The 144,179-nt window shown below is 39.6% G+C and overlaps 1 protein-coding gene across 3 annotated transcripts; it reads left to right on the top strand.

Annotated features, from left to right (window-relative positions):
- Positions 1–41,063: 41,063 nt before the first annotated feature.
- PTH1R (parathyroid hormone 1 receptor) lies at positions 41,064–112,350 on the top strand. Of its 3 annotated transcripts, none has more exons than XM_074283109.1 (15): positions 41,064–41,126; positions 53,297–53,404; positions 79,765–79,867; positions 83,674–83,796; positions 87,484–87,594; positions 88,699–88,817; positions 93,183–93,277; positions 99,915–100,101; positions 100,550–100,703; positions 104,862–104,922; positions 105,234–105,300; positions 107,979–108,073; positions 108,279–108,420; positions 110,892–110,933; positions 111,608–112,350. In XM_074283109.1, exons 2-15 carry the CDS (start codon positions 53,330–53,332, stop codon positions 111,986–111,988), a joined length of 1,755 nt encoding a protein of 584 aa, XP_074139210.1. In that variant the 5' UTR covers positions 41,064–41,126; positions 53,297–53,329; the 3' UTR covers positions 111,989–112,350. The 3 variants fall into 3 exon arrangements, with proteins under 3 accessions (XP_074139210.1, XP_074139211.1, XP_074139212.1); XM_074283110.1 differs by lacking the exon at positions 41,064–41,126 and adding an exon at positions 51,256–51,394; XM_074283111.1 differs by lacking the exon at positions 41,064–41,126 and having other exon boundaries at positions 52,925–53,404; positions 99,915–100,092.
- The last annotated feature ends 31,829 nt before the right edge of the window (positions 112,351–144,179 follow it).

Genomic DNA, 144,179 nt, shown 5'->3' with positions numbered 1-144,179 from the left:
ATATAGGCTACAAACTCTTCAGCCTGAGGTTTAAGACTGTTCACAATCTGGTTTTAACAATCTTTCTGACTCATTTTGCTTTTGTCCATTTCATAGATTCTGTATTCTGGTCAAATTGGATTTGTTCTCAGACTCAACATTCCATTTTCTATCTCTGTACTTTTGTATGACACTAGAATGCACTCCTTCCTCATCTCTAATAAAGGACTTTGAATTCCGGATAAAGGAGCGATGCTTTGGAAAGATTATTTTGATAATAAACACAGGAACAGGGAAGTCAGTTCAGAACTATTATAAAGTGGGAGATGAGAGTGGGAAGGTGGCTAGGAGGCATTGAGGTACCCTTGAAGATAGAACACTGAACTTAGAATCTTGAAGAGCTTTGTTCAGATCTACTACAACTCTTATTAACTGTGACTCTAAACAAGTCACTTTACTAAAAAAAAAAACAAAAAAAAAAAAAACCTGCCTCAGTTTCCCCATCTGTAAAATAGGATCATAATAGCCCAGCATATCCTCATAACAATACGAGGACTGAATGAAATGTGCTTGACAAGCCTCAAAGCACTTTTTTTCATTTTAGACTTCTTTCAAGTGAGGCTCAAATATCACCTCTTACAAGAAGCTTTTCCTAATCCCTGAAGATGTTACTGTTTTCTCCTCTTTTTTACTTAGGATGGCAGGATCTGAGACAGAAAGCTAGAAGGGAGCTTTATGGTCACCAAGTCAGAGAATGTTCTTAGGGTCATATACCTAGAGCTAGAAACAATCTCATAGACCCTCATTTCATAGAAGAGCTGGAATGTAAACCCTTGCCCCCTGCCTGAAAAACAAATAGTGTACCCCTCTAGGAGAACATAAACTCTATGAAAGCAGGGATTGTCCTAGTAGTCTGTGTCCCTGTGGCTTGTACAGACAGCGTGGTGTAAAGTAGATAGAAAGTCAGTTTCAAAGCCAGGAAGACCCCAATTCAAGTCCTGTTTCTGTCTCATAATGATTCTGTGATCCTGGGCAAATCACTCAACCCCTTGTGTTCTGGGTAACTTTCTGAAATCATAAAGAAGTTGAAAGTAAGATGCTAACTAGAAATAGTAGGGAATTTCCTGTGGTGATTAAATCAGAGTCTGTTCTCTCTCCTTATCTCCAGTGGATAGTCTAGGCCCCTGTGCAGGGGACAGCAACATGAGCTGGAACTGATGTGATACCCAGTCCAGCTGGGTCTGTACCTCCTTCCTCTGAGGCACCATATCCAACAGGATGTTGGTTTGGGGTTTCCAATCTCATTCCTGGGGTGAGCTAGCCCCCTCCTACCCATCCCATTGGGAGCAGAGAATAAAAAGAAAAGTAATTTCCCTGAGTCTTGGCAGTCCCGACGATTTCTTGCAACATCTGGGTTGGTTTTGAATGCTGTCCAGAGTGACCACCCCAAGTCCAGGATAGAACATTTCATTTGGGCCTCAGACTTAGATTATAGGCTTCAGAGCAGGAAAGGACATTAGAGATCATGTCATCTAGTCCCCTCATTTGTCCTTTTCAAGGCAAAGGAATTTAATGCAATAGCGGGGAAGAAAAGCAGAAATAAAGCATTCTTCCATAAATTTGGGGTATACTTTCCCATAAATATTCATGCCTTTATAGGAAAAATTGGGCAACCTTAGGGGATACAAACAGAAAGTCACCCCATATAGAATGTATATGGCTAGAGTATATAAGTGTAAAGACATAATGTAAGGAACATGTGACTAGAACCCATATGGAGAGGCAAGTCACGGCTCTGTTACTAAACATCTGACGAAGTTACACAGCTGCTCCTGCCAGGTCCTTCCTGGTCCTCCCTGTCTCCAGATTGCCTTCCCCCTCAGATTAGATTCAGAGATGGTCCTTCTGCTCTCTCTGATTGCCCAGGGGAAGCACAGTGCCTGGCACATAGTAGCTGCTTAATAAATGCTTTATTAACAAGTAATTATTATAATATTAGATAATATTTATATTATACATAATAATATATAAATATAAATAGATAATAATTAATTAATTAATGCTTATTGACTGACACAGACTCTACAGCAAGCTGCTTCATCAGATACTTCTCTAGATTCCTTGTGTCCACTCCAAGAATGTCTCCACAGGACACTGGGCACGAGGCTTTAAAGTTTCTTTCTGTTCTATCTTCTGGTTTCAGTCGGTCTTCAGTGCTGGGCAGAAGAGTGGATTCTGCATTGCTCTTTTTGTTCAAAGGTTGTCCTTTTATAACTCTTTCAGAAAAGTAGTGACTCCCAACATATGCCATTCATGTTATAAATGAAGAAACTCAGGATCCAGAGATAGAGGGAAAGGGACCTTCAGAGGGTCACACAAGTAGTGTAGCAGAGTTTTTATTCAAATCCAAGGTTTCTTATTTCCAATATCATGCTTTATCTCTGAACTGCTCTGCCATAGGGTGGGCCTCAGAACCGGGGGAAGAGAAGACACTATTCGGAGAGCCAAATTACTGATGTTCCCACCTTAATAGTACAGAGCTCATAGGGTCTCTCTGTGCCTCTCTCTGTGTGTCTCGCTCTTTCTCTGTCTCTGTCTTTCTATCTCTCTCTCTGTCTCACCCTCTCTCCTTCTCTCTCTCTCCCTCTCTCTCTCCTCTCTCTCTTCCTCTCTTTTTCTCTCCCTTCCTCCTTACTTCTCCTTCCCTCCTTCCCTCCTTCTCTCCCTCCCTCCCCCCCTCTCTCTTGCACTCTCATTCTTTCTTCTCTTTCTTCCCATACACACACACATATGCCCCTGCTGTTGGCCTTCAACTGGTCTGAGGAGGGGTCAATAGTCTGCCCCGTCACAGAGTCCCAGGTCTGCAGGAGACTGGAGAATAGAGAACACACATATACCTCTGCTCAAACCTAGGACACAGGGATATGTGAATGGCTTAGGGACCCCTCTGAGTTATAGACTAATGCTGATTGAAGTGTCCAGAGCCCTGCAGAGTTATAATCAACCAAGTCTTCCTAAAAGATATGTGACTTCATCAAAGTTTTGAGGGGGATGAGAAGGACAAATATGGGAAACTAGGAGCCACTTCAGAGCACAGGAACAGAGAGGTGAACCAGAACTAGAGTGGAATATGGAATTTATTATGGGACATAAGCATGGCCAAGCAGAAAGCTCTCTGAATATGAATCAGGTTTAATCCTGACCTAGATACTTCCTTGCTGGGTGATTCAGGGCAAATCAAATAACCTCTCTAATTTATTTCCTCCTTTTTAAAATAAAGACTATAATCCTTGTGTTATTTACTTCTCAGGGTTGTTAGTAGGAAAACATTTTTCAAACATTGGCGCATTGTAGAAATCTATCTGTAAATATATACTTTATTTCCACAGGTTTTCCCCTCTCCTCCAGGCCTACCAAGTTCTTCTCTTCCTAATTTATGTATTCTTTTTGTCCTTCCTTCCTTCCTTATTTCCTTCCTTCCTTCCTTTCTTATCTTCTTCTTTCCTTCCTTCTTTCCTTCCTTCCTTCCTTCCTTCCTTCCTTCCTTCCTTCCTTCCTTCCTTCCTTCCTTCCTTCCTTCCTTCCTTCCTTCTTTCCTTTCTTTGTTTCTTCCTTTCTTTCTTTCTGGTAAATTTGGCTTTTTCTTTTTTCAATTAGAGCTCTCTTAAAACAAGATACATCTGTACAAAATCCCACTAAACAATAAAAAGTCAGAATTAAAATTTGAAGCAGTGAAAACTATCTGACATTTCATTCAAAGAAACATATGGAAACCCGGGATGTTCAGTGTCTGGCACTTGCATATTGATGCCCTTACTTTTCTTAGGAAAGTTTCATGGGTTGCCAAGGCTAGGAAAATTTGTTCCTTGATGGCCAAACTTTTAAGGAAGTTTCTCTATATACTTAGATACAGGTGGATGAAAAGTCCATCACTGACCCATACTCAAAGCCTTTCCGAACCTGGTAGATTATGTCACAGTTTTCAATCTACTGGAAGATCTAAGGATTATTTTTATACCATGGTGAAATATTGGAGAAGAATTGCAAGGAAAAACATGTCCAAGAGTTCGCTTATCCTTCAAAGTAAACACTTTGGAGGCTGCTGAATAAGCACTCCCCTTTCTCACCTGGTAGGCCTAAAGGGAAGCCATGTACCTTGAGCTGTACTCCCAAATCTTCCTGCTATTGAAGGGATTAAGAAGTCCCTCCCAAAATGAAGGGAAAAGGAGAAGTCCTTAAGGTAAAAGATCTTTGCTGGCTGTCACAACATTATCCAGATCCTAGACACGACCATCTTACTTCCCTGAAGACACCTTGGTCTTTGCCATCTTAGGACCGTAGTAGGGACCTTCCATCCTGCTGAACCTTGTATATAAGTTGTCTTCTCCATTTCAAATGTGAATTCTTTGAGAGCATGACTTGTCTTACTTTCCTATTTGTATCTCAAAAACTTATCATAGTGAAAGTGTCTAATAAGTGCTTTTTCTATTCATTCATTCATGAGTACAGAACTTGTACTATCTTAGCAATTAGTAATGATACCTACAATGGTTAAAAAAGGCTAGATATTCGACTCCAGGTGAAGTGCCTTCTGTCTAGCTATGGGGTCACCTTAGTCATCCTCTTCTTCTTAGAAACCTACCAATCAGGAAATGCTTCTAGAAGAATACTATCCAATACTCAAACTCAGGAAAGCAAGCTATAAAATGGGAAGAGCCTGAGAAAACCATTCTTAGGATTTCTCCTCTAGGGTCTAGTGAAAACAAGTCCCCTGCTGCCATGTGCTTCTGAAGGAGCTATAACAATGGACCAGTTTCTGCCTTATCTTGGGCAATGAAAGCCCATTCTCAGGAACTTTAATCAGACACACAATTCTCAGAAAAGAAGAAACAGGAAGTGAGAAGGATCCAGGAACTTGAAAGTCCACTTCTCAGGCAACTTAAGCTTGGCTTGGGTTTTTCCTGACTATCATTAACTAGTTGCTCAAAGTGGGAAGCAGGAGACTGAGAGAGAAGTCACCTTTTCTCTCTACCCAGAATGAAAGTCTACTGTTACCTTTAGGAAAAATTGACTGAACCTTTATCATGGATAGAATACTCCTTGTTTTCCACCCCTGCCCCCAGCTAAAAATGATCTCATTCTCCAGAAAAGACCCTAGAACACTTTGCCTTTATCATTCTTTTGACCATCATTCCCTACCTTATATAATGCAAATTTATGAGTATGCCTTATTCTCCTCCCCATTGGCCCCTTAAGTTTTCTGAAGGCAGAAAGCCTTTTTTTCTTTTCCATTTTTATATTATTAACAATCCACAAAGGATCTGGCACATAGTAAGGATTTAATGAATATTTGTTGTATTGAATTTAATTGAAAATAACAGTAGTTTGGGAGTTAGGAGAACCAGGTTTGAACCTTAGCTGTGCCACTAAATGTCTGGGTAACCTAGGGGTTATTTTTCCCTCTCAGTTTCTTCATCTAAAATGAAGAAATTGGTCTAGATGATCTTCAAACTCTTAAAATCAAAGAACTATCCATGTACTATAAACTGAAGTGAATTGATTTGGAGCTGAATTATTGACAAAGGCAGGCCTTATTACCAAGATGCAGGATTCACACCCACACACCAGCCACTGTCTCGGGATTCCTTTAGCCAGGAGCCCCTCTCCTGGGGATGCCTTCTCCTCAAACTCCTTGGAGGCAAAGATCAGCCTTTCTGTGGGGCAGACCACTCTCTCCCCATTCATGACTGCCCCTGATGTTGGACTGTGAGTGATCTTTGCAGTTGTCACTGTTAACCCCTCACCAAACAATCAATCCCTGAAACAAGATCTCTTAGTTACTTCCATCTGTGTTTGACTATCATTGCTGCCATTGAGTCATTTTTCAGACATGTTCAATCCTTTATGATCCCATTTGGGGTTTTATTGGAAAAAACACTGAAGCAGGTTCACCATTTCCTTCTGCAGTTCATTTTACAGATGAAGAAACTGAGACAAACAGAGTGAAGTGACATGTCTAGAGTCACACAGCTAGGAAGTGACAGGCTGGATATGAATTCAGATCTCCCTCCCTTGACTATCATACAACTGCTTTTCTTCTATGTAGCAAACCTAAACATCCTTTCCACAGGATCAGAGAATCACAGAATTCAGAGCTAAAAGGGATCGTCCAGGTCTCTTCTCTAATGACTTCATTTTATCAGTGAGAAAAATGAAGCTCATGTAGGTTAAATGGCTCACTTTAAATAATTACCACAATAAATTCAAACTCCCTGACACCAAACCCAGTGGCTCTTGTCACAACACTAGATATAAATTATAATTATTTGAAAACACAATATGATAAAGACGATACAGCATATCTATCCTATCAAGATTATAATATTGAGGACTGTGGGACCATAGACTGGATTTGGAATGGGGAATAATGGGTTCAGTCCACTTTCTAGTTATGTGAGTGTGGAAAACTTATTTTTCTTCTCTATAGTTTCTACATCTGCAAAATAGAGGTAAAACTTTTCATACCACATTCCTACTGGGATACTTATTAAGAAAAGTCCTTTATAAATTTAAGGCTCTATAGAAATGGGAACTCTATTGATGAGAATAAGAATGGTGGAAAAGTTTATTTTTAAGCTTGTTTTCCCTGCAAATCAATCTTAAAGAAAAAAAAGCAAACAAAAAAAAAAAAAAAACCATGAAATTAACCACGATTTTTAATTTAGAATCCACAAGTTATAGGCTATAAGGTTCTAAATCTGGCACTACCTCTCTACCTCCCTCTTGGAGCCATGCCTTCCCCTCCCTGCTTCAGGACAGTCCAGACAGGGGTCTATACTGGGTCCTTCCTGTCCCCACTAACCTAAATCAAAGATGTGTGTGTGTGTGTGTGTGTGTGTGTGTGTGTGTGTGTGTGTGTGTGTGTGTGTGTTGGGGGTAGGGAGACGGCTATCCTTGGGTAAACCAGCATTTCAGGAATCTTTCCCGAGCTTGGGGAGGGGTTTACAGGGGTTGCCCAGATGAATAGGATCCTTCAGCTTGGGAGAAGGCTAGAGAAGCTATAAACAGGACTAAGTCTGAGCCACGTTTCTCTCTCCCACCTCAGTGGGACCAAGGGATCTGACATACAATTTCCTGGCTCCAGCCCGTGTTTGCTCATGTCTCTGCCCTGTCCATCCGTCTGTGTGTCCATCTGTCTACTTTCTCAACCCCCACCGCCTTGACTTGTCTTGGGACTCTTAAAACTCCACCCTTGTGGGGTAAGGCAGACATGCCTTTGAGTGGTCAGATGTTTTCGTGGGGTAGAATCCTGGATTGGATTTTGGAGTTGTGGTAGGGAGGAGGAAACATTTAATCCAGCTCCACCAAAATTGCTTAAGGACCTAATATATTTGAGGCCTTTGGGGGATGCAGATAAATAAAATAAAGAGGACACAGGCCTTGCTTCCAAGGTAGAAGAAATAATGAGATGGACTACAGGGATAGAACAACTGATCTTTTCAGACATGACCCACGTGAAAGGGATGGGAAGGGATAGTGGATGATGATGAAGATGCCTTTAAAAAAAAAAAGGAAAAAGAGAAAGAAAAGAACACCAATAAAACATTTTAAATGTACAGGGGGGAAAAGTAAAGAAGGGGACACAAACTGAACAAGTTTGTTACTACAATGTAAAATTTCATATATATGAAATGGTAACAAAATTTCTCTGCATATATATGTTTATACATACTAACATGTGGAAACATATTGTGTTCACAGTTTTATCTACAATTTGTTTTTTATAAATTGAAATATTTCCATTTGCTAATAGTTATTAGGCTCAAAATAAATAAGGAAGCCAGTGAAAGACACATGCACACATAATTCTAATACAAAGGTGTGTAAATGCATACCAATGGGAGACATCAATACAATGAAGTGAATGAGAAATCCTAGAATGGGAGAAGCTGGCTCTGTAGACTGGCTAAAAGGAAGATAGAAACTGCTTTGTCAGGGAGATCTCAGTTTTCTAATCCAAAAAATGAGAAAAACAAAAACTCCTGCTCCCCTCCCCTTGGGTTGTTGTGAGGTTTTAAAGAGATCCTGCAGGAATAAAGAGTTTTGGTCTGGGGAGCCATTCACATCAGCACTATCTTGTCCATCAATTGGATGATCTCAACTTGAGATCAGATAGTCAATTTTTTATTACTGTTGTTCAGTTGTATCTGACTCTGTTATCCCATTTGAGATTTTCTTGGCAAAGGTACTGGAGTGGTTTTACCATTTCTTTCTCCAGGTCTTTACAGATGAGGAAACTGAGATAAACAAAGTTAAATGACTTGCCCAGGTTCATGACTGGTAACAGAGTAAATAACTGAGGTCAGATTTGAATTCAGAAAGATGAGTCTTCTTGACTCTAAGCCTGACATGCTATTCACTGTACCACTAACTGTCCCAGTTTTTCATTACAAGTCCTGAATCTTATCTGATGAAATTATTTCATCAAAGATATACCCCAGCACCTATCTCAGAGAATGCAGGGAACCCCTTCTGCTGAAAACTCTGGTTCCCAGTCACTGGGACTCTCAGTGACTGGAAGTGCCTTCAAATGAAATAGATTTGTAGCTAGAAGAAACCCTGAGGTCATCCAATTGCCTTAATTTCATTGATAAGGAAAGATTGTCAAAAAAAAAAAAAAAAGAAAAGAAAGAAAGAAAGAAAAAAGAAAGAAAGAAAGAAAGAAAAGAAAAGAAAAAAGATTAATAAGCTAAATAACTTGCCTAGGCTGGGTCAGGGGAGATTTGAAGCCCACTCTTGCTGACTCCAAGCCCAGTAATCTATTCCCTGCACTGTTTTGCATAAGCATGGAAATGATGCTTTTCAGAGTGTTGAGGGCAGGTCTCTCTTGTCACAGGGAGATCAGGGATCCAATCTAGAAAATCCAATCAGAAAACAACTCACATCCCCTGAATCAGTAGAAATTTGGTTGGTTGCACAACTAATGACTATAGTGGGCAACCAGAAGCTGCTGGAGGTCTAACTCAGACCTGTAGAATGGATCTCTTCATGTGAGAGGAGAAGGAGGAGAAGGATGAGGATGAGGAGGAGGAGGAGGAGGAGGAGGATGTTACAAGGAAACTGAGAGGCTGTTGTGTTCTCTGACCTCTCTCCTCTTCCCTCTTGCCTCCAATTTATTTCATTCCCAATCCACAAGGAATGTCTGCATTAGTAAATGCTGTTTTGCAACATCTTCAAGTTTATGATTTATAGTTATGGAGGCTCTCTAAGAATTGACCTGCCCCTTCACCTAAGCACAGTCCTTAACAATGTAGTATAGCAGCAAGAGGTCCATTTTTATATTTGTGTAAAGCCTGATGGTAGGGAATGCTAAAATCTTAAATTGAGAATGATTTCAAAACCAGAAGGGAAGAATGGAGGCAAATGCTAAATTTAATGCTAACCATTATCTGAATGGTTGACCTCCATGTTTCTTATCTCTTCCAGCTCTGATACTCTATGTTCTCATGCAAGTTTAAGCTCTAATACTCTTTGTTCTATAATCTAAGATCTCTCCTAGTTCTGGGATCCTATTATTTCTCTATTATGATTCCCCTTGACTCCCCTAGTGATCATTTGCTTTCTACCATGACTCTCGTGGTCCTTCCCCCCTCTAGGCTGAACTTTCCTAGAGCCTCTCCTATTCTGTCTCCTGAATCCAAGGAAACAGAAAACCCCATCTGGTCCCCCAAGGCTGCCAAATTCTCCAAACCCTGGTTGCAGCCAATCTGTCATAATGCCTGTCTCCCCACAGCTCCATGCTCTCTTTAACTGTAATCTGTTAACTGCTATACACTCCCCACCCCATGCCTGTTTTTACCTTTGAGTTATTGTTTACTATGGCCTAAGGCCATCTAGTCAGTTCAGGCACTGCCAGAAAAGCATCCCTCAATTACCCATTAGCAATTTGTGGACTGCCTCATTTACTAGCCCTCTGGAAGATATCAGCATAATTACATATTGGCATAATTGTTCAACAAATTTATCAGTGACTTGGAGGGGGGAAAATGTGCAAGTTTATCCAATTTGTAGATAACACAAAGTTGTAGAGGTTTTGGAAAACATAATCAGAATCCAAAATGGTCTGGTTCCAGAGCTGAAAGACCTGCATTTAAATCCTCTTCTTCTTTCTCCTCCAAAATGCCTTTGTGATCTTGGGCAAATCACTTAAAACACATAGGTCTCCATTTCCTGATTAATAAAGTGAGAGGTTGGTCTAAGTGACCTTATTGTTCCAGATCTAAGATAATGAAATCTTTTAGAAATAATTGCAAAGTGCTCTAATTATTTTTAAATCAACTATACAATTATAAGTAGGGAGAAGTAAGGCTAGATAGCATTTCATATAAAAAAGACTAAAGGCTCAATGTAAGTCTGGATATAATATAAGAACAAGAAATCTAACAGAAGCATAGAGCTAGAATGCACTCCAACTCTGGTCAAATAATACTTGTCTGTGCCATATTTTAAGAAAGACATCAACAATTGTTGGAAGAGAAATCTTAGCCATAGCTACTGCCCTATAAGTTCTCAGTCTTACCTTCCTTCTTCAGATAGGCAAAGGACTTACATGCCTACTGTATCTTAACCTCAGCAAGGACAAACAAGTTAATATGGTAGCCAATCTGATGGAGAAGAATGAGAGCTAATAATAGGCAACTACTCAGGGAAGGGGAGAAGACAGGGAGTTTAAGATGAAGGGAAGAAAATTAACATGAGAAGGGGGTCTTCTTTAAGTTTAATGTAAGCATAAGAGCTATGCCCTATGTCTTGGGGTGGTGGGGAACAAGACTGATGGGTAGACCTAGGTGGACCTTTTCCTATGAAGGAGAAGAAAAGGAAGCCTCAGGCTTCATGGGAAGTTCTGAGTTTTTTACTCTCCAGTGACTTTGGGCAAGTCAATTATAACTCTTTGACTTATTTTACCCTTTTAAAAATGAGACAGTTGAACTTTCCAGGTTCTTTCTAGCTCTAGATCTGGGCCATGTGACTTGAAACAGTTTCCTCACCATGGAAGAATGGGGCTAGAATCAGAGGAAAAGGTAAACTATGGGGTACTTGGCCTTCTGTTCGCCGACTCTCTTGGCTGTCTCACCTATTGGAGGATACTGAGGTCCATGCTACCTCTCTACTGACCTGCCTTCAGGCCAAGGGCACTGGTTAGTTCTGGGCTGTTGGTCTCACATGCTTCCTGTGACTGCATGTCTCCAGGAATCATTACCACTTGCCCTCCCCCAATCTCTAGGCCTATGGGGACTTTTCTGCCTATAAAATTCAGCTCCAAACCAGTCTTAGGCAGGAAAGGTCAGATTGCCCTCCTAACCTTCCCCAATGTCTTTTTTTTTCTATTTTGTTTCTATTCTCAGAATAGAGGTTAATCAATTCCTGAATTCATAAAGAGGAAAGAATCAGAAATGACATCAGAGGGGTAGGGTCAGGGCAGGTATATGCTGGTAACTGTTTAACAACCATCTCCTTGGAAAAGAAGAAATAGGTGGTTCAGATCACACATTTTTTTGTTTAACTCACATTATTAACATTTTCTCCATGAATTTCTCAAGTCTAATCATCAACAAAACATAAATCAGGTTCTGATTTGTAGCTTTTGCCAATGACCAAGAAATAAGTCCTCACCTAGATAATTTAACCATTGACTCTTAGGAGCCAGTTCAAAAATCTGAGATAAAGCCAGCCTAGGTCAAGGGATAAAAGGTAGCTGTCAGATTAGAAGGGATCACCAGGTTTTTGTTTCATTTTATCGTAGACTGTCCAAGCTGGAAGGTTCTTTAGAACACAGAAAATATCATTCAAAAGTGGAAAGGACCTTAGAGATGATTTAGTCCAATATCCCCATTTTATAGGTGAAGTAACTGAGGTTCAGCCAAGAGAAGAACTTTATACATTATCTAATCCAGGCATCTCAATTATCAACTGGTTCTGTTTCTTCTGGAAATAGTGGCCCATTTAATTCAATTCGAATTTGAATACCACAGATATTGTAAGATTCATTTCAACAAGTTGATATTAAGTGCTTCCTATGTGTATAATCTTGTGCTGGGTTCTGATGCTAGGAAGACAGAAGAGGAGAATCAGTCCCTCCTCTGAAGGTCAAGATGGAGAGTTAGTCTGGAGTATCATTCTATTTTCAGCTTCATCAGGAGCCCTTAACTGCTATTTCTTCCTCAAAGAATAAGAAAGTTCTGAGATAGTCTTGCCCTAGTAAGATAGGGTAAGTCTCTCAATTTTAGCTCAATTAGAATAATATACCTTGTCATTGAACTATCAAGAAAATATCCTTCTCAGCTTCCCTCCCCCCCCCTCAATTAGAGATCTGCTTCTCAAAGCCTTCCCTAAAAGGGGTTTTTCTCTCCAGAAGAGCCTTCATTCCCAAACACGGAGCTCTTTAGGAAGCAGAGCAGGATTACCCTTGCCCAGCTAGTGCTCTCAGACTTAATTCTACTTTTTAAACTATATTTCCTGGTCACTAAGGCTTGAGTTTCTGCCAAAAAAAAAAAAAAAAAAAAAAAAAAGTTCTCTAGTTAGGATTAGGAAATCTTTGTAGCTCCTTGTTTAATTCCCCTTATGGAAACCTGTGTCTGCAACCCATCTGGGAGTGAACCCTGTCAAAGAAACAAAGGGTAGTCTAATCCCTTATCATCTTTGGGGCTCCAACATATTACCTCTACAATTCAGATAAATCTAAATAAGTTCAAAAGCTAAGCTGGGGGAGCAGGGGTAAGGACAAAGGTTATAGTCTCTTACCTAACCACATTCCTAGCCTCTTATATGTAGAGCACCAGCAAATTCTTTTCAGATTTTAAGATCTCCTTATGTGAGAGAAACAGGGAGCAAAATCAGGGAATTAGAAATAAGTAGGGTGTGGTAGAGAGGAGGAAAAAAACAAGAAAATAGGTCTGGCTGAGATGGAGAGGAAGGAGATGGTATCCTCACAAATAGTTTCTCTGGGCAATTGAATAAATATGGGAAGTGTCAGATGTGGTCCAGAAGAGACTCTCATTTTGATAGGCAGGCAATCAGAAGATAATGGGATTGTGGATTTAGATATGAAAAGGACTCTCCTCCTTTGTCATGCTGCCTCAGTGAGTTGTCTTGTTTCATGAGAGTTTGATGGAAGGCTTCTCAGCTGACCTAAGCCAGGTGTCATCAAGGTAGGTAGCTCTATCTAAAGCTCCAAAAACTGAAAGGTGTAAAGTACATACCATCCTGAGGGAGATCAGACTCCAGAGGTCATTTCCTTCAATCCAAACTTCAGTAGGAACCTATAAAATGGGGAGATTGGACTAGGTCATCACTATGGTTCTGTCTATTTCTGAATGATATTTTCTGTGTTCCAAGGGACCTTTCACCTCTGACCATTTGTCAGTGGGATGGAACTCCTCAAAAGGAGATTGACTCACCCCTTATTAGGGATGTTGTACACTGGATTCCTACTGGGACCATTCGTTAAGGCAGCATGACAAAGAAGGATAGTGCTGGACTTGGAATTAAGAAAATCTAGGTTCAAATGCCATCTCTGTTGCTTATTAATTGAGTTTCTCAGGGCAAATCTTTTTCTTCTTATCTTTGCTCTGAGAAGTCAGTGATCTGACTACACACAGATGGCTAATTCTGCTCTCCAGACAGTTGTGTTGGTTAGCAAGTTTCTCCCTACATACATGGAAAAAAAATTTACCTTCAGCTTTGATATCATAGTTCAAGAAGATGAAGAGGGTCCAGAAGAGAAAACCCAGGATGGGTTCTTGTCATCTCTGAATCCATGTCATAATAGGATGAGTTGAAAGAATCAGGAATAGTAAAAAGAAAATCCAGAGAGAACAAAATGGATGTCTTTAAGTAATTTAAAGCATTTTTAGACCTTTTAAAAACAGAAGAAATTGGGGTTTCTTTTGCTTTGCCCCAGAGGACAGAATCAGGAGCAATGTGTAGAAGTTGCAAAGAAGCAAACTTAATTTTCTTATAAAAAAACAAACTTCTTAACAATTTGAGCAATTTACATGTATAGAACAAAAGCTCAGAAAACAGTAACGTATTTAGAGCTGTGCAAAGCAATAGAAAAGAGGAGGCTGGGAAACATCTTTCAAAATCCAGATTCAGGCTGCTTCAGAAGTGGTAGGCTCCCTCTCACTGATTATCCTTAAGAAGCTTAATGACCACTTGTCAAATGTGTTATGATTACTATAGAGTGTGAGTTGGACTGGAAGACTGATCCAAAACCTTCTAATTCTTAAATTCTATGATTCTTCTCTTTGCTCCTGATTCTGCTCTCTAGGATCTACAGAACAAGTCTCTTCCACATAACAATTCCTCAAATACTTGAATATAGCAATCAGGACCCTTTTCTATGTTAAATATCCTTATTTCTTTGAGATGAAGAGAAATATAGTCAATAGAACATTTGACCTGAAAGCAAGAAGATTTGGGCTGAAATCTTGTTTCAAGTTCTCACTAGCTGTGTGACCTTGTGTGACCAACATTGAATCACAATGGACCTTAGTTTCTTCATCTGTAAAATGAAGGTGTTACATTCAATAATTAATATCTATTCTAACTAAATCTATTGTCCTTATAAAATGATTAATCATCCAACAGCATAGTATTCTGGTACCTTTCTCTTGTCCAATTAAGGGGCATCTTTAAATATGATTTCTTTATAACCATGCCAAAAAATGCCTCTCTTATAAATCCATAAGGACTGATTTTTTAAAGAAGTCAAGTGCATGTGAATAAATGCAAAATCAAATTCAATAAATATGTATTAAGTATCTACCACACGTAAAACGAGGCACCTGGTAGCTCAGTAGATAGAGCACTGGGCCTGGAATCAGGAAGACCTGAATTCAAATATAGCTTTAGACATTGCCTCGTTATGTGACCTGGGCAAGTCATTTAATCTCTGATTGCCTGATGAAATGGATTCATTGGATTCACAGAGAAGGAAATAGCAAATCACTCCAGTATCTTTGTCAAGAAAACTCCAAAGGGAAGTTTCCAAACCTTGAAATGACTCAAAAACAAAAGCAAATATGTAAAGGTCTATGTCATCTTAGCCAATCTGAGAGGTGTGAGGTGGTACCTACAGAGATAATTTTTTCTTAAATCTATAATTCCATAATATCTCAAAGTTGCTAAGATAATTTTCTTGCAGCAACACTAGGAATATTTTTATTTTCATTTTTCAGATGAGAAAGCTGAGTGTAAAAGAGGGAATGTCAATGTCACACAGTAAGTAAGCATCAGATTTAAAATATGAATCTTGGGCTCCTAATGAGTGCTGAATTCTTTGACCTTGACTGCCTATGAAACAAACAAACAAAATACAAAATGGTCCTTCTAGTTCTGCAATAATGGTGACCAAGTAGCAGAAAAGGTACAGGAGATTCCATGAATCACACTACTTTTAGATTATCTATAACTTGATTTAGTCCTTAACTTGATTTAGTCCTCTAAATGTGAAATCCCTGGCCAATAACCAATGATTAGTAGACATACTGCTGGGAAAACAAAATTGTGTTAACCTTGACATTCTTGACATAAACAGATGAAAAACCCTGAATAAAGCAACATTTGACTGACTTCCCAGAGAGAGATGGTGGCCAAATCCAACATTATTACAAATCTATAAAATTTTGTGAAAATGAGTCATGAATGATAATGAACAATATCTTATAAATGAGAGAATTTTTAGCTAAATGGAATATGGTTCGAAAATATTCTTAGTCAGGGAAAACAAAGGAGTGGACAGAGTTGATTTTTAATATCCCCAAATGAAACAAAAAAACTATTTTACTTGAGATGTGATCATATTATTGTATTCATGATTCAAATTTTTTAAAAAATGAAAATAATTGCAGCTTATATGCTGCAACATTCATTGTAAAGGGTAACGAAGTAAAGAAAATGGGTACTCAGTAAAGCTCTTCAGATTGAATCAATGTACACTCTGCTATTCAATAACTTTAACACAAAAGTGGAAAAAGTTGAGAATGGTAAGAAACAAATTGGAAAATAGTTCAGGAAAGAAAGAAGAAGGAGGAGGAGAAGGAGGAAGATGAGGAAGAGAAAGAGGAGGAAGAGGAGGAGGAGGAGAAGGAAGAAGAAGAGGAGGACAACAACAACTTCTGGATTTGGTCAGCATCAAATATCACTCCTCTCTCCCAAAAAAATGGATTAAATTTTAATGGACAAAAAAATACTTGTGATGTGAGAATTAGCCATCTATGTGCAATCAAATCATTGACTTATCAGAGCAAAAAATAAAAAAAAATTTTAAAAAAAAGATATAATTACAACAATGGGATAGGTTGAAAAACCTGGAAATGCTTAGCATGGAAAGCTACTAAAATAATTTAATACTAATTAAATCTAGTAGGAAGAGATGAAGAAAGTCCACTTAAAATTACTACAGAATGCATAAAATATTTGTGGAAGTCTATCTCCCAAAATATACAAAAGAACTTTATAAATACTAGTATAAATCACTTTATTTACATAAATGAAGACAGACCTAAATAATTGGAAAAATATTAATTGCTCATGGGTGAGATGAACCAGTATAATAAAAAATTTGGTTTACTTTTTTAGGCAAAAAAGATGGCACTCAAAAACTCACTAGATATCAAACACTATGATAAATACTTTACATACCTTTAAAGGAGTTTACACTTTTAAAGGAGCTTGCTCATTGGTCAGCAAGGAGTTCCCACAAACCCATTCTCTGGGAGGATAAAAGAAGCCACCATTGAATGGGCAGGATCAGTCTGGAAGAAGTCAGTCTGAAAGAGTCAATCTGGATTGGGTCAAGGAGCATTTGAGATTTTACTGTGGTGCTGACTGGGGATACTTGGACAGGAAAAGATTCACAAGAACTAAAGGAAAAGCCTGTTCATGGAGATTCACAACTAGAATTGACTTCAGGGAAATTTACAATCCCACACTCTTGAAGGCAGAGTCTGATTTGCTCCCACGTCTACCTTCACCCTAGCTGGAGACTGTAGAAGCCTCCCAAGAAACCTACTCCCAGAGTAAAGGATTTACAGAAAAGAAACCTCCTTCCAGAGAAGGATCACAATCTAGAGACAACAGGACTTTACATTTTTATAAATTGTACATTTTTGCCCAAAAAAGGCAAAAGATAGTCCCTGCCCTCAAGAATCACAACTTAATGAAGAAGATAATAAATATATTTAAAAATGATGTGTACAGGATAAACTGGAAATAACTAAGAGATAAAAGATACTGGAATTAAGAGAGACTGGGAAAAACTTCCTGTAGAATGGGATTTTAATTGGTACTTAATGGAAACCAATAGGGAAAGATGAAGAAAAAAAGTGCTCTAAATATGAAAGATAGTTCTAAATATAGAAGACATGGAAAATACCTAGAGCCAAATGATGGGGAATAAGGTATAAGAGTACTGGATGTGGGGAAGTGTTAGATTATGAAATGATTTGAATACCAAAGAGATTATTTTGTATTCCATTCTAAAAGCAACAGAGAGTCACTGGAGTTTATTAAAAAAAAGATGAGTGAAATGGTCAGCCCTGGTAAAAAATGGCTGAAAGGTAAAATCAAAGGGTCTTGGCAAATGATTGGAATCCAACACCATTAAAAATTCATTTCTTTTAAATTTTAGAAGAAGGGTAATAAATGATTATAAACAATAACATCTCACAAAGCAGATTTAAAAAAATAAAGGGCAAAACCAGTTTAAAGAAAGTATAATCAGAGACTCAGCTAAGCAAAGTCATCCCAAAGGCATTTAAGGATAAAAATGGAAGAAGGACAACAACTAAACCAAATAGAGAAAAAAGCTATAAAGATTACTATGACAAACTTTTTTTTTCACCATGAAGGAAATAGAACTATGACACTTGTCCTCCACAATACAGTCCTAGATGCGCTTGTAGGAGAGCTAAAAATGGTACTAAAGAAAACAAAAATGGGAAAAGCAATCATATTAAAACAAGTTTATAAAAAGGATATCCATGCTGGAGGTGACACTGTTGGAGGGTATGGAAGGGTTGGTATGCAAGATATCTGAAGGATGGAAAGATACCAAAGGCATGGAAAAAACTTGGCTGTTGTTCCATTGTGTCCGACCTTTAGTGACCCCGTTTGGGATTTTCTTGGCACACATACTAGTCATTTGCCATTTACTTTTCTGGTTCACTTTACAGATGAGGAAAGTGAAGAAAACAGGATTAAATGGCTCTTCCAGGGTTACACAGCTTCTAAATGTCCGAAGCTAGATTTGAACTCAGGTCTTCCTGACTCCAGGGCTGGTGTTCTGTCTACTCGTGCCACCTAGCTGCCTGACAATATTTGTGAAGGAAGGGATGGGAAGATACCAAAGTCATAGGGAAAATCTAAGAAGCAATTGAGAAGACATCACAAATTTCTGACCTATTATCCCTATTATCCCATCTATACAAAATTTTTAAGAGAGTAAATAAGCAGTCTTCTACAATTCATATTTTTAATGGACCAGATCTTTTATATTTTGTAATTTATTAAAAGATGAAGAAAATATTGAATTCCAATGTCTTTATTGTTAGTTGACTATGAAAAAGCATTTGAGTCAATAGGGCAAAATACTGATTTAAAAGCTCTTCTTTAGTTCAATTCTTTCCCTTCCATATATAAAGATTCCTTTAAAAAGACACACATATGTGTGTGTATGTATACATATATGTAACAATTAAAACAGCTCTGTTCAATAGCCCCAAAATATTGAATTATAATTTATATATATATATATATTTATTTATATATTATGTTTATTTACATATTTATATATTAATTTCTAATTAAATTATGAATTATAAAATAGGAAGGCATATATTCATTAAAGATACTCAACACTATGAGGTGATAGTACACTAAGTGCTAAGTGCTTCTACTTGCAGATGGCATTGCATTGCTTACAGAAAGTCCCATGCTACTACAAAGGTTTCTGGAAGATAATCTGCAATCACTCAAAATAATTTTGCCTGACCATTCACACAGGAGAGACAAAGTGAATGGATTATGTTCATTAACTAGATTATGGTATACATTTAAATAGAAAGCCTATAGAATTTGTTCATTGGTTTATTCTAGGTTTATTAAAGTGATGGATCAAGTTAGATTATATTCTAGGACAGACAGCAGATAAAGAAATCCTAGAACCTATATTATAATATATTCTAGATTCTAGACAGTCAGTATATTATATTCTAGGACAGACAGTAGATAAAGAAATCCTAGAGAACAATCAAAAAGTGAGTTGAAGTAATTAACAACTTCAGCAAAGTTTCAGGACATGAAATAAGTCCATGCAAATCATCAGCATTTCTACATATTACCAACAAAGTCCAGAAGAAAAAGATAGAAAAAAGAAATTTTATTTAAATTAACTGTAGACAATATAAAATACTTGGGAGTCTACTTGCCAAGACCAAACTCAAAAACTATATGAACACAGTTATAAAACATTTTTCACACAAATAAGGACAGACTAAATATTTGGAAAAATATTAATTGCTCATAGGGAGGCCAAGACAATATAATAAAAATGATATTTTAATCTAAATTAATTTACTTATTCAGTGCCATCCAATCAAACTATCAATAATTATTTTATAGAGCTCAAAAAATAAACTTCATATAGAAGAATAGATGGTCAAAAATATCAAGAAAATTAATTTTTAAAATTGTGAAGAAAGGTGGCCTAGTCATGAGATCTGAAACTACATTAGAAAGTGGTAATCATCAGAGCACTTTGGTATTGGCTAAGAAATAGAGTTGTAAATCAGTGAAATAGATAAGGTATGCAAGACACAGTAGTAAATGACCCTAATAATCTAGTGTTTGATAAACATGAAGATCCAAACTTTTGGAACAAAGATTTACTATTTGTTTAAAAAAAAATACTGGGAAAACTGGAAAGTGGCTTGGCAAAAACTAGGTATAGATCAACATCTTTCACAATAAGGAAAGACAAAATCAAAATGGGTATATGATTTAGATATAAAGGGCAACATCATAAGCAAAGTTTTAACTGTTAGATTTTGGTTAAGGGAAGAACTTAATTTTTTCTTGATAGTATTTTATTTTTCCAAATGCATGTAAATAGAGTTTTCAGCATTTGTTTTTATAAGACTTTGTATTACAAAATTTTCTCCCTTCCTCAGTGGCCATTCCCATTCCCAAAATAGCAAGCAATTTGACATAGATTGAACACGTACAATTAAGGGAAGAATTTATGACCAAACAAGAGATAAGAGAGAATAATAGAATATAAAATAGATCATTTTGATTATATTAAATGTAAAAGCTTTTGCACAAACAAAACCAAAGCAGCCAAGATTAGAAGGAAAATGGGAAACTGGGTGGTGGGAGGAATTCTGAAATTAAAGCCATCTATAATCATATGAAAAAAATGTTCTAAATCAAATTTTATAAAGTCCTCATTTCTCAAAAATATAGAGAACTGAGTCAAATTTATGAAATAGTAGTCATGGCCCAATTTATGAATATATATGAATATGAACAAGCAATTTTCAGAAAAGGAATATTATATATGTTGGAGGGGAGGAGGATTCTGGGAAGATGGCAGAGTAGAATGGTAAATTTCAACTTCCTCCAATTTTCCCTATGAATAGAAATATGCATCTCAGGGTGAACATAGAATGATGGAAAATCAAGAAGACTTGGGTCAGAATAGGAATCCTGATACAACCTGAGCTCAGCACTGAGCAAAATAAGCAGATCAGGAATACATTGTACATCATAACAGCAAGATTGTGTATGGATCAACTATGAAAGACTTGGTTCTTCTCAGTGTACAATCCCAATAGACTTTGAATAGAAAATGCCATCTGCATCCAGAGAGAGAACTATGGGTATTGAATGTAAATCAAGATATTTTATGTTCACTTCTTTTTTCTGGTTTTTTTTTTTTTCTTGCCTTCAAAATAGATGGGGAGAGGTGAGTGGTAGGGAGAGAATTTGGAATTGAAAAAAATTTTTAATGATTTAAAAACAAAATGATTTTTTTAGAGTTAAAGAAAGAGTTGACTCTAAAAATGAAAAAGAGTAAAATAGATTTCTTTTACAGGAAGCTTTTCTCAATCTTTCTTCATTCTAGTATCTTCTTTCTGTTGCTTATTTCCTATTTAACCTGTCACTAACTTGTTTGTATGCTATCTTCCTAATTAGATTATAAGCTTAACAAGAGTAGAAATTGTCTGCTGTCTTTTATCTTTGAGGGGGTTATATATTTTTTGCATCCTCAGTACTTACTACAGTACCTGGCACACACTAGGAGTTTACACATATTTTTTGCCCTTAGAAAATTGAAAAGCTCCCTGCTGTAATCATAAAAGAAGGGAAATGACCCACAAAATGTTTGTAGCAGATCTTTTTTGTAATGGCAAAGAACTGGAAATTGAATGAATACCCATCAGTTGGAGAATGGCTGAATAAGTTATGGCACATGGATGCAATGGAATATTATTGTTCTATAAGAAATGATGAGCAGGCTTATTTCAGAAAAGCCTAGAAAGACTTACATGAAATGATGTTGAATTAAGTGAACAGAACCAGAACACTGTACTCAGTAACAGCAAGATTATGTGATGATCAATTATGATAGAGTTGACTCTTCTCAGCAACTCAGTGATTCAAGACAATTCCAATAGACTTTAGATGGAAAATGGCATCTGCATCCAGAGATAGAACTGTGGAAACTGAATATGGATTGAAGTATAGTATTTTCACCTTTTTTGTTTTCTTACTTTTTCTTTCTCATGGTGTTTTTTCCTCATTGGTCTGATTTTTCTTGCACAACATAACAAATGTGGAAATGTGTTTAAAAGAATTGTATATGTTTAATCTATATCAGATATGCTGTCCTGGAAAGAGGGGAGATAAGGGAAGGAAGAAGAAAATTTTGTAACACAAAAAGTCTTACAAAAATGAATATTAAAAATTATCTTTCCATGTATTTTGGAAAAAAAATAAAATGCTACTGAGAATTTTTTTAAAATTACAACACTCTACTCATGTCATGTTAATGAGTCATAAAATAAAGATACTCCAAAAAATATAAAAATGAATATCACATAAAGGACAATGTAGAGGCTCATTGTGATCATGAGCATATTATAGCATATCACCACTGAGGAACACTGAAAAACAGATGTAAAAGGAGGGAAAGGAGGAAGGAAAGAAGGGAGGGAGGGATAAAATAATGGAGGGAGAGAGGAAAAGAGAGAGGAAATAATGAAGGGAGGAAGGGGGGAAGAAATGAAGGAAAGAGGGAGAGAGGAAGGAGGGAAGAGAGGGAGGGAGGTAAGGAGGAAGGAAGTGCTCCCCTATATAATTTTAGGCCATGAGATCCACCCTTTCTATGAACCTTCTGAAACCTTGCTTTCTGAAATCCAGAACATATGTCAGACTATGCCAACTTTCCTTCCCTTTTCTACCACTAATCCTAAAATTCAGTTCTACATTTCAATCCCCATAGTCCCCACTATTTCTGTTCCTAAAATCAATTTATCTTAATTGTTGACATTCAGATCCCTTGTTGGTTCCTAAATATTTGGAAAGATTGAATTCCATTCATTCAAATCATTAAATAGTTGCTAGTTACTCTACTTTTCTTGAAGAGACAAATATGGCAGGTGGGAAAGGCAATTTGCAAGGTGTTGTGAGGTAAGACCTCAGGATTGTTTTGATTTATATTTCTCTTGTTAATGGTGATTTGGAGCCTTCTTTCATGAGATTATGAATACTTTTCAGTTCTTCTTTTGAGAACTGTTTGTTCATATATTTTGACCATTTATCTTTTGGGAAATGGCTATTAATCTTCTATCTATTTATTGATTGTTTATATATCCTGGATATCAAAACCTTATCAGGAATATTTGTTACAAAGATTTTTTCCCATTCAACCACTTCCCTTCTTATCCTAGATACTTTAACCTTGTCTGTACAGAATCTTTTTCAGTTTCAAGTAATCAAAGTGATTTTTTTTGCAATTGCCTTTATTTTTTGTTTGGTAAAGAATCTATCTCCTACCCATAGCTGTGAGAGGCATATAATCTGTTTTTCTTCTAATATTTTTATAGTGTGATCTTTAATATGACCCTAATTTCTTTGATGAAATCTTTTATGTCTCTTCAAAAGTAATATTCTTTGTTGGTTGTATGAGAAAGACTACTTTTGCCCACTATGTCCAACCATTTCCCTTCTGGAAACACATAACTTCAACTCTTTAGAAACTGTTGGGGTATAGGATTTGTAGCCATGCAACATTCCTAGAAGAATATCTTTATAGTCCTTCATTTATTTTCCCAGTTAATGTCAAGATAATTTTTAGCATCCATTTTTACAAGATTTTGAATTTCAAATTCTTCTCCTTCCCTTCCTCCCTCCTCTCTTCTTAAAATGGTAGGCAATTTGATAAAGGTTATACATATGCTATCATGTAGAATGTATTTTCATATTAGTCACAGCTATGAAAAAAGAAATAGATCAAAATGAAAAAAACATGCAAAAAAATAAAGTAAGTGAAAAAGATTGCTTTGATCTCCATTCAGAGTCCATCAGCTGCTTATCTGGATGTGCATAGCATTTCTGTTCAGATTTCTTTGTATTTGTCTTGGATCATTGTGTTGCTGAGAAGAGCTGGGTCATTCATAGTTGATTACCATACCATATTCCTAAAACTGTATTTACAATGTTTTCCTAATCTGCTTATTTCACTTTGCTTCAGTTCATAAGTCTGCAGATTTTTCTGAAATCTGCTTTTTCATCATATCTTATTGCACAATAGTATACCATTACATTCATATACCACATCTTGTTCAGAATGACTGATCATCCCCTCAATTTGCAATATTTTATACCACAAAAGGAGTTCCTTTAATTGTACATGTAATATATATAATTTGTCCTGGAAACTAGAGGTGGAAAGGAAATTATATCATGAAAAAGTGTAAAGTGATGGTACTACATCTCATGAAGAGGCAAAGGTAACCTATTATATCTGAGAGAAAGAAAGGAGGGAGGTGAATATAATGTGTATCAATAGACATATTCGATTTATGGTGAAACTTCATTGAAAAGTGAGAAGGAAGGAGTAAGCTAAGGGGAAGGGCAGAAATTGTGAGGAAAAGGGGTAAAATATGGGAAGTAACTTTAAGGTGGGGGAGAGATACTAAAAAGGGAGGGCTGTGAAAAGCAAATGGTGTTCACAGGGGTAGAGGGGCAAGAGGGAAGGAAAGGAGAAAAGCATAAGCAGGGGTTAACAGGATGGCAAACAATATAGAATTAGTCATTCTAACCATAAATGTGAATGGGGTAAACTCCCTCATAAAGAGGAAGCAGTTAGCAGATTGGATCATAAGTCAGAATCCTACTATATGTTGTTTACAGGAAACACACCTGAAACAGGGTGTTACATTCAAACTAAAAGTAAAAGGATGGAGCAGAATCTACTATGCTTCAGGCAAAGCCAAAAAAGCAGGGGTAGCCATCCTCATCTCAGATCAAGCAAAAACAAAAATCGATCTAATTAAAAGAGATAAGGAAGGGCATTATATCCTGCTAAAGGGTAGCATCAATAATGAAGCAGTATCAATATTAAACATATACACACCAAGTGGTACAGCATCTAAATTCTTTTTTTTTTTTAGCATCTAAATTCTTAAAAGAGAAATTAAGAGAGCTGCAAGAAGAAATAGACAGCAAAACTATAATAGTGGGAGATCTCAACCTTGCACTCTCAGAATTAGATAAATCAAACCACAAAATAAATAAGAAAGAAGTCAAAGAAGTAAATAGAATACTAGAAAAGTTTGATATGATAGATCTTTGGCGAAAGCTAAATGGAGACAGAAAGGAGTATATTTTCTTCTCAGCAGTTCATGGAACCTATACAAAAATTGACCATATACTAGGATATAAAAACCTCAAAATCAAATGCAGTAAGGCAGAAATAGTAAATGCATCCTTTTCAGACCACAATGCAATTAAAATTACATTTAATAAAAAGCCAGGTGAAAATAGACCAAAAAATAATTGGAAACTAAATAATCTTATACTAAAAAATGATTGGGTAAAACAGCAAATCATAGACATAATTAATAACTTCACCCAAGAAAATGACAATAATGAGACATCATACCAAAATGTGTGGGATACAGCCAAAGCAGTAATAAAGGGAAGCTTTATATTTCTACAAGCCTACTTGCATAAAATAGAGAAAGAGAGGGCCAATGAATTGGGCTTACAACTAAAATTGCTAGAAAAGGAACAAATTAAAAACCCCCAGACAAACACAAAATTTGAAATTCAAAAAATAAAAGGTGAGATTAATAAAATTGAAAGTAAAAAAAAATATTGAATTAATTAATAAAACTAAGAGTTGGTTCTATGAAAAAACCAACAAAATAGACAAACTCTTAGTAAACCTGATTAAAAAAAGGAAAGATAAAAAGCAAATTGTTAGTCTTGAAATTGAAAAGGGAGAACTCACCACTAATGAAGAGGAAATTAGAACAATAGTGAGGAGCTACTTTGCTCAACTTTATGCCAATAAATTCGATAACTTAAATGAAATGGAAGAATACCTTCAAAAATATAGCTTGCCCAGATTAACAGAGGAAGAAGTAAGTAGTCTAAATAGTCCCATCTCAGAAAAAGAAATAGAACAAGCTATTAACCAACTCCCTAAGAAAAAATCCCAGGACCAGATGGATTTACATGTGAATTCTACCAAACATTTAAAGAACAACTAACTCCAATGCTATATAAACTATTTGAAAAAATAGGGATTGAAGGAGTCCTACCAAATTCCTTTTATGACACAGACATGGTACTGATACCTAAACCAGGTAGATCGAAAACTGAGAAAGAAAACTATAGACCAATTTCCTTAATGAATATTGATGCTAAAATCTTAAATAAGATATTAGCAAAAAGACTTCAGAAAATCATCCCCAGGATAATATACTATGATCAAGTAGGATTTAATACCAGGAATGCAGGGCTGGTTTAATATTAGGAAAACTATTAGTATAATTGACCATATTAATAATCAAATTAATAAAAACCATATGATCATCTCAATAGATGCAGAAAAAGCATTTGATAAAATCCAACATCCATTCCTACTAAAAACGCTTGAGAGTATAAGAATAAATGGACTATTCCTTAAAATAATAACAAGTATATATTTAAAACCGTCAGTAAACATCATATGTAATGGCGATATACTAGAACCTTTCCCTGTAAGATCAGGAGTGAAACAAAGTTGCCCACTATCACCATTACTATTCAATATAGTACTAGAAACGCTAGCCTTGGCAATGAGAGCCGAGAAAGAGATTCAAGGAATTAGAGTAGGAAATGAGGAAATCAAACTATCACTCTTTGCAGATGACATGATGGTATACTTAGAGAACCCCAAAGACTCTACTAAAAAGCTATTAGAAATAATTCAGAATTTTAGCAAAGTTGCAGGATACAAAATAAATCCACATAAATCCTCAGCATTTTTATACATTACCAACACAATCCAACAGCAAGAGATACAAAGAGAAATTCCATTCAAAATAACAGCCAATAGTATAAAATATTTGGGAATATATCTACCAAAGGAAAATCAGGAATTATATGAGCAAAACTACAAAACACTTGCCACAAAAATAAAGTCAGATTTAAATAATTAGAAAGACATTAAGTGCTCTTGGATAGGCCAAGCAAATATAATCAAGATGACAATACTCCCTAAACTAATCTATTTATTTAGTGCTATACCAATCAGACTCCCAAGAAACTATTTTAATGACCTAGAAAAAATAACAACAGAATTCATATGGAACAACAAAAGGTCGAGAATTTCAAGGGAAGTAATGAAAAAAAAAATTAAATGAAGGTGGTCTAGCTGTACCTGATCTAGAACTATATTATAAAGCAACAGTCACCAAAACCATTTGGTATTGGCTAAGAAGTAGACTAGTTGATCAGTAGAATAGGTTAGGTTCACATGGCAAGATAGTGAATAAAAATAGCAATCTAGTGTTTGACAAACCCAAACATCCCAGCTTTTGGGATAAGAATTCATTATTTGCAAAAACTGCTGGGAAAACTGGAAATTAGTATGGCAGAAACTAGGCATGGACCCACATTTAACACCACATACTAAGATAAGATCAAAATGGGTTCAAGATTTAGGCATAAAGAACAAAATCATAAATAAATTGGAGGAACATGTGATAGTCTACCTCTCAGACTTGTGGAGGAGGAAGGAGTTTGTGTCCAAGGTAGAACTAGAGACCATTATTGATCACAAAATAGAACATTTTGATTACACCAAATTAAAAAGTTTCTGCACAAACAAAACTAATGCAAACAAGATTAGAAGGGAAGTAACAAATTGGGAAAAGATTTTTACAGTTAAAGGTTCTGATAAAGGCCTCATCTCCAAAATATACAGAGAATTGACTTTAATTTATAAGAAATCAAGCCATTCTCCAATTGATAAATGGTCATAGGATATTAACAGACAATTTTCAGGTGATGAAATTGAAACTATTTCTGCTCATATGAAAGAGTGTTCCAAATCACTATTGATCAGAAAAATGCAAATTAAGACAACTCTGAGATATCATTACACACCTGTCAGATTGGCTAAGATGACAGGAACAAATAAAGATGAATGTAGGAGGGGCTGTGGGAAAACTGGGACACTAATACATTGTTGGTGGAGTTGTGAAAGAATCCAACTATTCTGGAGAGCAATCTGGAATTATACCCAAAAAGTTATCAAAATGTGCATACCCTTTGACCCAGCAGTGCTACTACGGGGCTTATATATAAAGAAGGGAAAGGGACCTGTATGTGCCAAAATGTTTGTGGCAGCCCTTTTCATAGTGGCTAGAAGCTGGAAGTTGAATGGATGTCTATCAATTGGAGAATGGTTGGATAAATTATGGTATATGAATGTTATGGAATATTATTGTTCTGTAAGAAATGACCAACAGGAGGAATACAGAGAGGCTTGGAGAGACTTACATCAACTGATGCTGAGTGAAACGAGCAGAACCAGAAGATCATTATACACTTCAACAATGATACTGTATGAGGATGTATTCTGATGGAAGTGGATATCTTCAACATAGAGAAGAGCTAATCCAATTCCAATTGATCAATGATGGACAGAATGAGCTACATCCAGAAAAGGAACACTGGGAAATGAGTATAAACTATGAGCATTGTTTTGTTTTGTTTTGTTTTATTTTTCTTCCCAGATTATTTTTAGCTTCCGAATACAATTCTTCCTTTGCAACAACAACAACAAAATTCGGTTCTGCACGTATATATTGTACCTAGGATATACTATAAAATATTTAATATGTATGGGAATGCCTGCCATCTAGGGGAGGGGGTGGAGGGAAGGAGGGGAAAAATTTGGAACAGAAGGGAGTACAATGGATAATGTTGTAAAAAAAATTACCTATGAATATGTACTGTCAAAGAAAATGTTATAATTATAAAAATTAATAAAAAAATTTTTTAAATTGTACATATAAGTCTTTTCCTCAATTTTATGATATCTTTAGGATACAGATCTAGTAGTGGTATTGCTGGATGATAGCTTATACACAGTTTGGTTTCCCTTTGGACATAGTTCCAAATGGCTTTCCAGAATAGTTAGATCAGTTCACAGCTCTACCAACAATGTATCAGTGTCCCAGTTTTCCCACATCCCTCCAATATTTATCATTATTTTTAAGGAATCGATTTTAATTTAATTTAAATTAATTAAATTTATATAAATAAATAAATAAAATTAATTTTAAATTTAATTTTAAAGTTTTCTTCCAACTCTCTTATTTGTTGAATTTTTTAAAAATAGTATTTTAGTTTTTCCCAAAAAATATATGTCAAGACAACTTGGGGCATTCACTTTTACAAGATTTTGAGTTTTTAATTTTTCTCTCCTTCCCCTCTTCCCTTCCTAAAATGGCAGGTAATTTGGTATAGTTTATATATGTGCTATCATATATACCACATTTCCATATTAGTCATAGTTGTGTTATAAGGAACAGATCAAAAGGAAACAAAACACAAAAAAGAATAAAGTGAAAAAGTATGCTTCATCATAAATTTAGAATCCATCAGTTTTTTCTTTAGATGTGGAAAACATTTTCCTTTATGAGATCTTTGTACTTGTCTTGAATTATTGTGTTGCTAACTGAGTCATTCATAGTTGATCATTACATATGTTTTTGATACTGTATATGTTTTCCTGGTTCTTCTCATTTCACTTTGTATTGATTACTACAATACTCTCCAGGTTTTTCTGAAATCTACCTGTTCATTATTTGTTTAACCATTTCCTAATTGATGATCATCCCTTCAGTTTCCAACATTTTGCCATCATGAAAAGTGCTACTATAAATATTTTTGCATCTGTATGTTCTTTCCTCTTTTCTTATATCTTTTTGGGATACAGACCTAGTAGTTTTATTGCTGGATTAAAAAGTGTGCACAATTTGGCATAGTTCCAAATTGCTCTGCAGAATGGTTGAACCTAGTTCCCAAATCTGCCAACAGTGAATTATTGTCCCAATTTCCCTACATCCTCACCAACATTTATCATTTTCCTTTTTTTTTTATCATATTAGCCAATTTGATATGTATAAGGTACTACCTCAGAGTTGTTTTAATTTGCATTTCTCTAATCAAAAGTGATTTAGAGTACTTCATCATATGCCTATAGATAGTTTTGATTCTTCATCTGAAAACTGCCTGCTCATCTCCTTTGATCATTTACCAATTGGGGAATGGATTATAGTCTTCTAAATTTTAGAAATGAAGCCTTTATCAGAAACATTTGCTGTAAAGGTTTTTCCTCAGGTTTCTGCTTTCCTTGATTGCACTGATTTTGTTTGTGCAAAAGCTGTTTAATATAATCAAAAGTATCTATTTTACATTTTAAAATCTCTCTATCTTTTGTTTGGTCATGAATTCTTCCCTTATCCATAGATCTGACAGACCATTACTTGTTCTTCTAATTTGTTTATGATGTCACCCTTTATATCTAAATTATGTGCCTATTTTGACCTTATCTTGGCATAGGATTTGAGATGCTGGTCTATACCTAATTTGTGCCCTATTGCTTTCCAGTTTTCCCAATAGTTTTTGTCAAATAGTGCATTCTTATCCCAAAGGTTGAGGCTTTTAGGTTTATCAAACACTGGGTTACTGTGGCTATTTACTCTCATGTCTTGTGTACCTAATCTTTTTCACTGTTCCACCACTCTAATTTTTTTAGCCAGTACCAGATAATTTCAATGATTACTACTTTGTAATAGTTTGAGATCTGGTATTGCTTTGTTTTTTTTCCCTTAATTTTCTTGATCTTTTGCCTTTTCAGATGAATTTTGTTAATTTTTTCTAGTCCTTTAAAATAATTTTTGATAGTGTGACTGGTATAGCACTGAACAAGTAAATTAATTTGGATATGATTGTCATTTTTATTATATTGGCTCAGCCTCTCTATAAGCAATTCTATTTCCTTCTATTTCTTTTTTTTTTCATTGCTATAAGTTACATTTCTAGTACTATATTGAATAATGGTGATGATAATGGGCATCTTTGTTTCACCTCTGATCTTACTGGAAAAACTTCTAATATTAATGTTTATAAAAATGATGGTCTTTTGTTTCAAGGAGAAGTTTAGGAATATTAAAAGCAATATTCAGTTACCCACATGCAAAGCATTCTACTCTGTTCCCTATTCAATTCTTGGCTCAGTTCATTGTCCACCTGCAATATTTGTCCAAAAACTGATACGCTATGCAATTTAATTCATTTCAACAAGTATTTGAGTGCTTATTATATGCCAGACATTAAAGATAGAGAAACAAAACCAAAATATTCCCTGTTTTCAAGGACCTCACATGCTATTAGAGATAAATAGCATGTATAGAGAAAAGTTGATACAAAAATATAGGAAAAAATAAAAGCAAAGCAATTTCAGGAGGAAGAAGAGCAGTTTTTTTTGGGGGGGTGAGGGGGTCATCCAGGGGAAGACTCATGTAAATTATAACCATTGAACTGAGTCCTGAAAGCGTAAGATGTCATGGAGGGTGTGATTATCTCCTTTTTAGTGCTTTCATCTCCCTTCCTGAGAAGTGGGAGGGGGGGGCGTGATCACCTCTTTTTTGGGTTCTCACCTCCCTGAAAAGTCAGGGATGGCACAACCACCTGTGGTCTAAAACAAAAGAAAGCAGGAGATGTAAAGGGCTAGAACTGAGCAATGCACTAGGATAATGAAGCACATGAGACTAATTGCCAATTGGACAGTTCCCTATTAACTTGTTTAAAGGTTGACTCTCCCCAGCTGTTCTGTGCTGACTTGATTGGTGGGACAAAAAGGGGGGGGGGAGTGACGTGTGGGAAGAGTAGGAGGAGGAAGAGGAATTGAGAAGCAGAAGCTGACTCAGTCTCAGTCAGGCATTTGAGGGAGGAAGGTGTATGTGAGGTTGCTAGGCCTAACTCCCTGACCTTGATCGTAAAAGATCAAGAATAAAGACGTTTAATGATCCTGACTCCAGCTGATTTCTGGGAAGACAGAGTTCCAGCAATGACTCTTTTTTGAATCTAGGTGACTGGAAAGGCCCTGGTGCCCTTGACGGAAATAGAAAAGTTAGGAAAAGGTATAAGATTTGAATGGAAGATAATGAGCTACCTTTTAGGTTGTGTGTTAGATGCTTATGACACATTTTGACTAATGTCAAGAGGTTTAGAAGAATGTTCCTGTCATGTATTGTGGATTTATAGAACTTGTCAAAAAAAAAAAAAAGTTGAACAGAGTAAGAAAGCATGAATGTATTGCAAATGTTGTCATCATGGGAAATGAGTGTAAACTGAGAGCATTGGGCTTTTTTTGTTTTGTTTTGTTTTGTTTCTCTTCCCAGATTATTTTTACCTTGTGAATACAATCCTTCCTTTGCAACAACAACAAAAAATGCGGTTCTGCACATATATATTGTACCTAGGATATATTATAAGATATTTATTATATATGGGAATGCCTGCCATCTAGGGGAGGAGGTGGAGGGAAGGAGAGGAAAAATTCAGAACAGAAGGGAGTACAAGGGATAATGTTTTTTTTTTTTAATTTTTTATTTTATTTTATAATTATAACATTTTTTGACAGTACATATGCATGGGTAATTTTTTACAACATTATCCCTTGCACTTACTTCTATTCAGATTTTTTCCCTTCCTCCCCCAACCCCTCCCCCAGATGGCAAGCAGTCTTATATATGTTAAATATATTACAGTATAATTTAGATACAATATATGTGTGTAGAACCAAATTTTTTGTTGCACAGGAAGAATTGGATTCAGAAGGTAAAAATAACAGTTTACATTCATTTCCCAGTGTTCCTTTTCTGGATGTAGCTGGTTCTGTCCATCATTAATCAATTGGAATTGGATTAGCTCTTCTCTATGTTGAAGAAATCCACTTCCATCAGCATACATCCTCGTACAGTATCATTGTTGAATTGTATAATGATCTTCTGGTTCTGCTCGTTTCACTCAGCATCAGTTGATGTAAGTCTCTCCAAGCCTCTCTGTATTTCTCCTGTTGGTCATTTCTTATAGAACAATAATATTCCATAACATTCATATACCATAGTTTACCCAACCATTCTCCAATTGATGGACATCCATTCATCTTCCAGCTTCTAGCCACTATGAAAAGGGCTGCCACAAACATTTTGGCACATACAGGACCCTTTCCCTTCTTTAGTAGTTCCTTGGGGTATAAGCCCAGTAGTAGTAAGGCTGGGTCAAAGGGTATGCACATTTTGATAACTTTTTGGGCATAATTCCAGATTGCTCTCCAGAATGGTTGGATTCTTTCACAATTCCACCAACAATGCATCAGTGTCCCAGTTTTCCCACAGCCCCTCCAACATTCATCATTATTTGTTCCTGTCATCTTAGCCAATCTGACAGGTGTGTAATGATACCTCAGAGTTGTCTTAATTTGCATTTCTCTGATCAATAGTGATTTGGAACACTCTTTCATATGAGTGGAAATAGTTTTAATTTCATCATCTGAAAAGTGTCTGTTCATATCCTTTGAGGGATAATGATGTAAAAAAAAATTTTACCTATGCATATGTACTGTCAAATAAAATGTTATAATTATAAAAATTAATAAAAAAAGTTTTATTAACAAAACAAAAAAAATGTTGTCATCAGAGAAAGTATTCACATCAGTTTCACAGATGCATTGAAATACTGAAGGGTCAAAGTACTAGGCAGGCAGATCAAGAGAATGTTGTAAAAATAGCCTATCCAGATTTCTTTTTAAAAACATTAAACAAAATCTTTCATGCTATTCTTGTAAAAAAAAACAGGGAAATATAAACAATAGTGTAGCTAAATATGTTCAAATTTTCTTAAATGGTCAAAGCCAAAGAGTCACCATTAGCATCTTGATATCAACTTGTAAGTAAATTGCAATGGAATGAGTACCCCAGATGCCTATCCTAAATTCTATGTTTTATAACTTTATCAATGGCTTAGACAGCATGCTTAATAATTCATACAATTAATTGTGCTCATAATTATTGTTGTTGAGTCATTTTAGCTGCATCCAACTCTTCATGACTCCATTTGGGATTTTCTTCACAAAGGTACTGGAATGGTTTGCCAACCATTTTACAGATGGAGATAACTGAGGCAAAGAGAGGTAAAAGGTCACACAGTTAATAAGTATCTGAGACTGAATTTTGAACTCAGGAAAATTAGTCTTCCTGATTCCAGGCCCAGCATTCTGTCCACTAGGTTTTTTTAAATAGTTAAAGTCTTCAAGTATTTCTAAGTCTTCATATCTCCAAGATAAATATTACAAATTCCTTCAATGACTTTTCATATGTCATGGTCTTTAGGCTCCTCTCTATCCTGATCAACCTAAGTTCAATTCAGTTCAACAAACTTTTAATAAGAGCTTACTATATGCTAGATATTTAGAATAGGATTTTTTTAAAAAGCATATGGTGGGAGTAACTTATGGGTGGTGTTGGGCTAATCATGAGTCATGATGTGAAAGGCAAGGAACTCAAGGGTAGAAAATAATATATTGTTGAATCAGTTAACTTTAGGGTCAAGATTGTAAAAGGAGGCAAAGTAAACCAAAGCTGGGTGAGAGAACAAGGAAAAGAGAATGATTGGAGGTAGTAGTGAGGACAAAGAAGAAGTTTAAGAAGAATTGAGGCAGAAGACAAGATGGAAGAGTAGGAGCTTGGGATAAGAGAGAGGGATCTCAGAGGTTTATATCTCAGCACTCAGCATCCTCAGTGATGTTGAGATCAAGATATGAGCAGCCCTGTCTGTGGCTGAGATGAAATGAAAGTACAAGTCATAACAGTAGAGGAATTTAGTGAATTTGGAACCCAAGGTGATTGAAGGGACATTAATATGCATACTGAAATCTCTTATTATAAGGGCAAAGGATGTGAACCAACTCCTAAATTCTTTGAGAAAGAAAAAGAAATTTAAAAAGCCATAGATGATGGTAACCAGGCTCTGGGTGCACTGAGAGAGATGAAGTAACTTCAAAGGAGAGGACAGTTGTTTAGTGATGGGAACATTAGGAAAGTTCAGAAGTAGCAGTAAAAAAGTAAAGACTATGTCTACTCACTTTCCAGTGTCAATGCATTAGGAATTATAAAAAAGGCACACTCTCAAGAGAAACATAAAAAAGGTAAAAAGAAAAGAACTCTTGAGAACTGTATTTCTGTTATGGTATACATAAAAAGTACATGTATAATTTGATTTTAATGTTGTGATTTAAAAAAGAAACTAGAGGTGGAAAGGGGATTGTGCCAGAAAAAAAGGGAAAGTGGAAGTAAAATTAAGAAAATTACAACTCAGGAAGAGGCAAAGAAAGCCTATTATAAATGAGGGAAAGAAGGGAGGAGATTGAACATTGTGTGAATCTTACTCTCATCAGATTTGCTCAAGAGAAAATGTTAGATATATTTGGTTTTACAGAGAAAATTCTCTCACCTTATAGAAAAGTGGGAGGGGAAAGGTGAAAAGGGAAGTGGTAGGCTAAATAGAAGGGAAAACAGAAATAGTATGGGGAAAGTATAAGAAAGAGGGGGGACTCTAAAGAGGGAGGGCTGCTTGAGGCAAGTGGTGCTCATAAGTAAAATCCTGGGGAGAAGGGAAAGGGAAAAAGGAAAGAGAACAGTATAATTTGAGATTAATAAAATGGCAGGAATACAGAATTAGTATCTTTAACTGTAAATGTGAATGGAATAAACTCTCCCATAAAGTGGAAGCTAATAGCAGACTGGATTAAAAATCATAATCCATAATACAATATGTTGTTTCTAAGAAATGCATTTAAAGCAGAGCAATACCTACAGAATAAAGGTAAAAGACTGGAGCAGAATCTATTATGCTTCAGATGAAGTTAAAAAAAAAAAAAAAAGCAGGAGTAGTCATCCTGATTTCAGATCAAGCAAAAGCAAACAGTGATCTAATTAAAAGAGATAAGGAAGGAAACTATGTCTTGCTAAATGGTACCATAGATAATGAAGCAATATCAATACTAAACATACATGCATCAAGTAGTATAGCATGGAAATTCCTAAAGGAGAAGTTAAGAGAGCTGAAAGAGGAAACTATAATAGTGGGAGATCTCAACCTTGCTCTCTCAAAACTAGATAAATCAAACCATAAAATAAATAAAAAAGATATCAAAGATGTAAACAAAAGACTAGAAAAGTTAGGTATGATAGATCTTTGGAGAAAATTGAATGGAGACAGAAAGGAGTAACCTTTCTTCTCAGCAGTTCATAGAACCTCATGGTTCCTACAAGGAACTTACAAAAGTACCAAAAAGTAATTGGAAACTAAGAATGAATGGATAAAACAGCAAATCACAGATACAATTAATAATTACATCCAAGAGAATGACCAAAATTTGTGGGATGCAGCCAAAGCTGTAATAAGGGAAATTTTTATATCTCTAGATGCTTACTTCCATAAAATAGAGAAAGAAAAGATCGATGAATTGGGTTTGCAACTTAAAAAGCTAAAAAAAGAGCAAGTTAAGCCCACTCTCAATCAAATACCAAACTTGAAATTCTAAAAATAAAAGGAAAGGTTAATAAAATTGAAAGTAAAAAAACTATTGAATTAATAAATAAAACTAACAGTTTCATTAAAAAATCCAACAAAATAGATAAACCTTTAGTTAATTTGATTATAAAAAGAAAAGAGGAAAATCAAATTGTTAGTCTCAAAAATGAAAAGGGAGAACTTTCCACCAATGAAGAGGAAATTAGAGTAATAATTAGAAATTACTTTGCCCAACTTTATGCCAATAAATTTGAGAAACTAAGTGAAATGGAGATATACCCACAAAAATATAGATTGCCCAGATTAACAGAAAAGGAAATAAATTACTTAAATAATCCCATTTTAGAAAAAGAAATAGAACAAGCTATTAATCAAATCCCTAAGAAAAAACTTCAGGACCAGATGGATTTACATGTGAATTCTACCAAACATTTAAAGAACAATTAACTCCAATACTATATAAACTATTTGAAAAAATAGGAAATGAAAGATTCCTACCAAATTCCTTTTATGACACAGACATAGTACTGATACCTAAACTAGATAGGACAAAAACAGAGAAAGAAAATTATAGACCAATCTCCCTAACGAATATTGATGCAAAAATTCTAAATAAAATATTAGCAAAGAGATTATAAAAAATCAACCCCCAGATAATACACCATGACCAAGTAGGATTTATATCAGGAATGCAGGGCTGGTTCAATTTTAGGAAAACTTTTAACATAATCGACTATATCAATAACCAAATTAACAAAAATCATATGATCATCTCAATAGGTGCAGAAAAAGCATTTGATAAAATCCAACACCCATTCCTATTAAAAACACTAGAGAGTATAGGAATAAATGGACTTTTCATTAAAATAATCAGTAGCATCCATTTAAACCCATTAGCAATGTAATGGGGATAAACCAATTCCCAGTAAGATCAGGGGTGTAACAAGGTTGCCCACTATCACCATTATTATTCAATATTGTATTAGATATTCTAGCTTTAGCAATAAGAGGAGAAAAGGAGTAATTAGAAAAGGAATTAGAGTAAGTAATGAGGAAACCAAATTATCACTCTTTGCAGATGATATGATAGTATACTTAGAGAACCCTAAAGAATTAACCAAAAAACTATTAGAAATAATTCACAACTTTAGCAAAGTTGCAGGATACAAAATAAATCCACACAAATCATCAGCATTTTTATACATCACTAACAAAATCCAACAGCAAGAGATGCAAAGAGAAATTCCATTTAAAACAACTGCAGATAGTATAAAATATTTGGGAATCTATCTGTCAAGGGAAAGTTAGGAACTATATGAGCAAAACTATAAAATATTTTCCACACAAATAAAGTCAGATCTAAACAGTTGGAAAAATATCAAATACTTTTGGAAAGATCGAGCAAATATAATAAAGATGACAAGACTACTTAAACTAATTTATTTAGTGCTATATCAATCAAACTCCCAAGAGTTCTACAGACCTAAAAAAAAAAAAAAAAAAATAACAAAATTCATCTGGAAGAATAAAAGGTTAAGAATTTCAAAGGAATTAATGAAAAAAAAAAAAACAAATGAAGGTGGCTTAGCTGATCCAATCTAAAACTATATTATAAAGCAATGGTCATCAAAACTATTTGGTACTGGCTAAGAGATTGACTAGTTGATCAGTGGAATAGGTTAGGTTCACAGGACAAAATAGTCAATAGCCGTAGCAATCTAGTGTTTGACAAACCCAAAGACCCAAGCTTTTGGGATAAGAATGTTATTATAAACAAATTAGAAGCACACAGGGTAGTTTATCTGTGGAGGAGGAAGGAATTTGTGACCAAAGAAGAACTAGAGAGCATTATTGATCACAAATAGATAACTTTGATTACATTAAGTTAAAAAGTTTTTGTAGAAACAAAACTAATGCAGACAAGATTAGAAGGGAAGCAATAAACTGGGAAAACATTTTTACATTCAAAAGTTCTGATAAAGGCCTCATTTTTAAAATATATGGAGAATTGACTCAAATTTATAATAGTCTAACCCATATTCCAATTGACAAATGGTCAAAGGATATGAACAGACAATTTTCAGATGAAGAAATTGAAACTATTTCTAGTCATATGAAAAGGTGCTCCAAACAATTATTGATTAGAGAAATGCAAATTAAGACTACTGTGAGATACCACTACACACTGTCAGATTGTCTAAGATGACAGGAAAAGATAATGATAAATGTTGGAGGAAGTACAGGAAAACTGGGACACTGATGCATTGTTGATTGAGTTGAATGGAGCCAACCATTCTGGAGAGCAATTTGGAACTGTACTCAAAAAGTTATCAAACTGTGAAGTGTTACTACTGGACTTATATCCCAAAGAAATCTTAAAGAAGGAAAGGGATCTGTATGTGCAAAAATGTTTAAGGCAGCCCTCTTTGTAGTGGCAAGAAACTGGAAACTGAGTGGATGCCCATCAATTAGAGAATGGCTGAATAAATTGTGGTATATGAAAATTATGGAATATTATTGTTCTGTAAGAAATAACCAGCAGGATGATTTCAGAGAGGCCTGGAGAGACTTACTTGAACTAATACTGAGTGAAATGAGCAGAACCAGGAGATCATTATACATGGCAACAGCCAGACTATACAATGATCAATTCTGATGGATGTGGCTCTCTTCAACAATGAGAGTTCCAAAGCAGTTCCAATTGTTCAGTGATGAAGAGAACCTTCTACACCCAGAGAGAGGACTGTGGGAACTGAGTGTGGACCCCAACATAGCATTCTCACTCTTTCTTGTTATTTGCTTGCCTTTTGTTTTCTTTATCAGATTTTTTCCCCTCTTGATCCAATTTTTTTTTGTGCAGCAAGATAACTGCATAAATATGTATACATATATTGGATTTGACCTATATTTTAACATATTTAACATGTATTGGACTACCTGCCATTTAGGGGAGGGGTGGGAAGAAGGAGGGGATAATTTAGAACAGGTTTTGCAAGGGTCAGTGTTGAAAAATTACCCATGCATATGCTTTGTAATTATTAATAAAAAATTTTTTAAAAGGCACGCTGATCTTAGCCAGGGATAGTGCCTTCTGGACCCTCAGGTTTCCATGACTGCAAAGAGATGTGAAAGGAGGTATCCTAAAATAAAAAGAAATCTGTTTATAATAGGATGGAGCACAAAAGAGTGCAATAAAATGTTTAATCAATACTTATTATTAAGTACCTGCTATGCATTAAGAACTGTGCTCAACTCTGATGGTACAAAAAGTCCTTGCCCTCAAAGAGTTTATGATCTAATGGTGGGGACCACATACAAAGCAAGCAAATTATATATAGGATGAATGGGAAATAATTTTTAAAAGGAAATTCCTAGAATTAAGAAGGGTTGGGGGAGACTCCCTGTAGAGGTGGAATTTTAGCTGGTATTTAAGGAAAGCCAGAGGTCAGCAGTCCAAGTGGAGGGGGGGAAAGCATTTCAAGCATGGGGATATCTAGAAATGGAGAATCTTGTTTACATAACAACTACGAGGTTAGTGTCATTGGACTAAAGACTATGGGTTGAGGAGTGGGATATAAAGAGAATGGAAAAATAAGAGAGTCACTGGGGGAGAAGGCAGGGCTTAGGAGTAGTACCAAGGTCAAAGAAGAGTGCTAGGGGAAGGAAGATTTTTATTTAGGCAGCTGGTGACTAGGAATCACAGTGATTAGGGAGGAAAAGGATGGAATTTAAAAGCTATAGCCCTAGAAATACCAATTCACAAGGCTGTCACATTTAGGAGGCCAATAATAAAAGAAGAAAACAGTAGGAAAATGGAAAACAGGTAAGACATCCTAGTCACCAAATGTCTGCTAATAGACTTTCCAGAGACCTGACTGAAGTTACCCCAAAAGAAGATCGTATAACTTGGCTCCTTCTCTTAGGTGGTTCTCCGGCCCTGCTGAGTTCCAGGAAAGCTTCTTGGAGGAGATCCCACCTGGGCTGAGTTTCCCCAGGAAGCACTCCAGTTAGTCAAGGTTCTTCCTAAAATGTAGCATTCAGGATTGAACATAATATTCTAAAATAGGATTTGACTGGGGTATCGGCCAGTAGCACCATCATCTCCCTTATTCTGTATATTACATTTCTATTAATGCATGCTAAGATTAATTTAGCATTTCTGGCTGCCTACCATGATGCATTGTTAACTCATTGTCAACTTACACCAGAAACCCCAGATTTTTTCAGATAAACTGTTATCTTGGTACTCCTACCCTATCCTATATGGAATATTAAGTATGAGAGTACTGAAACAGAAGTAGGGAGAGAGAGACTGACACACAGGCAGAAAAATAGACAAATATAGTGTGAGAAAAACACGGTGAGGTAGAGAAATGCACAGAGACAAAATAGAGAGTCAGGAGTAGACACACATAGAGAATCAGAGTCCATGCTTGTTAAACCTGAAATTTAAAAGAAAAACAGGCAGAGAGAGATGGACAAAAACAGAGAGAGAACTAAAAAGAGACAGGAGTTGAGAGACTAAGAAGGGGAGAGAGAGAGGGAGGAAGGGAGAGGAGAATGCATTGGACACTATGCCAGCCTGACCTTTGCCTTGGTGCTACACCAGTAGTCAGGGGAGCAAAGTTCCCCAGCAGTACGTGCTTCACAAAAAATTAATTAAAATTGTTGTGTGTGTGTGTGTGTGTGTTTTTTAAAAGCTCTGGCTCAGACCTTCTCCTCCATGCCCTTCTGTCCTCCCCCTCTTCCTTCTTCCTCCTCCCTGCCCATCCCCATCCTCCTCCTCTCCTCGTAGGCAGGACCTGGTGCCTCAGAGGCTGCTGCTTATCGTTAACTCCTGGTGTCCCCCAATCCGGGCACAGCCATTTGGTTGCTAGACAGGGGCCAGCCCACTGAGCTGGCACATCAACTTCTGGGTAAGTCTGGGGAATTGAGATCTATTTAAGTCTTGAGTGTTGTTGAAAAAAATCATAGGCAGAGGCCCCCTAGCCAGGATTTCTGGGCCAGGCCCAATGTCCCAAGGAAGGACTATTTCTCCTTCCTTCTGGTATGGCTAAAATAAGACAAAGGGGACGGACAGGGGTCACCCTATAGAAATGTCTTGGTTTATCTGTGAGCATTGTGGGGCTAGGAGGGTCACTCTATATTTCAAAACCAGGGAGAACATTTTGCTTTATTACATGTTGTATGGAGATTGTCCAGTATTTATTGGGTGGGTGGTATTAAATGCAATGCTTTGGATTCTTGACTGGGGATGATTACACTCAGTTTTGAATGATCTGGAGTCTCATTTCCTTTGTACTGATACTAATTATAGAGAATTGACTGTCATGTTTCAGGGAAGATGGGTTTGACCTTGAGCTGGAGATGAGCAGAAATGAAGGGAATTTAGGAAACTGAATGGTGGGAAGAGGCTTGGATTTGGGTCTGGACTCTCTGAGTATCATAAATCCTCACCAGGCCTTTGTAAAAGGAGACAGTTGATAAGATAATATCTAAGGCCCCTTTTAGCTCTAGCTCATCCCTACCTCTCTATAATTTCTATGTCCACTTCCATTCCTTAAAGAGAGACTTAGAGTATGGAGTGTGTGTGTGTGTGTGTGTGTGTGTGTGTGTGTGTGTGTGTGTGTGTGTATGTCTGGCCCAGCTGCCCTGCAGGAGCCTCAGAAGAGGCAGGGGAGAGGGGAGAAGGGCTGTGAGCTCCAAGCTCTCTCCCACCCCCAACTCCCTGCTCATTCCTCACTCAGCAAATACCATCCTTCCCAGGGATATGAGGCATGTGACCAGGGTTTAGGGCTCATTCTATAACTGAGGTCAGTGCTCAGTCTGTGTCCAGGATTAAGGCTCAATCTGTAACCAGGGTTAGGGTTCAGTCTGGGCCTGGAATTAGGGACCTATGACTAAGGTCTGGGCTCAGGACACAATGGATCTCTTCCAGAATGAAGGAATCAAACTTTTCCTGTCCAAGAAGGGGTGGAGGTGCGGAATCCCTAGAGAAAAGGGGATGGGCAGCTGAGCCACTTGGGTCGGTGGGCACACGACTGCAGAGTCCAGTGAGCAAAGCCAGTGGTTTTCCTGTTTGCTACTCACGCTGGGTCCTGGCTCGGGGCAGCCCTGTGTACCTTGGCTGGTACCTTACACACAGGGGCTGAGGATGATGGAGCCAGCGAGGGGTCAGAGCCAACTTCTCTACCTCCCTTCCATTTTCCCATAGTGGCTCTAAGCCAGTAGCCCCAGTCTCCCTTGGCCTCCAATCTCTAATCCCAAAGCCCTGGCTGTGAGCCCTAGAAGGAGGAGAGAAATGGGGTGAGGGAGGGAAAAGAGAGGACAATTAACTTCAGAGGTAGACAGTATTCAATCCCAGTCCATTAAAAATTCAATCTGGTTTAAAATGCAATTCAGTTCAATTCAACTCAAGAGCCTCAGCTCATGTGTCACATTTAAATGATTACCCAAAGACAGATCTCTTAAAATCATCAGACCCCTCAACAGACATAGTCCTCTATTTATTAAGTACCCCCACAGGGTACTTCAAGGTACCATTTTTTTCGGGAGATGCCTATTAAAAAAACAAAACAAAACAAAAACTGTCAGATTACCAGGACTCCAGTCCTGATTCTAGCAGTTACTAGCTGTGTGACATGAAACAAGTCATTGTCCTAAACCTCACCTTTCAGTTAGGAATAATTGCATCCTTTACAGGGTGATTATGAGCAAAGTGTGTTCCTTAGAACATTATAGAAATGTGAACTGTAATTATTATTACTCCCCCCTCCAACCCCACCCCTTTCCTGCTCAAAAACTGACCTGCCATGCATTCCATCCCCTCCGGGCTCTATACTTGCCTAATTTGGTTAACTAATTCCTGCTAATGGATCAGTGGGTGCTAACAGGTTAATGTATCACTTTCAAGGTAACATAATTGCATCTTTACAAGGACCTTGAGGGGAGGAGGTGAGAGGGAATAGTTTACCTCAAGCAAAAGCGATAAATAGTTAATGGTGGAATTATAGCAGGGAAATGGAGGGTGGGGAATGCAGACATGGATTTATCCTCCCCCCCCCCTCCCTACAGTGGACAGACCCTCAAAACAAAATTAGAATTTTAGAACCCACTTAAGGAGTTTTGAACAGGAAGGGACCTGGGATCATCCCTTGAGCCAGATTCTTGTTTTACAAGGAAAATAACTTGAGACCCAGAGGGGAGAATTCAATTTGTCAAACATTTATTAGGCACTTCTAAAGGTCTCATCATTCCATCTTCTGGGGATACAAAGCTGACAGAAACAGAAAGGTTCCAGTCCCTGACCTCAAGTGCTGCCATTTTACTCTAGGATGCAATTCGTGCTAACTTTTCACTGTAGGGTGCAATTCCTACACAGAAAAGAAAAAATAGGGTAAATTGGGAAGGAACCTGGCACTGGGAAGAAGAGTCTTCTCACCCCTGAGCTGAATCTTGAAGCAAGGGAATTCTGAGTATCAGAGATAAGGAGGGAACACATTCTTTATCTAATGGAGAATTCCCTAGGATCATAGATGAAAAGCTAGAAAGTTTTTGCCTAACATCTCTTGTTTCACAGAAAAAGAGATCCAGAGGTCAATTGTCACAGAAGTAGTAATAGGACTTGAACCCAGGTCCTTATAGTCCAAATCCAGCATTCATTCTACACTGTGCCAAAAAAGTGACTTGACCAAGATTGTCAAGTAGGACATATGTAGCTAATCATATTAATAATCATTGATTGTCTTAATGGTAACATTTTTACAGCCTACTTTCCTCATAATACTTTTGGGAGGGAAGAAATCCAGTATGATCTCCCCCATTTAAAAGAAGAGGAAACTGGGGGAGAAGGAGGATGAATTGCTTGAAGTCCCATAATTGGAAAGTATCCTGGTTCTTTCCACTAACTACGCTGACTCTAGCCAGCTAGAGACATTCTGTATTCAGACTTTATTCCTCTAAGGACTTCAGTCTCAAACAGCGTTTTCATGGATAAGCCCACATTCCCCTCTGATCATATTTTGACTTCTTTGTATCCCTGGGTTTAGCATAGTAGCTAGTACATAGTAGGTACTTAATATATGTTGACTAACTGACTCACAACCAGAGCCTAACTATACAAGTTCCCAACTCTAGAGAGTTATTTGGAGCTGGGACAAGCCTTGGCAGGGACCTTCTTCTCTAGGGTCCCGTTGAATGTCTGGATATATTTGCTTAACCCTCAAGTATTTATATATTCATAGACAGAAGCCTGCCTGTTTCCAAATCCAGCCAGGGCTTCCAGGTTTTAGGGCTAAGAAACAGACTGACTATAGGTTATATTTTGCTCCACTTGATGACTTCTTCATTCTCCAAGTTTTCTCCTCCCTATGAAAGAAAGAATAGCAAGGCCCAGTATATTAATCCCCTCACACCCTCACCCCTATTCCCATGCATAACCACTACAAGAGAATCACAAAACAGAATATTCATGCTGGATGGGACTTTAAAAGTCATCAATCCAAAACCTTTACTTTGCAGATGAGGAGACTGAAGACCAGAGAAAGGAAGAAATGAACTGCTTTGGTAGGTAATGAGTCCCCATCACTGGAGTTCTTCAAATAGAAGCTAGATGAGAATTTACCAAGAGTGTTATAAAGGGGATTCCTGGCTAGCTACAAGTTGAACTAGATTTCCATTGGGGTTCCTTCCAACTCAAAGATCCTAATAAACACATGCTCTCTCTGAAGCCTACTCACCCTGACCTTCCCCTAGCCCCATTCCCTCTGTCTCAAACACTATCCCGAGGTCCAACTTGCTCAGAGCCCCCAAACAAAACCTTAACTTAGGGCACAGGGTGACATGTTGTAAAGATATAGTCAGGACACCAGGACAGAAATAGAGGACCAGAGAGAAACACTAAAGAAATCATAAGCCAAATTCATAAATTGACCATTTCAAATTATCTCAAGAAGAAAAAATCCTTTTCCTGGTTCCTGTATGAACTCTAGTCATTGGTCAGCTCCTAATTCTGGTCATACACGGAGCTCTAACACTGATCTAACCTTTAATCCTGATAACTGATCCCTAACTTTAGTCATTAAACTCTGTCAGGTCACGGACCAACTTTTAAGCCTCTCTCACCTTACTAGTCTTCCCTTGTCCAGCTATCATTCCTCCATATACCATGTCTCATCTATTCATTCCCATTTATCCAAATCTTACCCATCCTGTAAGATACAGCTCAAGACCTATTTATTGTCTTATCTTTCCCCTGACAATCCATACTGCATACCCTATCATTTGAACTTCCCAAAGTAAAGTCCTCCATCAGGAATCCTTTCTTGGCCACTCCAAGCCATGTGATTTTTTTTTTCTCTAATCAGTCTGCAATTCTTTTCAGAATTTCCACAGCAATTATTATCAATAATGTCTGAGCTTTTAATTCCTTACTGTTACACTGTTCTCTAATTGTTTCATAATATCTTAGGCTCTTAGTGTTGGAAGGGACCTCAAGGGATCAACAAGATTATAACCTGCTAAATCAGGAACCCTTTGACAACATCTTTGACTAATGGCAATCCAGGTTCTGTTGGAAGAATTCCAGGGATATGGGGCTCACTACTGTTCCATTTCAAGACAGCTGTAATTTTTAGGAAATTTGACCTGATACTCTTAGCACAGTGTCTTGCACAAAGTAGGCACTTAATAAATATTTGTGAAATTGAACTTTATTGAACCAAAATCTACTTCTCTGCTACTTCTAGCTTTACTTCTACTTCTACCATTAGTCCTAGTTTTTACCCCTGGGACCAAGCAGATTAAGTCTATATATGACAAGAGTTCAAATATTTTAAATTTGTGGCCTTCCCCTAATAATGAAATTGACACTTATAAAGGGGAAGAGACTTGTCCAAGGTCGCATAGATAGGAAAGTAAGCCAAGTTTCAAATTCAGGTCTTCTGACTTCCGGTTCAGCACACTTTCTATTGTATACCATAGCACTCAAAAACCATTTTGCTTCTTTTATCTCTATCAAGAAGAATTATCTTCAGACTAAAAAAGAGCAAATAAAAATGGCAATGAGGGATTTGACCATCACAGACTCTAGAGTGAAATGGACTCATTGCCAGTACTTTCATTGTGTTCATTAAAGTGGCCAGATCTTTGTTGGTCAGAATTAAAACCAGAATATCAGGTCCCATCAATACTTCTGAAAGATAAAAACAATTTCTATCACTTTCTTCAAGGAGATTATCATAAATTTGTATGTTATCTGCTCAATTATATAGAAAGGTCTCTGAGAACATGTATTATATCTTTAGATATCTTCCTTCTTTTCTAATTGGATTATGATCAAAACTGTTCAAAAATCTATCAAAGCTGTGGGAGAGAGAGAATGAAGATCTGAAAAGAAAATTTAATTTTAAAAATCTATCACAGTAAAATTAAACTTCTAGCAAACATTTAGGTAATAGTTCCCCTTCATTATTTGCCTCTGTGCAATCTCTATGGACTATCGGGAAAGCATCATCCATAGACTCCATCCGATTAAGCAATCTGTATTATATACTGTTTCTCTGTTTCTTCTAGCTCCTTTTATCTTCACCCAAATGCTATACTTCTCAGGTTCATTAAGTTCCACACATATGCATGCACACACACATACACTCTCATACATACACATGTATACATTCTCTCATATACACACACCCACACACCACCTCTCTCTCTCTCTCTCTCTCTCTCTCTCTGTCAAAAATTTAAAAAGGTGATTGACCTAATATCATACAACTAGTTGGCAATAGAGCTAAGATTTAAACCTAGGTCTTTTGACTCCAGTGCATTTTGCAAATATAACATTCTGCCTCTCCTCAATTTCCTATCTAGTCTCAGCATTCCCTAGCTATTAATAATGGTTTCTAATAATCAGAACTTGCTTAAAATGGAATGGGCTGAATGAGGTGAGCTCCCTATCACTAGAGTACTTCAACCTGTATATCTCTCATTATTATGCATATGGATTTTTAGTTCAAGTATGAACTGAATTTGATTACATCTGGGGTATTCTAGTAGCTCTAAATCTCTGATAATATGCCACAAAAATCCTCCAAATGGGATGGACTCAGGTATGATCTTGAGAGCAGATCACCTCCCTCTTTAGGGAGGTCATTCCTATCCAATTCAATTCAACAAACATTTATTAATCTTCTTTGTACAAGTCCTCCACTAGAATTCTCCTCCTTTATTTGCTATAATATGAGACAGTGAACAATCTAGTACAATCAAAGAATTTCTGAAGTTGGAATTAGAAAACATACTTTTCAAATCTTGGCTCTGTCAGGAAATAGCCATATTACTATGATCAAATCCCTTCCCCTCTCTGGGCCTCAGTTTCCTTCTCTGTACATGGAGGGAGTTGTGTTAGATATATTGTAAAGTTGCTTCCAATTTTAAATTCTATGATCTTGTGACTGATCATAGATCTAGTGAGTTCTACCCAATATGAAAATTTCAATCAGAAGCCCAAGGATTGGTTGAATATGCCCTAAGAAAAACAGTAGAGCTGAGTAAAGAGGTTCAACAGCAGCAGGTTAGACACCCGGAATACACCAAGACTCAAAGTTCATTTGGCCATAGTAACTTATGCATGTTGTCTGATGCTAGAAGGATTCAAATCCTGTGTTGTCAGAGAAGATTCATGGGATTCCTTGGAGTCTTGATCTTGATAGTTGTCTTGCTCCTCAATCAGAGACCATAATCTAGAGAACTGGATTTTTTTAGCTCTTGAAACGTCACACTGGGGCACTGATGTCCTGATTGGTTAGGACTTTAAGTAGCTCATCATATCTAAGTGGGACTTCACTTAGCCATGCTTTACTTGACTCCCTGGTCATTTTCTCTCCAGCTGTCTTGTTTCCCTTTTCAGTTCTGGAACCATAATCAAATTAATGTTGTCTTTGCCTATGGAAAGTATGTATGATCCACTCTCATATGGCTCCACTTGTCATCCCTGAAAATTTCGAAGCCAAAATATTCTTCCCTGGCCACCACTCCCCTAAATATATTGTCTGCTATAGAAGCTAATCTCCTTGTGGGCAGCAATTGTCTTTGCCTTTGTATTTTTATCCATATACTTTAGCCCAGGGCTTAGAACTTAGTAAATGCTTAATAAATGCTTGTTCATTCATTTGAGGCCCATAGCACCAACTATGTGCAAGGTATTGGTTCATTTTGTAGACTGAATACTACATATGTGCATACAACTTCATGATGTGGCTATAGACATGTATTAGAAATATGAACCCCAGAATTATCATAACTTGAAGGGTTTTTAATAGTTTATCCTTGATATCAGGGATCTCCAAAAGTTATCATACAAGGACATGTCCAGCTATAGGGAGGCAAGGCAGGACTTCATGTATAGATTTTTGGATCATAACAGCAACTGATATTTATAAAGTATTTTGTGCTTTATAAAATATTTTAAGTACATAATCTCATTTGATCCATATGACAGCTAGGCAAGGGAGGTCTAACCCTATTAATATCCTTATTACAGATAAAGAAACTGAGATTTGGGACAGTTAGAGGATTACACATGATCAAACAATAACTATTAAGAGCAGAATTCTCACCATAAGCTCTTCTGCTCCAAGTTTGCACATTTGCCATAATGCCACACTCAGGTACGGTACCTGAAAGTTCACCTATTCTAGCCCTCTCATTTTATAGATGAAAAAACAGGCTCAGAGAGAAGGGTCTTGAGCAAGGTCATAAAGGCAGCATGTAGAAGAGCTAAGAAGGAAACCTACATCTTCTCTCTCCAAATCTGATGCCCTTTAAAATGAACTGTATTATAGATTCCAATAGGAGGTGAGAGAGGAAAATGGAAACTCTATCCTCTCTGGATAATGGGTCTTGACTGCATTCTTGATTAGCTATGTCCTAATAAAAGGCTGATAGTTCTTTCTTCCAAACCCCTTTGTGAAATTTATCTCCTCCATTTCCACTTTACAATGGCAGAACAAGATAGTATATCAGACTTCTCCTCCATACCCATAAAATTAAGTTAGTCCTCTTTTCCGCCAGTAAGCTTTCATCTCTTTCATTGATTATATATCCTTTCTGCTCAATCCAGATTCCTTCAGTGAGCACCCATATTCCTCAAAGAGTCCATCTCTGAAATACAAAGAGCCTCAATCTAAGAATCAGAAAATCTGTGTTCTAGTTCCAGTTCTTTTATGAACTTGATATATGACTTCCTCTTTCCAGACTTTGGTTTTCTAATTCTTAAATGAATGGGGAAACAGAACAGGGAGGAATAGGAGGACATTGTACCAGCTCATCTCTTAGTCAGCTCCGAAGGTTTAAAATTCTCCCCTCTCCTTTATGATCCCTGTCTTTACCCCAAAAATCCACAGGAGGCCTCTCCTTCTCTATACTTTTTCTCTTTTTCTACCTATCAGAAGTATCTCAGTGGAGGGAAATGAGGAAAGAAACTTTCAAATAATACAACAGAGTTCCCTGCACTCGAGGACCCAGTCCTCCAATTTCCCGCCTTTTCAATGGTTATTGTCTGAAGAGCTAAACTCAAAAAGAAGTGAAGGGAGCCAAGCTTTCTTTGTCCTGCTATACACCTACCTCTCAGATCGCATAGCCTGTCTGCCCAAATAAGCTACCCAGGGTTGGTCTTGTAGACAAAGGAAAACGGAGAGATAGAAAGAAGAAAGAATATGAGAGACAGGGGAAGAGAAAAGGGTGTGTGGGAAGAAGAGAGTAAAGTAAGGGAGAAAAGAAAGGGAGATAAAGACAAGCAAGGGGGAGAGAGACATAAAAGGAGAAAAGAGAGAAAAGAGGGAAAGGAATGCAGAAGGACAGAGACGAGAGAGAGAGAGGAAGGAGAAGAGAAGAGACAGATATAAGAGAGAGAGAGAGAGAGAGACAGAGAGAGAGAGAGAGAGAGACAGAGAGAGAGAGACAGAGAGAGAGAGAGACAGAGAGAGAGAGAGAGAGAGAGAGAGAGAGAGAGAGAGACAGAGAGAGAGAGAGAGACAGAGAGAGAGAGAGACAGACAGAGAGAGAGAGAGAGAGAGAGAGAGAGAGAGAGAGAGAGAGAGAGAGAGAGAGAGAGAGAGAGGTGAGAGTGAGAGTCGATATCCAGAGATGAGGATTTCAGGCTTTACCAGGAAACCTTGCTCTGGCCCTGGAAAGAGGGGCCTTTTCATGAAGGAACTGAAGGCACCTATTCAGACGCTGAGGGGCTGTTGCAATTAGAAGGAAAAAAAATTAACCCAATAGCAATTTCATGGGAAAAAAATAATAAAGTGGGTCGTCTGGAGCCCCTACCTTCGGGGTGAACTGGGGAAGAACTGAAAGAGAGACTGATGAAGGGACTGACGGACTCACTAAGGACCACTGACGTGCAGCCCCATTCTCTGGAGCCACGTAGCTCCTGGAACGGGGGCGTAATCGCTCTGTGTTCCACCTAGCTTTCCCCTATCCAGGCATCTTCTTCTCATGTACCCAAAATCTGAAGTGGGAGGCATGAAGTGGAGGAAAGAAAAAAAATATCAGCCCCCCTCTCTCTGAAACCAATTCCGGGGGATATGAATGAACTGGTCCAGCGGGAATGGTGGGACAAACCCTGGACCTCAGCAGCATCTAGCACACACTAACAGTAAAGGACTCTCGGTCTGGGTTTAGGAGGTTATTGAGGTGGGGGGTGTGGGGGTTCGTGGCGTCCCCCTCCCAGCCCCTATAACCTGGGACCTCAGGGCTCCTCCCCCATTTCAAACGTCCTCCTCCTTTCCCTCCTCCTCCTCCTCCTTCTCCTCTCCCCCCTCCCCTCCCTGTAAACACTGTCAGTGTGGTGTTCCGGGCCGGAGTAGCTGGGTAGCGAAGGAGGGAACCAGAGGGAAGGACAGCAAGCAAGGCAGAGAGAAAGAGGAAAGGAACAAAAACAGACGGGGAAAAAATTAGGGAGAGAGCCAGTCTGGAGAGAAAGGAAGCCGAGGACCAGGGTGGGGGGGTGGACGAGGTGGGGAGGAGCAGGAGGAGGGCGGGGGCAGGGAGGGGGGTAGGAGGGGGCCCCGGCGCCCGATGAAGTCCCCCCGGGATCGCGGACGGGGCGCTGTCCTCGGGGGGCCGTCGGGGGGTCCCCCGACATCCATGGCAAAGCGGGGCCCGAGGCTACCGGCTCAGAGTAAGTGTTAGTATATGTGTATTTGTGTGTAGTGTGCTTGTAAAGTGAGGGTGGAGTGGATGTGCTGGAAGCTCGGAGTTAGGACAGATGGGGAACTGAGCAGGCCGGGGGTCCTGTACCTTCCTATGACTCTGTCTTGGAGCAGACTGTGTAGCAGCCCCAGGGCCCAAAGCCCGCCCTTCTCCCGCTTGGCTTTGGGCTTTTTTGGAAACTTGCAAATATTTTCGGGAATGGGGGTGGGGGAGAGACTTAGAGAAGAGGGAGACAGGCATCAGAGCCAGAGACTGAGACAGAATAGTAGAGGCAGAGACTGAGAAGAGACAGATGGAGAGAGACAGCTACAAAAAGAGAAAGGTAGAGGGGAGGTAAGGAGAGACAGCCCCTGAGAGTCCCAAAGGGAGGGGAAGGGGACTCCTGGAGGAAGGCAGAAAAAGCCGGAGGGTAAAAAGATCTGGAGACACTGGGAGAGAAACAGACTGCAAGAGAGTCCGAAAGACCGGCAGACTGCCACGGAAGAAAAAAAGGAAGAGAGAGGGAGAGACAGAGACTGAGCTGGACAGGCAGAACTTCCAGGGGGCCGGGGGAAGGAGGGGAAGCAGATCCTGGGCCCAAAGACTGAAAATGAGGGAATGAGAGGGAAGCCGCCGGGCCGGCGGGCCAGGCCTGGGAGGGGAGGGAAGGGAGGGAAAGGGATGGGAGGAGAAGGGGCCGGGGCTGGGGACGGGAGCTGGCGGCCGCCAGCCTCCGACTACTGTAGGTTTGAGTGTTATTGCAAAGTTAAACAAGACTTTCTCCCCCACACCCAGGCGCTGTTTAAGTTGCAGAAAAACGCGTCCCTACCACCCCCATCCTTCCCCTCCCCTTCACTGTCTCCTTCGGCGCTTTCCTTCCCCCCCTTCCCTAGAAACCTGGAAAAGATAAAATTACCAGATCTAAAAATACACCCGGACTCGGGCGACCACCCCTCACCCAGCCCCGCCTACTCCCCCTCTGAGCCCGGACCACTCCCCTTCCCCAGCCCACCTCCCCTTTTCCCCCAGTCTAAGCCACTCCTCCCCCACCCCCGCCTGACCACTCCCCTTCCCCAGCCCATCTCATCCCCCTACTACCCCTTTCCCAATCCACTCCTTAATCCCTTCTCACCCACCCCCTCTCCCTCCTCATCACCACCTCTTTACCACTCCCCATCTCACTCTTACCCCAGCCCCCTTTTCACCCCCTCTACACCCCCACGTGCCGGCTCCCACACCCCCTAGCCTCCACCCCTCCCCACCCAGGGAGACCGGCATCCACACACCCCCCCTCAGCCTCCATGGCCCACATCGCTCCAGGCCCCTCTCCCACGTAGCCCCCCAGGATTCCACCCCCCTGCAGCCTCTACACCCCCAGGCCACACCCCCGTCTTAGCTACCCCCACCCCACCCCTAGAGCGTTGGACAAAACCACCACTCGAACTTCCCATTAAGGGGAGGGGGGAGTTGGGGGCGGGGCTGGGAGGGGGAGAAGAGCGGCTCTGACATATGGATGTGATTTCCCTGCTCCGAGGCAGATACCCAGCGAGCTAACCGAGCGCAGTGCGCTCTTCTCGCCCTCTCCTCCAGCTCTCCGACTCGGTCTTGCTCTCCCAGCACATGGAGCCAGCGCTGGGCTCTGGGGCTGCCCAGAGCCTCGGGTGGGGACGTCCGGAGCCCCGGGGCGGTAGCCTCTGTCTCCGCCTTTTTCTTGCAGCCTAAGTCTGGGAACGAACCCCCGGAGAGCCAGAGGAAAGAGGGCAAAGGGAGAGAGGGGGCGAGGGGGTGGAAGACGCCTCCTGCGCCCCCTCGGCTAACCCGAGGGCCTTCCTTTCTCTCATCGCCATCATCACCCTCCCCTCCCTCCCGGCCCGGCCCATTTCGTCCCCAGCCCCGCTGGACTCGGCCCTAGGGAACGGCGGCGATGGGAGAGCCCCGGATCTCGCACAGCCTTGCCTTGCTCCTCTGCTGCTCCGTGCTCAGCTCCGTCTACGCATTGGTAAGTCCTACTGTAGCTCCCTCAGCCTTTCCGACTATGTTCTCCTTCCGTGAGCGGGATGGGGGGCAGGAGGGGAGCAGGACCTCTAGGGAAAGGGTCTTCTGTTTCTCCACTGTGCTGAGATTTGCAGACACCTTCCATCCTTACCCAGAGGCAGACATCGCGGTGGGAGAAGGGAACCTAAGGCAAACGGGAAGGGGAAAGGTGAGGGACATTCTAGGGTGAAGAGGTCAATTTCTAGGAAGAGCTGGACTGGAGAGGGAGATAGAAAAAGAGTTGGGGGATAAACAAAGTCGAAAGGTTCCTTCAGAGGAACTTGATGATTTTGCATTTAAGACCCCCGTTTCTTGGCAGCTAAATATTTTAGGTTTCCCAAAAAGTCCTTTGAACTCTAGGAGGTCCCATTCAGAAGGGAAGAGCTATTTTAAGGACTTCCCCAGGGAATCCGTGGTGGATCTGTGTCTCTCTCGGGGGCTCTTGGTAGCCTTGTTTTTAGACATTCTCCTAGGTATCCTTAGTTTAACAGTGTTTAGGGATCCACTTCAGGAACTCTTGATGGGTCTGTTTTTAAGAGTTGCCTCAAAAGCCCTTGATCATTCTGTGTTCGGGGTTTCTATTCCCATGCACTCTTGTTAGCTCCATGCCTAAAGGGTCTCCTCGGCGGTTTTTGGCAGATCTGAGTTAAAGTCTCCTCCGTAAAGAGCTTTGGCTTTTCCCTCCCCAAAGGAGTTTGTGCTCTCTGTGTTTAGGGGTCCCCTTTCCAGTATTTCTGGATAACTGTCAAAATTTCTCCAGGACTTCCCGGCAGCTCTGCAATGGAGGTGGACCACCTTTGTCGCTAGCTCTATGTTTAGCAGTTCCCCCAGGAATCCTTGGTTGCTGTTTAGAAATCCTCCTTCCAGAAGTCCCTTGGGATCTCCTGTGTCTAAGGGGTCCTCATCAGTATTCTTAGCATCAGTGTGTTTAGATCTCCCTAAAGACATTTGATGGATCTGTGCAGAAGATTCTCCTCTCTCAGGGGTCCTATGTTAGAGGTTCTTTTCAAATGGTCCCTGGTCACTTTGTAATTTAAGCATTTTCCCACACACATATCCCAAGTCCTTGGATTGTTTTGTATTCTAAGGATTCTTGGCAGCCTTGTTATATGGGGGTTCCTTGAAATCTTCAGGAGGTCAGCTTCTCCCATCAAGAGTATTATCCCACTCAGCAAGAATATGGGATGTTAGGATAAGTAAGAGGCTGGAGAGATTGCTTCTCCTTCCTGGCACAATTTACTCCTTCCAGTACTTAGAGAGGTAAACTATGAGTATCATCTGCAGGGCTATAAATGATTGGGAGCAAGTATTCTTCAGAAGGAACAGGATTCCATCTCCAAGATCCCTTAACTGATTTATGAGTCCTGCATGCTCTAAATGGAAATTCTAGGAAGTGAGGTGACAATTCTCAAGGGAAGGATTAATCCCTATAGAGAAAGAGAAACAGGTTGAAATCAAAGGAGATAGGGGGTGGAGAAGAAAGGGATGAAGATAAAACTAAACAGCGAAAGGTACAGAAGTTTAAAAAAAAAGGCAAGAAGAGAGATTGAAGAGAGATCACAGAGGAGATCAATATAGGGAAGGAGAGATGAAGAAGAAAGAGCTAGGGAAAGGAAGGAAAGATAGGGAAAGGCAAAGGGATAGTAGCAGAGAGAAAAGGGGAGAAAATAGAAAGGGAATGAAAACAACTCTTTAAGGGGAAAAACTAAATCACAAACAAACCTCTAACTCTCTTCAGAAAAAGAATGGAAAGAAATGTGTGAAAAAAAATTCCTGCTAAGATAGCATACAATCTAGAAGAAGAGAGGGTGCTGGACTAGCTGATCATCTGACTAGTTGATATCTGTTAAGTTAAGGAAAACTGAGGCTAACATAAGGGAAAAGACTGGCCAAATAACATATACTAACTAAGTTTCCAAGCAGGGTTTCCCTCACCCAACACCTTCTTCATCAAGGGTGCCTAGTGGTTTAACTTCCCCCCCATTTCACAGCTACACTTCACATTACTACAAGGAATTCTTCCTCTTCTCCCCATTCTAGGATGTACCCCAACCCAGTTAGTCTCCACTCTTCCTGCCCCAATGTATTCCAGTCTCTCAGGATGCTGTTCTCTGACCCAGCTAATTCCCGATTGACTAAGCTTTTTGCTAACAATATTCATAATTGTAATAATTCATAGATTGTTAGAACTTGGGGACTGGAATCATCATCAGTGAAAGAAATGGGCTTCTGAGAAAACATTTCCTGTAATAGGAAGATTGATAGACTTGGAGCCAACAGACCTGGATCTGAGGGCCTTCAATGCAAAATTTGCCCATAACTAGTCTCACCATAGGAAAGTTACCTCTTTTCTATGAACCTCAGTTTCTTCATTTGAAAAATGATAGTGAATGATAAGAAAATCTTTAAGGTACTCTTCACTTCAGAGGTTCTATCATTCTGTGATTTCACTGATAGTGACTATTTTTCCCTCTTCAGTTGCAAAGGATACATATATAATTTCACATTAAATATACAATTATGTTTGTATCAAAATACTTCCAGCTCTGTGATTTATCTGTAATAATAGCTTACGTTAAATTGCTCTCCCTTACCCTGCTGGTGAGCCAGAAGCACAGCTGGCCCCTGGAGAGCATCTGGACTTGAGAACTGGGGCGTGGTCTTCTATTGCTCTTTGAGCTAGCTAGAGGAGGTAGAAGTCAGATTCTCATTGGGAAGAATATGGCCCCAGCCCCAGCCCCAGCCTGTCTGTCCCTCTGACAAACAAGCCCAGCGTCTGGTTAAGACAAAAGAATAGTCGAGCCATCTCTGAGTTGCAGATATCTCATCCGGACCTAGAATCTGAGCCAAACCCTACCTGGTTTTTCTCTCAGTCCCAAGAGTCTGACATCTAGTCTATGTTGGATTTCATACCTTTAGAGGGAAACTAGGTTCATTGGAACCAGTGGGAAGAAGAGCTTTGTTGATCTAAAGTGAGGATTCTGAGAGTGTGAGTGTTGGATGTAATGATATAAAGATATATAATGTAGGTGTACATTACATACACATACATATGTGTGTATGTATATGTATGTTTGTAAGTGTATATATCTCTCTAATAATAAAAAGTATATGTCTATGCAAGAGTATGAATGAATATGTGGGTATACATATATATATATATATATATCTTCAATGGTTTGTTAGAGAATATAGTGTGTCAAAATTTATATGTATGTGTGAATGTGCATCTATATAGGTGGGTCCAAATGTGGAAATATAAGCTCTTGGTTTTGTGCATGAGACAGAGAGATGAAGTGAAAAAAGAATATGAAGAGAGAGAGAGAGAGAGAGAGAGAGAGAGAGAGAGAGAGAGAGAGAGAGAGAGAGAGATTTGGAGGGATCAACATTCAGTGTATGGATAAAGTTAGAGGACCATGTACTATGGTGCTTAGAAATAAACAGAGAAAATATATAAATTCTGGGATCAGTGATTTTTAACATGAGTGAAAATTTGTATTTAGATGGAAATTATTCCAAAGAGCAGTTTTAACTATCTCCAGCAATATAGGTAGGAGTCGAAGAGGAAACAAAACTAGAATGTTTGAAGATCTGAGATCCAGGAAAGAATACATGGTAAATAGAAATTGAATGCTGGTTTGGAATTATCAGATGTAGGTTCTTATTAAAATCTTCCCACTTAGTACCTGTGTTACTTCAGGCATGTTTCTTAACTTATTTGGGGAAATGAAGGGATTAAGACTAGGTTTTCTCTAAAATTCCTTCCATTCTAAGGAAGGTGTTCTAAATTCCCTCAGTCTATAAAGTGGCACTTTAAGGTTCATGTTCTATGAGGAACCAGCAAGGTCTGGAGCCCCTAATTGTCAATTATAACAACTGACTTTTATGTAATGTTTTCCATATGTTATCTCATTTCAGATCAGGATTCCATTTATCTTCTTCATTTTGCAAATGAGGAAAGATGATAAGATTCTCAGATTCTAAATGGCAAAGGTTTTTATGTTAGGGCTTTATGATGAGACAATAGGAGCTCAGTGAGTGGGTTGGAGAGTCAGTGAGGGAAGACAAGCTGGAGCTCAAGAATTTGATCAAGGAGTCTGTGAAAAGAGGTTGAATTTATATTAAAGGATGGGGCCCAATGATGGGAATAAAGAGATTAGTGCTTAGTGATGAGAAAAATACTCTGTTTAAGGAATGAGAGCTCCATGAAGAGATGAGGAGTTCAGTGAAGAAATAGGAGCTCCTTCAATGAAGAATTCAGTATAAGGATTAGAAGATACTGTCTATCACACTGTTGGTTTTCGATGCCCAAAAAGATCTTCTTTCCTCCTTCTTTTCCCTAGTTCATCTGCTATCACCTCATCTATTTCTGGCCATTTACCAGGGGTCTGAACCCTGAGTGAGAGTCTGGCCAACTTCCAACTTTCCTCTTGCTGAGTTCAGTCTGTACCATCTTTCCCATGTCAGGGATCAATCAAGATATTTTCTCTACAATGGACCCATCAGCCTTGTACAAGTCACAAACACTGATGGATCATTTAGCCCTCCATCCAAGACTATAGCTGCTCATCAGCTGGGGCAGAGTGGAGACGGGAGATACAAAAACCTGCCATTAGACGCCACTCTGCCTCATCTCTCCTTCCCATCAGTAGAACTTGGCTCTTGCAATGAGGGTGGGTCACAGAGTCATCTGCACTTTCACTCCTAGTCTCCCTTGGAACTCATTCAATTCCTGAGGTTTTTGAGATAAGTAGTAGGGCTAGGGCACATTCTGTGACTGGGATTAAGACTTGGTTTATGTTTAGGTTAGAGCTCATTCTGACTAGGTTAAGTGCAAAAAACAGCTCCCGCTCTCCGGAAGTTCCTGATCTGTGAAGGAGAGCAAGTCAGGCATCTTGGATACAAAAATAAAAAATCTTTCAATCCAAACTCTCGTCCAGTGTAAAGGAGTTATTTGTTCACTTAGGGTATTTCTAGGCTGTATTCCTAGATGGAACAGAGTTTGGTGGGTTCCATTAAGGAAGTCTTCTTGGAGGGAGTGTTCTGTGAGATGGTTTTGGACTTTTAAAGGATGAAAAATATTATGTAAGAGTATGAACTTGTATTTAGTCAGAGGAAAGACTAAAGAATCATGTTTTCTTTCCTAAATCAGAGAATCAATATGAAATGGAGAGAGATTGGGATGGGAGGGTAGGGCTTTCTATCCTATTTTTCAGGACAGCCACATGATGCTTTCTTAAGAGTTAATAGGGGGCATAATAGTAGAAATAGCATTGATTTGGAAATCTCAAACCTGTTCCTAATTTACTGTATGATTTTAGACAAGTCCTTTTCCAGACTTAAGTTTCCTTCATTTTATAATGAAGAAGCTGGGTAAGATGATGTCTTTTTGTAGTTCACTTTTTTTTAAAGTTCCATTTCTACAGAGTTTAAAAGTTTGCAACAACCCTGGACAACAACTTTGATCTTGGACCATTTTACTTACATGTCAGGCAAATTTGGCTTAGAGAGGATTAGATGTCTTCCCCAAGATCACACAACTTGTATTACATCTGGGAATCCAACCCAAATCTCCTGATGCCAAATGCAGGGCTTTATCCCCTTCGGCCATGAGTTAAGACTCAGTCCACAACTCTCCCTAGTGTGCCAGAACCAGATTAAAATGTTAATTGGAAAATATTTAATGACATAATCAAATGTAATAAAACATAGATAATATTACATTTTAAAACAAAGTCAATATGCTGCCCACAGGGATGTATAGTTCAGTGCCCCTCTTCTCTTCTATCTGAGTTTGATATCACTGCCCTACACCACATTGCTTCTCATATTCTGTCCCAAGAAATTCAATGCACAGAGGGCATATCTTCATAATCAGCTTAATAATTTATGTTATATATTTTTTAAAACTCTGTTCAATCAATACATATTTATTCAGTGAATCCTTATGACATACCCAGCCTTGGACTCAAGTTTGCTTGTGCTTGTTGTCATTGTTATTGGGAAGAGGGGTAAGGAGGGAGGAAAAAGAAAAGCCAGCATTTGGCTGACTAAAAAGACCAGGTTCACACAGATGCCAAAATAACCTACATTTCCAGGCTCCCATGAGTTCACTTATCCAATGTGTGGTATACAATATACACAACACCAAGGCTTCAGGAGCTAAGAGGAAAGTATAAGGATAATGTGAACTTGGGAGTGTAGGATAATGGAGTTGAGGGTTGGGGAGGGGTCAGGAAGGCTTCCTGAAGAAATGAGACTCAATTTTGTCCTGAAGGTGGAGGAGAACTTGGTAAGGGAAAGAGGAGGAGAGAGGGCATTTGGGGCAGGAGCTCTGTATAATGCAGGAATGACCACAGTGAGTGATTTAAGGAATATAAGAGAAAATTTCTGAGGAAGAAATCCCCACTACAGTAGAAGGTCCATGTAAGGTTTACAAAGTGCTTTCTGTCACATAGGGTAGATAATGTAAATATCCTTATTTTACAGATGAGGAAGCTGAGGCTCAAAAAAATTTAGAATTGACTTGGCCACGGTCAAGTGGCAAAATTGGAACTTGAATCTAGCTTTTTTTTTCTCTAAGATTATAATACTTCTCACTATAAAAAGATTAACTTTGCCAATATTACTAATAATATTGTTCTTGGACAGCACAACTCTTTACTCTTCCTTAAAGGGATAGCAAAAGTTTTGGGTGGTGGGCATTGGGGGAGAAGAAGGCCATCCCTTTAAATATCTATTTCTTTGAAATTCAGAGATTGATGGAGAAAGGAGTTGTATTGGAGAACTTAATTTTTTTAAAGGAATTTTTTTAAAGGAAGCTGTGAATGAACTTTCAGTATTGATTCATTATATTTTTCTCTTTTTTCCCTATATTAAGAATTTTCTCAGGATCATTCTTTTTATATGTATCTTCAGTTCCTATTATCATATATGACACATAATAGATGCTTAATGAATGTTTGTTTATTGATTGGTTGCCTGTTTAAAGATAGCTCTTGGCTATCTAAAGGAACAGTTTATATTAAAAGTAGATGTGCTTCTAAGGGTGTTGGGACATCCTATCCCATTCTAGAAAAATTAGGATACAGGGCCTAAAATCGCATATATTCGTATGTGTATGTGTCAATGACATGTTATATTCCAGCTTTTATGCAATATAAGGGATAAGACTACCCTATACGGAAGATTTTGGGAGAGAAGAAAACCAATCTATACTTATCCATACTCATCAGCTTCAGTGTGTCAGGATGAGGCATAACTGTTAAGAGTTAAAAAAGATATTAAAATTTTTCATGAGTCATTTTACAAATGGGCAACTTGGAGCCATGAGACATTAAATGATGTATCAAGGGCATACAGTTTGTAAGTTGAAGTTAATTCCTAGCCCAGAGCTCTTTTTACCAGCAGAATCCTTGGGTGGCCAGCCTTTTCTGAGGTTAGGGAAGAAGGATCAGCTGATATAAGGGCAGTATATGTAGTGCATAGGGCACGATCTCTCAGACTGGTTGGATCCATTTCCCAGGACATCTGGATCCTCATGGCTGTCTGCTGTCCAGAATGAAAAAGCTGGAAGTTGCAGGCAGGAAAGGAAGTCCAAAAAGTAGGGAAGTGTGAGATATCTTTGCATCAGATTCCCCAACCCATCTCATTTCATCCTGTCCTCTGGTCAAAAGTCGCTGATGATCCACAAGTGTGTATTTTTTGCTATCTGCCTTTTCAATAACTATTGATCTCTTTACTCCCTGAATCTAGGCCAAGCTTCTAGCCCAAGCAAGCAATGTCTCTTACCTCAAGAGCAAAAAACACATTCAGAGGCAATAATCATAGTGGTGAAGCTATTGCTATTCTGGATGTGGCCACTAATATCTTGCTTGGGAGATGACATAAAGTGGAGCTCCAAGATGCTGCTTTTCTCACCATACATCACTACCACCATAGTATCATTACCATCATCATCACCATCCTCCCATTCTATATCATCATCACTGCCCTTTCTATCACCATCTTTACTTTCCATATCATCACTACCTTCTCTATCACCATCACTGTTATCTCCCTATCCTTATCACGATCCTCTCTACCACCATCACTACTGTCTTTTTCCCCTTCTTCATCACTACCCTATCCTCATCCTCCTTTCTAATATTATCAACTATTGTATTCATCACCCTCACTAGCATCTCTATCTCTGTCACCATCAACTGTCACCCTTATTAGTATCATCACTATCTTCTCACTCAATTATTATCACCATCATTACCCTAACACCATTAACCTTCATCCCATCCTCACTTTCTCTATCACCTTCACCATTCTCTATTACCTTCATCATCCCTATCACCATCTGAATCCCTCACTCAGTGAGGGAATGAGATTATTGCAAGGGATGGATAATCTTTTGATCTAGAATAATTTTCTATGGGAAGCAGGATCAAGTGATGAGGACCATTTGGAGGATTATTGGCAGGCAACTAAGGGCATCCAGGCTTAGGCTACTGTGTGAAAGCAGGACTAAATTACCCAAGGCAAGAGGGGTGAGGGGAGGAAAAGAATTTGAACTTCAAGAACTTTGTGTAGGAGGCACAAAGGAAAGCAGATGGCCTCTATGAAATTTGGGGGCAGAATCTCCATTTGCTTGATTCTATGCTTTCCTTCTTTCTCTTTCAATAATAATAGTAATAACTTTCATTTCTATAAAAATTTGAAGCATACAAGAAATTTTTATACTAGCCCTGCAAGTTGCGCAGTATTTTATTCCCATTTTACAGATGAAAAGACTGAGGCTTAGAGAAGGTAGCTTACCAACAACACATAGAAAGTAAGTCAGAGAGCTAAGACATATACTCAGAAGTGTTTCCTAATTCCAGCTCTAATGCTCTTTCCATCAAACCCTGCTGCCTTCAGGAAGTCTTTCCATATGGAAAACATCTAGGCAGAGAATGGGGAAAAGAAAAGTCAAAGAAGTGAAATTTGTCTCTCTTAGTGTCTCCTCAGCGTTGTAACAATTCATCTTAGAGGAAAGGTGAAAAAATGCTCGCTGAATTTAGACCTGGCTTCAAATCATGAAACTATCTCTTAACAGATATGTCACCCTGAGCTAGTCACTTCCCTAAGATTATAGATTTAGAGCCAGAAGAGAATTTAGAAGTCATCTAATCTAGCTCTCTCTCTCTCTCTCTCTCTCTCTCTCTCTCTCTCTCTCTCTCTCTCTCTCTCTCTCTCTCTCTCTCTTCCCTCTCTCCTCTCTCTTTTCCCCCTCCCCCCCAAAGAGACTGTGAACCAGGAAGGTTCAACAGTTTACCCAAGAAAAAGTGACAGGGAGAGATTTGAACCAAGGTTACAAACTCCATTTTTGCTGCATTCTGCTATCTATCTCCCTGAGCCTCAATTTCTTCCCCTGCAAAAGTAAGGGGTTGGAATAAATTATCTCCTTTCCAGCACTCAATCCCTCCATCCTGAGAAATTCCAATCTATTTAGAAATAGGGTCTGTCAGTCTTTTCCTGAATGTGCACAGCACTCCCCCTAGGGGTAGATTAGAGAGAGAAAGAACTCAAAAGCTTTCAGCAAGAATTTAGGATAGATCTGAGGAAGAACTGCCTAATGAAGAGAATGAGGAACCTCATGGAGTCTCCTTCCCCCACCCTCCCCACCCCCGCATACTAGAGTCGAGCAGAGGTGCCTCTATTCCCCAGAAAAAGCTGATTTATCTGGAGGCAAGATTTATCTTGAGGTATGATAACCTAAAGAAATGAATTCCAGGGCCCATAGCCACAGAATGAGGGGCAAGTAAGAAGTGTGGGGAAGCTGAGAAAGGAGTCTCTTTCATGATCCCTGAGGTTTTCTTTAGAGCTTGAGAATTCAGCACCTTCCTGGGAGCTGAGAAGGAACGATGTGGAATTTGGCAGTGGGGTTCAATAGAAGGGGAGGTTATGGAAAGTCAGCCTTCCTTCTGCGAGATCTCAGAGCTTTTCCTACATTTCAGCTGCCATCATTCCCTACAGTCACTGTCCTTTACCCCCCCCCAACACCATTATTCCTTATCATTTAACACCAATACCACACTGACAATACTACCTGCCATGGCAAAACCACTGACCATAACAATATCACCTATCATAACAGCATCACCTACCACGACCATATCACGTGCCATAACAATGTCACCTACTCTATACCATGACCATATCAGCTATCATAACATATCACCTACCTAATAATATCACCTACCATACAATATTACCTACCATAATATCACCTACCATGACCATATCACCCACAATAACAATATTACCTGCCATAACACTATCACTTACCATAACAATATCATCTACCATAATATCACCTACCATAACAGTATCACCTACCATAACAGCATCACCTACCATGACCATATCACCTACCATAACAGTATCACTTATCATAACAATATCACCTACCATAATAGCATCACCTACCATAACAGTATCACCTACCATGATAATATCACCTACCATAACAGTATCACCTACCATAATAGTATCACCTACCATGATAATATTATCTACCATAACAGTATTACCTACCATGATAATATCACCTACCATAATAATATCACCTACCATAACAGTATCACCTATCATAACAGTATTACCTACCATAATAATATCACCTACCATAACAGTATCACCTATCATAACAGTATTACCTACCATGACCATATCACCTACCATAACAGTATCACTTATCATAACAATATCACCTACCATAATAGCATCACCTACCATAACAGTATCACCTACCATAACAGCATCACCTACCATAACAGTATCACCTACCATGATAATATCACCTACCATAACAGTATCACCTACCATAATAGTATCACCTACCATGATAATATTATCTACCATAACAGTATTACCTACCATGATAATATCACCTACCATAACAGTATCACCTATCATAACAGTATTACCTACCATGATAATATCACCTACCATAACAGTATCACCTATCATAACAGTATCACCTACCATGATAATATCACCTACCATAACAGTATCACCTATCATAACATTATCACCTACCATGATAATATCACCTACCATAACAGTATCACCTACCATAATAGTATCACCTACCATGATAATATTATCTACCATAACAGTATCACCTATCATAACAGTATTACCTACCATGATAATATCACCTACCATAACAGTATCACCTATCATAACATTATCACCTACCATGATAATATCACCTACCATAACAGTATCACCTATCATAACAGTATTACCTACCATGATAATATCACCTACCATAACAGTATCACCTATCATAACAGTATCACCTACCATGATAATATCACCTACCATAACAGTATCACCTATCATAACAGTATTACCTACCATGATAATATCACCTACCATAACAGTATCACCTATCATAACAGTATTACCTACCATGATAATATCACCTACCATAACAGTATCACCTATCATAACATTATCACCTACCATGATAATATCACCTACCATAACAGTATCACCTACCATAATAGTATCACCTACCATGATAATATTATCTACCATAACAGTATTACCTACCATGATAATATCACCTACCATAATAATATCACCTACCATAACAGTATCACCTATCATAACAGTATTACCTACCATGATAATATCACCTACCATAACAGTATCACCTATCATAACAGTATCACCTATCATGATAATATCACCTACCATAACAGTATCACCTACCATGATAATATCACCTACCATAACAGTATCACCTATCATAACAGTATCACCTACCATGATAATATCACCTACCATAACAGTATTACCTACCAAAACAGCATTACCTACCATGACCATATCACCTATTTTGACAATACCATTGACAAGATTTAGCATGGAATACAATGTTTCCTTCCCTTATCACTATCAACACCTTATGAAGGCATCACCTGCAATCATCAATACCAGGAATAACAGAAGACATCTGATTCAAAACTTTCCTCTAACACTTTTCAGTTGTAAGGTCATGAGCTAGCTACATCTCCTATCTAAGCCTCAGTTTCTTTACCTGCTACATAGGTAATACCAGTAGGTCCTGGTTCACAGAATTTTTAAGAGGTTCAAGTGAAAATCAAAGCTAGACATGTCAGCTATTGTTATCATCACTGTCTCCTACCAGCATTTCCCCAAATACTTTCTATTTCTACACCATTAAAAGGTTTACAAAGCTGCTTCCTCACAACCATTATGTTGAGGTAATAGCACAAGTCACTCAATTCACAATTATTTATTAAGTACTTATTATTATCTTCTCCCATTTTACCAATGAGCAACCTCATGCTGAGATGTTAGTTATCTAGGGCAAGATTTGAACCTAGACAAAGGGTGTGCTGACAAATGTTTAACAATTAACTCTCTAGGGAGAATAATTCACATATGATACACTTGTATGTTTAAGCTGCATCCTTCATACTTTTCTCTATCACTTTCCTAAGTCCAGACAATCAACAAAACAATAAATCAAGCCCTGGCTTGCAATGTAAACTGATTTCCCAAGTGTAAATGCTCACACTAAAAATTTAACAATCAGGCTGTCAATTAGCTGACTGCAGCATATTGGGATCCAGTTCTCCTTACTCCAAAGCTAGCGGAATAAGTCTTCCCCTGGACCTGGAGTCAGAAAGACCTGAGTAAGGGCCTTGGGCACTTCCCAGCCATGTGACCAAGGTCAGTTTCCTCATCTTTAAAATGAAGATACTTATTGTAAGGATTAAATGAGGATGTATATAAAGTGCTTTACAAACCTTAAATTGCCATGTTAGGTGTTATTACCACTTATTTACCCTCAGCCCCACTTATCTACCAGCAGAATGTTGTCATTCTACCCTCATCCTCCAAAGAGGCTCAGTCACTCCAGGCTCTGGGGGGAAAGGCAAAGGAGCCAGTGCTTTGTTCCTTTTTTCCTCTCTCCAGTATCCAGGAGGCCGGATGCTGGTACTGCCCCTGAGCCTCCTCCCTACAGATCTCTATCTCCCTTGGATAGGTCTCTCCTGAGGTACTAAGCAGTTGGTTCCACTTCTCTCCTTCCCTCCCTCCACCTTCTCTCTTTCCCTCTTCCCTCCTCACCCTCAACTCCTTCAACTAAAACCTATAGGGCCTCAGGCAGGGGGCAAAGGGAAGTGGAAAAGAGCAGATGAGTCTGAAGAGTAAGGAGTCAGGGAAGGAGGACTGTTTGTTTGTGTTGGGTGGCAGGACCTTTCACAAACACCAATCTTCCCACTCTTCCAAGAGGAGACAGAGCTAGAATGAGGAGCCTGGGCTCCGGCAAGGGGGGAGAATGCGGTGGGCAGTGAGGGCTTAGCTCATATTGCTGGGAAGGAAAAATCAGAGTCATTTCCCCTCACCAACACCCACGACCCTTTTTACCACCATCATCATACCACTTCCCCACCCTTTGATTCTCCATGGCTGAAGATTATTCCATAATATGATGGAAATGTCTTTGGGTCTAGAGTCAGGAGACAGCTGAGCTTAAAACTTACTTCTGATACTTACTAACTTAACTTCCATGGACCTCAGTTTCTTTATTTGTAAAATGGGGATAATAATATGTGTACTAATTACCCTCCAGAGCTATTTTGCTGTACAGAAGACACTCTGCAAACTTGGGCCCCCATCATCTTTCTCTGTGGAACTCCATAAGGGTAGGAACCATGTCACCCCACAGAGATGAGGGGCTCCTAATGAGAAGTAAGCTCCCAAATCCTGCCTGCCCTCAGAGATTGCAATGTGTTCTCCTTCATGTCACTCAATTCTCTGTCTTTTCCTTTCAATCAAGAGAGAAAAGTAGTGATGTTGTACACAAAGGTAAAGATTGGACACCATGACCTCCAGACAGATCCTAGTTTTCTTCCCCCTCCCCAAAGCCTACCTCAAGGGGAGTGGGGATGAGAGCTACAGTCAGAGCTAAAAGACTTAGGCATTATGTCATCCAACCCCATCATTTTAAAGTAGGTAAATTACTTCCCCTGAAACCCACAAGCAACAATTCAAATAACCCATATTACTTAAAATGCAAACTTTAAGGTCTACAAAGCACCTTCCTGAAAACATCTCTGTTATCATCAAGTCTTATTGTTTCCATTTTAGAGGAAGAATTAGGATTAGAAAGCCATCAAGGTCAGGGAATTAATAAGCATCAAAGGCAGAATCTCTCCTGATTTCATGCCTAACAACTTTCCCATAGAAGATCTGGGATTCAAGTCCAGAGGCCTCAGACCCTAGGACCAATTTCAGGCCAGGACCCCCTTCTTTACTAGTTTCAGATCTGCCTTAGCAGAAGGGGATTTGTGAAGGGGAAGGTGGAGCCAGGCCTCTGAGAGAAGAGGTAATGGGAGCAGAGCAGTGAGGGGAAGATGTCTATCCTTTCTGAATCTGTCAGCTTTTTTTCTGTTTCCCTCCTAAGAGATAAGACTCTTCCTTGTGGAAAGTATGGTGGGAAAGCCCAGAAAGAGTCCAATAGCATAATCGACCACCAGAGGGATGGACAACAAACCCTTGGTCCTGGGCCAATATAAAGCCAGAAATAAGGTAGGGAGGTGAGGAAGGATGGAAATAAGGAAGAAGGAAGGGACTGTGAAATAAAGAAAAGTATAATCCTTCTTCTAAACCAGAGTATCTTTAACTTTGGGTCCACAAACTTGATTTTAAAATATATACTTTAGTAACTATATTTCAATATAAATGATTTCCTTTGTAATTTCATGTATTTACATTTTAAAGAATTATTTTGAGAAGGGACTCATCGTTTCAATAGATTCCTGAAAGGGGTCTATAACCCCCCCAAAAAAGGTAAGAACTTCAGGTATAGCACAATTCTGCCACCTGGGATCACCAGTTATTTAGAAGTCTCCATTAATTGGCTGATATTTTGCTATTTTGTATTATTTTTAATCTCCACTCACCAATAAGACCAAAGAACCATATGTTGTGGATGATGGTGACCCCTCAATACTGTCCCTAGCCAGTCAACAGGGGCATAATGTTTTATATAGGAAAATGGTCATATTTAATTCTTCAAGCTTAAATATATATTCCCAAGGCCAGGATGGTGACTCAGGATGAGGAAAGAGCTGCCCCAACAGAGAACTTCCTGAAGGACAGATACATGTTCTCCCTGCCTACCATTTTGCCTTTACATTGATTCTGGCATTATCTGTGATCTCCTGAGCCAAGAACCAGTTGGTGGTAGTTAAGTTCTGGATACTTCTTCTCCCATAGAATCTTGGCCAGCAAGGCACTTAAAGATACTTTCAGAAATCATCTCCTCCCACCCTTTCAATGCTATATGGTCAAAGGAGAACCAATAGTCCTATTAAAGATCAAGAGAGAAGGGCACCCTTTATTTACTCATTAATCATTCACTCTCTTTGGATCATTCATTCATTCACTCATTTGTTGATTCACAAATCATTCATTTACTCACTATTCATTCATTCATTCACCAGAATTCACTTATGCATTCACTCATCCAACCATTTATCCAGTAAATTCTTATTAAGCTCCTTTGTATTCAGTCCAGTGCTAGAGATTATTAGAGGAAGAAAAGAGAAGCCAAATTCTCTGACCTCAATGAATCACTAGTTTGATCAAGGGAAATAAACCTAAAAACAGGAAATAGAGATGATATAAAGTGGGCTATAACAAAAGTTAGATTGCTGCAGATAGTCAGACTTGTAGATACTCAGAAGAGCAAGAGATTACTGTGCATAGTCAAGGAAGATTTCTTGGAGGAGACAAGAATTAAGCTGAGCTTTGAAGAACTGGGAAGAATCTAAAGAGGCAGAAAGAAAAGGGGGACACTCCAGCCAGGGGGGAAAGCCTGAGCAAATACAGAGGCAGGAAAGACACTGACTTGTGAAGGAATGTCGGGATTGTATCTGCTTCTGGTCTACCCCTGACTTCTATTTGCTGTGGCTCAACAACCACTTTCTCAACCCAAACTCAGTGAACAGGGATTTGGTGGGTTCCAGATGCATCTGTTGTCTGAGTATGGGGAACCAAAGGAGCTAAGGTTTGGGGGGCCAAGGAGTTGGGTCACTTGTCCAGGTCTTAGGTCTTATGGAGGTTCTCTCAGACTCTGGTACCTCTTCCATGCCATTGTTTTTTATCTAGAACAGCCCTTCTGTGGGTCTAGCCTGAATCTTTCTTCATTGAATAGCAGGTTAAGGCAGTAGAGAATGGGGATGTTCTCATAATCAAAAAACCCCTGGCTGCAAAACAATAATCTCAGATCAGCTCTCCTAGCCCTACTTTCCCCATTCTGACCTCAGAAATGGGACTCCAAAAGAAAAGGTGGGTAAGATTGAATCTTCTGGATGAGGGGTACAAGCTGGGTTGGGAGCCAAGTGAGAGGAGAAGGACAACAGCTGGCTGGAGACATAAAGAGCCATCTAAGCTAGGGAATGAGATGAGCAGAAGACCTGACTCAAAGAGACACACAAAGAAATCTACCACATGTGCAAATCCATAATGATGTCCCCAGGACAAACACAAAGATTTAGACAACACAAAGAACACAGAGACAAAACACACAGATGTAAATGCAGTCAAGATTCAGGGCTTGTCTGTAACCAGGATTATGGCTCAGTTGGGACTATGTTCAGAATAGGCAGAGGACTATGTAGATGATATAACTTGCTACACCAATATGTTTTTGTTACTCAGTATCACTAAATCTCAGCTCTGAAAGGGGCCCCAAATCCAGGCCAACCTGAACAAGAATCCCCAGCAAACTGGCCAGATAAACAACACAGAAGTAATCTAGATCTTCATACCAAATTTCACAATAGTATACAATTGTATAACTAAGTATGATTATCATTGCTTGTGGAGCACAAAGCCAAGGGGACAGATAGCTACAAACTGAGCTAGGATATGTCTCCCCTCAGAATACTTAGCCTTGGCCCTAGTCCCAGCTCTCTGGCAGAGTGGCAAAAAAAGAGACTGGAAACCCCCAGAGGTTATTGAATCTGTCATTTGGTCAACCAGCTTTCTGGTTAATTGATTGGCATGGAAGCCATCAAGTCAGCTAGAATGTCCAACTATGGGTTTATCAGTCAATTATACAATCAGTGAATTATTTAATCATTGGTTGGCCTATCAGTCAGTTATTCAAGCCATCAGTCACCTGGTCAGTCATCAGTCAGCTGCTCAATCAATCAGTCATTCTATTCATCAATCAACTTATCAGTTGTTCAGATGATCATTCAGCTGACCCATATCTACATGCCAGAATTCAGAACTCTCTTCTCTGCTCCAGAAGGATGGGTATCCTACATTCTGAGTGGGGAGATCCACCAGGGAAGAAAGATCCATTCCTTCACCTGTGTCACTATATAAATGATGGGGAGCAGATCCCCATCCCCATCTCCGCTTTACTTTTTTCTCAAGGCAACCGGAGTCTAGAAGAGACAGGAAAAATGTTTCTCTAAGTCAATAATGAATATTTTGAATGCACAGAAAAGTGTAAACACCTCAGCTTGGTGATATAAGGAAAGGGAAAGAGATGATGACAAGATTATGATGGTGATGAAGGGTGACAGGCATTAGGATGGGGATAATAATGATAATAGTGAGAATGATGGAGATAGTGATAGATATGGTGGGAGTAATGATGAAGATAGAATGGTGAGGGTGATTGGCATTAAAAAAGGTGGTAGTGATGGTGATCAGGACAGAGATAATCATGGTGAAAATGGCAATGATAGAGATGGAATGGAAAAGCATGTCTTTATTAAGTGCTTACGCACTGTGCTAAGTCCTGGGAATGCGAACAGAAAATTTCTCATGGAATCCAATTATTTGGGGAAGACAACATGTAAAGGATAATTCATATTCATGATCAGTCAGAAAGTCCAAATAACATTTAAATTATAGTGATGGTAATGGTGGCAGTAGAATGGTAATGGTAAATATAAAAATGGTGATGGCAATAATGATGGTGATAGTTTTAAGAGATGGGGCCCCTACTATCAAAGAATCCCCAGAAAAGGCACAAAATATATCAATGACAACATCTCAATAAATGCAAGTAATTATGGTACAAATGGAGACCTTCATGGTATATGGATGTCAACCAAAGAAAATATCAAAATGGGGTTACGAAAGAAGGCTTCATGGAGAAGACTGAACAAAAACCACCCTAGAATTAGAAACCCCAAATAGCCAGTGAGTGAGTCCAGAGATCATGTCCTCTTTCCGTCTCCTTTTCCCATAAACATATTTTCAGCAGCTTCTCCCAGCTAGCCACTCCCCCTCCCTGTGGTCCTCAGTGCTCAGCCTTTATCACCTCCCAAGTTCCACATCTCCTGCCTCACTATTTAGTTGCCTTTTTCTGCCCTCCTCCCTATATCTCCAGACCTTTAGTCCCTGCTGGTAACTTGGGAAGGGGAAATTGAAAAGAAATAAAAGTAGACTCAGTCCCTAGGGGACTGAGGAATGCTGTGGGTAGATGTGTCACGCCATGTTGGCTGGGCAAGAGCCAAGGCAAGTGGCGGGGCTTGGGGAGCTTGTGGTTGGGCCCTAAGCCCTCGGGAAAGCCGGGAGGAGAAGGCGGGGAACAGGCATTTGGTTCCAATTGAAGAAAGTCTGGAGCCAAGCCTGCTGTGAGGGAGCCCCCCCACCCAGGCCCTCTCTTCCTCTCATACACAGAGCCATAGGCCCTCGGACACATATAGAGATTCATATAGGCAGGCACACACAGACATAGTCATGAATTCGGAAACAGAAACATACACATTTAGACAGATCTATGTATTTTATACTCAGAACAGGAAGAAAAATACATACACACAGGCTCTCATATTCCCAGATGTTGAGTATCCCCAATGGACACATATACACACAGAAGATATTTGAAATTCAAATACAACAGACATACCTGCACTGGCCCTCAAACAGAAATTCAAGCACTCATAGACATTTATCCACAAATATATTCACTTGCCCGGGTATCCACATATAAAGACATGCAAACATATCAACATGCACAGATATGCAGAGATATATATGTACACAGACATCGAGAACTCATACATAGACAAGCACAGTTAACTGAAACCAGTAGGAATCAACTCTCTTCAGAGCCAATTGAATCATCATTGGTCCTGGAAGCCTTTACTGCCAGAGAGATGTGGTCAATTAACTTCTCCTTCCAGCTCCTGACTCCCCCTTCTCCTCCTCAACTCTCACTCCTAGCTCCCGTCTCTCACTCCTACATCATTTGTTCTCCCTCCCTCTCAAAGGGAACCTTTGGCTGGATAACCACTCTTGACTGTGTCTTCAGCAGCCTTAGAAGGAAGCTTTAGAAATCTGAACATCCCATTTCTCCTTCAAACATCTGGGAGCTTAGGGTCTCACTCTCAGCAACTTTATGAGCCTTTCTCAGGATTCCATAGCTGTCTAAGAGATTTTATATGATCAGGGGAGAAACTTTGCATTGTTTGCTGAATCTCTGCTTTCTTAATCACATTCTTTATCAATTCTGGGAATTCTCAGATACCTCTGTTCCAATCAATCAAGACCCACCTCAACCTACTTGGCTAAAGCCATTACTATCTGCTTGGACTACTGAAATAATAATTAAATTATAGAATATTAGACCATAACATGGCTCTGTTCAACAATGAGGTGATTCAGGTCAATTCCAATAGACTTGTGATGGAGAGAGCCATCTGCACCCAGAGAGAGGACTATGGGAACTGAATGTGGATCACAAGATAGTATTTTCACCTTTTTTATTGTTGTCATTGCTTGCTTATTTCTTTTCCTTTTTGATCTGATTTTTCTTGTACAGCAGGATAAATGTAGAAATATGTTTAGAAGAATTATATATGTTTAACCTATATTGGATTACTTGGATTAGAGGAGAGGAGGGAGGGAAGAGAGAAGGAAAAAAATTGGAAACAAGGTTTTGCAAGGATGAATGTTGAAAATTATCTTTGCATGTATTTTGAAAAATAAAAAGTTGTTCTAAAAATATTAGACCACAAAGGAAGAGGGCATAAAGATTCATTCCCCTTATTTTAGCAAGAAGAAAGGGAGTTCAAGGCATATAAGTGATTTTCCCAAAATCACATAATTAGTAAGAGTTAAAACCAGAGTTCCTCTCCCCCCAAATCACAAGCTATATCTTAAGAGGTCTCTTATCTCCACTTTTTATCTCTTCCTACTCATCCTTCACATATTACCAGATATGGTATATATATTCTATATTTTATGGATATCCATTGAGAGAGAGAAAGAGAAAGAGAGGGGGGTGGAAGGGCTTGATCTTGATCTAACTGGGCATTTCACTCTGCTCAGATATCTTCAGTGGCTCCCAGTTGTCTCCTAGGTAAATTTCAACCACCATTGTCTAACATTCAAAGACCTACATAAACTGATAGTCTTTACTTTTCAATCTTCTGCACCGAGTAGGAGTTTTGTAAAATGTTTGATTTGATTTGGATTGGACTGGATTGGGTTGAATTTGCATTCCCAAACTATATAACTATTGTTTTCTTAATGCTTTCTTGTGTAAAGGAAGAAGATTGATAGACATTCTTAGAGCACATTGCAAACAGATTAAAAATTTAAAGAAATACATTTCAAATAAGCAGTTATCATTTCACATAGCAATAGTAAATATTATAACAGGTGCATACCACCAGATTTGCTGAATGTAACCAGAAATAGTTTACCTCAGGAAGAAGCCTATGAAATGGCTGAGCTCCAAGAGTGGAATCAGAATAATACCCATATGCACTAAGCCAACAACATGTTGACATGAAGTGTATAACCAATGACTGAGTCCTGCAAATTTGTTTTTGGAAACAAGGGTTTATGCTGGTAATTCAGGACCAGATCATTGCCAACAGAAATTATAGAAGGATTATGTTTAAGGAGTACAAACTTAGTGATCAATGAAGATGATTCAAAAAATAGATACTTCATTGAAAACTGTAAATATTTAGGGCTTTCATATGTAGCAAGATAATCTGGTGGCTAGAACTATATAATCCTAAACTGAGTGGGATGACTAATCTCCATTCTATAAATAAAGATCTCAAATTACCTGGAGAGCCCAATCAATAGAGTATATTGAAACCAGATCATTATTATAGTTCTGTTACCAGGACCTAACAGATTTAAAAAATACTTTTGATAGATGTCTCCATCCAAAATATACACGACATTCAAATGTCATGGAATAAAACATTTTCAACATATAGAGACAGGGTATAAGAAATCATCCTATTATGAGAACAGGATGAGGTACATACCATTCTCATCATACTGACTGCTGCTAGAATTTTACAAAAGATGTTTTCCGCAAGGATGGCCTGACATCCAAAGATTTTTATTCATTTACAAAAAGCAGTTATTTTATCCACCTATATAATAGTCTTTAGCACATTGAGTAGAAAGGAATAATAATAGCAAGATAGCTGCTAAGTCCAGGATTACTTCTATCTGAACTCCATCAAACAAGATGAGAAGATTTTATCTGAAGAGAAAGAAGACAATAGCAACAACTAATTTTGTCATTATTACAGGCTATCCCGAAGATTTTGAGTTTGGACTTGACCTTCCTGGCCAGTTGTCTGCCCCACCTTCTAGCCCTCCTTTTCCCATGCCCTTAGGTCATCTGAAGAGCCAGAGAAAGGGGTTTTATGATAGGTGTGAGATCTAGGGCCTTGGTGAGAGGAAGCTCCGAAATACTAACTGGCAAAAACATTAACTCTTTGGTTCCCAAGATCGTGAGTCAAATAAATGAAGGGAGGTTTCCAGAGCCCCAGCCCTTACTTAAACATAACCTTCTCCTAGAGGAGGATTACTCAGCTCAGACTGCAAATATGACTTTCCTTTCAATTTTTTAGATGATGTGGTCCTCTGAATCTCATGTGACTCTCCCCACTGAAAAGGAGATCATTGGTCCAGGAAGAGGGGAGGGAAAGAAAAATTATATTGTTTTATTTACATGATCATTGGCATATATTTACTTTTAAGGTTCTAAACCAGAGAAGAGTCGGTGATGTATCACTCTGGCCTGTTCCCACAACAGGATGGCTTCATTGTTTTTTGATATGGAAAGACACCAGCAGAGAGGATAGTATAATGTAAAGACATCAGAAATACTCTTCACACACAAGCCTCCAAACATATCCCTCATTGGCTTGCCATGCTGCCACCTTCAGATAATCCTTCTTAGACACAGAGAATATTAGAACTGCAGGATGTAAGCACTTTGAGGGTGGGAAGGTGCTTCTAGGCACTTACTGTCCTACACAGATAGAAGTGCTTAACATTTGTTACCCATCTACCCACTAAGAAGACTCTTAGAACATAGAATGTTAGAGCTTAGGAAAGCTTTAGAATATAGAAAATCAGACCTAGAAGGAGCCTTAGAACAGAAACCATCTAATCCAAATGATCTTTAAATATCCAGCTACTGCATTTAAATTTAAATATCCAACCCAATCGGTCTTTAAATAAGTAATATTTTAATTAAATTAAATATATTTAAATATCCAGTCCAAGGAAAAGAATGATAAGGGGGAACAAGAAAGGTCTAAAGATAGATAAAAACAGTCAAACCTCAGACCATCCCTATTCTGTCGCTCCTCACAATAGCCCTGAGTCCCCATAGCCTTTGCCAAAGACTCTGTGTGACTAGGTGGCTCGGTGGATGGAGCATTGGACCTGAAGCTCTGAGTTCAAATGTGAACCTTGGACTCTCACTAGCTTTGTGACCCCAGGCAAGTCACTTCACCTGTTTGCCTCAGTTTCCTCCTCTGTAAAATGAACTGGAGAAGAAAATGGCAAACCACTTAGTTTCTCTGCCAAGAAAACTCCAAATGGGGTCACTAAGAGTTGGACGCTACTGAAATAACTAAACAACAACATATGTGTAGCACTTTGTCCCTGGTTTCCAGAGTTTCTTTGAAACCATAGTGACTGTCACCAGTTTCTCAGGGAGGGGCCAAGGAAATGAATGGAATGTCCCCAGGCTTCAGGGATTGGATCCCCTTGGGCTGAAAGAGTCTTTCCTGATCCTTGGATGTCTACTGGGCCTGGACAGGAACTAGACTCCTCCAGGGAATGAGGGCAAGGAGAATGTGGGAGGACATAGTGAACACAGAGGCCAGAGATAGAAGCTGGCAGGAACTTGGGCTCCTTCATAGTCTCATCTTAGATCATCAGAGCTGGAGGTCATAGGACTTAGAGGTCATCTGGTCCCATGACTTTATTTTTTTAGGAGGGAGGGTAACTAGAGATCCTGCCCAAGTTCACGTTGACAATAAGTAGAAAAATAAGGAAATCAATTCCAGAAAGTGCTCCTTCCACTGAGCCACTTAGCTACACATATAGTCTTCAGCAAAGGATCATGGGGGACTCAGGACTACCCTGAGGAGTGAAGGAATAAGAGTGGTCTGAGGCTCAGCTGTTATTATCTAACTTTGGAACTTCCTTGTCCTACTTATCATTCATCTCAGCCCTCATCAACGCTCTCTTCTACTCACTGCTCAAACATCCCCCTTCCCTAGTAAATGGAGTCCCAAGAGTCATCCAGGACTGAACAACAATAGCAATACCTACATTGCCAATCTTACAGGGGTTTTGTGAGGATTCAATGAGATGACCGTATACAAAATACTTTGTCAACTTTGAAATTCATCAGCTAACACTATGATTTCCATCCATCTTTGTGTACGGTGGAGCTCAGATAGAAATGATCCTGGGACAAGGTGCTATTCTGCCATTATTCTTTTGTTGCTAAGTGGTTAAATGGATAGAGCACTGGAGGACCCAGGAAGAACTGAGTTCAAATATAACCTCAGATATCTATACAATTGTACTCCAGAGCAAGTTACTTGACTGTGGTCTGCCTCAGTTTCCTCGTCTCTTAAGCGGAGATAATAATGCTAGCTACTTTCCTGGGTTGTTAGGAAGATCAAACGAGATATTTATAAGATACAAACCTTAACACTCTATATAAATGTTAGCTATTATTATTTAGCTATGGGACTGTTGTATAGATAGATAAAGTAATTGATTTTTTAAAATAATTGAATAAAAGTACTATGACATATTACTAGAAAAGCTGAAAGCATCCTTGGGATCTCTCCAGCAGTAGATAGTATTATGGGCATGTTTGATATGTTCCTCGTCCCAGTCCTTCATGGGTTTGAAGACTAGATCTCTATTTTGAAAACTCTTTATTTCACATAGTTTGAAGATTATTCTTTTTCAGTACAGCAGCATCTATTAAATGAAGCTGCTTCTGAAATTTCTTTGGCTCAGTATCATATCTGAAGAGATTTAGGAGTAATCATTTTTTCTCTGATAATACTTTTGTTTCAGTAGTTTATATGGAGATTTCTCAAGGCTAATTTGAGATTGACATTTGCAGTAGAGATGTATTAGTTCAGAAAGAAAAGGAAGTAGAGCCCCTGGTGAATTATATAAATTCCTGAATTTTGAGGGCCTTGCTAGGTAGTTAATTAGTATACACTACACTTTGGAAACAACCATGATAGGCTGAACAGTTTCTATTTCCTTGCAAAGTCTTCAACAATAAATAAGTCTGGACTCCTTAAGAATGAGCTTTCTGTAGTTTCTAATTGTAATGACCTGATTTACATTGCTCTCCAGCAGGATTTCAAGTTCAAGTCTTCTTGACCCCAAATCCAATACTTTACCTACTGCACCACCTTGATGCCTCTTGGGGAAGTGGATAGAAAGAATTTGGATGCTATCCAGAGGAATACTCCAGAATTTATTGCCAGTAATAGAACAGAGGGAGATTTTTCCCTCTCCCTCCCTCAGACTCCTTAAGGCACATTTGAGAGACAGTAGGGATATCATGAGATAGTGGGGAAATGTCTGCATAAGAGTCAGAAGACCAAGATGTCAGCTGTATATGATCTTGAACAAGAGATAGAATCTTTGAACATTTAGAGGTCATCTAGTTTGACTATTTTATCTTTTTCTAAACATTTTCCTCCTATAAAATAATCTTCTTTGCATTAACCCCTAATCCAGTTACTGTAAACCTTAGAGTGTCAATATCACCTAGTTATTGAAAATAAAGACTTCTAGAGACTATGATTCTTAATGGTTTTTGTGTCCTGGACCCCTTGTAGTCTGTAAAGGTTAGGTAATTCTTCTCTGAACAATGTTGTTAAATGCATAAAACAGATTATGTATATCAGATTACAAATTGAAAACCACCAAAATAATGTTAATTTTAAAAAATTGCAGGGACCTCAGGTCAAGAAACCTTTAATCCAACCCTCTTTGTTTTACAGAGAGGGAAATTGAGGCTCAGAAAGGAGCAAATATTGGCCTAAGGTTTTACAGCTAATAGAGGATAAAAACAGAACCTAAATCTAGATACCTCAGTGGATAGTGGATTGGGTCTAAAGTTGGGAGCACCTGAATTCAAATGCATTTACTAGATTAATAATCCTAGGTAAATCATTGGCCTCCGTTTACCTCAATTTCCTCAATTGTAAATTAACCCTCCCAAGATTATTGTGAGTGAAATAACAGTTTATTTTATAATAGCTTTTTTATTTTTCAAAATAAATGCAAAGGTAGTTTTCAATATTCACACTTGCAAAACAATATATTATTTCTCTCCCTCCTTCCTTCCCTATCTCTCCCCTCCCCCAGACAGTAAATAATCCAAACATGTGCAATTCTCTAAACATTGAAATAATATTTTGTAAAGCATTTAGCACTGTCTGGTGCACAGTAGGTACCAGGTACACAGTAGGTGCTATAGAAATGTTTATTCCCTTCTCCAAATTTAACATTTTTAATTTAACAAATTTAACACAGAAATGTGATACCACAGAAGAGAGAAAGAATTAAGACAGATCCTTAGAAAATGAAACATAATAGAGCTGGAAGGGATCTTGAGGATCATTTAGGCTATCGCTATTCTATTTCTCATTTGACAGACAAGAAAACTAAGGCTCTTAGGAGTGACAGGGATTGCCAAGTTCATACAGTGATGTGTCAAAGCTAGGACCTGAACCCTGGTTTCCTGACTCCCACCCCAAGACTAATTCCATTACAACAAGCCTTCCAAACCATAGAGGCTTTGAAATCTCTACAGAAACTGTCTGCTGAAGTCAGGGAAGAATGGAGAGAGCAGGGAATCATCAGTAAACACCAGAGAAGGGATCTGCTCCTTCTCTACTCAGAAATCCTGCCTGCCATCTAACCTAACCCACCCTTCTTTCTCCTTCCTTGTCACAGGTGGATGCTGATGATGTCATAACCAAGGAGGAGCAGATCATCCTTCTTCGAAATGCCCAAGCCCAGTGCGAGCAGCGAGTGAAGGAAGTCCTCAGGGTCTCTGGTGAGTTAAGAGTTTCCCAGCATGCAGTGTGACATCAGATTTCCCTTTAGAATCCACGATGAAACTAAGTCTTTCCCTGTGTGTCTCATTTCTGAGGCTTCTGAATGGGAGGGAGGAGAAAGAAAGCAAAAGGAGAAGCCCCTTCCCAGCCTGGGCTTTCTCTCTTTGGTCCCCCTCCAGATCCCTGCCTTTAGCAGTCCTTGAAGCCCTGTTCAGGGCATCTCTCCCTTATTATTCTTCTGTGTGCATGTTATATGGTTGCATATTTAGTTATAGGTGGGGAGAGTTGCATATAAATGTATGCCTATTGTTTGTGCATTATATTTGGTTGTAAAAAAAAATGTAATGTTAAGTATCTGAAACCCAGGTCCTCCTAACTCCAGGACCAGTAATCTATCCACTGTGACATCTAGCTGCCCTGCACTGAATACTTTCAGTAGTTGATGGGGAAGGCATAGAATATTATTTATCCCATATTACAGTTGGGAAAACTGAGAAACGAGAATGTGAGCACTTTAGCCATAGCTGCACATCTTATAGGTGCAGAGCAGAAACTCACTCTCAGGTATCCAGTTCCATGGAAAGATCCCCCCAAACCTGGCAAGGACATTTCCATTTGATACTGTTGCTGGGACCCTTTCCTGCAGTCAATTAAGTCTATTCCTGAACAATGGACACTAGAATCTTAGCATCTTAAGAGATTCTAAAAGGAATCCTAGGGGTTTAGGCCAATCCAATATGGGAATCACTTTTATAGATTCTGTGAGAAAGAGATCCTTCAGCTTTTACTTGGACTCTTCCCTTGACAGGGAGCTTAGCACCTCAGAAAGCAACTCAGTATACTCTCATCACTTTGTTAGGCAGCTGCGAGTACACTGAGCTGAAATCAGCCTCCCCATAACTTCTACATCTTAGCCCTAGATTTGTCCTCTGTATCCCCTCCAAATAAGCATCAGAAGATTGTCTTCATCTTCACACTCAGTGAACTCCTGATAATTTGAAAACCTTATTCTTCATTGACTTTAGTACAAACATCCACTATCCTAAATAGGCTGAATCTCATCTCAAATCAGTAATTTCTAATAAGGGATCCCTGAAGGCAGGAGCCTAATCTTCACCTTCAGTCCTGAGGCTCCTCTGGGGAAAGGCTTTGTCTCTTCCCTCAAACAAGGGCTCCCAGAGTGGCTTCTCCCCTCTTGAGCTCCAGTCCATTTAACTCTTCTTCCCCTCCCCTTTCTCTGCTCCCTAAGGGCCCCAGACTTCAATTCCAGGAAGCAGTGATTGGGGCTAATTAAGCACCATTAAAACCACCAGTTCTTGTCTCTCTAATATTATTAGTGGTGGCCAAGCCACCAAACAGAAGACAGACACAATTATTTCTTCCCTTCCATCCGCAGTCCCCCAAGGATTGGTTGGGAAGGAGGTAGTAGAAGATAATGGGGACAGTTAGAACGTCCCAATGTCCTTGTGCCTGAAGGTGAGACACTTCCATAGCAAGAATCCATTTTCCATTATGGGGAAGCATGTGGCTCACTCTAGCTTTAGAGTTTTCTCCCTGAGTCTCGGCTGTCCATTCCTTCAGTTTTTATAATGTGCAGGGAGCCCCTGGGCAGTGGAAGAAACACATCTCTCATTCTCTGGGAGTCTTTCCCTTACCGAGGGGAAACCGGAAATGAGGTGTGAAGAGAGAGCTCTCTTCTTGGGGGGAGACAGCCTCAGGCTCTTCTTTCAGGGCAACCTTAACTTGACAGAGTATGGTAAGCACTAAGAGTCTCCTTTCCTAGAGTAGGACCTTGGATCTTTTCTGTTGTAGATAGGTTATGGAGATTATCCTAAAATGAAGTTAAGATGAAGTTCATGTATCATGGCTGGGTTGGGTTCCCGCAGACCCAGCTTCTTCCCTGGCTATCTCTCCTTTTTCCTCCCTCTACCCCCCTTTACTGAGGTTCCAATGGGAGGGATGAGGGTATTAAGTTGTGAGAGAAGGGAAATGCTTTGAGAAAGACGTCCAGCTCCAAGAGTCAAAGGGACAAGGTCAATGGCTTAGGAGGGACTGTCTGTCAGCACTCTGTCTTTGACCGAGGTCAAGGACTGGAGTCAGGGCTCAGCCTGGGGCCCAGTAACTTGTTATTCAGGGATGGATCTTTTGACTCCCTCCTCTTCCACCGTGACTTCTCAGCGGCAGACTGTCATCTTGACTGAACACACAAACCCACAACAAGACAAATCTCAACGCATATAAGCCCTACACACAGACAAATCTCCTCGGGTGTCTTCCTCTCCCTCCTTCTGGACTTGTGTGTCTCTGTGCTTTGCTATTTATTTTTGTCTCTATCTGTTCTCTCTCTTCCTTACCTCACACTCCTCCCCCTATTTTCTTCCTGCCCCACCCACTCCAGTTTCCTCAGTTCTTCTACAAACACCGTTTCCAACCAAAGACTCTCCCCCTCTCATTCCTGTCCTAGCCAGCCTTTTTACTCATCTTCTTCCCTTTCTAAATGTCCTCCTCAACTCTCTTTTGTCCCTCCCCCAAACCAACTACTCAGGGATTCCCTGAAACACCCACCCTTCTCCCCCCTGCTGATTTTAATGTGTTCCCCACCTGGCCCAAGACAGAAGGGAAGAAGGAACAGTAATAGAAGCTTAAAAATACTACAAATCCGTCTAGTCTAGACAGATGCTCTCTCTCTCTCCCTCTTTCTCCCTCTCTACTTCCCTTCTCTCTCCCTATTCCTCTATCCTTCTTTCTTTCTTCCCCTCCCTTCCTTTCACCTCTTCTCTTCCCTTCTCTCCTCCTCTCCTGCTCCCTCTCTTCCCCCTCCTGCTTCCCTTTGTGGCCAGGCTCTAGCCAATCCCATGGCATCCCAGCCATCCCAATGGTTTCCAGATATTGGAGGCCCAGCAAGAGGAACCAGACTTGACACTGCAGTGAGAAGGATTTGAGTCAGATGTGAGGAAGTCCTTTCCAAGCAGAAGAGACACTGGGAATCTTCTATGCAGAGGGGTGGGGAAAGAGAACCTTAAGCATCCCTGGGTACAGACCCTTCTGAGAACAGAAGTCTTAGTTAAGGAACCCCTTCCACAAAGGTACAGAGCCAGTTTCTTTATCTGCCAACCATCTGAGAGCAAGGCTTATCTCTGATAGACTGGGATTGAAATGAGACATGAAACACATCTGCTCCTCCCCATCCCCATGCCCTCATAATTGAGGATCTGGACATTGAGGAATAGGGAAAAACTCTTTAGGTATGTTCTAGAACCCATTCCTGGAATCCTTTTTACCCTTTTTTGGCATAACTCCTCTACAGAAGCTCCTTCCATTCTTGATGATAAACACAATCTATAACTTCACTTTTCTCTTTAACCTTTTCCTCCTTCCCTTTACTTTCACTATTGAGCTCCTTCCTTGTCAGGATTCAGTTTAATTAAAATAATTGTGTGCTTAATCAGTCTAAATAGTTTCTTTTTTAAATGATACTTTAGTTCTTTGATACAGAAATTTGAATGACATCATCATTGCCTCTGTTTACTTTAGCTTTTCATTCCATCCCTATCACCTTGCAACTAACCAGAAGGCCTTCTACACCCATAATGCTTAATGACCCACCCTTCAAGAGTATCAGTCAGCAAATAGGACTCATTTCTCCATGGTGCTATAGAGTCATCTTATACAACCCTTTGCCTCTGAGAAGGTAGTCCTATGTCGCTTAAATGGATGGAGAGCAGTGGGGTTTTGGGGAGAGGGAGGTGGAGATTCCAGTTAGAATCTTTGTGCAGAATAATCATACCCCTCATTTATCTGCCAGAACTTGCTGAATCAGCCAAAGACTGGATGTCAAGGTCTGGAAAGACAAAAAAGGAGAAACCTGCAGAAAAACTTTATTCCCAGGCAGAGGAGGCTGGGGAAGCTGAAGGGAGCCGGCTGCAGGGTACGTACAGCCCCCACTGGTCACTGTCTCTTTGAGGCAGATGGGCAAGGAGGTTTTGGGAAAGCTTCACACTGGGGCACTCAGGTATTGACTCTTCCTTTTCTGCCTATTCTGCCTAGCTCAACATCTGTTGTCTTGTTAGTACCCTCCTTTGGATCTTCATTTCCCCTTTTGTAAAATGTGTTCTATTTACATGATTTTTTTAAGGTTCCTCACAGATCTAAAATCCTAAGATGGAGAACTTAGTGTTTTCCTAGGTTTGCTTTAAAATATATGAATAAACATGTGCAAAGTAAAGGAGGCTGAAGGCATTGGTGGAAGCCATCTGACTCCATGGGATAAGAAGGGATCAGAATGGGGACTCCCAGAAGTCCACAGGGAAGACTTCTTGAAGGAGATGATACTTGAGCTCAAAAGGATAGAAGTTAAGGAAACAGAAAAGGCAAAGACTGGGAGAACTTCATAGACCTGTTAGATTTTTAGAGATGAAAGGCAGCTTGGCGATCGTTGACCTCAACCTTCTCGTTTTATAGAAGGGAACACTGAGCCCCAAAGATGGAAACTTACTTCCTTGAGGTCACACAGTGTCAGAGTCAGGATTCAAACTAAGTAACCTGGCAGAACAGGGACACAGACTTAGTCCCCACAGGAATGGGGGAAAAGGGAAAGAGATCAGCATACAGACTAGATAAACAGATTTGTCTGAATAAGATCAAAACACAAATATTCAACAGAAGCATTGATTTTAAATGGATTTTAAGGATCTGGAAATTTAGGAATGGGGAGGGGGTAGAGAATCAGTCTTCAAAAGCTAGAAGAGTGGCCACTCTTCATGGGATTAATTCTGAAAGCCTCCCTGGAAGAAATCTTAGATTAGAAAGAGGTAGAAGAGCAGCACTGAGATTATGAAGGACAGCTAGAGAAATTTTGGCCTGGGTTGGAAAAAAGAAAAAGCCCAGAAGGGGACACAGTTCCAGGGGGAGGAGAGTGGGAAAGGGCTGAGGAAGCCCTGTTCCCAGCCAAGGCAGTTCCCTCCCTTCTACCCACAATCCAAAGAAAACAGACTGGGAGAAGGGGGAGATCACAGCCAGGAACCCTAAAAAATGGAAATTTGGAATTGAAGAAAAAGTGAAGAAAGCAAGAAATGTGGGAGAAAATAGCAGAGAGGAGAGAGGGAAAGAAGTCAATATAAAGAGATAAGGAGAGAGAGAGGCTAAGTAAAAGCTTTAAGGGGGAGAAAGAGAAAATGAGGAAAATAGGTGACAAAGCAAAAGATAGGGGAAAGAGAAAAGAAAGAAAGAAAGCAGCAAAGAAAGAAAGGAGAATAAGAAAGAGAGATGAAAGAAAAGAGGGAAGAAGGAAGGAAGGAAGGAAGGAAGGAAGGAAGGAAGGAAGGAAGGAAGGAAGGAAGGAAGGAAGGAAGGAAGGAAGGAAGGAAGGAAGGAAGGAAGGGGAAGAGGAGGAAGGTAGGGAAGAAGAAAAAAGAATGAAAAAGAGTGGGAGGAAGATGGGGGAAAGAAAAGAATAAGACAGGTGAGGGAGAGATGACATAGAGAAAGCAGAACTCATAATCATTTAATGCCTACTAGCCTTTTGGAGCTAGATTCCTGCTGCAGCCACATCTGTGGAACAGTGGTTACCTGGGGTAGCTTCCCATCCTCTTGGCCCCCTCCCCAGGCCACAGGATCCCTCACATACTCCCCCCTGCAGGCCAAGGTTTGGGGGGGTATCAAGGAGACAAGGGGGTATTGTGGCATGAGGTATTTGGGAAGCAGGAGTTGGGGGGAGCCTTGGGAAGGGATGTGGCCAAGAGGATGGACCAGGCCTGGGACAGAGTCCCCTTTCATGGGGGCCGGCTGTGAAGGCCTCTTTCCAGGTTGGGGGGTGGGGCAGAGAGGGGGGAACAATCCAGTGGTTAGTATCTTGTGGTGGGAAGAAGAAGGGAAAGTTGGAAATGGCTAGGAGAGGGGTCAGAGGCAATTCCTGGGGTGGGAGGACTCTCCCCAAAAGAAATGGAGCAAGCAAGATGATGGGTTCATGAGCCACCTGAGGTCACACTGCAGTTTTGTAACCTGATCAGCCTTGACTACAGGTAGGAAGGCAACTGTCTACTCTGAGTTGTGAGAAGTTCTCCAGGAATACCTCTGGCCCAAAAGAATCTCCCTCATCTGCCTGGCCCAGTGCCTGAATGCCCACCATTAGCATGTCCTTCTCTTGGGCTAAGGCATCCCCTTCTCTATAAAACTTATAAAAATAATAGCAATGTCTTATTACAAGTCATAAGTACTTTCCCATCCAGCACCTCATTTCAACACAACTTCCTTATGAATATCTTCTTTACCACTTGGTAGAAACTGAGGAAACAGTCTCAGAAAAGGAAATGACTTATACAAGACTACACAGCAAATAGTTTAGCCTGGGCTGGAACCCAAGATTCTTGACTCCCAGCCAGGTCACTTCCTGCAGAGTTAGGGTAGCCAGGTGGTCCACAACAAGGAAACTGACTGGAGTTATGGCTCTGCTACTTACTAGCAGTGGAATCCTGAGCATGGTACTTTCACAGGGTATCAATTTTATCATCTGTAAAATGGGAATAAAATTTGCCCAACCTACCTGAGTGACAATGAAAGAAGTGCTTTATAAGTCTTTAACATGCTATTAGAAAGTCACAAGCTACACAGGGGCCCATGAGAAGAAAGTCTCATTCACTTGAAGCAACTCTCGGCCATTGACACAAGTGTGCATTAATTTCTAGGACAGTCTTGCTTTTTGCAAGGGATAGAAGAATTGCCAAGAAAAGTGGAAGAGGAAGGGATTTGAGGGGCTACTCCTCTGGTCCCTGGATGGATTGGAGGGGCAGTGTTTGTACTAGGGGAATGAGCCCTGGCCTAGAAGTTGGGAGACTTGAATTCTAGTCCCACTATGTGACCCTGTAACATAGCCCCATCAATCTCAGTTTTCCTGATTTGTAAAATGAGAAGGTTGAACTTCATAATCCCTGAGGCTCCTTTCTATTCTAATGTTCTAGGTTCTAAGGTCCCTTCTAAGGTTTATTTCAGCTCCAGCGTTCTGGGCTCTAGATTCTCATGTCCCTTATAAACTTGATAACCTATGCTCTTAGGAGCTAGCTAGTTGATATAGAGAATAGAGCATTGGACTTGAATTTAGCAATATCCAAGTTCAAACCCAGCCTCTTACTCTCTGACTGAGCAAGTTACTCTCTGTGTCTGTTTCCTCATCCATAAAATGGAAATAATAAAAGCCTCTACCTCCCAAGGTTGTTGGGAGGATAAAAAGAGATATTTGTAAATCACTCTACAAACCTTAAAGCATTGACTATTCTCATTCTAAGGTCCTTTCTGGATCTGACAATCTAGATACTATGTGTTGAGGTCCCTTCCTGTCCTAAACAGTCTTTTATTCTGAGGGCCCTTTCACCTGTGCCATGTCATGTTCTAAAATCCATTGCAACTCCAGCATTCTATGTCTTTAGGTCCCTTCTAGCTCTGACATTCTGAGATTCTGAATTAAGCCACGGGTGAGGGGTGGGATGAGGATGGAACCCAAACTACATTATTTAACTTTGGGTCAGGCACGCAAGTAGCTCTCTCACTCACTGAAGGGCCTCTGGATATCAGTCCCTCCATCTGGCCGTGTGGGTCTCCAACGGTATCTATGCCCCCACAGACGGCTTCTGCCTGCCCGAGTGGGACAACATTCTGTGCTGGCCTGCCGGAGTGCCAGGCAAGGTGGTGGCCGTGCCCTGTCCTGACTACATCTACGACTTCAACCACAAAGGTACACCCACCTCAGCCCTGTTACCAGCTTTCACCTCTACCAGAAGGGTGCATCAGAGGGCTGGGGAGGGGGAGGGGAAATCCTTCCTGTTTCACAGGTATAGAGAGGACCTTATCTGGAACCTGGTTTCCTCAGTGACTTTCTCCCTTTCCTTTCCCTCTCACCTTTCTTTCCTCCTTCTCTCAGTACTTCTCTCCTCCCTTCCCCTCACTCTGTTCTTTCTTTTTCTCTTCTGTTCTCTCATCATCTCCCTCCTTTTTCTTTTTAATCTTTTCTCCTCTGTCTTCTCATCTTCCCCTTCACCTCTCCTTCCACTCTTCTTTCATCATATTATCCCTCTTCCTTTTCTCTCTTCCCCCTCACTTTTCCTCCAGTCTTCTCTCATCATGTCATTCTTCTTCCATTTCTAACATTCCCCCTCAGTTCTCCCTTCAGTCTTCTTTCATCATATCATGCTTCTTCTATTTCTCCTTTTCTCTCCATCCTTTTCCTCTTATCTCATCCTTCTGTCCCTTCTTCTTTGGCTTTTCTCCTCTTCTCTTTCCTCTCCTTTCAGCTCTCTCTTCACTATCTCTTCCCTCTCCTGCTTCTCTCATCATGTCATCCTTCTATTTCTCCTCTTCCCTTCACCTCTCCCTTCAGTCTTCTTTTCTCTTATCTCATTCTTCTGGCCCTTCTTCTTTAGCTTTTCTCCCTTCCTTTCCTCTCCTTTCAGCTCTCTTCACTATCTCTTCCCTCTCTTCTGCCTCTTTTCTTTGACTTTCATTCTTATTTAGTTCTTCCAAATCTCTCTTCATTTCATCTGCTGCCTCCCTTGTTCTCTTCCCTCTCTCCTCTCTCATCTTAACTCTCCTTCAACCTTTCCTTGTTGTCCTTCCCACTACTCCCCAGATTACCTGTCCCCATAACTGAGGCAGTTTCTGGAATTCCTCTTTCGTGTCTCACCAAGGAGGGGAGAGTGGGGAGCTGAGGAGGCAGTGCCAGTATGGGAAGTCTTTCTGGTGGAAGAATATTCCCCAGGAATGGGGAGGAATAGTTCGAGCTGCCTGTTGGCCCAACCCCTCACCCACAGGGCCTCCTGTCCCTTCTCCCTTCCTTGGCCAGGCCGAGCCTATCGGCGCTGTGACAGCAATGGCAGCTGGGAGCTGGTGCCTGGGAACAACCGGACATGGGCGAATTACAGCGAGTGTGTCAAGTTTCTGACCAACGAGACCCGGGAACGGGTACGTGTTTATAATTTCATCCCCTGCCCTAAACTCTGGCCTAAGATTATGGCATTTTCCCTCTTTGCCCAGTAGGGAACTTAGCCCTGAATTTGAGAGATTCCCCAATCATTTACTGACCCTTCCCCATAGTGTTCTACAGGGTTCTGACAACCATGTCTTATTCCTCTGTTCCTCGCCAACTATGAACTAAGTTTCCCAAAGGTCACTTAAGATCCAGAATCAAGAATGGACAGTTCAGTCTCCCCTCACAGAGTGAAGAGAAATAGTTCTTGATCTCAGAGACTCTAGTCTGAAGGAGACACTTAAGACTGCCCTAATGGAGCCCTTAATCTAAAGAGGAAACATGCCCTCAAAGAACTTACAGTGTAGAATGCATGCATGTTAAACACATAATACAATATATGAACTACTGGAAAATTTTGTAGTTCTAAATGGAAAAGTGACAGGAACTTGAAGGAGGGAGCTCAGTGAGGATCAGAGTTATTGAAGAAAGCTAAACAAATTCCAAAATGTCAGAGCTGAGAGGGTCCTTGGAACCTGTCAGAGTAAGAAGGGGACTTATTGAACATCAAGGCTGGAAGGGACCCTTTGGAAAGGGGGGAATTAAAAGTACAGTGAAAGAAATTAGTTTGATCTACTCTTGGTACAAGTAAAGAGAGCAGCAGCTGAGTTGAAGTAAAGGGAAACAGAGAAAAGAGAAAAAGATGGATGGGAGGATTGGGGCCAGGATATAGAAGGCTTGAAATGCTGGACTAAAGGATGGGGGATCTATCCTTCTATGGGAAGTTATTAGAGGTTCTTAGAAGGGGAATGAGCTTAATAAAAGTTGGAGACAATCAAGTGAGAGGCTATTTAGAGGCTTAAAGTATCCCAGACACCTAGTTCTAATTCCTTATCCACCTCTGCCCATCTCCCCAAAATCCCTCTCAAAGTTATTTCTAGCCCTACCTACAAAAGATCAGAGTATTTGCTAAAGGAGACATTTGAAGACATTTTCGTTTGCCTAGAAAACCAAGGGGCTGCTCTGCTCCTCCCTTTCTTCTCCCCAGCAGAATAAAGCAGAGGTCAAAGTGAGATGACATAGAAATTGTGGGAAAGGGAAGAATAAATTCTATCCCTCTGCATCAAAAAAAGAAATGATGTGCTACCCATCTACTCCTGGGAGATGATAGTTTTCAGAGCTCCAACTTCCTTTCTGAGCCTGGCACTATCCCCCAGAAAGAGCCCATGAGCTGGCCCTAAGAACCTGCCTTATTCCTCCCACTTTTCCTTCTCTGGGCTGACAAGTGGCCATCTTATCCATTTCTCTATTTTCCCATCATGACCATGACATGGCATACTTGTGAACCTGGAGGGGACAGAGCTAGGAAGCAGAGTCAGATGTCTTTATTCTTCCACCTCTTCCAGAAATTGGTGAATTCACCATCATCATGAACACTGCCCCCTTCATTTACCTCTGTGCCTAAACAAATCTTCTATAACCATTAAGGCCTGACATTGTTCTAGGTACTGAGGGAGATAGAAAGTTTAGGTAAAAACATCTTTGCTTTCATGGAGCTTGCAATCTAGTAGGAGGATAAGACACAAATACAGATAGTTAAAATACACAATATTCCCCAAAAAGCATATGAAGATTCTTCTTGGTGTCTAACTTCAATCCATTTTAGCTCTTGCCATAGCTCCCTGTTCTTTTGTTCAGCAAGAGGAATAAAATTATTATTAAATTAATAATTGTTTTTACTTTGGGAAGGGAAATATATATTCACATACAGAGCAGCCTTGTCTTTCCTCCCTCTCTTTCTGTCCTTCAGCACTTTCAGATTTATAGTGTCTTCCTTACAGCAGTTCTTGTGAAACAAGGAGTAAAAGTATCAATATTCCTGACTCACGGAGGAGAGGTTAATCAGCCAAGCCAGGATCATAGAACTAGTAAACATCAGAACTGAGATTGGACCCCCCCCCCCTATAAGTGCCAGATGTAGGAAGGAAGACTGCTCTAGGGGATTTCCAAGGTGATAACTAGCCAATATAATCCACACCTGTCCTCATGGGAGAGGGGTAGGGGAGCCTACTTCAACCCGTCACATCTGACACCCCTTGATGCCCCAGTCTGCAGAGCTCCATTGCCTGCCAAGAAACACACAATGGGGATTTTCATGTCCCTTGTGGAGGGGCCAGGGAAAAGTGGCTGAAATGGAATAAGCAGGGAAGAGGGGGATACGGGGCCTCCCCGGCCTACTTCGGGGACCAGGACAGCAGACTCATTCCTCTCCTCCCAGTCTGTGGCTGGGCTTCGCCCCCCCCCCCCTTCTCGCCCTGACGGGAAGGCCCCGGTGGCCAGGCTAGCAGGCGGGGCTGGGCCTCCTGCCTCTGATTTATTTCCGAGGGCTTGGGGTAGGGCAGCGGGCCAACAACAACAGCTTGGTTTTCCCTCCGCTCAGCATTGGGGCTGTGTCGTCCTTAATGAGCATCACACAGCTACCAGCCGCTGGCGTGGCCCTGGCCTGCCCCACCTCCCCTGTTCTTCCTTGCCAGCCCTTTGGCCCCTCCCTCCCCCTCCATCCCGTACCTTCCCCCTTTCAAACTCAATGCTCTCCTGGCTTATCTGGGCCCAATCTCTGTTTCTGTTGTGTGTCTCTCCCTTTCCTGACTCGCTCTCTCTCTGTCTCCTTGGCTCTGTCCCTCCTTGTCTCTTCATCCATCTCGTCTCTCTCATTTTCTGCCTTTTTCTGTCTCTGCTACTGTCTCTGTGTGGCTCCCAATTTCTCTCTCCCTGTCCAGTCTCTTTCCATGTTAAAGTGTACTTCAAGCCAGTTCAGGAAACATTTATCATGTGGCTATGCTCTGACTGGGGCTGGAGATATAAAAGATCAATATGATACAGATTCTGCTCTGAGGGGAAAGAGATGGGGGGGGGGGGCAAGAAGGATCTCACACACACACATACTCCAAAGCAAAACAAAAAGTCCTATTAGAAGGGAGGCTGAGATAAGTGAAGACAAAAAGTCCCAGCAAAACCCAGGAGGGGGGATGGAGGCCAGATTACCTCCAGCAAGGGTGAGGCTGGGGGATGCAGGATGGACTGGAGGCTGGGGGACCTGTATGAGGAACGTTTCTAGAAAGAGCCAGCATCTGAGCTGAAAGATCAGAGGGGCAGGGTCATGACTTCCAAGCATGGGAGCAAATCTCAGACAAAGCTGTTTCTGTCTATCTCTCTTTCTCTCTCCCCCATCAGAGGGGATCCAAGGTCTTCCCCATCCCCAGATCAAGGACACTAAGCCAAGAAATTACCTATGGAAGTCCTGTGCTGAGTTGGGTTACCCTATCTGCCCCTTCTACATTCTGGTTTATAGACTCCATTTTTCATCAGTGCCCCAGTACAACCTGGCCAGACTCCCATTCCCTCTTTCCCATCCCCTTGTGTTGGCACTGGTCTGCCAGTGGTGAGATTTCCAGGAAGGCCTGCTTAGCTACCACTGGGCAGGGAGGTGGGGAGAGCCCTGGCTCATATGTGGTCCAGAACCTGAGATCAAGACGAATCATTGGGATCCCTGCCTGGTGACATCAGCCACCTCCTCTTCAGCTCTGGGCATCTGGCCAGCCTCTGAGGGGGCAACTGAACTAGGGAATAAGGATAACCCCCAAGCTCTGGCTCTCACCTTGATAAGGAGTTGGTCTTTGGCTCTTAAAGGGGGAAATACCAGAGATCTCAGTGGCCTTCAGGGAGTCTTGTCTGAGAGGAAATAAGCATAAAACAAAAGCCCTGTTCAAAATTCTCCTCCTCCATGAAGTCTTTCCTGATTAATCCCCCCTGCCTCTCATCTCCCCAAGACATTATGTATCCAGACTACACCTTAACCCCCATCACCTTCCTGTTAAGGATAATTTCACATACATATACATATATACTCTCTCTCTCTCTCTCTCTCTCTCTCTCTCTCTCTCTCTCTCTCTCTCTCTCTCTCTCTCTTTCTGTATATATATATATATATATATATATATATATATATATATATATATATATATATATATATATATGTATGTATATATATATATTTTAAAATTTAATATATATATATACATATATACTTATATGTGTATAGAATATAAATATACTATTATATGTCTACAATCTCTGTGTCTGGTCCCTCGCCCCTTCCTTTGGACAAGAGGCCTCTTGAGAGCAGAATTTATGCCTCCCCTCCTTAGCCAAAATGTTCTCTGAGGATGAGATTCTTTCTTTCCTTCCTTAGTGCTGATCCTGATATGGTAGCAGCAGTTTCCCTAGAGGGACCCTAAATATGGATTGGCAGAGCCCCTGATGATCTTCTTCCTACTGATTCTTTTTTGTTTGGCCTTCAGGAAGTCTTCGATCGCCTTGGAATGATTTATACTGTGGGCTACTCCATCTCTCTGGGCTCCCTCACCGTGGCTGTGCTGATCCTGGGTTATTTTAGGTAAGCTCCTAAAACCTTAGCTACTGAGATATGAGAGCTCCCCATTTCCCACTCCCTAGATGCCTAGAACCCAACTGAATGGTGACACAAAGAAACTTGCTAGGAACCCAAAGTAGGGAGTATTATGGGGCACATCCTGAGAGCATGACTATGAAAAATGCCTAGGAAATATGTATAGTGCCCGTTAAGAAATCACAATCCCATCACCATCAGTTCTCAATAGGTTGTAGACAAATCATCAAATGGAGATTCTGCATTTATGGGCATTCTTCAGAGCTTTCCTTGTCCATAAGGTAGATTTGCTTTGTAGAATTTTGGGCCCTGGCATTCTAACCCTTTCTCTGATCTCTGAAAACTGTACTTCAAAAATGTTAGGTTTTCATCAGAATAGGCCTGGTTTTCCTTGCATCTATCACAGACTCTCAAATGGAGAGATCATTTCTTCCTGAGGGTCTCATAATTTCTTTTTTGGCAATAAATTTCCTCTTATTGGTCAGAATCAGGCCTGCAATAGCCGTCAATTCTCTCTACCTTCAAAAAAGGGAAGAAAGAGAGGGAGGGAAAGAGTGAGGGAAGGAAGGAAGGAAGGAAGGAAGGAAGGAAGGAAGGAAGGAAGGAAGGAAGGAAGGAAGGAAGGAAGGAAGGAAGGAAGGAAGGAAGGGAAGGAGGGAAGGAGAGAAGAAATGAAGGAAGGAAGGAAGGAAGGAAAGAAAGAAAGAAAGAAAGAAAGAAAGAAAGAAAGAAAGAAAGAAAGAAAGAAAGAAAGAAAGAAAGAAAGAAAGAAAGAAAGAAAGAAAGAAAGAAAGAAAGAAAGAAAGAAAGAGAAAGAAAAGGAAGGAAAGAAAAAAAGAAAGAAAAAAAGAGGGAAGGAAGGAGGGAGGGAGGAGAATTAGAGAGGAAGGAACATCAGTATGGCAAAGAAGTGGATCTTTTACATATAATACACAATTCAATTCAGTCCTTTCTAGTTCTGACATTCTGATCCTGTGATCCTATAAGAATCTCAATTTGAGACATTTGGGGATGAAAAGACCAGTGGGATACCATAAAGAGATGAAAATTCAGAAAAGGGAAAGAATGTAAAACTCAACTGAATTCTAATTCAAGTCCATTGTTTTCTCTGCTGAATGTGGTTTGTACATTTAGACCCATGAATTTATCTACATAATGAATATTAAGTGCTTTGTTATTAAAGTGCTTTATAAATTCCAGTTGTTACTATTATTATCATTGTTATTAATAGAATTACTTGAATACCACAATATTTCCAAAGATCTAGGATTTCATCAGGATAGTCTTTTCCTTTGCCAACACAATGTGGCGTGGAGAAAAGAGCACTGGATTGAGAAACAGAGGTCCTTGGCTTGAATCTCAGTTCTGTCATTCCCTGAAGGTCCTTGAGCATGTCAACTATACTCACTAGACCTCAGCTTTTTCAACTACAAAATGATAGGGGTTCATTGGATCATAGACTAAGTCCTGACCTTAGAGGCAATCTAATCCAACCTCCTCATTTCATAGAAGGGGAAATTGAATCACAGAGAGATTGACACACAGCTAGTAATCCAAGGTGGGAGGGAAATCTGGGTCTTCCTCTCTTCCTCTCTCCAAGTCCAGATAAACTCTAAGGCCTCTTTCAATTCCAATAATCCTATGAATCCATAATATACCTCCCAATCAATCAGTCAAAGCACATTTATTAAGTGTTTATTCATCATGCTAAGTGCTAGGGATACAAAAAGAGACAAAAGACAGTTCTTGCCCTCAATGAGCTTACAATCTAATGGAGGAGACAGTAGGCAAACAAATACATACAAAGTGAGCTAAATATAGGATAAATAAGAAATAATCAATAGAGGGAAAACACTGGAATTAAGAGAGACTGAATAAAGTTTCCAGCAAAAAATGGAATACTAGTTGTAACTTAAAAGAGGTCAGTAGTCAGGGTGGAGGAGGGAGAGCCTGCCAAGCCTGGGGAACAGCCAAAGAAAATGCCCAGGGCTGAGAGACGGAGGGTCTCTCAGGACTAGGAGGCCAATTCAGTGCATCAAAGAGTACATCTCATTAGACACATCTCATTAGACAATTATTCACTTCCTATGACCAAAATAAATCTTTTCCTGTGGTGATTGCCCTTCCTAAATTTAACTAAACTGGTCCTTGGATGACAGATTCACACTTCATCCCCAGACTTGTCCTTGAAGCCTTTCCAAACTGGTAGGAATTAGCCATGCTTGTGGCCCACTGGCCCAACTTCGGCAGCTCAGGACTTTATGTCAACTTCATCAATCTGATGCCAATAGCTTTAAATAATGCTGGACTCGATGAGGCATAAGGGCAGGGACTTAGATGGAAGTTTACTGGAAGGCAAGTAAGATAGATTGTGCAGCATCCTTTCTGCTATCTCTACAATATGCAGATGGTCCAGAACCGGTGCGTTTTTTTAAAATTTATTCTGGAATGTTAGCCATCATTTCCCTCAGTAGATTAATATTTCTTTTTATCTGGTTGGCTTGACCTATATGCCGAGGAGATGCTTCTGTAGAAAGGTACCTAACCAATAGTCAAAATCAATCAACAAGCCATTATTATTGTGTGCCAGGCACTGGGAATGATACAAAGACAGAAGTGAAACAGTTGCTGCCTTCAAGGATCTTGTTGCCATCTAGTAGACAATGTACACATTAAATAAGGATACGCAAAATTAACCCAAAACAGATATAAGGTAATCTTCCCTAGGAACTGGGAAAAGTAAAAAAGACCTCTTGAGAATATTGTTTGACCTAAAGCTTGAAGGAAATAAAGACTTCCAAGAGTCCAAGGAAATACTAAAGAGCGGAAAGGGACCTATATGTGCCAAAATGTTTGTGGCAGCTCTTTTCATAGTGGCTAGAAACTGGAAAATGAATGGATGTCCATCAATTGGAGAATGATTGGGTAAATTATGGTATATGAATGTTATGGAACATTATTGTTCTGTAAGAAATGACCAGCAGGAGGAATACAGAGAGGCTTGGAAAGACTTACATCAAGTGATGCTGAGTGAAATGAGCAGAACTAGGAGATCATTATACACTTCAACAACGATACTGTATGAGGATGTATTCTGATGGAAGTGGATATCTTCAACATAGAGAAGAGCTGATCCAATTCCAACTGATCAATGATGGACAGCATCAGCTACACCCAGAAAAGGAACACTAGGAAATGAGTGTAAACTGTTAGCATTTTTTTTTTGTTTTTCTCCCCAAGTTATTTTTTACCTTCCGAATCCAATTCTTCCTTTGCAACAACAACAACAACAACAACAAAATTCGGTTCTGCACATATATATTGTACCTAGGATATACTATAACATATTTAATATGTATGGGAATGCCTGCCATCTAGGGGAGGGGGTGGAGGGAAGTAGGGGAAAATTAGGAACAGAAGGGAGTGCAAGGGATAATGTTGTAAAAAAAAATGTTATAATTATAAAATTAATTTTAAAAATATATTTTAAAAAAAAAGACTTCCAAGAGCAAATCAAGAGGTGTTACTTTCTAAGCTTAGGGGATAGCTGGTCAGTGTAAAGACACAGAGATGATACATATGCAAAATAGCAAAATCCAAAGAGCATTTGGAAGGTGTGAAGATGTTTAAATGCCCACAAAAAGTAGAGGAATTTATATTTGGTCCTAGAGATTCTAAGCAACAGCAGGAGTTTATTGAATGGGGAGGAAGGGGGAGCCATATAGTCTGAATTGCAGCCAAATGAAGAGTGGGTTGAAGGTAGGAAAAAACTTGAAGTAAGGAATCCAACTAGAAGAGTATTTTAATAGTCCCAAGCAAAAGGTGATGAGGGACTGAAATGGAATATAGATCTCTGAAATAGGGAGAGAAAAGGCCTTTGCCTTGAGATCCTTCACCATCCTGATAGCCCACTTCTAGATGTTTCAAAGCTTACTAGTGTACTTCCTTAAAAGTGAACATATCTTCATCAATTTGTGCACAATGTCTTTTAACACAGCCTAAGAGCACACTAGTTTTTCTGACTGTTTTACTGAGCTATCCATTCCTGTTTAACTTGTAGACCACTAAAACCCTCAAGACTTTTTTCATAGTAGTATGAATAATAGTCTAGGCATAGCATTCTAAGTTGCTTCCACCCTTCCACTCATGAACTTAATTTTTAAAATTAATTTAACCAGCTTTTCTGCTTCGTTTCCCCTCTCTCCAATCCATTCTGCAATGCTATTTTCCTCTCTTCTACCATGACTTCTAAAATGGAATCATTATATTCTTCCCCACTGCCCCCAGATTTCCTTCATTTTTACTTTAGCAACTTCTCCTTTGTTAGTGAGAATTAGATTCCTTTTGTTACTTCCTCAACCTTTGGAAAGATGAGGTTAATTCTAAAGTAAGCCAAGGGTACATTCATTGTTTTCCTTTTAGCAAAGAGAGAGAGAGAGAAACAGGCAAACAGAGTGATACACAGGGGAGGGAGGGAGGGAGGGAGGGAGGGAGAGAGAGAGAGAGAGAGAGAGAGAGAGAGAGAGAGAGAGAGAGAGAGAGAGAGAGAGAGAGATGGACAGCAATGGACAGAGAGGAGAGAGCTCTAAACAGTTGAACTCTTATCATCATTAGTATATCATCTCTTTCTGAATACATCATCCATTTCTTCCTTCTGTTCATGTGTTCTATTGCACAATACCACAAAAATATCACTTCTATTCCTCTTTCCATTAATCTTCAAAGAACTACTACTTTCTACCATTTAGTCCTTTCTGCTTCCTAGATTTCCTTATATGAATAAATCATAATATACAATCTTACCCCACCCCTCTTCTTTTCTATTTTATTCCTTTTGCCTAGGCCAAGTCTCAGGGGTCACCCGTAATTTGAAATTTTTTCTCTTGGAATCTCTAATTCACTCAACTATCTCATTTTTTTTGTATTTTTATTCCCAGTACTTAGTATGATGCCTGGCACATACTTGATGCATTTGGATATATCCATCTGAAGCCATGGGTTTTATTGTTATTTTCTTTGGGAGGTTTTGTCCTTTGTGAATTAATAAATGTCCCCATTGCTTTTTCTTCTTTTCATGTCATAGCTATTCTATCATTTCTTCATTGATGGATATACATGTTCCCATCTCTCCTTCTTTTCCAATTGGATTAGATTTGCAAAACCTTGGATGGGGGGGGTGTTGTTGTTGTTTGTTTGTTTGTTTGTTGTTTTGTGTGTGTGTGTGTGTGTGTGTGTGTGTGTGTGTGTGTGTGTGTGTGTGTTTACTAGCTTTCATTAAGTGCCAACAATCCTTGGCCAAGAGCCAATTATTCTCATATCTAAAGATGTGGTCCAGAAATCCAAATCCCATTTTCAGACACCATCTTTTTAATCACTTGTTCATTTCCCCAATCTACATTTCTCTTCTGAATACCTGCCTTCAGTTGACATTGCCTGGAATACAATAAACAATAAATTCTTGTTGACTGTTTACTGATAGTAGTAATAAAAATAACACCCTGTTTTAAGATCTTCCATTTCTTGCTCAGTACTTCATAACCCTCAGTAACACTTTCTTCTAGGTTCCTTCTGACAGAATCATTTGTCTCCACAGAAAGCAGCAGAAGAAGCATGTAGCAGCCATTAGGTCTGACAAATCTTGATTACCTTTCCATTTTGTTATGAGTACCTATCCTAGGAAGAACAACAGACCTCATTATTGCTTGTGTCAGTTCAACTAAGAGCTGTCTTGATAGCCCTGAGCAGGAAGTCAACAATTTCTTTCTCATCATTACTCAATTGTCCTTCTCATCCCTAACTAGATATTCTCTCTGCTGATAAAACCTATAGATCCAAAATATAGCACTACTCCTTGAAGTTATTCTCAGACAGACTTACTCCTTCCTCTCCAGGAAGACAAAGCTTCCTTAACTCCAAGTGTTCAGTGGTCCTTCCACTATCTTCTTTGGGTAACATCCTTCCACTTTCCAACTTCTTGACAGCTCAGAATTCCCTTTTGCTTCTTCAGACCCATTTTCTTGATTTGTTTAACATGTAAGTCTTACTTCTATATTTTTTTCAAGGAAGCCTTTCTGATAACCTGGAGAGTTGAACAAAGTGCAAAGCACACCAGATAGAGAATTAACTTTGATTCCCTGTTCTGCTACTTACTCCTTGTTTGAATGTATGCTGATCATTTCTTTGGACCTCAATTTCCCCATATATAAAATAATGGAATTAGACTACATGACCTCTAAAGTCTCTTCCTGTCTAATACTATGCTCCTCTGGTCTTCCAGCCATTGTACTTTCTCTTCCAAGTCAACCAACCTTAACTTTGAGGCTAAAAACAACTAGTTGGATTTCTTAAAACTCAGCTTTAAATTAGGGACAATGCTTTTTCTACAACAATGTCACAGAATTGATGAAGATTAAAAAAGATATAAATATTAAATCTTGAGAGACATGGGAGCTATTCTTTTTATTATTATGTTTACAGAAATAGTTTGTCCTTCCCTGAGCTCATCAAAGACTTGAGCAGAATAATAGAACAGGAAAGAGCAGGAAAGGGATCAGCATTTCCTATGACTTGTAGATCACTGTAAGCATCTGCTAACCAGACTCCCTGTTCCTTGTGCCCCCTCCAGAAGGCTACATTGTACCCGGAACTACATTCACATGCACCTCTTCGTATCCTTCATGCTCCGGGCCGTAAGCATCTTCATCAAGGATGCTGTGCTCTACTCGGGGATTTCCCCAGATGAAATCGAGCGCATCACCGAGGAGGAGCTGAGGGCTTTCACGGAGCCTCCCCCTGCTGATAAGGCGGGTTTTGTGAGTGTCCCAGGCTCTGGCCTATGTCCCATCCCTTCTTGCCCAGCCCAAATGATCCTCAGCCACTTCCCTTTTTGGACTTTCCCTTCCTCTGTTTTTTCCACTTTCAGTGTCCCTTTGCCTTACTCTCCCTTTCCATGGAAAAATGTACCCCAGAAGCCCAAGCACCAACTTCACCCCCCAACATATAAAAATTCATAAAGTCCAAAGTAATTTATATACCAACTTGGATGTACTCAAACTTAATAAGGAAGTGGCTCAATCTTCTAGGTTGGAAGTATAATATGGAGGAAAACCATATGCTTTCTCCCTTTTTGAATTGTCCATGGAGGACAAACTCCAGTGCTAATAGAATGTTTCTCCACTTGGGACATGGATCAAGACAGGGATCCCTGGGATCATTGCCAACTCCATCTAACGCCCTGCCCATTTTCTCTTCTCAATCCAGGTGGGCTGCAGAGTTGCCGTAACTGTCTTCCTTTACTTCCTGACCACCAACTACTACTGGATCCTTGTGGAAGGCCTATACCTTCACAGCCTCATCTTCATGGCTTTTTTCTCTGAGAAAAAGTATCTCTGGGGTTTCACATTATTCGGCTGGGGTATGTCCACTGGGATGTTAAGGGTCCATCTTCCTGTCTGTTCCATTATTCCCTTGGCAATGACCTAATACAGCTATCAGTGTGCATTTATGCCTGCTTGTTTCTGTGTGCAAGTGTGTGTGTTTGTGTGTGTGTGTGTGTATGTGTGTGTGATGGAAGATATATTTGTGTTTGGTGGACATGAACACATGTATACATTCATATGTATCTGCATGTGAACAAAAACATTTTGTTCACATTTTGTACTTCCATGGATCAATGTATACATTGTGTTCACATGTGGCTGGATATGTCATGCATGTGTGTGTTTATATAATTGCATTGTGAGAACTCCTTGTGTGTGCATATACCACATTTTATCTGCCCTCAATGGAAGGCAGGAAAGGAAGGGAATTTTACACCAAGAAATTCCCCTTATACAAGGATGCACACTGTCTATTAAGCCTCCACATACAGCACATGCCTTAGGCAATCACCCCCAGAGAATTAGAATCAGTCAGCAGTGACACTCAAGAGAATGAAATGACATTAGTGACAGAAAATAAATATGTGATCAGGGCCCAGAACCCGATCACTGCCACAGAAAGGACTCAAGTTCAGGGAGAGCCAGTTTACCTTGCAGTGACTAAAGCACTGAATTTGGAATCAGAAATCTGCCCCAGCTCTCAGTGTGGCTTTAGGCAAATCCCTTTATTCTGAGAACCTGTTTCCTCATCTGTAAACAGGGTTTTGGACTCCCAAGTCTCTTCTAGCTCTGACTTCCCAATGTCAGTGGTCAGCTCCAGAAGTTAATCTGTGACTAAGGTCAAAACTCAGTCTGTAACCAGAGCCATCTGTTTTGCCCTGGGTTGGAACCACTATTGCCTAGCAAACCTCTTGTCTTGTTTCTGGCAGAAGATATTCCTGAAATTTGGAATGTTAACTCTTCTCCCAATACATCCATCTGACAGTCTGTGATCAGGACCACTGGAATTCCCAGAAGAGCCTCCTCAGCCCCATGTCTACAGGAATATACAGGCTTTAGTAGCCCTTATACAAAATGGGAATCCTACTTTGCCCACCACAGCCCAGTCCAACTCATTCTAAACTTGTGCCCCAACAATGACGGGCATATACGGGGACAAAAATACTACATAGTATAGGAGAAAGATAAGCCTACTTTGGCTCAGGACCAGGACCTGGGCTCAAATCTCATCTCGGTTACATATCAGGCTTGTTGCTTTCTCTCTCTCAGGCGTGATCTCTTCACCTGTGAGATTTAGAGTGGTCTACTTTCAAGCCTCTTTCTAGTCCTAAAAATTCTTTTATCTGGTGACATGACTGAGCAAGGATTTCTTCTCTTTCTCTTTCCCTTCCCACCATTGTTACTACCCCTAATAGTTAGATCTTTACTGTAGGATGATGGATTTGGCTGAATGTTTCTACTTCTCCAAAAATAAATACCTCAAGAAAGCTTTTCTCCCTACCACCTCCACTCAGTTCAAGGAGAACAGTGGTCACACTAGATCTCCTGACAAAGTCCCCTGGCAAAAGCCTAGAACATCAAAGAACATGTAGAGGTGTGATCTTCTTACCAAGACTGGCCAGTCCAGTGAGGTATATTCATTGACCATACTGGGGAGCAAACAGCAATAGCCTTAAAGTTCAGACTAGAGAGTTTGCCTAAGACCCAGTGGACTATCAGGAGCCAGCAAAGGTTCTTGAGCAGAAATCTGGTGGGAGGCCTCTAGTATTGTTGGGGGAGAGTGCTGGCTATCATGTATAGGATTGATTGGGTCAAGCTAGTCCAGGTGTGGGCCTTACTTGGTTGAGTGGCTCGCCCTGAGGGAGGACACACCTGACTTTATAGAACCTGCATTGTACACACTGTGTGTTTTCACTACTATGCACAGCGCATACAATGTGGATACTATAAGAGTCACTGACAGCATCGGTGCCCACCCAGGGAACCCTGTCTGTGCCCACAGGGGAGTAATTGTGTGTGTCCATGTGGATGCGTATATGCATATGTACGTGTCTGTGTCTGCGTGCATTTGTAACCATGAGAGTGGCAAGGTGTACACGTGGCTCTGTATACGTACGTACATGAGGTCTCCTGTGCATTGGGTGTTTGAATCTGTATGATGGGTGTGTTTATACCACATGTGTGTGAGCATACATTTCTATATCTGTGTGTGCCTTTATGGTTGTATATCTGTACTTGTGTGGGTTTATGTATAAATTTTCAATTAGCTGTGGTCCCCAATGAAATTATTATGAACCTGTCAGGGAAAGATTGCTGCCATGGGGTTAGAGAATGGAGGTACTTCTAGGAAAGAAGGCAGCTCTGGGACAGGGCATGTGGGTCCATAGTTAGGACATGAAATCCAACCCTCTCATTTTACAGATGAGGAAACTGAGGTCTATAAGAGGAAATACTTTGCCCAAGACCATACAGCTAGTTTATAGAACTGATTCCTTCTCCATGGCTTTTTACATCAAGCCAATTTATCTTCCTGGCACTAAATTAGGATTTTTTTCCTATTTATATGAACCTGGGCAGAGGTGACCTCTGGGCCAACCAATTAGGCTGCTTGTGCTAGAGGCTGGATAAGGGAGACTGGTCAATAACATGATAGTTTGTGCTGAGAAAATAGCTTATAGAAAAACTTAGGAGTTCAGAAGTTGGAAAGAGGGTGAAGAGTCTGAGAGAAAGACCCAAAGATAAAGGGAACTAAATAGAGTCATGTTTCTGGTTAGAAGAGAGGCAAGGGCAACAGAACAGCTGAGTGGGTCATCAAAAAGAGATCCTGTTGAGCTGGAATCCAGATGGACACAGCTTCTATCTGAAGCCAAGAGGGGGACCTGTAAGACCAGACAGAAAAGGTCCCTGTCTTCCTCTTTGAAGAATCAAGGAAGGTGAGATGAAGAAAGAGAGCATAACCTGGGCCTGCAGATGAAAAAGGATATACTGGCAAGACAATAATCCCCAAGGGCCACAGCCAATAATTGGTAGAGGAATCAAAACAAGGAAATTCTGACAGAGAGCTGATGGAGTTTGTGCCCCTATAAACTATTAAATATATTGTAGAAGTGAAAAGGAAGGGAGAAAAGAAAGCAAAGAAGAGGGAAAGGGGCCAGAGAGTAGGCAGGTTTCCAATTCAGTGGAATCCAGCAAGCATTTACTAAGCACCTACTATGTGTAAGGTGGTCCTTGGGATACAAAATTAAAATGACTGCTACTTCCTTCTGGCCTTATGATCTACTAAGAGATACATAGAGTCTTGCTCATATGAGCAGGGAGAGAAATATAACAAGAGAACTCAGAAAAGACTGTCCAGAAGAGATGGCACATGAATCTAACCTTGAAGGAAGCCAGAGACTAAGGTGGAAGGGCATTGCAGGGATGGAGCTGTCAGTGCAAAAACCCAGTGGTTGTTAGTTTAAGGAAGTTGGACATTCTCTGATTAGTCATCAAAATGGTTTTGATCCTGGAAACTGGCAGCTCCTAGAACTCCATATTTTGAGACTGGACAGTAGCCACAACCCACAGAATTCATACCTTTGGGGATCCCCACCCTAGTGACCAACTGTCCTCAGCCTAAGCCAGACTTTCACTCCCTCTCTTTCTCTACACTCACCACCCTCCATTTTTTTTTACCCATCCCCTTCTTTCTCCCTCCCTTGTCTCACCTGCACCATTTTGGATTAGATAGTCACCATATTTTCCCTCTTCCGTCCTCTTTACATTTCTCTCCCTAGATTGACCCTCTCTCACATCTTTTCTACTTTCTTCAAAAATCTTAATGTCAGCATTTGTGCCAACTTTCCTCTCTGATACTCTTTCTTCCCTTCATCCCATTTCCCTCTCTAGACAGTCCTGTCCTTCTGTCTATATTCAGAGAGGTAAATCAAGGCTCAGAGGCCAGGGAAAGGGAAGAAGGGAGGAAGGGGAGGGAGGGCTTTTCCATGGGCTGACTCATTATTGAAGAGTGGGAGGGTAGGAGAGCTGGAGCCTCATGCCTCCTCTCCTCTCCTCTGTCTCCTTTTTCCTCTGCCTCTTTTCTCCACCTCTTTGGTACCTTTCATCTCTTCTTCTATATGTCTCCTCACATGCTCTACATCTTTTCTCTCCTTTCTTTCCTCTTCTCCGTTATTCTCCTCTACTCTCCTCCCCAGGCCTCCCTGCCGTGTTTGTCGCTGTGTGGGTGACCGTGAGGGCCACACTGGCCAACACTGAGTAAGTCTGGGGCCTCCTTTGGGGCCTTTTGGGCCCTGGAGTTTTGGGGGGAGCCTCAGAGCAGGGTTGTTTGGGGATGTCCAAGGCCCATCCATGATCTATGATACCAGCATCAGAAAACACAATTATGTCTCCTAGGAAGGATACCACAGGGGGTGGCTTAATAGGGTGGGAGCTTACAGGTATTTGCACATGCTACTTTAAGCATGAGAGCCTAGAGGAATGGTCTGAGAATGAGCTGTGTCCAGGGTAGAGGGAATCCATCAGGAACATCATTGGGATCTGATAGTAGTGAACCTGTGTCTCCCCAGGTGCTGGGACCTGAGTTCGGGGAATAAGAAATGGATCATACAGGTGCCCATCCTGGCAGCTATTGTGGTGAGCAGACCTGGGGAATGGGGAGGGAGGGTCTAAGGAGGACATGTGGTTAATGCCTTCAAGGAGCCCCAACCAGTGGGGAAAAGATGCTCCCACTCCAAGGCTGTTGAAACCATTGTACAAGTTGGACCCAATGGGATCCTTTCCATCTTTGATATAAATCACATATATCTTCCCTCAAGGAGCTTCCATTTTGAATGGAGGGTCCAAATTTTCTTGATGTGACAAGGAAACACAGGTCATGTCCTTAGGAAGAATAAATCACAGAATTATAGTTATAAGGGATCTCAGCAACCCACGGGGGCAAAAGGATCCTTTTTACAAACCCACCCAACAAGTAATCACCCAGCCTCTTTTTGAAAATCACCGGGGCGGGGAGGCAGCTCATTCTACTTCTGGAAAACTGATCTAATACTGTATGGAAGTTTTTCCTGAGGAGAGACTTAAACTTGATTTTTTTGCAGCTTTCACTTGTGTCACTAGTTCCATCCTCTGAGCCTGAACAAGATCAGTGAAATCATTCTTCAACATGGCAGCCTTTTGACATATTTATCATGTTGTCCTACCCATCACTGAGCCTTCTCTCCTCTGGGGCAAACATCCCTCTTCTTCCAACCCATTCTCGATGGAATCAATTCAAAGTCCTTGACCATTCTAATTTCCTCCAGCTCATAAATGTTTTCTATAAAATGTGTTGCCCAGAGAACAGAGTATTCTGGGATATAATCTGGTCATAGTAAAAGACAACAGGACTAGCACCTCATCATGTATGGAAACTGTTCTAATCTTAGAGCAACTTAAGAACACATTATCACATTATCACACTATTGATTTATATGGAGCTAAGTCCACTAAGAACCCCAAACGCTTTCTTCAAACAAACTGCTATTTAGCCCCGAGGTCTATTAAGAACTTGACTTCTAATCAATCAATCAATATTAAGTACCTACTGCATGCCAGGCTGTGCTAACACTGGAAATGAAAAGATAGGTTAAAAAGACAATCTCTAACTCTAATGAGGGAGACAACAAATAACTATGTACAATAACTTAAATGTGATCAACACAAGGAAGGTAGCAGTGGGCTGGGATGGTTAGGGAAGACTTTTTAGGGGAACTGAGACTTGAGAGGACCCTTGAAGAGAAAGTAAGATTTGAATAGATTGAACCTTAGGCAGGAGAGAGACACAGAATGATCCTTAGTGGGGGAGGGGAGTAGGGGACAAGAGACTGATAATGAGGAGTCTGACCTGACTTGAATAAAGGGTTCAAGTTGGAGCCTCGGGGCACCAGAGATGTGCTGGAGCCAGCCAGTTGTTAAATTTTCCGTGGGAACATTTATTTACTTCTTAGAAATGAGAAAACTACAAATCAAGGCTTGATTTATTACTTTATTGACTTGCTGACTTAATAAAGTGACATAGAATATATTAATGATGCAATTTGAGCTTAAAAGTATGGCTTCCAGATTTAGCTTATTCCTAATGGAAGGCCTTGAATGTCAGGCTGAGATCTGGGAATTGGGAGGTAGAAAAAGGGTCAAAGGGGAACATTTGGAAAAGATGAAATCATAGGGGGTTTAGAATTATGCAGGGTCTTAGGAGCCATCTAGTACATACATCTACTTGTTAAAGATAATCAAAAGCTGATGTTTAAAGTTTCCAGGGAAATTTACATAATTATTTCACTCGAGAACATCCTGGTGGGATGGGCTGAACACACTAGATGGAGAAGGCCATTTTGTCCAAGAGATTCAGTTAAAAATCTGTTACAATAACTCTGCTGCCTACAGAGGACCTGACCGTCCTCATGCTAACCAGGCATCTAGCTCTATATATCCAACTGTGAACAACCAGACCTAGAGTTAGGAAGCCTCACTTTCATAAGTTCAAATCTGGTTTCAGACATTTCCTAGCTATGTGATCCTGATCAAGTCACTTAACCCTGTTTTCCTCCTCTGTAAATGAACTGGAGAAGGAAATAGCAAACTCCTCCAATATCTTTGCCAAGAAAACCCCAAATGATGTCTCAAAGAGTCAGCCCCTCAGGTTTAAATCCTACTCTGGTATAGATGGATGGAATCCATCTTTAACTTCTCTTCCTCTTTGAGACTCAGGCAGCAAGACTACAATGAATCAATGATCAGCAAGTATTTAATAAGCTCACAGACTTCAAGCTGAGTATTCCTACATCAACCAACAGGTCTTTGATAAGTTGGCATATTCTGGAAGGGTTTCATGGGAGATCTGAGTGTTTGGACCCAAAAAGAGACAATGCTTGGAAGATGGAATAAAGTAGAAAGAAGGGCAGGAGACAGTGTTCTTCCCTGAGAGTTCCAAGTGCCTCACAGTATCACCAAATGTCAGGATCTGGAAGAAAATGTAGTCATTTTGTCCAAACTTCTCATTCTTTATAGATAAAAGAATTGAAACCCAGAGAAGTTAAGTGATTTTCTTTGAAAGGTCACATAGCTCCTAAATGGTCAACCCTGGAATTTGAACTCAAGTCTTCTGACTTTCAAGACAAACATACTTTCTATTATACCACATTGAAATCAGACTCCCACTACTCTCTCCAGGGGAAAGAGTCCACAAGGCTGATCTATCACCCCTCACACACCCTCTGAAATTCCATGCTTTCTCACTAAATTATAATATTCTACTTTTTTCTCTCCCGCAGGTGAACTTTATTCTTTTTATCAATATAATCAGAGTACTGGCTACTAAACTCCGGGAGACCAATGCAGGGAGATGTGATACAAGGCAACAGTACAGGTCAGCCTCTTCTTTTGCCCCATATTTCATTTCCCTATTCAGTGACCCTAATAAGGACCCTCATCCAACTTCCAGTCTCTCATTCACTAAAATGCACCTCCCTGGAGGAGAATATACTTAAAATGGCTCTGGAAAGATGAGCAAAGTTTCAGATGGAGAAGGAGGAAGGGTTGTTCTTGACCTTGACTATTGCTTCTTCTTGCAGAAAGCTGCTGAAGTCCACACTAGTGCTCATGCCGCTGTTTGGGGTGCACTACATCGTCTTCATGGCCACACCATACACAGAAGTATCAGGGATTCTTTGGCAAGTCCAAATGCACTATGAAATGCTCTTCAATTCATTCCAGGTAGGTGTGGCCATCAGACCCTCAGACACTACAGATCATTGACCTATGGGCAGATCACTGGCCTGTTGTTGCCCCCTTCTCTTCCCTCTCCCCATCAAAAAAGTCTAACAATTGTCTATGGAAAATGGGAGATACTTTAAAGTTTAGCATTCTCTCTATCACTTTCTCAAGGCTGGACAATCAACAAAACAATAAGTCAAGCACTGATCTGTAGCATTTGCTAGTCTCCTAGATGTAAATACTCACTGCAAAAATTTAAAAATGCATTACATTCAGCCAGAACTTTCTCTTTACCATTCTTGTTTCCATAAATCCTCCTCCCCTTTATAATATAAATCTAATTAATCAGGCAGGACCTAAAGTCCTCTATAAGCTGAACTGAGGGACCAAGAGGAATCTGGGTATTACAAACTGCCCACAACCTCCACACCTCCCACAGTAACTCCCCTTTAGCTCTATAAAGAATGTTTAGGCAGAGAGAGCACAGAGTGGGTACAGTAGTAAATAATTTTTTCTCTTAGCTGCAGAAAAGGGGATCTGTTGAGTAAGCTAATAGACCTAAGACTATAAATGTTCCAGCTCTGCTTAGCTATAGCCAATTTTTTTTAATCTTTCTATTCTGCAATAGCAAATAGCTTACAGAAACAATGGTTGGGGATGGGGAGGGAGGAGTGATGGAGAAGTGTGTTAGAATTATATTCTCAGACACAAAATGCTTTAAAAAAAACCCAACTCATTGCTAAGTCCTAGGGACACAAAAACAAAAAAAATTAAAATTAAACTGCCTTCAAGGAGCTTACATTTCATTTGGGGAGAGGATCATCAGAGGCCTTTTGGAGAAGCTGGTACCTGAGACTTAAGGGGGCTAGGGATTTTAAGAAGGAAAGTAAAGAAGGAGAAAATTCTGGGCAGGAGGAGAGCAAGAAGACAACCAGGTCAGGTTGCTCAAACTCTCTAAGGGAATATTATCCCATCTAAGTCTGGAAACGGAGGCTGGAATCAGATTGTGAAGTTTTTCAAAGCCAAGATCATAAGGATTTTGTATTTTATCCTTGAGGCAATAAAGAACTTCTAAAGTTTTTTTGGAGCAGGGAAGTGGGTAAGATGGTCAGATATGTGTATTAGGGAGATTATTTTATGTGGAGAATAGATTAGAGTGGAACAGAAAACCAATTAGTTCAGGTAATGAAGGCCTGGACAAGGGTTGGGATCTTTATGAGTGGAAAGAAAAAAAAACAGATATGGGAGATATTGAAGAAATAAAATCAACAAGACTTGGTAAATTATTGGACAATGTTGGGTGAAGGAGATTGAAGAGTTGAGAACTACAAAGTTGCAAGTCTGGGTGATTGGATGGGTGGTGGTGCCCTTGGTATTGACCCAAGCTGAAAACCTACCTGCTTAAATAGGAAACCAGACCAGTGTCTGAGGTGGTGCCCTCAAAGGAAATACAGATCCTCAATCACAAGAATAAAGTTGGGACAAGTCGACAAGCATTTATTAAACACCTACTATATACTTTACCCTGTACTACTAAGCCCTGGGGTACAAAGAAAGGCAAAAACCAGTTTCACCTCTCAAAGACGCTCACAGTGTAATGAGGGAGACCACATGAAAGCAACTATGTACAAACAAGATCTATTCAGCATTAATTGAAGATAATCACAGAGAAAAGGCACTAGAATTAAGGGGAATTGGGAAAGGCTTTTTGCAAAAGGTCATTTTTAGCTGGGATTTGAAGAAAGCCAAAGAAGGCAGGAGTCAAAAATGAGGAGAGAGAGCATTCCAGGCATTGAGACAATTGACAAAGTGCCCAAAGACAGCAAATGGAACATCTTGTTCCAGGAATAGCAAAAGAGGCCAGTGTCACTGGATTGTAGAGTAGAACAGTAGGAATGAAATATAAGAAAGCTGAAAGGAAGACAGAATAAATTATAAAGGGATTTGAACCCCAAATGCAGGGTTTTATATTTGATCCTAGAGGTACTCAAGAGTCAACTGGAGTTTACTGACATGGTCAGACCTATAAATATGATGATCATTTTTACAGAGGAGGAGAAGATGGACTAGAGTAGGAAGAGACTTGAGTTGGGGAGACTAACTTTCTCCTAGGCTACTGAGTCCTGAATAAGTGCCACAAAAGAACAAGAAACTGATATCTTTCTATTCTGTAATAGCAAAGCTAGGCCATTCACAAGTACCAGCAGCCTGTAAAGCTAGTTAACTAGTAGTTGTCAACTGTGAAATTTTCCTTCTCTGGAAATTTTTAAAAATAGGGTGGACTTTGTACCCCTTTCATTCTTCTAGCTATAGTTAAACCTGGGAAGGATGTTCTGGACATGAGGTTTTACCCCCTCCATTCAACAGGAAGGTCTTCTCGGAAATAGAGAGCTTTAGGAGATGGGAGGTAGGTCAGGCAGTAGAGATGCTAAAACTATTGACCTTCCTTTCTTGAATATCTTTTTCCCCAGGGATTTTTTGTTGCCATAATATACTGTTTCTGCAATGGAGAGGTGAGTGTGAACCCTGCCATATCCCTGCAATGTGTCCTCTGCTTAGCAAGGGGAAATAAAGATGAAATTAGATAATGGAACCTTCCATTAGGGAGCTTAGAGATCAGTCAGAGGAGTATAATAAGTAATACCATAATATGACATGAGGAAAAATGGTAAGGAAGGAAGAAAGAAAGAAATATTTATTAATCACCTATCTTATGCCAGGTACTATACTAAGTGCTTTACAAATATCTCCTTTGGTCCTCCCAAAAATCTGGTAGATAGGTGCTATTATTATCCCTATTTTACAATTGAGGAAACTGAGCCAGTCAACAGTTAAATAACTTTCCCTGGGTCATCCAGCTACCAGATGATTAAGCTAGATTTGATCTGAGATCTTCTGATTCAGTCCCAGCCCTATATCCACTGAACCATTTAGTTTCAAAGCAGAGGTCCAGGCAAGGCACCCAATTTTAAGCTTTCTAAAGTAACTTAGGGAACTCCCTTGACCCTCACCACTAGACTATGGAGTAGGAGGTATGTGTTTTATTAACCCTATGAGAAGTTGTCTTTTGCCCATGGTCACCCAGCTAGTTCAGATTCAGTCTCTCCTGACCCTCAAGCCAACTTGTTTCCACATGTTGAGAATGGAAGCTCACTAAGGCTGACGCTCCTGTCTCTCCTCCCTACAGGTACAAGCAGAGATCAAGAAGTCATGGAGCCGATGGACCCTGGCCTTGGACTTCAAGCGGAAGGCCCGGAGTGGCAGCAGTACCTACAGCTACGGCCCCATGGTGTCTCACACAAGTGTCACCAATGTGGGACCCCGAGGGGGGCTGGCCTTGTCCCTCAGCCCTCGACTAGCTCCCGGGGCTGGAGCCAGTGCCAATGGCCACCACCAGTTGCCAGGTTATGTGAAACATGGCTCCATTTCTGAGAACTCATTGCCTTCATCTGGCCCAGAGCCTGGAACCAAGGATGATGGGTATCTCAACGGCTCTGGAGTCTACGAGCCAATAGTTGGGGAGCAGCCCCCTCCACTCCTGGAAGAGGAGAGGGAAACAGTCATGTGACCTACATCCCCCCAGCTATCTAGGGGGCAGAGACCCTGGGCTTAAATCTGAACTCTAAGGCCTGCTCCCACCCTTGTACTCAGGCCAGGCCTCCCCCCAGGAGCCCTGAGGACCCCACATTCCCAAGTGCAAGCCAAACCAGAAGTTCCTCTGACCAAGCCTGGGGTCATGGAGATGCTCCCAGGCCTGGTCAGTATATAGACTTAAGGGACCATGGCTGCCTTCTCAGGACCAGTTACAGATCTGGGGCCACCTGGGGGATGGACAGACATTCCATTGAGAGGAGGGGAAGCTTGGAGGTCAGGGAGAAAAAATACCAAGAAGAAAAAAAAAGAAAAAAAGGAAAGAAAGGAAAAGAAAAAGGATTGGAGTGGCTATTGTGTTTGTTTTGAACTAAGTAATGGGGGAAAGGGGCAACTTGTGGATTATCTTCACGTCACCCAAGCCAGGACACAGTAGGGGAAGAAAGCTATTCTGGGAGGGCTGGAAGAAATCCTCAGGGGTAATTCCTTGACCACTGGGAAAAGAATCTGAAGAGAGAGGTCTAATCTCCAAAAATATCAACCTTCAGGTCTCTCATCCCATCTGGGAGAGCTTGGGGGAGAAGACCTGAGCTGGTTCTGGAGGGAAGTTCCCAATAATTGTCAATACACAAGAAGCATTCATCTCTAGATAGTATCCAACATATCCACACTTTTGTATCTTTCATGAGCTCAGGGATAACAGAACCTCTTCTATGTTTATTGAGTTCAATTTGACAAAAGTATATTAAATGCCTACCATGTGTGAGGCATTGGGGATACAGAAATACATTCTTGGTATAGAAAAATCACACGAGCAAAGATATGAAGATGGGATGGGATAGGATGAGAATTGCCGGTAAAGAAGTCATATGAGATAAAGATGAAAAGGTAATTTAAAATCAGATTGTACTGGGATCTAAGTGCCAACTAAACAGTACATTTTTGTTCAATAAGCAAGGCAGATCCACTAAAGTTTTCAGAATAGAAAAGTTACATGATCTTAGAGAGGCAATAAGAATACTAAGTGTATATAAAGTATGTGTACAAAGTGGGTTGGAGAGGGGAGAAGCTGGTGTAATAGGGACTATCAATAATCTGGACAAAAAAATAAAAGATGAAGGTCTGGGTTAGGAAATGGAGGACGGGGCAGAATAGAGAGATGTTATGGAGGTAATAGCAACTTGAGCCATATCGTGCCTATTTCAGTCCTCATCCCAATCACTATCTGATATCATAGTCAGTCTGTGAACGCTGGACAGCTCCTTGGGGTTGCCCAGCCAGAAGTTATGGTAAAGACATCATTAAAGAGGCTTAGAAGAGATGATAATGATGAAAGTCATAGTTATAATCATAGCAGTTGTAGCTAGCTAGCATTTATATATGTACCAGTCATTGTGCTAAGTGCTTTACAAATAGCAGCTCATTTATCTTCACCACAACCCTTTGAGCTAGAGGAGGAATCAGATGCAAGTAGAGTTTAAGTGATGTGTCCAAGGTCACACAGCTCCAAAGGTCTGAGGCTGGAGTTGAACTTGGTTCTTCCTCACTCCAGCTATAATCTACTATTCACTGCACTGAGTGACACAAGAATGGGTGAAGTACTGTGCTCTAAAGAAGCTAATGATTCCCCTAATGTCAGATGGAGAGTCTGACTGGAATTTCCAGACCTAGAATCCAAATAGCCTCACCCTCGTCAAACTCACCAAACATTTATTAAACTCCTATTATACCCCAGACCCTTTGTTAGGCAATGGAGATACAAGAGTGAAAAGTTATACGGAGGTAATATCTGTAAAGCACTTAGCATAGTGCCTGGCACATAAAAGACTCCTTACAAATGCTTGTTTCTTTCCTTTTTCCTATTGCCCTCTAGGATATTATAATTTTAGAGGGGAACTATGACTGCTATACAATTAAGTGTGCCACGGTGGTACATGATGAGAGTTAAGGATAGAACCTACCAATGTGATCATTTGAGGAGGGGAGAGAGAGCAGTTTCAGGTGAAGGTGAGGGAAGACAGAAATCAAGGAAAGTTCAGGAAAGAAGTAGCACCTCAGTGGGGCATTGGACAGAGAGACAGATATAGAGAGAGAAGCATTTTAACAAGTAGAAAAAATTCAGTGTCTACATACCCAGAAATGGAAGAGGGGAGGATGAAATGGATACTAGTTGTCCAGAACATAGAATGCCTACAGAGAAGTGAGAGAAAGAAGAATGGGGAATAAGTTTGGAAAAGTCTTGGACAAAGAAGACCAGTTAGAAGGAATGAACTTGGAAAATGACCATGAACGGACAGAAGAACTGAGTTCAAATCCTGCCCAGATGGACTAGAGCTGAAGTCTCTTCTAGGTTTAAGTCTGCTCTATGACCTTGGATCCCTGTGAGCTAGGTAGTACAAGAATTATGTTCATTTTGCAAATGAGAAAATAGGTTCAAAGAGCAGGCATTTCTGGAGGTCACATAGCTACTAGATGGCACAATGGATAGAGCACTAGGTTTAGAGTAAGAAAGCCCTGAATTCAAATCGAACTCAGACACTTAGCAGATGTGATCCTGAGCAAGTCAGTTAACCTCAGCCCTTTTTCTCCATTGATGCCAGGAGAGAGTGCTTCTATATCCAGAGGGAAAGGGATGACTAATGTGATGAACTGCTAGCTATGTCTTCATACAAGTCAGTGGTTGGAAGGAGTCTCTCAGGTCTCCATTCAGAGAACCATGTGACACAGCTTCACCCACAGAACTGGCTTTTACCGTCAATCACAATTTCCTTTCTAGTCTGCCCTGATTTCTACTTCCATTCAAGCCAGAACTATTGCTCTTATCTCCTCTGCTCACTAAGGAAACAGGGCCCTCCCTCCCCTCTCATGCCAAGTTTCTTTATTCCAAGCCAAACATTCTCTTTTCAGCCAAATGAATGTTCAACTCAAGAGACATCCCTGGAGTCTGCCCACAGAACGTCTTTGAGTTTAAACTCCTTTCTTGGGCATTGAGGCAATTGAATTGGGTCCATCAACTTGCATTCCCTTTTAAAGTGGTCTTTTAAAAATACCTTTTTGAATCTGTAGATCCTCTTAAAGCATAATTGTGTCCATTTCTACAGTCAGGTGACCCAATAAATCAGCGTTAGTCCTAAAATTAAGAAAACTTGAGTTCAAACACAGCCTCAGACACTTTCTAGTTTGTAACCTTGGGTTAGTCACTTAACAAATCTGCCTGCCTCAGTTTCCTCAACTGTAAAATGGAGATAATAACAACACATATTTTTCAGAGCTATCGTGAGGACCAAATGGATTAATATTTGTAAAGCATTAAGCACGGTGCCTAGCGCATAGTAAATGCTATATAAATGCTTATTCTCTTCCCCAGTTTAAGCACCACCAATTAGGGGCTTTCTTTGTGCTGAGCACTATAGAAGACACAGCATAAAAGGAAAAACAGAATTTGCTTTTATGAAGATTCATTCCACTTACATTTAGACGAGTAAACAAGTGCAGTTTAATTTGAGGAGAAACAGAGACAGAGAGAGTGGAAAGAGAGAGAACATGATAACAATTAGGACTATCAGGAAATTAGGAGATTCACATGAAGTGAGCCTTGAAGGAAACTAAGGCTCCTAAAAAGAAGGGCTAAAGAAGGGAGTGCTTTGGGGGAGGGGAGATTTTGTGTATAGAAGCATACAGAGATGGAACGCCACATTTGAGGAACAGCAAATAGACCAGAACCTTAGAATGAAGGAAGAAGAGTAATGGAATCACAAATTCTGGAATTGAAAAGGATCTTAGCAGTCCCACTGCTGATGCTTATTAGTCATGGACCCTGGTCAAGTCTGTTGTCCTTTATGTGCCTCAGTTTCCTCCTTTGTAAAATGGAGATAATCATTCTTACATTAATTCCATCAGAGAGTCGTGAGAAAAGTATACTTTGTAAATCCTACAGCAGCTAGCCAATTCTTGTCAACTTCACATCCCCCGGAGAATAGCATTTTCAGTTGAGAGCCACCCAGTCTCTGCCTCACTAGTTTCAGGTTAGCCTATTCCAATAGAGGACAGCTCCCAGGGGGACTGGATGTTGACCTGTATAGAATGTGAATAGGTAGAGGAAGGGACAATGGCAAATGAATCTAGCTGGAGTGGGAATGTCAGAGGTAGAGAGAAGTCGTATTACTCCAACTTATAAAGAGATCAACAACACATTAACTGTAACTGGATCATGGAGTGAGTGGAGTCCAAGGAAGGATTAAAGACAGATTGGTTTTTACCCCATTTAATGGACTACGTCCCCACAATAGACAAGCACAAAATCCAGCTGTCCAGGAGGAGGCAGGGAAAGATCCTGCCTCCTAGCACATGGTCAAAAGTAGATTTCTCTCATCGTTGAGTTCATAGGCGTTAGAGCTGGTAGGTGCCTTGGAGATCCTCTAGTCCAACTTCCTTATTTTATGTTTGAGGGCAAAAGAAGATAATCAATGTCACCTAGATAGAAGCGATTCTCTGTCTCCAGCCCCAGTGTTCCATGCCATGATGTTACCTCAGATGACCACCTTTAAAGACCCAGGAAGTATGACCTTGAAAAGAGGGGGCAGATGCAGTCGCAGAGCATTAAGGTCCTAAAGTAATTCAGAATGGAAGGCACCAGGATGGTGTGGATGACCCTAGACAGACTGTTACAGGGACAATAATGATAGCAGCACTCCAACCAAGGTCTCCCTAAGAGCAAGAAATCCTCCACTTACTCACCTTGTCTCTCTCAAAGTCCCCTAAATAAGACTCTTCATATTTAAGTGTGTGTGTGTGTGTGTGTGTGTGTGTGTGTGTGTGTGTGTGTGTTTGTGTGTGTGTTTGGGCAGAAGAGAGTCTGGGACCATTTTATATTTTACAAGACACAACTATTTCTCTTAGATAAGTCTGTGGGCTTCCTCTTTGGAAACAGGGGTATGGACAAATAGTCTCCTGATCACTCACCAGAGCTTAGGAGGAATATGTTCAGAGTGGGCACCAAAAAACCCCAATGTTGGAGGAACTCTGTGGGTCATTCTGAGTCTTGGCCCTTTTCCTTCCACTTCCCAGTTATTGGGACATAATTCTTTGCCTAATGCTATTCATGTACCCTTACCCCAGGCACTAGGGCTGGGAAGAGAGGAGGATTTGCTTTCTGACTCTCACTCCCCAGTCTCCCAACACTGTTCTTCAGGGCATTCAGGGAACTGTGACTATAGAAACCCCTGCAGATCAAAGGCTATCACTGAATGGAACATCCCTTAGGGAGATTTGACTTCCTTCCCCAGCATCTCACCCCCATGCAGCACTTCCCACCCCACTTGCTTCTATACCAAGAACACAAGACTCTTTAAAAAGCCAGCAGACAGTATCATCTACCCATTCTTCCCTCAAAGGCTTGATCCAAGAAGACCATCATGGAAAGAAGCCAATACCGGCAGGTGGGGATACAGAATAATCATGATAGAACAATAATAACAGCTGTTCTGTGATGCTTTAAGGTTTATTTGCTAAGGACTTTCCTCACAATAGTCTACCAATCTACTTTATACCCCAAGTAGTATAAGGACTGTTAATTCCATTATACTGAAGACCCCAGAGTTCTAAGAGAGGCAGATCCAGGAAATGATGCTGTAGAAACAACTTTTAATTTGGAATGAAAAGATATAATTTCAAATCCTAGCTCTGCTACTTACTTGCTTATAATAATGATAGTGATAATAACAAGAGTAGGGATGGAGATGATCGTGATGAATTGGTAATGATGGAAATCATGAAGTTGATGATGATGCATATGATAGATTTGGTGATGAGATGGAGAGATGGAGTTGGTGATGATGGAGATGATGGTGATGTAGATGATTATGTATGCTTATGATGATAATGATGCTATTAACCATAATGGTGAAGGTTACAGTGGTAATTGTGGTGATAATGATGACTCTTGTAAAAAAAGAATCCTATCCCCCTCTACCCCTTTGACCTTTGGTTCCCTGGAGCTGGACTCAAAACCAGACAGGACCGTTTTCCCTGCTCACACATCCAAATGTCCCTGTATCTTCTATCTGTGGTCTCTCAATTCCAGATGCTGCCTGGCCTCCCCTCCCACCCAGCCCAGTCTGTCCCCTTTAGGAAGGTAAACAGGGAGCTCTGGCTACAGCCCCAGTTGTTACAGCAGAGCAACTGAATCAAAAGGCTCTTTTCTCAAGCTCCATGCATGAATGCAGTGGGTAAATGGAGAACACCAGGATCACCACAGGAGCATCAGAAAGCAGAATTAGATAAACCTGTACTGGCTCTATAAACAAACACTGTCCCTGAACTTGTCTTTCCAGCCAACTCATCATTCTAGGTGCCCATATATGAGGAATTCTCAGCAAATTCTGGCCATAAGTCTGTGGGGAGGGGGGAAAAGGACTCAAGTATGAGCCAAGAAGTCCCCTGGGGGAGCTTTTAATTAACAGGAAGTTCTCATTAATGAGGCCGCTACATCCCTATATGGATGTTGGCTGGAGCCTGCCCCTGGCCCTGACAGTGGGTGCTCTATACCCACTCTTATAGGTGTGTACAGAGGGGGTTGGGAGAGAGAGGGAGAAGCAAGCCTAGGTTTAGGAATGAAGAGGACTCCATCTCTATTAAAAGCTATCATGCTTCAGGGGAAGGAGGGAGCAATTATACTACACACACACACACACACACACACACACACACACACACACACACACATACACACACACATCTGAAAGTCCTGAAAGTTTGGTGTGGTTGATATTGAGAAGAGAACACTGTGAAAAAATCCCTCAGCCATAGACCTAAGACCCCCTAGGGTCTGTGGAACTCCTTCCAAGTCTTCAGCCCAATGAGGATTTCACACTTCCTGCCTGTCCTTTTCCCACTTCCCACCACTCACATACACCTACTCTTGCCCCTCTATTTGACGTAGCCCACTTGAAGCAAAGTTCTGGTATGGCTTTCTATGGCCTATACATCTTCCTTTTCTTCTGTCTATTCTCAGCTTTTACTCACCTCCCCTCCAACTCTGCCCAATTGGGACAAGGAGATGATTATTGTTGCTATTTAGTCATTTTTCAGTCATGTCCAACACTTCCTTACTACCTTCAGGTTTTTTTTTGTTTGTTTGTTTGTTTGTTTTTTAATTAAAGATACTAGAGTAGTTGGCTATTTCCTTCTCCAGCTTACTTTACAGATGAGGAAATTGAGGCAAAAAGGGTTAAGTGACTTGACCAGGATCACATAGCTTATAAATATCTAAGATCATATTTGAATTCAGGTCTTCCTGACTCTAGCCAGCATTCCATCCACCATACCACCTAGTGGCCAACTAGAATGGTCATGCAAGGATTGATTGAAGGAAGTGGTGCTGTCTGGTCCATCCAAGAGAAGGCACAGGGAACAAACACACAGTCTCACTTCTGGAGTGTCATGTTTCCATCTGGGCACTACATTTTAAAAGGCACAATGACAAGCTGGAGTAAGTCCAGAGGGAGGCTGAGCAGTGTGATGAGAAGACTAAAAATTATGCCATAGCCAATAGAAGGAAATGGGAAATAAATCCTTAGCCTGAAGAAGTCCTAAAATTGGTGGAAGGGAAAGGGGAAGATATTAGGAACATGATAGATGTCTCCAAATTCTTTAAGGTTGCCATGTTAAATTTGTTTAACTTGGCCCTAGTGGATAGATCTAGGAGCAACAGTGAAAGTTGCCAAGAATCAGATTTAAGTTATTTCCTAATAATCAGAGATTTTTGAGTGGAGTGGGCTGCCAAATAAAGAATCAAGTTTTCCATCACTGGACATCTTCAAGAAGAGACTGGCTATTGTAGAAAATATTATTCCTCAGTTTAGACCAGATAAGTTCTGAGGTCTCTACCTCTGAGATTGTATCATGCTATGAATATTTGATTAGTTTTCATGTGGAAGAAGTATTAGAGGGAATTTAGATCGTATTTTATTCTATGTAATTTAGTCTATGTGAACTCTGTAATATGAAGGAGAAAATTAGGATTCATGGGGAAAAATAAGAGGCAGGCATACACTCATGTAAATAACACCTGGAATTCAATCATGTCAAAACCCAAAATAGTGAGAGATTTTCAATAGTAAATCATATGTCTGACTCTCTTTGGGCCTACTCAGAAAAGAGAGACTTTTTGAAGTTTACTATATGTCTAAGTACTTTGGTTGCTCGCCATGCTCACAAACCCAGTAAGGAATAGCAGTAAATTAATAAAATATTTAATCATGACAGAAGTAAATAGGAAAAAAGAATAACAAAAATTATATTGGCCACATTCCTGGAAAACAGTTTCATCTCCTTACTTTCCCCAATCTCTCTCCTCTCTTTACTAGAATAGTTTTGGATTCAAGTTTCTCCAAGATCCACAGCTCCAATCTAGAAGGCATGGACAATGTCCAAAAGCAGAAATATGCTCTGGACAGGACCCAGGGATAAAGATATCAATTAAGAGCCAAGTCTTTGCGTTTTGGATTTCCTGCTCCCCTGCTGCCATCACCACAGGCATAGGACTACAACCCATAATTCTCTACCTGGCTTTCAATCATTACTCTCTACTCCATATGATCTTGAATCCAGCAGAGTATCTCTTTTACTCCCCTAAAAATCAATTACTATGCTATAGGTACATGGCCTTATGGGAAATTTTCTTTATTTTCTTCCAATTATCACTTATTTTCTTGGCCCAGGCAGCCTGGGAAATGTAGTCTTTTCTTATCTTAATTGTCATAGCTGTTTCATAAGAAAATACTTTACTGCAAGGATAGCTCTCCAAAAGGAGAATGTGCTCTCTTGTAAGATGGTAAATGTCCCTTTACTAGAAATATTCAAGCAGCCTCTCAAAGGATTTTTTACAGGGAACTTTCGTAAAGACTGGGCTGTTGGAAAAGACGGTCTCTAAGATCTCTCCCTACTCAGAGCTATAATACAGTTTAAATCTGTGGTACAATGGAGAGAGCAATAGATAGGACATCAGGTCAGATACAAATCCTAGCTCTGACACTTGCTACTTGTAAGATCTTGGATGAGTCACATACTCTTGAGGCCTCAGTAAAACGAGGGGATTAAATTAGCTCTAAATCTTAAGATTATACTATTCTAAATTCTAAATTCCTCGCACACTGCAATAAATGACCTTGGCATTTTTGATGTCTTACTAAACTCAAAGTGCTCCACAGTCCTTGGTTTAGCCATCTTCAAAGCTGTTGGAACAAATTGATCCCACCTCCCCATTCCTCCAAGACAAGTCTTACAACTGAGCCTTGCTTAAAACCAACTGATGCACAAGAAAAGACATCAATCATACATGATGGGTTTTGTTCATCTTGAAAAACAAAAGATGAGCAACAATAATACTACTACTAACAACTGTTCAACTGGCCCCACTAGTGACCCTCCTACAGACAAAAGCATGAAACATGACAATCCCAAAGATTATGTGACTTTGGAGAAAAAAATTGTAGAAATCAAGGAATCTGGAGAAATGGAAGAAGGAAATAAGCCATGTTGTGAAGGGCTTTAAAAGCCAATCACAATGTTGATGTAAGGACAGAATTAACGATCAGAGTTGTCCAAGAACAGAATGGCCTGCCTTAGCTGAGACTGGATGTCTTGTCAGGTATTACATTCCAGATTCCTGCTCAGATTGGCATAGAAGCCTATGATTATCAAGGCTGGTTCTGAAATGCTGTGATCTCCCCAATAGTTTGTTAGCTCCTCATAGACAGGGACTATGTGTTCTCTCCTCCTTCTTTCCCCTTTTCCATTCCCAAGTTCTTAGCTCAAGCCTGGTCTGGGAGGCACTCAAAGAATTCTGTTTGTTTAGCTGACTGATGAATTGCAAATAAGTAAAGTTTATACAGGGGCCTGGAGGTTCAAGGGAGGAACTAGAGGTAACATGGTGTAATGGAAAGAGACATGGACCGGAGGTCAGGAGAACTGGGTTTCAGTCCCAAATCTACCACCAACTGTGTAAATGAGAAAATAATTTAACCACCCTGGGCTTTGGTTCCTCCAGCTATAACAGGAAGGGGTTAGACTAGATGGGTTCTGAGACCTCTTCCAGCTCTGACATATATAATTCTATATACAAAACAGACACAGGTGAGGTCCATTTGAGAACCTTCCCAGTAGAGAGAATTTGAAGGGGGTCACCTACACCATGGTTCCCCAACTTTTTTCTGATTAGAAACTGCTCTTCAAAAAGATTCACACAAAAGCACAAAATTGGAAATTACCTCAGAGGCTATAAGGCCGATCTGAACAAACAGCCCTTCTATATTCATAACAGGTCCTCATTCAGAGTTTACCTGAAGATCTCTAATGTGGGGAATTCATTGCCATTCGAGGCAGTCTGCTTTATCTTGAGATAGCTCTAATTTTTAGGGAGTTTTTCTTTAGGTTTAATTAAGATCTAGCTCTCTTAAACTTCCACCAATTACTCTAGGGCCTTCTGGGTCCAAGCAGAAACAGATCTAACTTCTCTTCAATGTAACAACTCTTCAAAAGCTTGAAGATGATTACTTATACTACATTCCCTTTAGCCTTTTCTCCTCTAGATTAAACATCTCATTTCTTCAACTGATCCAAGATTTTGGTGCCCAGAACAAGCAACATGAGAGGCATCATAAAATCAACATTTTAAGATAAATCTGTTCAGGGGAGTGACAGAGGGAAATAAGATCATGTGAAGGGATTAAACCTGAGACATCATCCTATGGTGGGAAGGCAGATTCCCTGAAACAGATTGAGCCCCTGCTGAAGAGTCTTCCCAGGGATGGAGTAGAGAGGTGATCCTGATTGAGATGAGGCTCACCTGGAGTGTGGCAGCCAATAGGAGGAAGAATGTTACCTGATAACTTCCGATTTTTTTTCCTGAGATAACTTTCCCCATAGGATTTTTGCCCATGGAATCATACCTATCCTTTTTCTGAACCCTTTGAAATATGTTTGCCCAAAATATGGGGGTCAGATTATACATAGTTTTCCTACTCTACCTTACCACAAATTCAGAGTTGGAATGGTTCCCTTTCATCAAGATTCCCATTCAGCAACCAGTTCTGTTCCTTGTTCAGATCCAAAACAGCAGTCATTCTCATGACTTCCTCCAACTTTTGAAGGATGAAATTATCATAAAGGCAAGCCAAGAAATTATTAACTGCTCTGCTTTTGGCAGTGAAAGAACTTGAACAGATGTTGGGATAATTGAAGTCCCCCATTACTATTCTATTATATCTCTGCACCCATCTTATTTGGTGCCGATTGTATGTGTGAGGCACTGTGCTCCATACTAGAGATGCAAACTCAGAAATGGGGGGGAACCCTTGCCCTCAAGGAGCTTATTTTTTAATGGGGCAGGGAAATGCAACATGCACACAGATAAGTATAGCATAAAAACAACTGTGAAGAGAGAGTGCACTGACAGATGGAGGGGGGTCAGGAAAGGTTTCACATAGGAGATGGCACTTGATTAAACCTTAAAGGAAGGTAAGTTATCTAGTAGTCAGGTGTGAATAATAAGTATCATTGAGGCACAGCCAATTGCTTACACAAAAATATAAAGGTAGTAAATGAAATTCCATGTTCAGAAAAAAAAGACAGTGATCCATTTTGGCTGAATTGTAGAAAGTAATGTGACATAATGCAGGAAAGGTAAGTTGGAGCTAGACCATGAATGACTTTGAATGCCAAGCTGAATATTGTGTTTTGTCCTAAAAACAATAAAGAAAAGGTTTTTTGGGTAGAGAAGTGACAGTCATATCTATCTTAAGAAAATTATTTTGGCAACCATGGAAAGGATGGATTAGAAAAAGGAAATACTGGGAACCCAGGTGAGAGATGATAAAAGCCTTAAGTGGGATGAGTCATATGAATATAAATTAGAAAACAAAAGCAAGGAATTTTATGAAGGTATAATTAAGAAGATTTGGTAAGTAATTGAACTGAAGAAGGCTATAAGAGAGATGGGACACTCTCATGGATGTCTCCAAGATTGTAAAATTGAGTTCTCTGAAGAATGACAGAGTCTTTGACAAAAACTGAACAGTTTCGGAGAGGAAGAAGAGCATATTTAGGGAGAAAGATGATGAGTTTGAGATTCCAATAATATTTCCTAGAGTTGACGTCTAGAATAGATGAAGAAATGGGAAAAAATAAGGAAGACTTTTTATTTGAGAATAATAGGATTAGAAATAAAAACTGAATTTATAGGAACTACTGAGATCAACAAGGGAGAGATCTTAGAATGAGATAAGGACCCAAGTCTCACACTTAGAGGGCTGAAGGGTGAAAGATGAAGCAGCAAAAGAGATTTATATGAAGCAGAGAAGAGTAGTGAAACCAGAAGAGCAAAGAATAGATTTAGGAGTCAGACAGAAAGAGAAAAGCAGGGAAAATAAAGACTATCAACAGAAAGGGATACAGGAGATTGATCATGGATATGATACAGTACAATATAGTAAATTAGATCCTAAGATATGTTGTTGTTTGTCCATTTTTTGAAGAGAACCAATGACATCATAAGATGGGTTATTAACTTGTGAGTGAATTGGAATTAAGTGAGGTAGAGTTATACAAAGTTGTCAGCTTCACTCTCTCTTCCTTAGTCATCAAGGCATAGAAGCAATACAAAATGATGGGCAAAGGATCACGGTGATGACTTTGCTGAGTGACTGAGTTCTAAGTTCTCCACAGCACCTAGTCCAGGCACCTTCATGGCCACTAAAACAAATTGTTCTCATCCATCCATTCTGCCATGGAAAGATTTTACAAGTTTTGGGTAGATATTCTCCTTCTTCACCAACAAATTTGAGTCTATCACTTACCCTCAACCTGATTTAGCTCCTTTGTCAAGACAAGTTTTATCATGCTATGATCACTACATGCTACAACTTCTTGGAACCACTGGGAAAGTTGGTTAAACTAAGTGAACCCCAAAGGGGAATGAGCAGTCCTGAAAATAACCTCAGCAAGTTTTCACACCTGAGGTTCTGTCCTCACAACCCATACATCTATACCCTAAGAAATGAGCACCTCCATCAGTGATTTCAACTGGACAAAGATGATTCCAGGCTTGGGATCTTTTTCCAAATTCCTCCTTCTTGCCAGGCATTCTGGAGTATAATCCCATAATAATATTATTTTTCTTTGTCCCTCTGGTAAATATTATCCAAATGTTCTCCATCATGCTTCCCTACTGTTATTCCTAAATTTATTCCAAAGTATGTTTCCTAATATTCAGTGATTATTTCCTCCCTTTCCCCCTACCTAATCTATTCCATTACTTATAAAAAAGGTAGACCCTTCTGCAACTGTATTCCAGGCATGGATTTAGAATATTTAGATTACCTTGTTTGTTACCTATAGCTCAAGCATTTGTATAGAAGGACTCCTCCCCCATCAAATGATTATGATTCTTAAATACCTTGCCTTATATCATCAATTCTAAGACAGGAGGCAGGTTGATCAATACAACTTGGCATTCAAGGCTTTTCATGATATGGATGAAATGGACTGTAAATTGCTCTGCCTGAGCATAGCCATTCACCAGCACCTTGCCCAGCCCTCCTGGGAATAGACTCCAAGAAGGTGCATGCACCATCTGGAAACACTCAGCTTCCAGAAGCAACCCTGACTTAGCACCCTGAAACTTCCCCTTCTCCCCTCACCAGCCCAGGCCAGAAGTACTCACATAGCCAGGACCTAAGGTCATCAAAAGCAATTTTTTAAAAAATCCAGCCATTTAAAAAAACACTCCCTCAAAGGGTAAGAAGCAACAAATTTTTATGATAAACTATATTAAGTTGTTCTGACCCTGAGCAGTCACTGGCAGCCCCAACATCACATTATTCCTCTGGATGGGATCTACATCCTCCTGGTCAGACAGTCCCTGGACAGACTCGTGTCTCCCCTCAAGCCCTGGGCTCCCCAGGGGCAGGATCCATTTCACCATCATTAGACCAAGAGAAGGCAGGGTTTGTGCTTCCCCATCAGACACACTTAAGGCCTCCTTTAGGGCAGAAACTGCCATTTTCTCCTTTCCTCTGAACACTGAGAACTCTCCAGATAGTTGAGGGCTTCCTGAAAGATCAAGCTCCACTACCACCAGCTCCACTTCAAGCTCCATCTGTCCCCTGCCTGGGCCATTTTCATCCAGGTGGATGGGGAAGAGGATATGAAAACTTGGAAGAACTTTACAAGAGCCCTGGCTAGGGAAGGCAGAAGCTGGAGAGAGGTCAAGAGCTGTTTGCCTTGAGCAAGAGCCGGAGCCAGGCAGTCAATGGAGCGAGACCATTCCGGGGCCGGGAGAGGGAGGCCAGAGGCACAGAGAGCAAGACCTGCTCCCCTAGCCAAGCCGCAGGGAACATGTAAACAGACAGGCAGAGGAGCAGATCTGATCCTTAGGGCTCCTTTGCTTTGCCTTTTCTCGAAATCATAGAATCCTGGGTTCTTGGTTGCTGGAAGTGCCTTGGAACCCATCTGGCCCAATCTTTCCCATGAGCAAGACAGTGCCTTCTAAGATACCCCTGATATATAGTGAACCAGCCTCTCTGTGATACCCTCCATAGACAAGGACCACTCTGAACATCCAAGGGAACCCAGTTCCTTTAGGATGGCTCTGATTGTTAGGAAAGATTTCTTTATACCACCACATTGAGCTCAAATATGCCTTCCCGCAATTTCCACCTATTGTTCCTAGTCCTGCAGTCTTGGGGCCAAGCAAAACAAGCCCCAGTCCCTCTTCCAAATACTTGAAGACTGCTGTCATGTTCTACCCTTTACCCCACCCAAGTCAAATAATTATAGAGCTGAAAGGGACCTCAAAAGTCATCTAGTCTATTCTCTCCATTTTACAGATGAGGAAACTGAAGCTCAGGCTGGCTAAATGGCTTACCTAAGGTCACACAAATAATAAGTATTGGAGGCAAGAGTTGAATCCAAGTCCCTGGCTCCAGAGTCAGGGATTATTCTACTGTTACTACTCTGCCTTCATTAAGTTTCCATTATTTAGACTAAATATTCTCAGTTCCTAATAAATTATACGGATTGGCTTCTAGTTCCCTCTCCATCTTGAATGATCTATTGCAGTAGTTCTCAAATTTTTGTTCTCAGTATATTTGCATTCTTAAAAATGATTTGAATCTGTCCAAAGAGTTTTTTCTTTATGTGGGCTATATTTATAGATACTTACCAAATTAGAAATAAAAACTAATTTAGAATTTTTGGACCCTCTGAGTTTCAGAGACTCCAGAATTTTAGGGGCATACTTTGAAAACCACTGATCTATTGTATTTTATCTAATTCCTTGCTAAAATATTCTAGACATGGCTTAACTAAAGGTATAATAATAGTATTAGTATTCTTCTTTTAATGTAGCATAAAATCGCACTACCTTTGGAGCTGAAATGTCACATTATTAATTCACAGTGAGTTTTAGTCCAACAAAACCCCCTAGATCTTTTTCAAACAAATTGTTGCCGAGATATATCTGCTCCATCTTGAAAACTGTAGCTGATTTTTTTAAAACCAAGTACAGAACTTCCCATTTATCCCTATTAAACTTCATCATATTAGATACAGACCATAATTTCAGCCTGCTTCAATTTTTTGGAATTCTGGTTTGGGAATTCTTCCCAGCTTCCTGTCATTCACATATTGAATCAGTAAAGTTTCTGACACTTTCATCCAAGTCATTGATAAAACCATTGAACAGCAGAGGGCAGAACAGATCCCTGAACCTTCTTCTTGGTCTTCCCCCCTCCCCCCCACAGAGTTTGCTGGTGGCATAGGATCTTATTAAATGTTTGGTTTAAAAAGCTTTCTTCCACTGTGCCTCTCTGGCAGGACTTCCAAAAAAGGAGGTGAGTTTTGTAAGAGACAATGGCATCAATACAATGAGACTGACAGATCCAATTAATTTGATCTTCAATTTTCTTTGGAGAAATCAGAATTTATGGTGGTCCTCATGTAACCACTTAAGGATTTACTGAGTACTTTCTAAAAACAGCTCTCCTCTCTGCTGGGTATTGGGATTTACATAGTACCTAGTAGGATTATATAGTACACAGTAAAATGACCTTAAGATAGGAAGTAAAATGAGCTAGAGATGGAAATTGCCAACAAAAAGCCCAAATGGGGTCATTTGGTAAATAATGACCAACTTTACTTGGTAAGAGTAAGACACAACCAAAAAAAAAAAAATAACAATAGTAGCAGATATAGGAGTGGTTTGCCATTTCCTTCTCCAGCTCATTTTACAGAGAAAAAAACTAAGGCAAACAGAGTTAAATGACTTATCCAGCTATTAAGTGTCTGAGGTAGAATTTGAATTCAGGTCTTCCTGACTCTGGGCCCAGCATTCCATCTCCTGTGCCATTAGTTGCCCATATCCTTGCTAAGAAAATCCCAGATGGGATCACAAAGAGGAGATGGGCACAAGTGAAATGACTAGACAACCAACGTATGCACAGGGAAGGTAAGAATAGAAAGGATTTGAAATAGAAAGAAGGATAAGTAGATATTGAGTCTTGTTTATTAATTATTTCAATCCTGATATTAATTGGCTATGTGGCCTTGAACAAGGTGATTAATCTCTCTGAGTCTCAATTTAATCATAATAAAATAGAGGTGATGTTATACCTGTATGAGCTACTTTACAGAGCTGTTAGGAGCAAAGAACTTTGTAAACTTGAAAGGCTGTAAGATAGAAGTCAGTAGTAGGAATAATATAGGATATATTTAGGATTACAGGATACAGTTGAGCTTGCAATCTAGTGTTGGAGAGATAAAGCTTATAGAAAAGTTGTTGTTTGTCCTTTGTTTTCAAAGAGAATCAATGACATCATGAGTGGATGTCTTGACTTGCACAATAAAACAATGAGATATAGAAGAGCAATTAGATGTAGAAGGCAGGACATTTCAAGAGAATGAGAGCTCAGAAGCAAGAAATCACCCTCATCTAGGGTGAAGACGGAATCAGAGAGAGCTTCCTAGAGGAGGTGGTACATGACCCCAACCTCGAAGGGTGGAGCAGAGTGGCAGAGGAGAACAGGAGAGAATTCCAAATTAAGAGAATTGCATGAGCAAAAGTATGTGCTGAGGCCAGGAAGAACAGAGTGAGTCAGCTGGTTTGGCTGGAGAGTGGGGTAGATATTGGGAAGTGTTGGGAGATGAGCCTGGAAAGGAGGGTTAAGTCCAGATTGTGGAGAGCCTTGAATGCTGGCATAAAGAATTTGGATTCCTTAGGGTTCTCATACCTTCTCCAGTGCTGACTCACTGAGTGAGTCTTGCCAATTCCTTTGGCTTCCCTGGGTCTCAATTGTCCAATTTAGGAGAAGAGAGAGAATAAAGTAGCTTTAGACAATGGAAAGAAACACTTTGAATTTGGAGTCAGAGGACTCAACATATGTTTATTAAAATTATACATATATCAAACATTCATACTTATTAAAGCTTGGTGTAGAGCCCTGTGCTGGGATTGGGGGAAATAATCCAGATTGGTTCTGATAGGATATGATTTCAAACCTCAGAGAGGTTTGTGTGATCCTCCAATAAACTTATGAGGTAGATAGAACAAGAGTTTCATCTGCATTTACAGACAAGGGAATTGAGGCACAGCTAACTAGTTCAATGTCACACAGCTATTATGGGTCACAGATGGAATATGAACTCATGGCTTTATATCCAAGTCCTGGATTCTCCACTATGTCATAGCTGCCCTCAACATTCTCCTCCAAGCTAAGAGAAGAACCTCCCTTCCCCAAAGTGATGGAGGTTCAACTTCCTCCAACAAATGACCTGGGTAATTGAAACTAAATTTAAACCTCATCTCTGCATAGGTTTCCATCATTTATTAAAAGAGAAGTAAATCTCTCCTGAAAGGAATCAGTGATGTCTACAAAGCCAGAATATACCTTAAAAATCATCCTCTTTCACCATCTGGTAACAGGAAGAGAATCCCCTTCTAAGAAGTAGCCTTGGTGCAAGGGATTCCTCACCCTACTCCATCCTCCCCTTTCAGCTGAAACTGAGAGTGTGAATTGTTTCTAAATACCCACAGAGCTTTCTTTCTTTTTTTCTTTCTCTTTCTTTCTTCCTTCCTCTTTCCTTCTTTCTCTCTTCTTTCTTTCTTGTTTCTTTTTCAGTAAGGAGGCAATAAGTAACTTAGACCTCTGAAAGGTTTAATGTGAAGATCCTTATTAACGTAGACCCCCTCTCAGCCTCTGATCTGAAGCTTCCTCTGGAAGAACTGGGGGTTGAGCTAGGAAAGGAAGAATTGGAGGAGGTGACTAATGAGACAAAGTTCTGACCCAATGTGATCCTAGAGAAGAGAACATAGATTTAGAGTTAGATCAGATCTTAGAAATCCTCTAGTTCAACTCCAACCTCTTTTATAGACAAATAAACTGAAGCTCGGAGGCATTAAATGATTTGCCCAACATCCTGCAAGTAGAAAATGGCAGAGGTAGAATTCCTAAAGATTTTAGGAAGAATGCCTAGGAAGGCAGGTGATAATATTGCCTTAGTGGCCCTTGGGATCAGAGACTTGGGAATAAGACACTAAGGAGAGAAAAGAGTGGACCCAGCACATATAACCCTACATTTTTAAGTGAAGCCCCTGAGTGTCCAAGGTATAAAATGGGTCCATTCCCAGGAAGCACTCCTCTAAATTAAGAGGAAATAGATTATCTCATTCATCTCTCTCCCTCCAGACAGGCTGGTACCTAACACAATTTAAATGGATTGTGCATTTCCTCCTTAGTCCAGAAGTCTGTATATGTCTGATTCTATCTACTTGCCTCTGTTTCTCTCTTTCCCCATCTCCATTTCTTCCCCTTATTTCTCTGTTTCTCCATTTCTTTTTTCTCCTCTCTCAACAGATATAGACAAGCGTGTCTACAAAGTGACTGACCACAGCTAAACAAGCTATGGCAAGAAATGGTGATGGAATACTGTTGTACTGTAAGAAATAATGACAAATTAAAGCAATTCTGAGGTACCTCTCATACTTCTCAGTTTGGCTACCATGACAGGAAAAGATAATAATAAATGTTGGAGGTATATAGGGAAATTGAGACACTAATGCATTTTTGGTGGAATTGTGAAATGATCCTACCATTCTGGAGAGCAATTTGGAACTATGCTCAAAGGGCTATAAAATTGTGCATACCCTTTGATGCAGCAACTCCACTGCTGGGTCTGTATCCCAAAGACATCATAAAAGAGAAGAAAGAATTCACATGTACAAAAATAGTTGTAGCAGCCCTTTTGTAGTGGCAAGGAATTAGAAATTGAGGAAATGTCTACCAACTGGGAATGGTTAAATAAGTTATGGTATATGATTATAATGGAATTGTTCTATAAGAAATAATGAGAAGGCTGATTTCAGAAAAACCTGAAAACACATGAACACATGCTGAGTGAAGCAGGCAAAACCAGGAAAACATTATACACAGCAACAGCAAGTTTGTTGATCAGCATTCTCAGGGTGTAGGGCAAATACTTTATTGACCTTCACTATCTCTACTTGGTGCTGCTCCTGGCTAGTGAGCTCAGGATCTATCCAGACTTTGAATCCAGCCTACCCTTCAATTCAATACAACAAGCACTTTCTTAGCACTTTAGTACAGAGACAAAAAATGAAACAGTTCTTACCCTCCAAGAGATTTTCCTCCCACTGGGGAATAAATCATGCACAAAGATAAATAGGCAACAAGAGGCAACATGATGTAGAGAAATAGAATGAGTGGTTTAGAGTGCGAATGTAGATTCAAATTCTGCTCCTTGCAGTTACTACCTGTATTATGTGGGGCAAATCTCTTAACTTCTCTGAGGCTCTGTGTACTTTCTAAAGAGGGAGGATGCTTGTGTAAAGGCATGGAAGCTGGAGATGGAATCTAAATTAGCAGGAAAAGAGAGTACAAGAAAAAGGATTGGAAAGATTGGTGGACACCTAGTTATACTGATGAGCTTTAAATGCCAAACGGAGGATTTTATATGTTGTTTTTTTCTAGAGATAAAATGTCGTTCTTGTTGTTAATGATGATGGTGGTGGTGGTGGTAAATAGGAGAATGAAATGGCAAGACCTGTATTTTGGAAATATCAAATTGCTGCTATGCTGAGAATGAATTAAAAAAGAAAAGAAACCAATAAAAGCAGCATCACTAAGGTTACCTGATATCAGAGCTAATCTTCCTCATATTCTCTGATCCCCTTTTACCACTGCCCCTCATGATGATAACCAAGTCAGTATTTACTCATTTTCTCCTCTCTCCCTTTCAGACTTCACACCTCATCTGGACAGGCCTTTTATCACCTTCATTCCCCCTCTTCATCTCTATCTCCACTCCTACCTAGAGACAGGGTTAAAAGGCAATTCATGCCCTCAGAAAATTAACATTCTATTGGTAGTGGTGATAAGAAATAATTGATACATAGATAAATAACTAACTATAGGTTATAGTAGATACTAAAGGGGTTTTATCTCTATTTTATAGATGAGTAAATTAATGTTGTAAGAGTTTAAGTTACTCATAGGTGTTATGTAGTCACACAGATAGTAAGGATTAGAAGTATAATTTGAACCCGTATGGCTTATTTCAAGTCTACACCACATTAATTCTCAGTAAGTTGTATAAATACAGGTCTCACCTGAAGAATTTAGCCACAAAATAAGGAATTTATCCCTTCCAAAGGTTTACTTTGATGTAGCCAGTTCAATATAATCAACAAGAATCAAGGCATAATAGGAAGTCCTGAATTTGGAGAAAAGAAGACTTGAGCATGAATCCCAACTCTCCAACTATTTACCACCTGGTGTGGCCATGGGTAAGGAGAGGTCCTCTGAGTCTCAATTTCCTCCTTTGTAAAAGGAATGGGTTAGATTATCCCTAAAAGCACTTCTAAGCATAAATCCTATAATCCCATGATTCCATCAAGTCCCAAGAATATAAGGAATTCTCTGAGAATGAGCATTTTAGATAAGATACAATATCTACCTTTAGGGAACTCACAATCTAGTAGAGTGGGGAGAGGATAGAAAGAAAACACAGATTCTTCAACATAGATTCTTCCTCCATGGGCATAGACCATAATTCATCCTATAAATTTTATCCAGATGTAATCTATTTTAAAATATTATTTTATACAAATCTTCCTTGTTTTGTCCTATCTTCTAAGGAGTATGACATGCTTATAAAGCTTTTATAAAGAAAAAAGAGTAAGCCGATAGGTCAAGTTCCTGATACCTTTTCAATTATCTTCTGGGGATAAAGTAAATATCCATGATTTTTTCCCAATCATTCAGTACTTTTCCCTCTTTCAGAAATCTTAAAGATGAGTCCATAAGCAGTCCCCAAATTATGCTAACTTAAATATTAACCTCCCATGAATATATAATATGGACTTCTCAATTTATTATCTATAGTGTCACTTTTGTTTCTCCATGTGTTATATCAGGGATGTTAGAATCCAAATGTGGTGGCTCCATTTTGCTTGGAGAAAATAGTTGTACAAATCACAGTCTCAATATTAGAAGAAACATCAGAGGTCTTCTAGTCCAACCTGAACACAAAACCACTCAATAATATAACCAACATTATCAACATGTAGTTATGATGCCCTCCTCCTCCCCACCTTTACTTGAAGCCCTCCAGGGAGGAGGTACTCATCTGCTCATGGCAGCTCATTCCATTTTTGAATAGCTCTAGTTATTAGAAAGTTTTTTTCTGAAATGGAGCTTCCATCTAACTCCTCTTCTCCCAGTTCTTTGCCTTTGGGGCCAACCATCAGAACTCTGACTTTTTTCCCACATAATAATGCTGGTTCAAATATTTGATAATTGGTTGCCCTGTCCTCAAGTCTTTTCTTCTTCAGGTTAAACACCTCCAATTCTTCTCCTGACCATCATATGGCATGATCTTGAAGATCTTCACCCTACTCCTATTGTCATCCTCTAGATGCCAACTTCAATTTAACACTGTCCTGCCTAAAATGTGGCACTTAGACCTGAACATGATGTTCTAGGTGAGGCTTGACCAGGTAAAGGTCAGGCCACAGGACCTTCATCTCCCTTGTCCTGGATACTGTGCTCTTCTTCATGAAGCTTAAGACTGAGTTAGCTTTCTTGGCAGCCACATCTCACTGAGAGCTAATGTGGTGTAGTAAAATCAAATGCTAGACTTAAAATCAGCAACACTTGGATTCAAATTATATTCTTACTATCAATGTGACTATATAACATCTATGAGTAAATTAAATGCTTAAAACATCAATTTTCTCATCTATAAAATAGGGATAAAACCCCTTTAGTACCTACTCTACAGTGTTCCTATAGTTATTTATCTATGAAAATATTGTTCCTCAAAACCACAGCCAATAGAATGTTAGTTTTCTAAGGGCAGGAATAGCTTTATTTGCCTTTGTCTTCTTCCTATACTGACTACAATCCATGGTATATTGATAAATGTTTGGTGAATGAATCAATGAATGAAAAGTGAAGATAATCTATAAAAAATTCTTGTAAACCTTATAGTCCCACATAGATAACAGTTATTGTTAATTCATAACAAGCTCATATTTTTTCCCATTTTTATCTATTATCATCTTTCTATATTCCTCCTACATGGCCTTGGGAGGATCTGATTTAATTAGGTCTCTTGACAAGTTTTTTGCAAACTTGGTTTTTTCCCTCTACTTCTCACTGTTTTATGAGACAATGTTGCTCATATTTTTCCACCACCCTTCTCCATGACATTTAACAAGTGAGTTTATATTCTAAGCCAGTGTTACCCTTGGCTACCATTTCTCTCTGCTTGGCAGGAAGATTGAGTGTTTGCTGACTGAGGTGACTCTGTTGGTCTCCTTGTTGTGGTAATTCTTTATATCAGTAAAAATTTTACAAGAAGTGGTAAAGTTCCCATGGACGTCTATTCCTTTAATCTATTGACATTTGAAGGATGGCACATCAATATCTTGTTTAAGTAGGTATGGTAGGAAAGTTTTTTTGCCCCTTTTAAATTGTATGCCATATTCTTCTTGTTTTTTTCTTCTTATTTGGTATTCATTGGGTCTAACTGTACAGGGACAACTATCATTTCATTTCTAATAAGATACAGGCAATTTCAATTTTAATTATATTCTTTAGTGTTCACCACTTCCAGCATCTTCTAACTCTCTTGGTTTCTTCATACCAAACCATATTTTCCAACATTCTTTTTTCATATGTCCCTATACTCACCTTATATCAAAGACATCAAGTACTAAAATGTTTTTATTTTATTTTTATTTTATGTATATATGCATACATATGCATAATTTATTTGGTTCTTCACAGAATTTCTCCACTTTATCCTCTGCATATTACCTGTAAATATCTTTATGAATGAATGAAGAATTTATTAAGGACTTAGTATGCACAAAGCATTTTTCTAAGCATGCAAATAGAAAAGTAAGATAGGCACTGCTCCTAAAGAGCTCACTTTCTAATGGGCATCATTTCTCGGCCTTTTGGCTAAGATCAAGTACAGTACATTCTAATGGGGGAGAAAATATATATGGAATTGCAGCTGCAAATCAAATGGAAAAGGTCCATAGAGCTTTGAATGCATTAATAAAACAGATGGTAATGCTTTTTCTTAAATGTAATTTTTACCAATAAAATGATATCTGGTAATAGTAATAGATAGTAATCTTTTCACAAATGGTTCTTATTATTGTCCTATGTATTCTTTATTTGCATTTTGTTGCCTGGAAGCCATATAATGGAAATGTCTTTATATTTTCAAGTTTCATTTACACTTTGAATATCAAGATTGATATAATTCAACTCCTTCACTGAGTATGGCAACTCATCAGTCATTGGATAGGAACTCAGTTCAGGAATCAATAGGCAATATTTACAGACAGTCTAAAAACAATGTGATTCTTAATACTCTCTATCTTTCCCCCCACAATTCTGCCATCATCACTTCAAAAGGAAAAGGGAATTCACAAAGCCATTTTATATGAGACATTTTATATTTCTTTTTAATGGGTCCCCAGCCAAATAATTAATCAATAAATAAGTGATTTATTTGTGATAAGCTTCTTTATACTTAGCAAAAACTTATCCTCAGAAAGCAGTCTGGTCTGTTCCTAGAATTATAGTTAATATTGAATTTAAAAATAAATCATTTTGATTACAACAAATTAGAAAGGATTTGCACAAACAAAATCAATGCAGCTAAGTTTAGAAAGACAGCAGGAAACTGGGAGTGTGGACAAGATAGCAAGTAAGTTTAATAAAGGCTTCATTTCTCAAATATATAGAAAATGGAGCCAGATTTATGTGAATATGAATCATTCTCCAATTGATAAATGATCAAAGGATAGGAACAGGAAGTTTTCAGAAGAAGAAATCAAAGCTATCTATAATCATGTGAAAAATGTTCTACATTACTATTAATTAGAGAAATACAAATTAAAACAACAATGAGGTACTACCTCAGAGAAAAAAGAAAAATGACAAATATTGGAGGAGATGTGGGTAAATTGGGACACTAATGGACTTTAGTGAACTGTGAACTGAATCAACCATTCTGGAGAGCAATTTAGAACTATGTCCAAAAGGTTATAAAACTGTGCATGCATACAAAGGGCATGTATACACACACACACACACACACACGAATATATATATATATATATATATATATATATATATACACATATATATATACATATATATATATATATATAAAAATTCCTTTTGTAGTGGCAAAGAATTGGAGATTGAAAGGTTGCCCATCAATTGGTTAATGGCTAAGCAAAGGGGCAGCTAGGTGGCGCAGTGGATAGAGCACCAGCCCTGAATTCAGGAGGACCAGAGTTCAAATCTGGTCTCAGACACTTAACATTTCCTAGCTGTGTGATCCTGGGCAAGTCACTTAACCCCAGCCTCAGGGGAAAAAAAAAAAAGAATGGCTAAGCAAAGTATAATTATATGATTGTGATGGAATACTATTGTGCTACAAGAAAGAAATGATGAGTAGGGTGCTTTCAGAACCCTTGGGAAAACTTATGTGAACTAATGCAAAGTGAAATGAGCAGAACCAGGAGAATATTGTACACAGTTACATCAAAATTGTACAATGACCAATTGTGAATGATTTAGCTATTCTCAGCAACACAGTGACCCAAAACAAATCCAAAGGGCTTATGAAAGATGCTATTCACCTCCAGAAAAAGAACTGATGGAGTCTGAATGCAGATTGACACATACTTTTTAAAAACTTTATTATTCTTGGGTTTTTGTTTGTGTTTTATTTTGCAACATGACTAATATGAAAATGTTCTGCATGACTGCCCATGTATAATCTATATTAAATTGCTTGCCTTCTAAGGAAGAGGTAGGGGAGGAAGGGAGGAAAAGAATTTGGAATCCAAATTCTTAAAAAAAAATGTTTAAAATTATTTTTAATTATATGTAATTGAGAAAAATAAAATCAAAAATTAAAGGTTAAAAAAAAGAAAATATCTTCTGAAAAAAAAGAAGAATATCGTCAAAGCCTTTTTCACTATGGGAAAAAACTGTCAGTTTGCATTCCAAAAATAGCATACAGGAATTCATGACAATTTCTATACCATAATGCAGCAACAGAGTCAATTATGTGGTATGTAGAAGAGAGATTAAACTTAATTACTAGTTTGGACCTAGAATTGAGAAAATCTGAGTTCAAAACCTGCCTGAGATACTTTATTAGCTGGCCTGAGTTTCTTCATCTGCAAAACGGGGATGATAATAGTGTTTCCTTCCCAGGATTGTCAAGAGGGTCATATAATATTTGTAAAGCTTAAAGTGCTATAGAACACTAGCTATTATCATTATTATCAGGACTTTTGTGGAGATAGATCTAATATAAAATAATGATTATAATATAACATAAGTAAACACAGTAAAAATGCAATTGTAAAATAAATTGTTATGTTAGATTCAAAGATAAAGAAAGGTTGTTACTCAAAGCATAAGGAGTGACTAAAGAAAGGTTCCTGGAGAAAGTGACATCAGCATTTTTCACAAATTTGCAGACATAGAGACTCTCTCATCCACTGGAATTCTTCCTCTAGCCCAACCCTCACTTGACAGCTACATAAAAGTACCCAACTAATTCCAAAAGCATATCTAGTAACCAAAAATCTTGTTCCAAATCTATTATCCTTTCTCCATCTGTATTACAAAGACAGTTTAATGTAATGGGAAACACTGATTTTAGGGGTTCTGGCAAGATGGTTGAGAGAATGATCATGAATAAGCCCTATTCCTCTGAACCACTTCAAAGGAGCCAAATTTTAAAACAGGGAAAGGAAAAGGAGTTTTTACAAGAAAACTAACAGGATGACTAAATCAGAAGCTTTTTTTTAAAATGAGGCTTCAATACAATAAACACTAAGGGGAAATTTGGAAATAATGGGAAATGTTCAGAGGGAAAGAAAGCACCTCCATAATAACAAAACTTCTGGAAGAGAAAATGGACATATAGAAGGAAGCTCCACAATGGTTTAGATCACAGTAAGAGATAAAAAGGAAGATCTGGCATCTATTAGATTGGAAATAAAACCATGGAAGGAACAATAAAATTTGAGAACTTACTGTATAGAGAAGACAATAGAAAATTTCATGGAAGTAATGGATTCTCTAAAGAAAAGAATGGTTCAGGCAGCACAAAAGTCAAGTAATACAGATACAAGTAATGGGTTAAAAAATTTTAATTTTAAATCAATCCATTAAGAAGCATTTATTAAGCATCTGATAGGTGACAGACACTCTGTTAGATGCTAAGGCTACAAATAAAAAAAGTGGAAAAAAACAGTGCCTACACCACCTAAACTTGAAAAGAAAAACAACTGAACTAATTTTTTTAAAATAGATAAAAGGATATAAGCAAATAGTTCTTAAAGGAATTTCAAACTATTAACCTTGTGAAAGAATGTTCCAAATCACTCATAATAAGGGATATGCACATCAAAACAACTCTGACTAAAGTAATTAAAATCTTTATACCTTTTGACCCTGAGATTGCCACTACTAGGCTCAAAACTAGAGGTCATTAATTTAAAAAGAAACCTTCTTATTTGCTGTAAGGGATAGTTAAACTAATTGTGATATAGAAAGGTAATGAAATATTAGTCTGCTATAAGAAAAAATGAATATGATTATAACAAAGGAGCATGGAAAGATTTACATGAGTTAGGCAAGGTTTCATACACCTGTGACCCCAATTTCTAAGGAGATTCAGGCTAATGGATCTCTTGAATTCAAGAGTTCTGGGCTGTAATGGACTCAGCCCATGTGGTATCTGAACTAAGTAAGTAGGGCACCAATATGGGATCCCTTACAAGAGAAGTGGATGGTGAGAGGAGCACCCCAAAGAAGGTTAAATAAGCCCGGGTTGGGTCAAAACTCACATTTGCTAATCAGTAGTAACGTCAGGTCATCATATAGCTCCTTGTTCTTTCAGATTGGGTAAAATAGGGCAACCCAAACCTTAGGAGAAAAAACAAAAGGTTTATATCAACTGATGCAAAGTAATTAGGAAAAATATGCACAATGACTATAATAAAAGTGAAAAGTATTTTATCAATAACTAATTTTTTAAAATAAAAGCTGTAAAATTACGAAGAACAAGAACGTTCCCAAAGAAGATATATAAGAAAATGCCTATATTTAATTTGCTAAAGTAGAATGTTTGTGGGTTTGGCTCACTGTATATTTTCTGATTTTTTACAAATATATTGATTGATTATGCTCATTGCTTTCCTCTTCTTTTTCTTAAAAAAATATTTATTATGTGAGATAACTCTCTGGGATAAGGAGGAATACAAATGGAAATTTAGGAATTATAAAACAAATAATATACATTTTAGAAAATTTGAAACAAAGCTGACTTTTTAAAAACTAACAAAATCTATAATTTTTTCACTTATTTGTCCAAAACTGAGAGAAGAAAGACAAATTAACAAAATTTAAAATGAAAAGAGATTTCAAAGCAAATGAAAAGGAAGCAAAGAAAATTTTTATAATTTTTTAATTATTTTTTTATTTGATTCATCAATCAATCAAGAAGCATTTATTAAGCATCTAATACGTGACAGACACTGTTGGGTGCTAAGACTACAAATTAAAAAAAGTAAAAAAAATCAGTGCCAACACCACCTGTAGAATAAAATAGACTGAACTGTATATTATTTAATTTAAACGAGAGATAAATATCTACAAAAACATAAAACACAAAAGTTATCAAAACAGGAAATAAGTAAAATAGACAACTGAATTTTAGGAAAGAAAACTGGGCAATCCATAAATGAACTCCTATCAGGAAAAAAAATCTTAAAGACCTATAAATTTGATTTAATAATTTAAAAACAACTTATTTCTAAATTATAGAAAAGACAGAAAGAAGATATTTTGCCAAACCATAAGATAATCATGACTCAATTCTCTAATCTCAAGAAGGATAAATCAGAAAGAAAACAAAAGAAAATAAATTATTTCTAATATTGTTTAGAAAAACCTAAAGAATAAACAAAAATTAGGGCAGCTAGGTGGCACAGTGGATAAAGCACTAGCCCTGAAATCAGGAGGACCTCAGTTTAAATATGGCCTGGGACACGTAATACTTCCTAGCTGTGTGACCCTGGGCAAGTCATTTAACCCCAATAACCTCAGAAAAAAAAATTAATAATAATAATTAATTAGAAACATTGTTTCCTCAAAGTTGCAGAAAATAAAATAAAGCCACAAAAATCATGAGCTTTTCCATATGTGCCTGACAAAAATCTAAACAAGCCAGAAGCAAAAATTACAATTTTAAATAATAACGAAATACACTTAAACACCTGGGAGTCAATCTACAAAGGCATACAAAGCACTTATTAAAATACAAGCTATAAAAATATTTCCACAGAAATAAAGTCATAAATAAGTGAAAAGGGGAGGGAAAAGAAAGCAAAGGGAGGAAAGGGGAGGGGAGGGAAGAGGGGAGAAAAGGGAAAGGGAAGGAAATTGCACCAGTAAGAGGAAAATAAAAGGTTATATTTCTCCCATGTGTGAGGAGATGAATTTGTAATCAAGGTAAAGAATGTTATTTTTAAAGAAACATAAAAATTAAAACCGTTTGCACAAGTAAAATAAACACCAAACATAAGAGGAAAAAATGTTGAATGGGAGGAAATATTTTTGCACCAAACATTTCTGAGAAAAATCCAACAGCAATCTCTTAATCAGCATTTATTAAGCTCCTAATACAGCACCACGCTAGGTGCTGGAGATGCAAAGATGCAAAAATGTAACAGTCTCCATCTTCAGAGAAGGTAGGATATGAGCATTTATTGAGAACCTATGTGCCAAGTACTTTTACAAATATCTCATTTGATCTATAGGACCCCTCACCATCCTCTTCACCTCCTAGGAAAGCTGCCAGAGAGGGCTCAAGTCAATGGCACTAGTGACACTATCCTGCTCATCCCATAGAGGAATTCCTGGAACCTCAAGTGGACTAGGGGTCATATAAACTCTGATAGCCCAGTTTCAATCATCAGTAAAAGTGCAAACTGGGCTGCGTATGCCCCCCTTCCCCATTTCTAGAAGCTGCATCAGAAATAAGAGGATTCCGGTTCTAGTTCCAACTCTAGCATTTACTGCCAGGATGTCCTTACAGCAAGTAAAATCTCCAGATCTCAGATTTCTTCAGGTATTAAATGAGGATTTGTAGAAGAGGTCTCTGAGGTCCCTTTCCACTTCAAGTCAGCAATTCTTTGATCTTATGTACAAAATAACTGAGTAAACACAGAAGAAGCAAAGGAATGATGAACCGCAATCCTTACAACTTCATAAACGAAGACCAGCTTCAGCAACAACAAAACTCCGATCCCAAACATTGGGCAATGCTGGTACTAACATAAATCTCGCAACCATTCCTTTCTTCCTTTTGACAAGGGTTAACCCCTCAAGTGTAAGATTGAATTACAACCATTTCTACTGCTATTTGATACCATTTTTCTCAAATGCTTTCTGAAATTGCAAATTGTAAATATGTTAGGGTTTCATATGATGTGTTGAAGCAAAATGTTCAATTTTTTTTAAATTAAGAAAATAAAAGTGGGGAGAGGAAACAACACTGGGTCTAGAATCAAAGAAAATGAGTTTGAATCTTCGTTTTGCCTGTGTGACATTTGGCCTTCCCTTCTCTGATCTGTTTCTCTCCCTGTAAAATAAAAGTGTTAAACTAGATAATCCCAAAGTTCTCTGTCAGTCCTAAATGAGAATCCTACAGTTGGGCATCCCATTCACCAGAATTTATTTTCTAGCAGTCTAGTAGTCTAGAGCCTTTTCATCTGTTCACAGCATAGCATCAGTGTACATTTCTTTATCCCAAAGGATTATAAAATCTACTGCTATTTGATACCATTTTTCTCAAATGCTTTCTGAAATTGCAAATTGTAAATATGTTAGGGTTTCATATGATGTGTTGAAGCAAAATGTTCAATTTTTTTAAATTAAGAAAATAAAAGTGGGGAGAGGAAACAACACTGGGTCTAGAATCAAAGAAAATGAGTTTGAATCTTCGTTTTGCCTGTGTGACATTTGGCCTTCCCTTCTCTGATCTGTTTCTCTCCCTGTAAAATAAAAGTGTTAAACTAGATAATCCCAAAGTTCTCTGTCAGTCCTAAATGAGAATCCTACAGTTGGGCATCCCATTCACCAGAATTTATTTTCTAGCAGTCTAGTAGTCTAGAGCCTTTTCATCTGTTCACAGCATAGCATCAGTGTACATTTCTTTATCCCAAAGGATTATAAAATCCTTGAGAACAAAATTTGTGTCTCATCTCTCTCTGTAACCAAGACACTGTATACAGGCTCTTACAAGTATTAAGAAGTGAATAGTTTTTGAATTCAATAAACACTATAAAGCACCTACTGTGTGCAATACATTGTGCTCTCAATATTCCCTTGAAACTCTCTCCCCAGACAATGAGGCAAGATCAAAAGTGGTGGAGCCAGACTTAATAAGTGCATGATAGATGGGGTGTGTTCAATAAGATGTAGATGTCAAGATCAAGATTTGAGAATCATCTGCAGAGAGGTGTGATGTTAGTGCATAATGTGCCAAGGAAAGGTAGAACACGACGAGAAAGACTCCAAGGATTCCATCTTGGGGGGATTAGATGATGGGAAAAAGCCAGAAAGGAGAGAGGAAAAGCAGTGGTCACAGAGGTAGGTAGAAAGCAGAATGTTGTCATATCACAGAAACTAGCAGAGAAAAGAGCTTAAAAAGGAGACTCATCTCAGCTCTAAAAGAAAATTAAAGAGAATTTTTGTTAATTCTCAAATTTATATTTGTTTTTTTGATTCTATAGATAAAAACTGCCATTCTCATCAGGAACTGTCAAAAATGTGCCATCACCCCAAGGATTAACTTTGGGAACAAAAGGGAATTCGATGAATAAGGCAATGTGAGTCAGGAAAATTATATAGTCAGGCAGACATTAAGATTATTTTGGCTACTGGGCAAGATATAAATTAGGATGGGGAGAGAATAAGGAAAAAAAGAATATTAAGAATGGAGGGGGAAGAGAGAGAAGCATGAGGAAGAAAAAACAGGAAGTAGCATGGATTGAGCACCACACTGCCTCAGACATTTGTTGACTAAACACATTATCTTCTTAGGACCTCAATTGTGAGAAAGGCATTTCATAAAACTCTGAAGAACTATAGAAATGTAGAGGAAGAAGGAAGAAAGAAGAGAGGAAAAACTGAATCTTTGCAATGCTTGCTGGAGAAGAAACATTTGAGTTCTACACGCATGTGGGAAGGGGGCCTTTGCATAGGAATCTATTGTTTGTGAACTAAATTGTTTGTTGATCAGCACTGGAAACCGAAAGTGTAAATATGAGATGTAGGATAATTTCAGTATAAACATCTACAATTTTTGTTTTTTCACTGGAATCTCCAGCAGCCCAGCCAAACTCCCGTTTTTCTCCAGTGGTCTCTAGGAGGGGGGACATCTAAACTGAGCTTTGAAAGGGGGGGGGGACATTTTATCAACAGAGAAAGCAAAGAAGATAATGAGAAATGAGAATGAGATCCATTCCAGGTATAGGG

Source organism: Sminthopsis crassicaudata, chromosome 1 (assembly GCF_048593235.1).
Source record: "Sminthopsis crassicaudata isolate SCR6 chromosome 1, ASM4859323v1, whole genome shotgun sequence".
NCBI classification, from domain to species: Eukaryota; Metazoa; Chordata; class Mammalia; order Dasyuromorphia; family Dasyuridae; genus Sminthopsis; species Sminthopsis crassicaudata.
The sequence above is the reverse complement of the archived record's forward strand: the minus strand, read 5'-3'. Positions and strand labels throughout refer to the sequence as shown.

Bases quoted from the DNA above. Each gene is read 5' to 3' on its own strand.
- PTH1R (XM_074283109.1), top strand. From the start codon at position 53,330: ATGGGAGAGCCCCGGATCTCGCACAGCCTTGCCTTGCTCCTCTGCTGC. The intron at 93,278-99,914 runs GTAAGCTCCTAA...TGCCCCCTCCAG, and splicing joins CTGATCCTGGGTTATTTTAG to AAGGCTACATTGTACCCGGA. The intron at 110,934-111,607 runs GTGAGTGTGAAC...TCCTCCCTACAG, and splicing joins ACTGTTTCTGCAATGGAGAG to GTACAAGCAGAGATCAAGAA.